Here is a 144,179-nt window from a genome sequence, read left to right on the forward strand (position 1 = left end):
TTTCTAACTGTTTTTGGGGGTGACTGTCAACACCTGTTGCTGCCGTTAAAGAATGTGCAAGACTTTTCCATTTCAGGTAACGCTGCTTATGTGGGTTGCTTTTCTCATGTTCTGGCAATTTTCTGTACATTTTTCTCCATGTAATATTGGCCAGCTTTACTCCATCTTTGCTATTCAAGGTACTTGTGGATGGTTTGGCCAGCTCATGGGAGAACAGAAGGCATGGGATGCAGTAAATTGCATTACAACTCTTACTGTACATCCGCCAATCTCTTTGGATTTGTTCACGGCCATTTGCTGATTTTGCATACTGAAGGTATTTTGGAAAGGATTTGCCTTTCAAGCTCCACATCTGATAATTTTGTTGCACCTGCACAAGCCAGTTTGCTAACAATTAAGTCTCTTTGAACATTATTTATAGTTGCAGGCCATAATGCCAAACAGTCTTCTGCTAAAGTGTTCTGCTTTGCCTTTTCCTTGGCCAGATGCTCATCACGACAACCCTCATCTTTCCTGCTCTTTCCATCCTCCTCCTCCTCTGGATCCCTGCTGCTACTATCTTCCTCATCTTCTCTTTCCCCTTCCTTCTGCTCATCCTCAGCTACACAAACATACTCTTCTACAAACATAACTGATGATGTCTGTGCCACTCCATAGCATTTACTGCAATAAAACAAACTATATATTCTTATTATAATTTTCACAAAAACTATGTCACGTTAGACAATGTGCTCCTCACCTATTCTCTCTTCTTCATTCACATTAGTACAGAAGTTTAATGTTTCTCCCTCCGTGGCTGCCTCTGAAATAGCGTATTCATTCAGTCACATATAGCTGGCTGATTACAGGAATTTAAGGTGTCACCTGTCACACAGTTCACAGTTAGTGTTGTCAAGGTGCCAATACCAGTAAAATTTCACAGTTCTCGGTACCAATTGCAATGACATAGCAAGAACTTTTAAAACTAATTTTAACTACTTAGGGACCATTCGGTATTTATGGAAGGGGCCACCGGAGGCAAATAGGGGAGGGTCATGTCTTTTTTATTCTTTGTTGAGGGGAGGGTCATCCAACTTTTTTTAGTCTAGGGGGAGGGTCACCCAACTTTTATATTCATGAAAACAGCAACATTTCAAAGTGGATTGTTTGGTGCTATTTTTTTTCCATTTAGCTCCATGTTGATCTCGCGTTATCAGCCCCCCTTCGATATCAGATGGGTCTGACCCAACAAAAATCCAGTTTGGCGCTGTTTGACAGTGCACGCGCACTTCAGTTCGCGCTTAGAAAAAGTGCATCATGTCAGAACAGAACGCCAAAGAAATGTTTACCCGGCAAAGCTGTAAAGCAATTTAAGTTAACATAATAAAATACGTAGACCTACACAACAAAAACTAGTTGAGGATAAATTCGTTAAAATTGGGCGATTGCAGTGTTATGGACGTGACATTTGCAGTCAAAACTTGAAATAGGCTATAAATTATCAGAAAATGCATTTAATACCAATATTTTGAAACGTCTGAAAGGAGTCAAGACATTAGAAAAATATCAGTCTACACATGCGTTTTATATTTAATATGAGGGAAATACACGTGACGTGACAAAAAATCTTTAACTTTTAGGTGGCAAAATATTTTTTAGTAATTCTATAAATTACACTGTGCAAACCAAAAGATATATACCCACCGGATGAATAAAGATCGGCCTCCACAGAACATAAAATATTATTTTTATTTTATTTTTCGTGTTCGCATTTATGTGAGTGAAAAAAATACAAAAAACAAAAACAAAAAAAAAATGTTACGGACGTGACAGTTCTCCATTACGCACGGACATGACTGCTCTGAAAGCGACTTTAAAAATGTCACAGAGACCTCAAACAGAAAGCACAAAGCCTTTCTTTAAAGTGAATTTCGTTTTTGTATTAATTGTATCTTAATTTTAATCAATGTTTCATCTGGATTTAATAAATAAGAAGTAAATATAGTAGAAAATAGATAATCATGACACGGAGGCGCGGGCGAGTGAACTGGACTCTTGTCTCATAAATGAACCGAAACTCAGCGTAAGGTAGGCTACTTGCCTCACAGACCTGAGAAATATATAGAAAGCTTGAAATGTCTACTTTTAAACAGAACAATTCAAAACGAAGGAAAACAGACTGCTTTCTCCTTATGAAATGTGCATTTCTCTCTGGCGCGTTCTGAGAAGATCGCGACGCATCGTCAACTTCATCTTTTCAGTCGACACAGAAAACACTTGTTTATTAATAAACAATTAAAATGTCTCCTTGCTATATTTGACACATGATTACTTTTGCCGGTTCTTTGTGGCAAGCTTTTAGATGCTTTGTTGGCAGCACCACCCACATGTTGAACGAGTCACACCGCATCAGCACCGAAAACATGATTTTTTTCAAATCTAAAATAAAAAATCGTGATACGAACCGAATCGTAGGTTTGGTCTATCGTTACAGCCCTAGTAAGATGAGAAAGCAAGAGTTTATGGTTTAAAAAACAAAAAAACAATGGCTATCTGAACATCTTTGCCAAGCACAAACCAGTACAGAAGTAGGCTAATCAGTAAATTATCGGGGAGGGTCATGCCTTTTTTCACAACCATTTTGGAGGGTCATAGAAAAATGTATTGCTGGCGAAGGGAGGGTCATGTCTTTTTTTACTACAGATCTCAAAACTCCTCCGGTGGCCCCTTAAATAAAAAACGAACAGTCCCTTAACTATTTTATTTATTGGCTACTGTTTTTATTATTGCTTGACACAAATTCATGATCTCAATTAAATTATTGTGATTTGAATCCGATCTTGATTCAATATCGATTAATTTGGATTAATATTAGGTACGGATACATGTTAATTTTTCTCAAGAAAAAAATATCTCACCTAACTGCTGTAAACATACAGAGAGCAGAGCCCTGTAAGCTGGTATTATTATTAGAGGTTAAAATAACAACTCAAATTTAATATAATATGCTTTTTGTATAATATAATAATGTTATAATATTTTAAAAATATATGTAAAAAATAATTAAATGTAATATAGTGCAAATATTTTGCAAAATACTTCTCTCTATGGCTAATTTTTCTATGGTCATTAAAGGTAAATGTAACGTTATGTGACATTGTAAGTTGTACTCGAGCGGCAACCTCCCCGTCTCTCTCTATTCAACGGCAATTCATGGACTGGCCGCTTGAGGCTGGATGCAGAAGTGAGTCAAATCTGTATCTCCCGATTCTCATTCTCCCCCATGTTAAAATACCCAACTTTACAGTGCACTGGCAGCCCTGTTAACATCAATAACACAAATGTAAATAATAGCTACATTAAAATGTTGCCTTCAATTTTTAATGACGGTAATTCTGATTTGTCGCTGACTCATACGCTCAACAGACTTCTCTGTGATTGGCTACAGTTCTGCAAACAGAAACGCTGTAAACCTGGACCATGAAAGCAGCCATCTATCTGCGTGTGTCTAATTAATTGTATCTGTACTCAGTAAAACCAGTACTGCAGAAATACTGGTATCGTCACATTTGCACAATTTAATTATGTAACGTTTGAACAAAGTATCGGTAGGCTACTCTTGACAACACATACTTCACTGAGGTAAAGATAAGTAATAAGTTACAGTTTTCTCTCGCAAGTCTCACCATTCTTCCTACCCCAACTTTCTTTCCCTTTCTCTCCGCTCTTTTCTTTTTTGATAACCTGATTTAGGCTCCATTTTTTTCGTAATGCGAGGCTCCTTTCTATGACACAAGCTGAATTTAACCGCTGGACTACAAGACCAAACCATTTTTCCTTTTGATAGGGGGGGGGGGATCACTAACATGCGAGGGCATAAGCTATTAGGAAAATAAAGAAAATGTATAATTTTTATGGATGGAAAATTGAGTCTTGTGAATTTCTATTACTGATAGCCTTTTATTACAACTATGTGATTTTGTCATTTTAATATTGTGGATTATCAATATATATCAATATATCTTTGTGCCCCCCCTAACCCCCCCCCCCCCCCCCCCTCCACTATTACCCCCTGTCCGACGCCCCTGGGTGGCATTAACACTCCTAAGGAGTGAACGGCCATGAAACGGAAAGAAGAAGAAGAAGAATCCTTATGTTAAAAAATACATTATTTTTTTAAACATCATAAATTCTCCATTTAGTTGAAATGCTGACTTTTGTTGTTGTTGGAAGGATTAAAATAGATTAAAATATTAAATAGGATGTTTAAGTAACACCCATTATTTTTTCCATTTAATAGTATATCATTTATTGAAGAATACGTGCCCTTATCAGCACAACATGACCGACAGTTACAATGAGATGAGAATACCTTCTGCAGAATTTTGGTGGTTACCAATTGGTCCCCAAAGCCTGGACGTGCTAGTTCGTTAACCCATCATTTATCACCAGTTAGTCGGTGGAATGACACAAAAATTAGTTTTTGCCTTGAGATGATAAGTTACTTCAACAGGAACATATCTGTATATGAAACATGAAATTCCATTAACTGGTCTAAGAAATCAAAATCTTTGATTTGTATTTATTGCATATACGATTACGTAGACAGAACCAGCACAAATGAAGTATACAAGTTGTAATAGACTTCACAAAAGGAGACAGACTTACTTACCTCTCTTCTGGCTGCATATCAGGATTACCATGACAGAGAACTGTAGGATCGACTGTTGCGATCACAAAAGGAGGTAGTCCATTAACAAACTCCTGCCTTGTGAATGTTCTTCTTCCCTCACATTCTCCCACTTTACTGAAAGAACAACAAACACATTTTTAGATGATAATGAATAAACGTTTTGTTTGGAAGAAACGGGCGTTATCTGGTTACTACCATTAAAGGGTTACTCCACTTTTTTTGGAAATAGGCTCATTTTACAATTAAGTTAAACAGTCGAGTTTTACCGTTTTCGAATCCATTCAGCCGATCTCCGGGTCTGGCGGTACCGCTTTTAGCATAGCTTAGCATAATGAATTGAATCGGACAAGACCATTAGCATCTCTCTCAAAAAAATGACCAAAGAGTTTCGATATTTTTCCTATTTAAAACTGAAAATAGCCCCCAGCTCGGTAACCTTCAACGTGACCGGCACTAAGTTTGTGTAACCTATTAGACCTATTATCAGGCGCTGCGTCATATCATTACACCTGCTGGAAGTTAGCAATGTTTCTTGATTATTACACAGGAATGAGAGTATAGTTCCTAGCAATATCCATATCAGCCTAGAAAATCACAACTTTTCATTTTCATTATACTTGTCTTAGTACACGATGTAACTACAGAAGAGTCAAGTTTTAAATAGGAAAAATATCGAAACTCTTTGGTCATTTTTTTGAGAGAGATGCTAATGGTCTTGTCCGATTCAATGATCTATGCTAAGCTATGCTAAAAGTGGGACCGCCAGACCCGGAGATCGGCTGAATGGGTTCAAAAACGGTACAACTCAACTGTTTAACTCTGGGGGAGTTGTAAAATGAGCCTATTTCCAAAAAGTATCCCTTTAATGGATATTGGACAGACATCTCTATGTAATCGTCCTACTGAGGCATGATGTTTAAAGTTTTCATGTACCTTCTCTTCTTGCAAGGGAGTGAAAATCTCTGTAAAACCCTGTAAATCTGAGGCGTTCAGGTCCGAGAAGTCATTGCACCTGTTTAATAAAGGTAATTTCAAGGTAACTTCAAGACACTGATAAAATATGGTATTCACACTAATATTCTGGTGTAGATCATAAACAACAGATGGGCTACTTACAATATAGCCTCATTCCTCTCAAACACCGTAGTACAAGGGACAGGACAACTGGCTGAGCCACACATATTCATCCCTCTATTCTCATGGATATAGGCAAGACGGGAAACCACAAAGTCATTATTTGTGGCTTTTTTTCGCCCCTTGAAACGATCCACGTTTTTCAGCCATGAAATCTTCCCTTGTTCCCACTGTCCAACCAAGAGATTGAGCCACACAAACAAGGCCTTGAGCCACACATCCTTTGAATGGATTTCTTCAATTACCCGTGAAATGAATGGTCTTGTACGCATTGATAGGAACAACATGTACAAGAGATTGTCAACAGTACAGGTATTTGTCATTTTTATAGTCTGCAATCCCAGTTTTCCTGTTCCAGACCATGGAGGGGAAGTGCAATTTTTTGGTGGGTTGTAGTATTTCGCCTTTTTTGACTTTGGGTTTTTATTTTTGCTCCATTTCTCCTCCTGACTTAATGGCTGGTCAATACTGGTCTCTTGTGATTCCTTCTCCTTAACCACATTTAGGCAAGTTTCTTCAATTGTAGTACCACTCATTTGACCGGATCATGCATAGTTTGGATGAAATCTCCTGGTTGTCTGTGCAGTTTTTTTCTGAGGACAATAATGTTTTTGTGGTGAGGAACCAATTCTCTGCTTGAGTGTTTTTTCCAGATGCTTCAACATAATTCCTGTCCAAAGTGGCAGAGTTGCCATGTATGTCAGTCAAGCTTGGGCAGTAGTATGGATTGGTTGGAGTTCCCTTCCTCTTGTTAACTTTGTCTTCTGCCTCTGAGAATACATTTTCAAAGAGTTTAACGAAGGGCGAGTAGAGATGAAGAAAAGTTGCTTCTTCTGTGGTTTGGAGGACTTCTTCACAAGACGCTGCTCCTCTTCCTTCATTAAAGCCGCCTTGACTGGTGTGTCTGTGAGTATCGCAGTTGTCCTGGAACAGTAAATAGGACATTGGCAATAATTATTTTGATTTATATAGGCCTAATTCTTTTAATGTAGGCTAATCATTGTTAAACAACTTGGAAGTCAAACACTACACTTCACTTGCCTCCTCCTCCCTCCTCTCTTATTTTCCCTCCTCTCTTATTTTCCCTCCTTAGGAAAGGGACGGACTGCCTCTGGGCTGAATTCCTGGGCAGTATCAATGTCTGCAAATGGAAGGATGACATTCTTTTAAAGAACTTGTTCATTTTAAATGTAACATTCATTCATGCATTTTTTTTTTATCCATACATTTAATGTACCTGGAGTCGCAGAGGGTTCCTGCACCTGGTCTGCACTGTGTGATGGGGGAGGAGGACGGTCTGTCACAAATGACGGGGCAAAGGTATCCTCATCAAAGACCTCGGGATTCAGGGGCCAGATCCCGGTGCAGGAAAACCCAGCCGCCAGGTTATTTGGTGTTGCTGCCAGGGGTAGTGTTGCCGCCACCAGGGAGGGGATATATCATAAATCGTCATATAGTAGTAGTGAAAATAATTCACTAACCGCATTCAAAATCAGCTTTCCGCACTAACTATAAAATGGGATGACGTAAAGAAGGAATGTTTTCGCGGGTCTGGTAGGCATTGCGTGCTGTACGTGCTGACGAAATTTGACGTACATGACGTGAGGGGTATTCCAGGAAATCCCCATGTTTCATCCGTCCTGCGTTTCAGTCGTCCCGCCTCTCCCCTACTGTTTGTGGAGGCACCTCGTTCATGTTTCCCTGAATTAGTTTCTCTCCATCTGCTTTTTGGTGTGAAGATGTGCAATGGTGTGTGAATTCACCCAGATTTTGCCTTTCAATACTGCTAGTGCATTTCCGAAATATAAGGCCTTTTGAATGATTGATTTGGCCAGACATTTCCACATTTATCAAAACGTACTCTTTTTTTCTCCCCCGGATTTTCATGTAAAACCTAAATTTAGCACATCCTGGAAATCTACAGCTAGAAAATTCCTTGCCAAAATGGAGAATGTACTTTTCTTGACAAAGGTTTCTTGACTCTGTTGTTGAGAAGGACAGAACACAGCTGACCATTGGAGCCATTTTATCAGACAGTGTCGGTCCAGCCTTCTTTAAGCTGTCTGCAACATTTGTGTTGGGTTGGTTTAATTTTGGTCCATTCATCTTTTGACAGTCTTAATGAAAATTGTGAGGGACACTGTTGATCTTCAGATTTTGTGTTAACAGTGTCACTGTCCTTCACTGTTTCCTCTGAGTGTTTTGGGCTGTTTTTGACCGGTGTTTGGGCTGATTCTCGTTTGTAATAACCTCATCATATAATTAATTCTTCAGTGGGCGGAGACTCGCGTGTTTCCATGGAGACGCACACGGGGGCGCGCGGCGGCCCACAGACGCGATTCCACCATTGAGACTCATTCAAAACTTACAGCGCTGTATGACTTATCAACGACATTTGTTTACTACAACTTATAATCGTTCAAATATTTCACGTCCAATTATTAATTCCTGATATGCATATATAAATTAGCTAAAATAATCTCTACACAATGATTATTCCAAAACCCTTCACCGAGAAATTAAATGCAACTGTGAGTGGTTCGTTCAATCCAGCGCCGAGAAAAGTAACAGGTATCACGTGACAGTAACGTACATGTGCTGTGTCATCATCAAAAATAATTTACACAGCTAAATAATTACGTTAACTAATTTGAATAGTCACTGAATGAAATATAAACAGCATAGAGTTAAATTTATAATAAAGTTTTTTAACAAAATATAATTTATATTCGTATAAGCCCCGCCCACTCCGGTGCTCTCAGTGAGTCACTCGCGCTTCTGCTTGTTTCTCCGTTTCAGCGGAACTGCTGCGTGGCGATTCCCACAACTCCCAGCATCTGATGGGGAAAACACACGGGACGATATAACAGATACAACAGAGAATGACATCTGCTCTCTAGACTCACATCTACACACTTTTCAGGAGCGCTTTTAGCACTGATTCCGCGCGTGCTCTTCAAACATGCAGAACAGCGACATAAAACACAGACAGAAGAGTTCAAACAAGCAGCAGAACGGAGAGAAACGGAGAAGTGAGGATGAGAAGAAGAAAGAGTCCGTTATCAGAGAGAGTTTCAGTGTTGACGAGAAGAAGAGAGAGAGTTTCAGTGCTGACGAGAAGAAGAGAGAGAGTTTCAGTGCTGACGAGAAGAAGAGAGAGAGTTTCAGTGCTGACGTGAAGAAGAGAGAGAGTTTCAGTGTTGACGAGAAGAAGAGAGAGAGTTTCAGTGCTGACGAGAAGAAGAGAGAGAGTTTCAGTGCTGACGAGAAGAAGAGAGAGAGTTTCAGTGCTGACGAGAAGAAGAGAGAGAGTTTCAGTGCTGACGTGAAGTTCTCCGTGAGTCTGATGTGTCTCGCGCTCTCCGTCATCATCGCGTGGTCAGTGCACTTCTCTCTCACTCATATTAATAATAATATATCAGTTTTCCTCTCTCTGTAAGTGTGTTTTCATCTGTCCTCCACAGGCTGCACCTTCAGCAGAGCGCAACACTAGCAGAGATGAGGGAAAAGTACGAGTATCTGCAGGAGAAGAGTCGCAGTGTTGAGGATCTCGAGGAGAAACTGACGGCAGTCTCACAGCAGGTCTGCGTGTAATCCAGCAAATACTCTCTAAACACTAGTGTCTTAGCTGGGTTTGTGCTTCATATATTCTTGAAAAACCTCATTTGGGTTACACTTTACAGTAGGTTTCATTTGTTAACATTAGTTCAACTTTTCCCCCCTCAGAATTGCTTGATATAAAGTTGCAATTCAGAGAAAAAAAAGTATAGGCTACATTTAGAGAAAAAAAATCTGAAATGTGAGAGGGAAAAGTCAGAATTGTGAGGAAAAAAAGTCAGATTAGTGAGGAAAAAAAGCCAGAATTGTGTAAATATATAAATATAAATGAACTCCTGTAAAGTTAAAATGAAATGTAAAGGAGTCACTATACTAGTGTTTGCAGTGCGCATGTCTGCTGTCTCCCAGACTGTAGCCGCCTTTACATTACCCTGCAAATTGAATTGAATTGCGCAAATTGAAATTGCGAATTGAAAATACGCCCAATGGAACTTTGGAACCACTTTCGCACAAACTTCCATAAATACCGCAAACAAGTTTTTCCGCTCACATGAGGTGGTTTTACGGGCAATTTGAAAAATAATTATTTCGCAAAACTGCAATGGAAACAGTTTTTGCGCATTTACAGTCACGTGATGTAGATGAGGTGTGTTTGGACAGAAGACGAGAGACAGCGTTCTTTATTAAACTCATAAAGACAGAATAATTACGGGAATAATGGATTTTAAACCTCAAAGACATGCCACGATCAAGAGCTTGAAGCAGATCTGAGGGAGAAACACCTCATATGAGCCGCTCACAGTATAAGAGTCTTTCCGTGCTGTTAATGCTTGGATAACACACATACGCAGCTGCGATATACTTACGAACATCCGTTGCTATAATTGTTGGAATGACTTATCGCGAGTTTCAGTCGCATAACATCAGTTAATGGAAACGCATTCATTTCGCAATAGTAGAAAATATCGTAAAAGTTTTGCGCAAATCTGTAATGGAAACACGGCTTGTTGCAGCATTAGCGCTAGCTCAGCGCTGACGTGTGTGTGTGTGTGTTGTGACCGCAGCTCCAGGCCTCCGCAGATGCCGCTTCGCTCCTGTCGAAGCTGCGCCTCTCGCTCGGCTCCGTCCTCAACACGTCAGCGGCGCTGCGGGAGCATCAGGACTCGTCCTCCCGCTGGCTCCACACACACACTCAGCAGAGCGCAGAGCTCCGCGCGCTACACACCCACTCCCGCGGCGCGCACACACACGCGACGGCGCAGGTGAATGCGCTGGAGGAGCGCCTGCGGGGGCTGGAGGAGCGTCTGCAGGAGGTGCAGGACGGCGTGCGCGGGAACACGCGAGCGCTGGAGCGCGGCGAGGAGGAGGATCTGCAGCGGCTGCGCGAGCTAGCGGAGCGGAGCGACTCCAGCGTGTCCCGGCTGCAGGAGCGGCTCCAGCGGTTAGCGGCGCAGGCCCGCGGGCTCCAGGAGCGCCTGAGGGGGGAGGAGGAGGCCGAGCGATCGCAGCAGGAGGAGCAGGAGGCGCTGGAGGAGGCCGTGCGCTCGATGCTACGGGTCCGAGCGCTCCTCAGCGCCACCCGCAGGACAGTCCAGGAGCTGGAGGAGCAGGTGCAGAGTGCGGAGGAGCGATCGCGGAGACACCGCCTCAGACCCCAGGCTGACCCTGGCCAGAGCTGAGCACAGGAACCGGACCCGTGGGCCGCATATACTGTACTTCTAGTTCTACCCTCATGGACTGGTGTGGAGTCAGTTTGACCCGGTTTGATTTTTGAGCTGTCAGATTATCACTTAACCTTTGTTTTTTCTTGGAATTTTGTGACTTTTTCTCATTAAGGGTCATGAACAAACGTGCAATGTTTTCAACCCTCTGATGTGTTTTAACTAGGGTTGGTAAAATCTCAACTCTTGAGGTCAGGAATCGGATACTTGTTATAAAATGAAAATATTGATTCCTGTGTGCGCATTTCAAAATGACTTTAGACAATTCCAGCTTGAGACACATGTGTATCAGTGTATTGGATCCGGGCAGCTCTTAAAGTGACAGCAGCCTAATGTTCCTGTTGCCGTCTCCATAGTAACACTAATGTTCCTGTTGCCGTCTCTATAGTAACACTAATGTTCCTGCTGCCGTCTCCATAGTAACAAAAGTCACAGAGAAAATTCACTCGTTCTTATAACTTTTGTAGCTACATTTGTAATGTATATGTAATTTATAAAGTGCAGTGTTATTTTACAGTTTCTGTACCTCAATTCCTGAAAATCTTAAAACATTGTTTATTTGATATTTCAATCTTATTTCAAAATTATATTTCAATCGTATCTTTGTTCAGTTGTATCTTTTGTTGTGATTTATATTTTTTTATTTGTTCTTGTTTAATTACTGAGTGTCTTCAATAATGCTTGATATTGACATTAGCTAGGCTAGCTGTTTTTCTGCGCTCCTAGCGTAGTGTTCTTCAGCCTGTTGATTTGTGTCCATGATATTCAGCTACAGTTAGATGTTTGGCAAGAAGACTAAATGTGAATAACTTTTTTTTTTTTTTTTTTTTTTTTTTTTTACCTTGATAACTGTCAATCAAAATCGATAAGCAGAATCGGAATCATTAAAATTAAAACGAGACCCAACCCTAGTGTTGACACACACACACACTCACTTAATAACTGTTATGTTCGTGGGTTAATTTGACCTGCATATTTTAATGTTCTAAGGCAAGCGTACAGACCCAAAATAATACCATTTCTTGGTTATATTTTGTCATTTTAGTTTTTTTACTACCTTGTGAAGCTTAAAGGAGCTTTTCCCCACTTATTTCAATACTGGAAAAAATGTGTCCCAGTTTGACCCATATAGACAGCTACTCTAAAGCAACAGCACAGGCTCTCCTGTTTGGTTAGTTAGCCATGCCTGAAGTTCAGTCAGATGAAGTTATGGGTCATACTGTCATTGTGATTGGTTGATCAGGGACCAATCAGTGACCAGCTTTGTGTGTGAAGGGCAAGAAACTCATATGCTGTATTTCATACTGTCTGTGCTGATCATCTTGTCAGAAGAGTTTACAGAACAAAAGATGAGACAACTTAGCAAAAGTAAACATTAATTTCAGTATACAGCAATATTAAATTGTTCAGTTATGATGTTTTGAGCATAAATGTCAAAACAAAGTTGGGAAAATAATGAATGCAAAAAAAAAAAAAAAAAAAGTCAGAATGCAGTTTTTCTCATACTTTGCTGAAACAAAAGTGTTTAAATACATGTTCATAGATGATATGTTCAGATATAAGTGTTTTGTAATGTTTATAAGTGTTGGTATTAAAGTGTTACTGTTTGTACAACTTTGCTGTTTTTGTCAGTGTGGTTTTTGGAAAATTTGATTGAATCCAGTTAGGGTGAATTTGAGCCACACCATATGTGTGTGTGTGTGTGTGTGTGTGTGTGTGTGTGCACCATACAGGCTGTAACCAGACATCGAACAGTGCATGAGGGTTACAGGAGTGTTCAGTGTTATTAGCTTAATCCACAGCATTTGAGCTATAATAATGATTATTACCACATACACACACAAACAATCATTTATTTTATAAATATGAGCACAAATCTGGGTTACATTGAGACACTGACAGTGGAAGTCAATGAGGTTAAACTTCATCTGTTTCATTACTATTGCCCAATGACATAAACAATAGTGTTAACATGAGATTAGCATAGTAATATCCTGTGTGTGTGTGTGTGTCCCAGTGTGCGGTGCTGTGTGTGTTTTCATGTTATAAGCAAAAGCTTAATTTCTGGTCTTCTTTCTGACTGAAGTGTACTTGTGTCCCCTCTCTTGTGTGTGTGTGTGTGCAGTGTATGCAGCTGTCGCAGACGCCGGTCTCCGCCCAGGCCTCGGCTCTGTCCGCGGAGCTGTCTCGCCTGCAGGAGAGTGTGTCGGGCCTCAGCGCTCAGCAGCAGCGGCTCCAGCAGGACCTGGGCCAGGCCGTGGAGGACGAGCTCAGCCGGACCCGCGCCGTGGCCTCCATCCGGACGGACCTGCGGCGCGTGGCGGGCCTGCAGACGGAGCTGGAGGAGCTGCTCACACACACACACAGCCTGGAGGAGGAGCTGTCCCGCACCGAGAGGCTGATGGTAAAGCGCATCGGGGACCTGCTGGCCGGCAGCATCGACCGCGTGTCCGAGCTGAAGAGCGGCGCCGAGAGCAGCGGCCAGAGGCTGGAGCGCACACACACACTCCTGCACCAGCTCTCCGAGGACAACCGGCAGCTGGCGGAGCGGATCCTGGCACTGGAGAGCGGGCGGGCCAAGCTGCGCCGCACCCTGAGCTTCACACACGACCTGAAGCCCACAGTCTTCACCGTCCGGCAGGACCTCGCCCTCCTCCAGCCCAAGCTAGACGACCTGACGCTGAGGATCGGCCTGCTGGCGGAGGACCTGACGAGCCGAGAGCGAGAGAGACACGCTGGACCCGACGGAGTGAACCACGAGAGACATCACGGACACCAGACACACGAGTCATTTCAGGTCGGAGTATGACGAGATAAAGTGCGTTTACGGGCACTGAGTCAGGCCATTCAGGACGATTTTGCGAGTGCGCACAGCAAAAGCGAGAGGCGGGACTTATGGAGTGAGCAGCCAATCACAGCGCGGCGACTCTCACATTCACAACACTGTATTCCTGCGCTATACCGGCAGACACATGTTGTGTGTGACAGCGCCACCTACAGGCAAACCAACACTTATTCACACACCTTCCTCACATTAGCACAGTGTATTGGCTATAGTTTAAGAAATGGTAATAATTATGACAAGAACTCAGAGTTGATATTTGACTGGTTTTGTCCGTCCTTCTGTTAGACTGTTTCACACATGCATTATGTTGAATATCTGTCAGCTGTTAAATTTAACTACACAATTAGATAATACCAGTTTAGCTCAACCAATCACCAAGCAATGCTTCATTTTGTTCAGTCTGTGTGTAAAAAGAGCATTAGCAATTACAGAAAAAACACATGATCAGCTCAAAGTGTCTGGATCATTTTTGGTCCCCAATTTTTATAAATTTTACTGGTATGAGTAATTTTTGGGTATAATATGTCCTCACTTACATAAATGAACTATAGTGTCCTGCACACACTGGTAAAAACATTTCATTGTGTTGCTTGATGTTAAAAACTTTGTTTTCAAATTGTTTTAATTTATTAACATACTAATAAACACTGTTTTCTGCACTTGCACTGTAAAGTCGTCCACACCAGATGATGTCTAGCGCGACGGCTAATGAAGAGCAAGAGTTGCACACACAGTACCGGTCAAAGGTCTGGGTAATATTTCACAATGTTACTGTTTGTTTCTGTATTTTTGATCAAATAAATGCAGACTTGATGAGCATTGCAATAAGAGACTGACTTCTCTTCTCTCTGTTTTTCAATCATTTTACACACAATTCATCACATTCACATTCACAACCAGCTCCACAAAGTCTGTCCACCAGAAACCATCCAAGACTTTCGTCTTTAATTTGATCATATATCGCTTGCTTCATGTTTTAAAACCCAACACACTTCAGTCACTCAATTCAAAACGCTATGATTGAAAAGTGAGCTTGTGCTGAATTTATAAAAACTAAATGCCACTTGTTTTGATATCTTGATATGCACAAGTGTTTTACTGTATTAATTACTATGGTACATTTTTATTTGTCTCGTGATTTGATTACATCTGACATGAAAGTTATTAACATTAACATTAAAACACTAACATTTTTAACATGAACTTAATTTTACAATTAATTCACATAATATTTTTACTGTAGTTTATTTGCACTAAAACTATAATGGCAATCTGCAAAACAAAAACCATGTTTTTTTTTTTAGATAAAATCCATTATCACATTTAAATTAATGGATTTCAAGGAATAAACAAAATTCCCTTTCAAATCCAATATTTAAATGTTAATGTTTAATTATTCGTTTAGTCTGAGTTGCGTGGTGTCTGTCAGGTCTGATGATAAAAGCAAACGCATGGGCGACTGGATTTTGCAAGTGTTGTCATGGAAATGGCAGGTGAGGGACGAAATAGGGGCGTTCGCAAACTGGCCCGGACAAATGTCCTCAGCACGTCCGTCAGTGAACGGTGCAAAGCGGAGGGGGACGTCCCCTGTTTTTAGGGTTCATTCCGCTGGAAGAAATAGTCCCTGACCGTGAACAGCAACAGAAGCTACATTATTTCTTCATTAGATGGCAGCAAAGACTGTCTTTATGAGTGAGTCAGTCAGTAGAGAAGACTTTTATATTGAAAAAAACTAATTGAAAAAACATTTGTTTTGAGAAGCAAGATGTCACAGGAAAACCCCTCAATTGTTAAAAGGACAAGATATCGAGACATTCAAACTGATATTCTATTATGAATAACTTATAAATCATGTGAAAATATAGGTCTTTTTCTTTAAATTGTATTCAATTACTGCGTCCCTGAAGTCATCTTCCACCCTGTTAGTGTGTACTTTTCTGCCTTCCAAATCCGACTGCAGTTTCATTGAGACCATTTTCAAGAAGTGACATCATTTCTTTTTCCCGCTGGAATTCAACTGTACAAACTGAGGTAAGCTTCAACTCTCACTCCTAGCTTTTTTTTTTGTTTGTGAAATGTTATCCTGCTTGTCCCACCCTTAAAGTTCCACCCTGTTAGGCTATGTTATTGAGAATGTTTGTCCTATCAAAAAAATGTAAAAACAAATCTGACATAGTTATAAAAGTTCTGTTCATCTGTAGAAGGTTAGCTAGCTAAATGTTGATCACTCAAAGAGCTATGACTAACTTAGCTCAGAATTTTCGATTGTGAAACTAACAGGGTGGAAATTATAATAGAATAATTAGTATTTAATGTATATAGCAAGTTCTATATATGTAATATTTTCCTACACTCAGCATCAAAGATGGCTATATAAAGGTTATTTATATGTAGTATGCCATCTTTATATTCCTATGCTGAGATGGTTCTTTCCATTAGAGTTTAAAGTTCTTTTTCCCGCCTTTTTGCTTTTCAAATCTGTAACTGTCAAAGCCACATCATAACTGATTTTCTGGAGCTCATGACAGACTGTCAACGTACTCTCAATAGGTAGATGATTTATTTCTTAAAATTTGTTAATTTTAACTTTCAAATTGTAATAATAATATAAAGATACTGATTAATGAAAATAAACTGTTATTAAAAAGATTATTAGAAATCCTTCATAGAACTTTCAAAGCACAGTTCGTCTTGGAACTTTATAAAAAGGGTTCAGCACCAAAAAGGATTCTGCTATTGGTACAATGTTGAAATTGATCGCAGTTATACTGTAATGTGAATGTCTATAATGTAAAAAAAAAAAATCGATTTAATTATTTTCATAGAAACATCAGTAACAGTATTTGTTAGGAAATGGCAGCACCACTTACTCCAGCTGAGATGCAGCGTCGCTACAGGGAAAAGAGAGATGCAGATCCTGAAAGGAGAGAAATTAATTTGCAGAAAGAGAGAGAGAAACGGCAGCGAGACAGAGAGACAGGGAAAAAGAAACGAGTGGCAGACGTCAGCGAGTGCGAAAAGCGCGCCCAACGGAAAAAATGGAGGGAAAGGAAAAGAGAGATGAAAGCCAGAAAAAAGGCCAGGCCAGCGATACCCTCTCCCCCAGCAACCCCTACTTTACCTCCTGAATTAGAACCAGTGGCAGAGTACTCAAGGTCATGAAATCTGTACTGGATGGAGTTACTGGTAAAAGTTTAAAGTAAGTTCTGCTGTTTCATGCAGAAAAGAATTGCATAATAATCGTGTTGTATTCTTGGGTTTTAGGCAAAGACAGCAAGGTGAACGCCAGAAAAGTAGAAATAAAAAAAGATTCCAAAGAGACATTGAAAAGCTTAAAAGTGGCCCTTGTTAAAGAAAAAGCAAAAAAAGAGAAATACAACGGAGTCAGACAAAGAAAAACGGTGATGGCCAATCCCCTCGTGCACAACTTGCCAAAATGCTGACGCATTCTGTTGATCCTAGCACACGCAGAAAACTTCAGTTACAGGCCTCTATCACTGAAGAACTGAAGAACAAATACAAGAACACAAGTAGAGAAAGAGAGAAGCAGATTATTGCAAAGGCCACCACAGGCAAGATAATAAAAAATATAGATTGTTACAGAGGTTTGCTCAGAAGACCCTTGGATATTCTCAGAAGAGAGCAAGACTGTAGGGTGACATCTCCTTGTTTCAGTGGACGGCAAGGTACAGAGCAACTGCAAGAGAGAAGGTGGTATCATTCTTCTTGAGGGAGGAAGTCAGCCGAATGACAACGGGTAAAAAAGAAATGGTCACCCAAAAGAAAAACAAGATGCAGAAGAGGCTGCTGACTGACACACTAAAAAACCTAGTTGCAATCTGAAAATAGTGACCAGGTGTCATATTCACTTTTCTGTACCCTTAGGCCATTTCGGGTTGTAACACCCACTGAAATCATCTGAAAGTGACAGGAAAACCTGTCTATGTAAAACCCATGAAAATATCGGGTTCATGGCCAGCAGCCTTTTCAAATGTGGGCTTTTATCCTCCAAAAACCTTGAAGAGATGGCTGATGCGACTCAAAAGCCTGTGCATACGGCGAATGTTTAAGTTGCAGCACTACTGCTGTGACCATGGTGAGACCTGCCTCCAACAAGGCCATTTTACTCAATCAGTGGTCAACCGAGACATCCACATCCGATAAGGAGAAGAAGGCGATAATAACTGTCAAAAAAGAACTGACCAAGACTGAGGATGTTGTTGTTGATCAATTCCAGGAAAAAATGATCAAATTCAAGCAACATCTATTCAACATACGTTGGCAGTATAAGGCCTACAGGCAAGTTAAAGAAGATCTCAAGGACCATGAATGTTTAACTCATGTGGACTTCAGTGAAAACTATTTGTGCAAATATGCAAATGAAGTGCAGTCTGTCCATTTTGGGGGATCCCATCAGCAGGCAACCCTGCACACTGGCGTATTATATACAGCAGCACAGAATCCTATAGCATTCTGCTCCATTTCCCCTTCACGGAGACATGACCCACCGGCAATCTGGGCACACCTGGATCCAGTCCTGGATATGGTTCAGTCAAGGTTTCCCCAGGTGTCTCGGCTCCACTTCTTCAGTGATGGGCCGGCAACTCAGTACAGACAGAAGGTAAACGTCCTTCTTCTTTCCACTGAGCCCTTCAAAAGAGGTTTTGATGTCAATTGGAATTTCTTCGAGGCCAATCATGGCAAAGGGGCACCAGATGGTGTTGGCGGGACCCTGAAGCGGTCAGCTGACAGGCTAGTGCGCTTAGGAGAGGACATCCCTGATGCAGAGGTGCTCTATAACAAGCTTAAACTCCAGGAATCAGTTGTGGAGCTGTTCTTTGCCAGTGTGGAGGAAAAGGTGAAGGAAATGCTGTTGGTGAGTGTAATTTTATTGTGGTATTTTTGTCTTTATTTTCAACTGAGAAGAACAGTATGAAAAGTATTCTACTCAGTTCAATGTAAAAAATACCACACTCAAAAAATCAATAGGACAAAAAACAAAAACAATAGGAATCTCAGGAAACAATGAAAATGTATTTAATACAAACTTAAGAAAATATGGAAAATTGTATACTCGCCTCAGAAAGCCGAAAAGAATTCCACATTTACCTGAGAAAAAAAAAATTAAGTATAATACTCAATAAATGAACAACAAATGAAGCATTGTAATACTCACCTGAAAATACCTCCCAGGTTTTGTTATTTATTATTGTGCAGATATTTTCCTTTTTCATATTTAACAGATTGTATTGGGATTTGCCCTGGACAGTGAACACAAATGGTAAAATGGTAATTCATGTCTTTGTCATTTGTTTTTTTTTTTTAGTTTTTTTTTTTAGGTGCCCCCTTAAAGGGTTAGTTCACCCAAAAATGAAAATGATATCATTAATGACTCACCCTCATGTCGTTCCAAGCCCGTAAGACCTCCGTTCATCTTCGGAGCACAGTTTAAGATATTTTAGATTTAGTCCGAGAGCTTTCTGTCCCTCCATTGAAAATGTATGTACGGTACTCTGTCCATGTCCAGAAAGGCAATACAGACATCATCAAAGTAGTCCGTGTGACATCAGTGGCTCAATCTTAAGTTTATCAAGCGACGAGAATACTTTTTGTGCGCAAAAAACAACAAAAATAACGACTTTATTCCACTATTCATTTCCTTCTCTCTGGGCCTCGAGTGAGTTCACGTAGTAAAACTGCGCAGCACTTCTGGGTTGTACATCACACGCATCACACACATGACCAGCGTCGGCCGATAGTGCTACGCAGTTTTACTACGTGAACTAACTCGAGGCCCAGAGAGAAGGAAATGAATAGTGGAATAAAGTCGTTATTTTTGTTGTTTTTTTGCGCACAAAATGTATTCTCGTCGCTTGATAAACTTAAGATTGAGACACTGTAGTCACTTGGACTACTTTGATGATGTCTGTATTGCCTTTCTGGACATGGACAGTATACCGTACATACATTTTCAATAGAGGGACAGAAAGCTCTCAGACTGAATCTAAAATATCTTAAACTGTGTTCTGAAGATGAACGGAGGTCTTACGGGCTTGGAACGACATGAGGGTGAGTCATTAATGACATAATTTTCATTTTTGGGTGAACTAACCCTTTAACTGCCGTGAAGGGAGCCATGAAGGTCCATCAGGTGATCAGTACCTTGCCAGGGAAAATCCAGTACAGAGACAGAACCTGTCTCTGCCAAAGAGCGCAGGGAGTCATGGACTGTCCATGCTTCAGTCTCAAGGAGGCAACCCTTCATGCTGATGTGGGGTTGATTTTAAAAGCAAAGGCGACCAGAGGTCATTACTATTGACCATGTTGGCGGTTGTTGGTGTATGGTCAGATATGATGATGACCTCTACCCTGGCATCATCATGAATGAAGAGGATCACAACATAGAGGTCAACTGCATGCATCGCAATGAATTCTTCTGGCCAGGCCGAAGAAAAGACATCAGCTGGTATGCTGACAATCAGATAGTGTGCCTGATGAAAGAACCGCAGGCCCTCAATAAAAGGTCTTTACAGGTAGATCAAGAAACATGGAGGTACCTTAAAGAACAAATGTAGCAAAACCACAAAAAATTGGCATCACTGTTCCTTCTTGTAATGGCTTTTAAGTTTGTGTGTTAATCTAGTTGATGTAGCCAAAACACGACAAAGGGCATCACTGTACCTTGTTCCTTCTTGTGATGAATTTTGTATATGTTTGTTAATCTAGTTAATTCAAATGAATTATAGTATCTTTATTTTTAATCAGATATAAATAAATAAAAATGTAAATTTATTATGTCTGTCTTCTCTAATTTGTAAATATTTCTCTAGCCATCTGAAGAGAGAATTGTTTTGCCACCATGATTGATTGTGATAAGGAACCACATAGCTATTTTTTGTGTCCCTCCCCCAAAGGAAATTTGGATTTTTATTATTTTATTGTTTTGAAACATTATTATATAGGTGCAGTTCCACACATTACTGGTGGCAAACCATGCAGAACAATGACAAAAAGCTCATCCACTGAACCTTTTAACACTGGTGCTCCACCCTGTTATGCTCCTTTCCACCCTGTTAGACAAGTCATTTTAAATAATAATTTGACAGCACTGTTAAATATTTGGTATACTTTTGAATTATTTTGTGAGGTGAGGAGCACGAACAGCATATAAATGTTTTTGAGCTAATTTTCTTTTTATTATTTACCATACTATTTGCAAAAATGGGCACAAAAAGTACCTGTTTTTAATAATCAAGACATATACTATTCATCAAAAATTGTTTTGCTTGTTTCAAGAAGAAAAAAAAAATTCTAAGATGGCATAAGGGACATATACTACCCAAGAAAAGTTCATTATTGTTTAACATTTACATTATTAACATGTTGTGATAACTATGTCCCTAACAGGGTGAAATATTTTCATGGACAGTGTCTGAACAATCTCCCATAATTATTATTTTTTGAGTCCCTGAGCTTGACCAATATGTATTTCTTATAGTTAAACATGTCAATATTTTGGTAGAATGCTAAAAACATGAAAATCATGTACTTTTGTTCCCAACACTTATGAAGCCAAAATGTCACCGCATACCAGGAATGACCCATCTACTGTAAATGCAGGTACACTCACTTACTCAATCTCTCATAATACTCTAACGTTATAAGCTTCAATGCACAAAATCAATGAGAACATGTGTTTGTGTTGCTAAGAGTGGTTGCTAGGGGTGTTGTGTAGTGATACACAGAACCGTTGTTGGGTGAAGCGGTCATAGCCTAGTGGATCATCAGAATCAGTGACTGGAAATCTCATTGCCTGAAATGTATGAAATGTCCTTATATTAATATATTCATTTAATGAGTTTTTAGGTATTTTAAAGACCAAAAACAGGGCATTGAATTATTTTATATTTGTCTTGATTTTAATAGTTTAGCTGATGTTAATGCTCATTTTGTCTTAATTCAAATCTTGAGGCCCCCTAGTGGTGATTAAACAAATAAAACAATTATATGGAAATGACTGAAATGTGTGAAATGTTCTCATATTAATATCGCCATTTGATGTATTTTTAGGTGTTTTATAGATCATTTGATCAGGTAAAAGATATGAACATAGTTTGGTAGGATTATAAACATTTTATTGGAAAACAACTATCATCCTGACACATTCAGAGACTGAACTGTCACTGAGACGTGCAGTAACCCTGTGAAAAACAGCTGAGCTGGTGGAATAAAAATAAAAAACACAGTGCAGGTATTTATAGATAGAAGAAACAGCAGTTCACCCCTTCATCATTCCTAAAAAAAAGCTTGTTTTTCACATTTCTACCACCCGATCATCCCTTAGCTCTCAGTATCTGATCTCAGGCTCACTCCTTCAGCGGCTCTTCATCTCGAACGGTCTCCTGCTCCTGGTTCTGCTCCTCCAGATCGGCTACTCTGGTCTTGAGCTCTGCCAGATCGGCTACTCTGGTCTTGAGCTCCTCCAGATCGGCTACACTAGTCTTGTGCTCCTCCAGATCGGCTACTGTGGTCTTGATCTCCTCTAGATCATCTACTCTGGTCTTGAGCTCTGCCAGATCAGCTACTCTGGTCTTGAGCTCTCCCAGATCGGCTACTCTGGTCTTGAGCTCCCCCAGCCGGCTCCTCATCTCCTCCATCTTGGCTGTGAGCGCCTCCTCCGTGGTCCTGCAGCCAGCTAGCGAGTCCTCGTGTGTTTTCTGCCTGGTCTCGAGGGCGTTGAGCTCAGCGTCCCGGCTCTCCTCCGCAGCCTTCAGCCGCTCCTCCAGCTCGTGTCCCCGCTCCTCGAGCTTCTCCTTCAGCTCGTCCCTCAGACTCTGGGTCTCGGCGCTGGCCTGGCTCTGCCGCTCACTCAGGCTCTGCAGCTGGTCTGACGTGGCCTGGACGCCGGCTCTCGCTGCGCTAACCTCCTCGCGCAGGCTCCCCACGGCGCTCTGCACTAGCGTCCTCACGGCGCCCAGCTCCTCCGACAGCGACGCCACCTCCCCGTTCCTCGTCTGCAGCTCGGAGCTGACAGACGCGATCTGCTCGAGCAGCACCGCCACGTTCCCCGCGCACACCTCGCTAGCGGTGTTGAGGTTAGCCACGGCGCTGCTGACGGACGCTAGCTCCTGCGCGAGGAGCGCCGGCGCCTCTGCCTCCTCCAGACGGCCTCTGAGCTCCAGGATCTCGCGGTTACACTGGGCTGCGCGCTCCTCCGCGCTCCGGCTCACGCGCTGCTCCAGCGAGGACACGTCCTGCTCCCGCTCCTCCTTCAGCTCGCGGATGCCCTCCGCTAGGTCCCGCAGGAGCTGCTTCTGGAGCTTCGGGAGCGCCTCCTCCACGCGCCGGGCGTCGGCCTCGCTCTTCTGCAGCGCGCGGCTGGTGCTCTCCTGCTGAGTCCTGGCACTGGCCACCGCGCTCTCCACACCCTCCAGAGACGCCTGCATGGTCCTGATCTGGAGACAGAAGAAGGGCACACACTTAAAACCAAGCGGAAACCTTTCGGTCTATCTCGAAACCTTAACTTTATTTTCACTGTAAAGCTGCTTTGAAACAATCTATATTGTTAAAAGCGCTATATAAATTAATGTGACTTCACTTGACTTGAAACCAACACTGACGTGACTTGAACTGCAGTTCATCCACTGGCCACTAGAGACCGGCTGCAGAAGAGAGTCAATCCCATAAACCCCCATGTTAAAATGCCCAACTTTACAGCAGGAAGAAACATGTTTACAACCTGGTGCAAAAAGTGGTTTTGGTCTATATCGCTAATTTTGCCCTTTATGACAGCTGTGAGGGGGTGATTTTTTTTTTATAACTCATCCGTTTAAATGATATTAAGCCTTAAAGTTCTGCATAATTAAGGGCGTGGCCACTTGAGTGACAGGTGGATTGCCGCTGCTGTCACTGCTAGCCGATTGTCTGCTGTCTGTTAGCGTCACGTCACCTCAGCTAATCCGCCTCGCTGCCCATTTTCATTTATCCGGGAGTTTATCCAAGCACGGCCAAGATGGCGGCGGCCGGCTCCGCCCACTTTAGGCTTCAAAATCGATCTTCAGAAACATACGGGTGACGTCACGCACACTACGCCCAGTGTTTTTACAGTCTATGGTTAAAACTCACCTTTTAAAACTACCTTTTCCAAAGTAGTCGATTGCCGAGTTCACACGCATAGGTTTAATACCTATGATCACGCGCGTGAACTCGGCAATCGACTACTTTGGACTTCAACCGAAAAACAGGATGTAAACAAAGGTATTTGCGCTGGCTTAAATAACATCATTTTTATACATTTCTTTCACATCTACTGAAGTCAGACTCACTCGTGTTCACTCAGAAGGAATCACTCACATGACCTGTGCACTTGTAATGACACATCAAGGATGTTAAGAGGCTAAAAGCAGGTTTAGTACTTGCCCCATTGAAGTCAACAGGGTGCAAATTTTAAAAAGAGGATAACACGGTGTAGGCAACACCGATTTTTGTCGTTGTTCTCTGTATTGACAGCACTCCAAATGTACAAAAAAATGAGCTCAATGTTAAAATTGACCGGAGTTCTCCTTTAAGCTTTAGTGTAGTGATGTATGTCTCGAGACCGGTCTTGGTCTCGAGACCGGTCTCGAGACCACTTTTACGTGGTCTCGGTCTTGTCACGGCCTTGACGGTCTTTGGTCTTGGTCTCGGACCTCTTGGTCTTGGTCTCGGACCTCTCGGTCTTGTCTGGTCTCGCTGTCTCAGACCGACATAGTGGTCGGGGGATTTAGCAATACAATACTACAATATCCATGACGACACAACGTTCGATAATGCAATTATTATCCGCAACGGAACGGATTGAAGCGCGCGTCCGAGTGCTGACATTGCGGCGTGTGCGCGAGCCACACGAGAAAACATTTTATCCGCGCCACTGATCGCAGCGGCAACGAGCACTTTGATCACTTGGTTTAAAAAACACATATCAGTGACATGATGGGTTTTAACTTCATTCAGGAGTCATTCATTTTGGGTAACTGCACAACTACACAACTGACAGATGACTTTGAGCGCACCTCCAACGGTGTGTGTGTTGTGTGTGTAACCATAGCGACAAAACGACCAACTTTCGGATCCCGCACTTAAGCCTATAATTTCGTTTTTAAAAATGTAATTATGTATTTAAAAGTTGCAGAATGGGTTCATTTGGAGTCTGAGACTCCGAAATCGGCAGAGATAGGCAGGCATTTGCTTGGATGAATTTGTGTCTTTGATATCTCTAGAGATACAGATTACAATGAGCTCACAGTCACACACATGACATGGTCTGTCTCTGTATTGTTCTGCCTGTGTAGTTGAAGTAATACCATCTAATATGTATTGAATGTAAACTGCGGCTGAACCCTATGCTGCTGTTCTTGAATTCACAAGTTATTGCTTAGCTTCAACTAGTCTGTTTTTTTCCCCTCCGGTCTCGACTTGGTCTCGGTCTTGGTCTTGGTCTCGACTTGGTCTGTCTTGGTCTTGGTCTTGGTCTTGTCTTGGTCTCGATACCCTCTGGTCTTGGTAGTGTCTTGGTCTCGGTTTAGGCGGTCTTGACTACAAGTCTACTTTAGTGTACCAGAGCTGTACGTATAGTTAAATACAATACATTATTATTTTAATCATTTGTATCTGTTTGTTTCCCAGGGAGTATCTCTACAAAGAGGTATTTTGTGGTTTAGGTGTGCATATGTATAGGCATATATTATATTGGTTAAAGTATTAACCAAAGGTAGGTTGGGTTGGTAGATTTAGAGAAAAGCCTCTCTCTAGAGACCTGAGATGCAAATGATAATGATAATTTGCATCTCATATGCTATATTCTCTATGAGGCATCCATGTTTTGGCTGATTTGTTTTGTTTTTTTGGACTGTACCTATTCAAATAAACCAATAAGTAAATAAAAACGATGAACTTGTCCTCAGTCATGTCGTTCCAAACCTTTACGACTTGGGATATAGAGAGCGGCAGTCGTTTGCTGGTGCATGTTTGGAGCGTGAGTTTTCCACACTCTTCAGGCTGATCTGACTTCAGTCTCTAGAGCACTCTCCCCCGGGCCAGAGGAACCTGACGAACCTGATCGAGTGCCTCACACACACACACTCCAGAACAGATCTATTACAGGTGAGGATGAGGAGACAAATGCCTCGTCTTCTTTAAATCAAACGCTCTCTAAACACTGATCCACTTCCTGTTGTGTTGGACACTTAAAGTCATTTAAGCTGCACTGTCAGCCAATCACAGTCGACCACATCATCCTCATATACACAGCCTTTCTCTTGTGTGATCAATAAGAAGACACAGTTCTGTGTGTGTGTATTATCCCCAGTTCACACTAACAGTCGCTTGTGTGTGTGTGTGTGTGTGTGTGTGTGTGTGTGTGTGTGTGTGTGTGTGTGTGTGTGTGTGTGTGTGTGTTTGATCTCATGAAATGCACACAGGAAGTTGCGTGAGACGATGAGCTCAAGCTCTTCTACTCGACCACATCTGAATCTGACTGATCAAGCTTATTAAGTTCAGTCAGTGTTCCTCCAGCCAACAGGGAACGTTCTCTCAACGTTACGAAAAAACGCTCTTCCAGTTAGGCCAATAGAACGTTTGATCAAAGTTAATAATGAAAACATTACCATTCATGGAGCTTTTGTCTGAAACGTTTAGTTGGACGTTCATTTGACATGTTTTAAATGTCACTACTTGTTTCAGAACGTTCTAAGAACATTCAAAAAGTAACATTCCATAACGTTTGCAGAATTTTACAATGGAATGTTTTCATTAAAGTTTAGTTTTGTAACGCTAATAGACCGTCTGTTCAACATTACCTGTTCCTTAATAATGTTCTAATGTACACATTAGTCACCATTCATTGGAGCCACTAACTTACTTCTTCTAGAACGTTCAGAGAACATTCAAAAGTAACATTCCAAAACTTTTTGCAGATTGATACAATGGAATATTCCTTTAACGTTCGCGTAACCAAGAAAATACTTTAAAAAAATAACGTTTTTATAAGTAGTTATAGTATCCAATCGCTCTTAGAGCATATTTTGTTGGCTGAGTGTGTGTGTGTGTGTGTGTGTGTGTGTGTGTGTGTGTGTGTTGTTTCCCCAACAGGAACGCGACTGGATGAAGTAGTCCACTAACCTGTGTGAACGCGTTCTCCACCTCGCGCGCCGCCGCGGCGCACTTCATCGCGGACTCCTCGTTCCTGACGCTCGCGTGTCTGATCTCCGACAGCTCGCGCTGGAAGTGCACGGCCGCGAACACGACTCCGGCCGCGAGCGCCAGGTAAAACAGCGCGCACACGCACTTCATCAGCATCGACGCGTCGGACCCGGAGCCGCGGCTCGCGAGCGGCGCGTTCTCCGCCTTCACCGCGACTTTACTCGCGCTTTTCCTCGGCGCGTCATCGGGCTGCTGGCTCGCGACGCCTCTGTCGCTGCTGGAGTTCGAGTTTGAGTTGTTCTTGCTTCTGTTCCTCGCGGTCATCGTTCCGTGTGCGTTCCACCAGCGTTCTGTGACGTCACCGAGCGTCGCGTTGCGTCCGCGCGGGATCTGCTCTCATTCCTTCACTCCCTGGATTAGTTTGCTCAACTCTCCCAGCCGATACACTCACACTCGTTTGCGCTTCACAGTTAACCCCAGTGCTGTAGATGTGTGATGATGAAGATGATGATGAAGGCTGTCGTGTAGTCGTTTGCTCCACCCTTCTTCAGACGTGGCACTGATTTTCCTCAACATCTGCATCCTCCCATCATGTCCATTACGTGTCTGACTTTACAGGCCATGCAACTCATGTTTCAGGACTCTTTGATGCATAGAAACTTCAAAAGAACATCAGTTTTCATAAAAACTGTTTATTTCATATAGAAAACTTTATTTAATGAAAAACGTTGATCTTTGGTCATTTTTGATAATAATCATATTGTAGCTAATATTACTTCATACAGAACTAGGATTAGAAAACAATCAAAAAATACAAGGACGAATCACTACATGTGTTTTTAACTCATCAACATTATTTAAGCAATTTCAACTTAATGTTTTTAAGTCATACGAGATTCAACTTAATTTGTCTTAAGCCGGTTTAATAATTTAAGTTGAAATGACTTGTACTGACAGTTTTAATACAAATTTAAGTTATAGTTGAAATAGGTGGGCTTTTTTTTTTACTCTTTAGCATATAAAGTAGTATTATTTCTTATTATACATTCAGGACCAGGAAACAAAACATCCTGAGTTATACAAACACTGAAATATGATTTAATTTCTCAAATATGTGTTCAAAATAAAATGCAATCTTCAGCTAAAATAAGTTACTGCATCAACTAACCACTGGGGGAAAAATGATTCTCTAATATATTAATTTGTACGATTCTTACAACTAACGTCCTGCATTATATTATTTATTATTTAGATATTACGTTCTAGTGATGTTATGGTGTCTTCATAATATTTAATAAATCTTAGGGATTGTTTTATTATTTATATAACGAGGATTCAATGTCAAAATAAGGATAGGGCAGAATACCATTTGCAAACTGTGTTTATGAATGAAGAATTTGCCATATAAAATAAAGAAATTAACAATGTACTCTAGGGGTTTATTTCTATCGTCATGCTAATAAAAAATAATGTATTTTAAACTGAAAGAATATGTCACATTGGCAGAGTCAAATATGTAAGAGCGTTGTATTATTTGTTTATTTATTTTTTCCTTTATTGCAGAAAAGATAACATACAGATAATATCACAAAATATAAACAATCAAAAAAAAAAAAGCATAGCTCACATTCAATTTTAACAAATAAGGATATTACAAAATACCAGGGGTATTGAAGAGTGTATCATAGCATTTTAAATATTTTACAAACTTTTTGTTTTTTAACAGTCTTATTGAAGAAATATAAAAATCAAAGTCAGAGCAAAACAAATTTAACATAGGAGATGAATTAAGAAATTTTTGTTTATGTATGTGAAATTTGGCTAATAAAATAAAAAGGTTAACAATAAATTCCAGATCCTTATTGCTTTTATTTTCATAATACAAGGTAACATCCTTTAAAGTAAAGCAATAATTAATATTCATCAGATTAAATATAAAATCTGCCAAATCAGTCTAAAACTGGTTCACGACATTACAGTCAAAAAATACGTGAGTCAGTATCTCTTTCTCATTATTACAAAAACAGCACATATCATCAATATCAGAGAATCTTGATATCAAAGATTTAGAAGGATAAATGGTATAGAATTTTGAAGTGTATTTCTTGTATTTTATTATTAATACAGTATTTGAAAGGAATTAACCAAGCTCTTCTCCAGTCAATGTTTTCAATCTTAGAGTTCCAGAAAAATTTCCCTCGCGGTGTATTATTTATTATTTAAATATTACTTTCTAGTGACGGTTATGGCGTCGCCGTCGCTCCTGTCCAATCAGAGGCTCCGCCGTGACGCTGTGCCACGCCCCCTTCCTTCTGCTCGCGCTCGCGGGAATCAGTGAGTGAGTGATGCGCGGGCCACTGCTAATATCAAGCACAGTCGGCCAGGATGAGTGAAGACGAGCGCATTATCAACAGGTGGTTTTTCGACGTGTGCGTGTTCAAGGCGCTCGAGAGTTTCAGGAATGGAGACTACACGGTTTTCGCCAAAATCACCAACGTCGTTGAGAGTAAGTGGCGCGAGCGCCGAGTTTGTTTACATCGGCGCGCGCATGTTAGCTTTAGCGCGGAGCTAAAAACACAAACTCCGTCCGAAGTCTGTGAAAGTGCTTTTTTTCTTACAATGACAAATTAATTGAATGTAATAAATGTAGTGCTTTGGAATACAGACTTATGGTTGGTCTCTCGTAAAAAAAAGCACCCATGAAAGTTTAACGTTAAAAGAGTTATAGAAGTTTGAGTTTATTCTAAAGCGAATGTGCTGTAAGTTACTAAAGTTTTTTATTATGTACAAAAACAAAATAATTTGGACACTATTACCATCACAAATATGGATCCTCGAGTCTTTCCACACTAGTATGTGCGTCAAGATGTGAAACGAAAAGTTAGTGCTGTGCATTTTTGCAATATGAGACTATATGTTTCCTCAGGATGGATATTAAGTGTGTGTGTAGACCTGATTTACGCTGATATCTGTGATGCTGCTCATTTTTATTGTGTACAAGAATTAAATGATTTGGATCATATATTACTATCACAGATTTGGATCCTCTAGACCAGGGGTTTTCAAATTGGGTGAATGTGAGCCTCCCCTTAGAGTAGGTTAGGACAGCCGAGCCCCCCCTTCCCCAAAATCCCGTCCGCCTGCCCTAACCCACACACACCTCTGCAGTGAATGCCATCTTTTGTGTGTTCCAGGCAATGATGAGTTTCAATAACAACTGATAAAATGTAAATATTATTTTATTTCCACAACTTTCTTAAAAGTGCATTCATAAACGATTCTTTGCAACAGCAAATAATTTCCAACTTCATGCAGGCCTAACTGAGGCTACTTTTAAAATCAATGAACATCAGTAGGCCTAACCACAAGTCAACAGAACATGCTTAACATGTGTAATCAGCGCCAGAGCTACCGCCGACGACACTTGACGGATGAAGTCGGCACAGTGTGTCTGGGCTTTAAGCGCACATTTGAAGGAGATGCACATCTCGAACAAAATCAGCAGTGGTGGAAAGAGTACTGAAAAAACACTCAAGTAAAAGTACCATTACATTCCAAAACATGTAGTGTGAGTAGAGTAAAAAGTACTTGTCCAAAAAACAACTTGAGTAAGAGTAAAATAGTAGCTTATTTAAAAGTACTCATGAGTAGTGAGTAGTGAGTACTGAGCTGCGGATTCTACCCCCTTATAATAAACACTGTGCACTACAATTTATAAATAAAAAAAATAGCACTTACTGTAATTCACATTATATTTTGTTGTTCTTTGTCAGAAAGATTGAAGAATATCTATCATCGATCTTTTTAAAATGCATCAAATCAGTACACTCATCACCATTTACATCATATTACAGTATTTAAAAAAAAAAAAAAAAAATTTAAAATTAGGCGAAAGGCCACTGAGCCTGAGCATGCTATTGTTGCACATAAAATATCAATATTCATAACTGTGCAAAGAATTCAAAAACCTTTAGAAACTCATATGATAGTTCAGCATCACACACCATGAGATGGGTTAAATAGAGAGATTAAAAAATACCCAATTTCTCTCCAAAACGGTACCAGTTTTAGTGTTTTGATAAATGAGAATCACTAATATTCACCTAATGCACTGAAAAAGCCTAAGATAGTGAGCTAACACGAATTACACTGTAATTCCATGCTATTAAATATGTTACAATTTAAACGTAAATGCACATTGTTCTATAAGGGTGGCATCATCCCTTACATTTTACACGGCTATTTACTCACATTGTAATGCTGAAGTGCACTGACGGATTGTATGAAATGGATCAATAAAAAAAACGAGCTGTATATAGTTTGAGTCACGCACTGACAGAAATGCAGTTCAAGTTAACGCCATGGTTCATAAAGTGCACTGATACTGAAGATGGCTGCATGACGAGCGCGAGACGCGGCAGTGCACAGATCGTGACGCGCGTCTCTCTACAATGAGATTGTGAAGTAAATGGGAACGGGAATTCACCGCATTATGAACTCGTCACGCAATACTACGTGGGAACGGATTGCGAAAGCGTGGGCACGGTTTATGAATTTGTGGGTACAGATTGCAAAAACTGAAGGCACGGTTAACAAGTATGAGAGCGTGGATTAGAAACTCGTGGGTACGGTTTATTAATCCGAGGGAACAGTTTGAGAATTTGTGAGTACTGTTTATAAACTGAGCGGACGGATTGCAAAACCGTCGCCACGGATCGTTTTTTTACTCACACAGGTGACTTCCCGGGCTCCGTATCCTCCCTTAATGCTGACTTCTGTTGACTTGGGACAAGGAAACGACGCATTTTAAAGCCAATACTCGCGTCGCACACACAATTACCGATATCAATAGAGCTGCATACAGTTATTTTTTCTTTGCGTGTCGCGCCTCCCCTGTGGCTCTTTGGCGCCCCCCAGGGGAGTCGCGCCTCACCTATTGAAAACCGCTGCTCTAGACTTTCCAACACTGTGTGTTGTGTCAAGATTAGATAACACGTTTGCATGATAAATCAGTATTTCCGCAGGGATGAATGTTGAGTGTGTGTGGACCTTAAATCATGTGTAATACACACGTGTCACGTGGTGTTGTCAGGTATGGTGGCGCTGCCCATGGACGGGCGCGGAGACACGGTCCTCAAGCTGCGCTGCATGCAGTTCCTGTCCAGGGTCAACAACGGGGACAAGCTGGGTGAGTGAGTGTGTGTGTGTGTCTCTGATGTGTGTTTCTGGCGCTGACGTGTGTGTGTGCCACAGATCTGACGTTCGAGGAGCCGAAGACGCCGCTGGAGTCGGCTCTGGCCGTCCTGGAGTCGCTGTGCCGAGAGCTGGACGTCCCGCAGCGAGAGCAGCAGCGCGTGCACAACGCCATCGCCGAGATGGTGAGACCAACACACACACACACACACACACACACCTGCAGTGCAATACACCAATCTCAGATATCCTACAATAGTGGCCGATGTACCGCTAGAAATGTGAGAACTGGCTTAGATTTTGAAATGTAAATTTAGTTTTAATTTCTTTTAAATTCGAACTTAAAATGTTCATTTCAACCCTTTGTCATCATTTACTCGCCCTCGCGTCGTTCCAGACCCGTGAGACTTTCCTTCATTTTCTGAACACGCATCTGAGAGATTTCTGTCCCTCCATTGTAAGCCGCTCAAGCTCAGGCCCAGGAACGCAGTCAACAATTACTGAACCACTTTATTCACAGAATATTAACATCCGTCACGCGTTCACACATCTACGTCTGCTCTCGCGTCGTCAACACGACATACCTGTGTCGTGATGCTCTCATGAACGTGTGTTGGAGATTAATATTCTGTAAATAAGGCGGTAAATTATGAGGACAGATGTCTTCATTTGTGTTCAGAAGATGAGCGAAGGTCTCACAGGTTTGAAGCGACATGAGGGCGAGTAATTACTGACAGAATGATCATTTATGGATGAACTATCCCTTTAAAACAGTGTCTCTCATTTCTGTCTTTTTCCTGTTGTTTATTTGCCCTATAGCTTGTGATTAGACTTTTTGTTCTTATTTTATCACCGTTTGAGAATGTTTTACTGTGCATTATTTAGGCAAGTGTTAGTTTTGTAACGGCCTTATTGACAGCAAAAATAACATCATATCTTGAAATAACATTATTTTGCTCTTTGAGCTCTTAGATGGGGGATCATGCATGATTACAGCAAGCCTCAGTCGTCTGTTTCTCTGCAGCGATCAGTGACGTGTGTGTGTGTGTGTGTGTGTGCAGCTCATAGTGGTGTGCATCAGGAGCGGAGAGTTCGAGAAGGCCGAGGAGATCCTGCACAGGCACTTCAGCGCAGCCGCAGACTCAGCAGGGAAGGTGAGGGCCACTCCTAACACTACAGTAGTTCATTCAATCACACAATATCCTATAGGCTGTGCAATTATATATATATATATTAATAATATAGGTCAATATGTCGTGCGATTATTGTCACAAATCAATAAAAGGAAGCATTTGGGTAGCAATATTCAATTTGAAATGCAATATGTAAAATGAAAATGTATTTCTGTATTTAAATGTACATTTTTACGTTTGGTTGCACAAAATTCAATTATATAATTTACATTTGCCATTTCATACACTACTTTTAATATGTAAATTGAATTCAGATTTTAATGTTTTATAAGTTGTATAATTAAAATGAAAATGCATTACAGAAATAATTAGATGTTCAACATGTTCAAGCAAAAACTGTAGCATAATGATGATTTAGATGTTATTTCTCTTAGTTGCACTGACGCTCACAGTTAAGACACTTACGATTGCGTTTCCATGAAATGTCCTGCAATGAATGTAGCAAAATTGTGATCCTGTCTGACTCATGCCGTTCACTTTTCACATAATCAACATGGATGAAATAAAAAAGTAACTCTATAAAACATGAATATGAAATTAAATGTGTTTTCTTGAACGGCTCAGCACACGTATAGTGGCCTACAGTACAGAGAAATGTGGCGTCCGTTTATAGGATGAGCATGTGGGGGAGAGCTGCGATTTTCAAATGATAATCTGATAATTCCCAGCGATCATTGAATATTGTGTGTGTGTGTGTGTGCAGAAGAAGCTGCTGGCGAGCCTGATCCAGCGGAGGCGCTCGTCTCACTCAGTTCTGCAGCTGATCTCGTACAGCGACTTCAAGCAGGACATGCTGGAGTTCATCGAGCGGCTGTACCGCGTCCCCGAGCCCTTCCTCACGCAGGTCTGCCGCCTCATCTTCATCACACCTTCACCTTCTCAATCTGCACAAGCTCTTTCAGCTGGAAACCACGGCACCACACTCACACAGTGTGATGTATATGTCTGAGATAAACATACATAGCGATGTGCAATTTGACACTATCAAGTGTGTCCCTCACTTCACAAAAACTCACGCATACACTACGTGATGCTGTCTAGTTCTAGGCTTAGTTTATTAAAATGCGTTTATAATGCCCTCAATATTTAAGATAATGGGAAAATACGTCTGTATGTCTTTTATATTTATATAATTTAATATAGTTAAGCAATATCACACAAAGATAGCCGTTTTTTCTCCAAATATCAGCACAGTTTATACCACAGTTCAATAAACAAGAAGTTAATAAGTGACTTATATTGTAGACACAGTATTGCCTGTTCTTGCTCCTTTTCATTAATGAAAATAGTTCAGACTGATGCTGATTTCATTTGATTGTTAACAGGCCAATTGTGTCTTATTATTCTTGTAGAATTTGATTTCATGTAAGAATTTGACCAAAAAAAAGATGCATGCATTTAATTAGGTTAAAAATGGCTTTATTAAGGAAAAAATGCCCTTTAAAAACTGAATCTGATTGGAAAAGATGATTTCTGTCACTTCTGCAAACTGACCACCATACAGAATATGAGGAATATCAAACGTGTGAGGAGTCGGCTGTCCACGGCAGACCTGATCCTGCAAAGCTCCCAACACACAATAAAAGCATAATATCGTATCATTATCGAAAATATCGAGATATAGTTTTTGGTCAATATCACACACCCTAGCTTGAAGTGTACCGGACCTCTAGACGTTGTGTGTGTTTGTTCTGCAGATGCTGAAGCGCTCCGGACATCTCCGCCCGAGCGCTGAGCCGACGACATCATCGTCGTCGTCGTCATCACGGGGGGGGCGGAGCTCCACGCAGAAGCCCAGGGCAGCATCAGCAGCAGCAGAGGATCATGGGTACTGACACACGCTGCACCTCAACATTAGGACCGTTAACTGAAATAAAATGAGTTCAAGCTCAATTACTAAAAAAATCAAATTACTTTTTAGTTTGAATTACTGAAAAGTTTCCGTTGAAGCCATGAAAAAAATTTATAAAAAAAAAAAACACTAAAATTAGATGTTTATTAAAATGTATTGCACAGCTTTTTAATGGGGTTTACATATGACAGAACAAGATGGGTTATTAATAATCTTTGAGTGCGCATTATACTTCATTATGTTGGTGTGACATAAACAGTTATGGAAATGTAGAAATTAAATAAAGTGGAGTGCTAAATATGGTAAAAACAAACTACTATTTGTATTTGAGCGGCTCTAAATGTGTGCAGTGCTGTTATATTACAGAAGACATGCGATGGATAGCTATAGAATGAACAGTGAAAGTAACAGGCTCAATTAAACATGAAAATGATGTAAGGAAACATCTATTTGCTAAACAAATTAAGCCAACTAATATGATTCATATTCATCTGGAAACTAACGTTACTAAAACTGGAATACAAATAAATAAATTCTGAGTAGAAATATTTAAAAAGACCACGAAAGCATATAACAAAAATAAAGTATTAGTTCACTTCAGAATTGACTCGGCTCCACGTCATACAAGATATCCATGTCTGTCTTTCTTCAGTGGAAAAGAAATAAAGGTTTATTTCAAGTCGACCTGAAATCAAAATTGACCCTATTTACTTTGTTAGTGCATATTACTAGTCTTGTGGTGAACAATTAATCCGTGCAAGTTAATACTCAGAAAAAAAATAGTTTGCCGTGGTAATCTTTAATCAAAGTCTGAACAGTTGCTTCCGGTCTGGAATGGCGTTCCTTCTCTGATGACGTAGGTTTGACGGCTTGGGTTGAAACCCTCAGACCGTTACTCTGCTATGAGCGAGAGATGGAGAGGAGGAGCGCTGGAGTCAAACCCTGCCCTCTGTTCGATATTCCCTTTTACTTGCAACTTCCGGTTCATGCAGACTTTAAGGAAAACATTGCAGGATTGTTCTCCGTATAGTGTCTTCAATGGGGTCCAACGGGTTGAAGGTCCTAGGGCTGGGTATTGTTCAAAATCTTTCGTTCCGGTGCCATTTTCGATACCGGTTCCTAACGATACTTTTTTCGATACCAATTTTATGAAATCCATTTTAACAAGATTACATTACCTTATTTTTGGTTTAATTTTTTCAGTTTGACTCATGCTCCTTAGCCAGAGCACAAAGGAACAGAAAATGTTTTATAAAGAGCTCATGCTCACCAAAGCTGAATTTGTTTGATCAAATATACAGTAAAACTTGTAACATTGTGAAATAGTATTACAATTTAAAATCTTATTTGAATATATTTCAAAATGTAATTTATTCCTGTGATGTCAAAGCTGAATTTTCAGAATCATAACTTCAGTGTCACATGATCCTTCAGAAATATGAAAACAGTTTGTTGCTTAATATTTTGGAAACTATGATACATTTTTTTTCATGATTATTTGATGAATAAAAATGTCAAAAGAACAGCATTTATTTGAAACAGAAATCTGTTGTAACATTAAACATGTTTTAAGGTCATTTTTGATCACTTTAATGCATCCTTACTGAAAAACAATTCTGACTAACCAACACATTTTTGAACCGCAGTGTACACTCAGTAAGTTATTATTGCACACTGTCAGAGAACAAGGTATCTCTTTATTTACCAGTCGAAGACGGAGCCACTTTCTGCTCTTATGTTTACTCGTGCACTGTCAAGGTCTTCATCATATTTGTCGTGGTACCGGTCTTTGCAGCAATTATTTTACCGCAAATACTGCATCGCGCGCTGTTGGCATCGAGCCTGGAGACAGGGTTTCCGCGGGGCATTAAAAAGCATTAAAAGTCATTAAATGGATTTTGCGATAATTAAGGCCTTAAATGGCATTAAAAAGCATTAAATTGTAATCCTACAGGCATTAAAAAAAATTTATGGTTTTGAAGAAAATTTTATATTATCAATTTATTTGAATAGTCTTCATGATTAATAATTTTTATTTGCTGTCGTCGCAAAATATGTACGTTAGTGTGATTAAAAACACGCGGAAACAGTTTGGTGATTGCCTCCGGCCGGAGCAAAGTTGCGGAGGTGGCGCGAGTAATTTTGGACAGCAGGAACAACAGGAATAAAACTAGACCAGAAAACTGAGAAAGTGCATGGAAGACAAACAATTTAGAACATGGTTGGTGGTCAAAATAAAGAAGGATTTTGCAGCGTTTGTAAAAAGGTATTTAAATTGGGTAGCTATGGGAATCAATGGCTAAAATCTCATATGCAGTCTGACAGCCACAGGTCGACGGTAAAAGGCAGACAGCAATTAACTATGTGTAGTAACGTTCCCTCATCAGCTCGACATCCGCTGTTGAAGCTCACTTTGCGTTTTTTAACGCGTTAACGCATGAGATTATTTTTGTCCAGTTTAACGCGTTAAAATATTTAACGCAAACGCAGCATTCGTTCATTTTTGTCATCCCTTGGGTAGCGTTACATTATATGATCCCGCTCTTATTCATGTAAATGCTTTAAACGCGCTGCCTGCGAATGTCCTGTCTATGTAACACACACACACAGAGAGAGAGAGAAAGACGCGCCAGATCGTGCGCACAGACTGCGCACCAGAAAACGGTCCTCTTTCGCGCAACGAACAATAACACACAATTTTGCCAAACTGTCTGTTTTGTGAGTATCCTCATAAAATAAGAGCACTCTTAAATTAGTGAAATAAAGTCTTTAAAGGAGTCATAATGTTGTTTTAACTTTGGTACCCAATGCTCTATTATAGTCTTTCAGGCACTTTTAAAAAAGAAAAGTGGAAAAAAAATCAACACAGAGCCCCTCAGACCCTTATTTCTAAAGGCATTATTGTCTCACGAGATCTGATGCGATGTTTTGGCTGTCGTGGACGGTCATTATAATAATGCAAATGAGGGGCGCGTTGATTGGTTGCAGGAAGGAGGGGGGTTGACAGCGCAGGTAACTCTTTAGCATATCATTACAAACTGACATCATGGCGCAAAGTGTCAATGAACCCGACCCGGCCGCGACATATGGGATTCAACCGTATATGTATGAGCCGGACTCTGAACCAGAGCTGGAAAGTGAAGATGTATGGAAGGACGTCTACATCAAAGATGTCTCTGAATGGTAAAGACAATCATTTTGACTGAGACATACATTAACATCAGTAACGAGCAAAAACGTGTGTTGCTATTTTCTCCCACATAAATTTACCTTTTATTTAATGTAGATTACATTAACGGAGATGTAGTTTTTTTTTATTTTTTTATCAGCTTACAGTGGTTTTGAGATTTTTACTATCATGTGGTGTTTTTGCCTTGTTTCACGTTGTGGTTATTTAGACATTCAATATTTTTCTTCTTTAGACATGCAACGTGATGTTATACTTGCATTTAAACAGTTTTAGCCACTGAGCATGGACTCCTGTACCGTCACTACTGTAGCTGCTAGTGTAAAACAAAGTGGAAAGATGTGGCTAGCATTCGTAGAGTCCATTCCCCGTGTTTACCTCGAAGGTAACGTTACATACAATAGCCGCATTAGCAGTTAGCTGCTATTTGTTAACCACAGTAGAGCAATAAAAACAGTCTTACCTTTTCAATTTCTGGCAAGTCCCTGATGGTTGGGATTGCACCTTTTCCCAAACGGAGCTTCGAGGCCAAGTTCGCCTGATTTTGCCCCAAATTTGTAAATGATTCCGGTGTAAAATGTTTAGCACACACACCTAACGATACGCCACTTGAAAGAGTTGTTGGGACAGCGTCATTAAAAATGAATTTCCTCCACTGTTCCCTGATAGTTTCGTCCGTTTTTGGTAGATAAAACACATTTGCATGTTGTTTGTGGCAGTCACCCACAGAGCATCTCAGGTGAAGGCTACACTCGGTTTCTCCATCTTTCTCGAGTCGACTAAACTGAATCTGAGGGGGAGAGGGGCGGGCTTCCCGCGGCATAGGTTTGCGGTGTCCATATTTGGTATATCCTCCCCCGTCTTGACGTCAAGAGGGGGAAGAAATCAAAATCTCGTTTTTTCGTGCGCGTGCACGTGGCCTATTTTACAAACCCTGAGGTAAACAAACGCTTCACTTTTAAATATCGGCTTCCCGGCCAGTGTACAATCATTATGCAATCATAACATACATTGATTCTCGTGGAAAAGTGAAATTTCTACATTATGACTCCTTTAATGAACGCAAAGAGTTGTGAGAGAATAAGGCGCGTGTTAGATCCGTGTTTCTGTCAGCAGCTGCTCTTAAAGGGACAGCAGCCAATAAAGCTTTCTGTCAGTAAAGTTAATCACAGAACAAAGGCACCAGAGAAAATTACTCACTGCTATTGACTAAAGAACTCTTGTAGCTTTAATAAGCATTAGTCTATATTTAATCTATAATTTATGCTGTGCAGACTGTTTGATAACGTATGTTAGACAGGAAGGCCAAAGGTAAATATGACATTTATTATAGGTTTATGTGAGGATTGTTTAAGTTCACTTAAATTAAAAGTTGTCATTTTTTTTTTAAGCCTAATGTTAAAAACTTGATAGCTTTCAATTACACTGTAATGTTGGATGGCTATAATTAATGTTTAAAATTAGGGGGGAGAAATCATTTTTATCCAGATACCAATAGCTGTATTAGTATCAGTGAGACTGGCCTTTATGTTGTCTCTACATTCATTTGTAGATTAACTGTGAAATGATTACATTATAAAATATATAAACCTAAACAAATGTAAGTGTTTTAATTGCGGAAAAAACGTGTGATTAATCAAGTTAATTTATATATATATATATATATATATATATATATATATATATATATATATATATATATATATATATTAGATATATATATATACATACATACATACATACATACAATAATATCCGTGGTTAGTCATGGGTCGTGTATAGCATTAAAAATAAAAAAATGGCATTAAAAAGGCATTAAAAAGGCATTAAATTTAAATTGAAGATCCCTGCAGAAACCCTGTGGAGAAATGTAGCCACACTTTTGATCGACTTTTCCACATCTTTAGGGTATTGTGAGTGTGTGTACTGTGCTCGCGTCTCATTGAGTATGTGCGCGAGTTTTGTGTGTGTGTTCGCGTCTCGTATGCGCGTGAAGAGTTTGTGCGCGCGCGTCTCATATGAGTATGTGCGCGGAGAGTTCCTTCGCGCTTCTCGTGTGTGTAGAGTTACGCTGCTAACGCAAACTCTACAAATGTATGTGCGAGAGCGACCTTATGTGTGTCGTTGTGCATTTCATATGTATTTGTTTGAGCACTGACGTTGACGAGTTAACCCCTTAGGTATCGAAATCTGGTACCGAACAACATGTCATTTTTCGATACTCGATAGTATCGAGGCAATTCGGTCGGTACCTAAAAAGTATCGAAACTCGGTACCCAGCCCTAGAAGGTCCAAATGTGAGTTTCAGTGCAGCTTCAAAGTCTCGACACGATCCAGCCGAGGAATAAGAGTCTTATCTAGACAAACCAGCGGACATTTTATAACAGAAATCAACATTTATATACTTTTTAACCACAAATGCTCGTCTTGCACGTCCACGACTTCACGCATTACATAATCAGGTTGAAAGGTCACGTGTGTTCTGGTTCAAAAATGCAGGATAAGGAGAAAAACTCCAACTTCAAAATCGTCCGACATTGTTGTTATGTTTTGTTTTTGTTTTTTTGTTAATGGGGTTTGTAAACCCTAGGTCGGTTCTTACACCTACGTCACGCTTGACCTTTCAACCTGATTACGTATTGTGTGGCGTATCGATGTGCAATACAAGCATTTGTGGTTAAAAGTATATAAATGTTTATTTTGTTATAAAATAGCCGATGGTTTGTCTAAGACTCTTATTCCTCGGCTGGATCGTGTCGAGACTTTGAAGCTGCACTGAAAATCACATTTGGACCTTCAACCCGCTGGACCCCATTGAAGACACTATATGGAGAAACATCCTGCAATGTTTTCCTTAAAAAAAACTTTCTTTTCGACTGAAGAAAGACAAACATGAACATCTTGGATGACGTGGCGGAGAGTAAATGCTACTCCTGTAATACAGTGAAGTGGCACGTACACCTGTCTGACGAGAGCCGTGTGTGTGTGTGTGTCAGCGGCGTGTGGTGTGTGAGTCTGCAGAGTGTGCGTCAGGTGTACGGCGAGCTGAGCGAGGAGTGTGGCGTGAGCGTGCCGTTCTCTCGGCTGCTGGAGGAGGTGGAGCTGGAGGCGCAGCAGCAGAGCCGAGAGACGCCTGGTGCCGAGCTCAACCTGGCTCTGTCCGAGACGCCCATGGAGCCGCCGGAGAGCGTGAGCGACCGCGAGCCGGTGGAGAGGGTGAGCGACCGGGAGCCGCGTGTTACGTTACACCGTTACACTGGCATGACTATTTCACGCCTGGTCACGGAGGACGACAGCCAGCCCAGCGAAGACGACTCTCAGGACAACATCACGCAGATCAGCGGCTGCTCAGCCCTGCAGACGTCCCCTCAGAGGTCACTGACACGAGTGCACACACCAGCGATAGCGACCACACTAGTGTGCTAGTTATCGCTGTAGTCATCGTCATAGTGTTGGAGTTATCCTTCTCTAAAGGCAAACTGTGTTTTCCAGGCTCTTCATTCGCAGTGATCCAGAGTCGGATGATCTTGAGGTTCAGACTGTCAGACGATCATCCACAGACAAGCAGTGTGATAACAGGTTAAATATAGACTTTTACTATAGTTGTTTTAGCTATCATTATAGTTATTGCTAAAGTTATTGTTATAGCTATCATTACCGTTATCGTTATAGTCATCGTCAAGTGTTATAGTTGTTGTTTTAGCTATCATTAAAGTTAGCGCTAAAGTTATCGATATAGTCATTGTCAAGTATTATAGTTGTCATTATAGTTATCGTTGTAGTCATCGTCATAGTGTTGTAGTTGTCATTATAGCTATCATTATAGTTATCGCTAAAGTTATCGTTATAGTCATCGTCAAGTGTTATAGTTGTCATTTTATATTATAGTTATTGCTATAGTCCCAGTGTTATAGTTGTTGCTATAGCTATCATTATAGTTTTCGCTATAGTTAATATTATATTTATCAGTTTGTAACGCTTCTCTAAAGGCAAACTGTGTTTTCCAGGCTCGTCATTCGCAGTGATCCAGAGTCGGATGATCTTGAGGTTCAGACTGTCAGACGATCATCCACAGACAAGCAGTGTGATAACAGGTTAAATATAGACTTTTACTATAGTTGTTTTAGCTATCATTATAGTTATCGCTAAAGTTATCGATATAGTCATTGTCAAGTATTATAGTTATCGCTAAAGTTATCGTTATAGTCATCGTCAAGTGTTATAGTTGTCATTATAGCTATCATTATAGTTATCGCTAAAGTTATCGTTATAGTCATCGTCATAGTGTTGTAGTTGTCATTATAGCTATCATTATAGTTATCGCTAAAGTTATCGTTATAGTCATCGTCAAGTGTTGTAGTTGTCATTATAGCTATCATTATAGTTATCGCTAAAGTTATCGTTATAGTCATCGTCAAGTGTTGTAGTTGTCATTTTAGCTATCATTATAGTTATCGCTAAAGTTATCGTTATAGTCATCGTCATAGTGTTGTAGTTGTCATTATAGCTATCATTATAGTTATCGCTAAAGTTATCGTTATAGTCATCGTCAAGTGTTATAGTTGTCATTATAACTATCATTATAGTTATCGCTAAAGTTATCATTATAGTCATCGTCATAGTGTTGTAGTTGTCATTATAGCTATCATTATAGTTATCGCTAAAGTTATCGTTATAGTCATCGTCAAGTGTTGTAGTTGTCATTATAGCTATCATTATAGTTATCGCTAAAGTTATCATTATAGTTATCGTCATAGTGTTGTAGTTGTCATTATAGCTATCATTATAGTTATCGCTAAAGTTATCGTTATAGTCATCGTCAAGTGTTGTAGTTGTCATTATAACTATCATTATAGTTATCGCTAAAGTTATCGTTATAGTCATCGTCATAGTGTTGTAGTTGTCATTATAGCTATCATTATAGTTATCGCTAAAGTTATCGTTATAGTCATCAAGTGTTGTAGTTGTCATTATAGCTATCATTATAGTTATCGCTAAAGTTATCGTTATAGTCATCATCAAGTGTTGTAGTTGTCATTTTATATTATAGTTATTGCTATAGTCCCAGTGTGTGATATTGCTATAGCTATCATTATAGTTATCGCTAAAGTTAGTATTATTTTTATCAGTTTTTAACGCTTCTCTAAAGGCAAACTGTGTTTTCCAGGCTCGTCATTCGCAGTGATCCAGAGTCGGATGATCTTGAGGTTCAGACTGTCAGACGATCATCCACAGACAAGCAGTGTGATAACAGGTTAAATAAAGACTTTTACTATAGTTGTTATAGTTATCAATAGTTATCGCTAAAGTTATCATTATAGCTATCATTACCGTTATTGTTATAGTCATCGTCAAGTGTTGTAGTTGTCATTATAGCTATCATTATAGTTATCGCTAAAGTTATCATTATAGTCATCGTCATAGTGTTGTAGTTGTCATTATAGCTATCATTATAGTTATCGCTAAAGTTATCGTTATAGTCATCGTCAAGTGTTGTAGTTGTCATTATAACTATCATTATAGTTATCGCTAAAGTTATCGTTATAGTCATCGTCATAGTGTTGTAGTTGTCATTATAGCTATCATTATAGTTATCGCTAAAGTTATCGTTATAGTCATCGTCAAGTGTTGTAGTTGTCATTATAGCTATCATTATAGTTATCGCTAAAGTTATCGTTATAGTCATCATCAAGTGTTAAAGTTGTCATTATAGCTATCATTATAGTTATCGCTAAAGTTATCGTTATAGTCATCGTCAAGTGTTGTAGTTGTCATTATAACTATCATTATAGTTATCGCTAAAGTTATCGTTATAGTCATCGTCATAGTGTTGTAGTTGTCATTATAGCTATCATTATAGTTATCGCTAAAGTTATCGTTATAGTCATCGTCAAGTGTTGTAGTTGTCATTATAGCTATCATTATAGTTATCGCTAAAGTTATCGTTATAGTCATCGTCATAGTGTTGTAGTTGTCATTATAGCTATCATTATAGTTATTGCTAAAGTTATCGTTATAGTCATCGTCAAGTGTTATAGTTGTCATTATAGCTATCATTATAGTTATCGCTAAAGTTATCGTTATAGTCATCATCAAGTGTTAAAGTTGTCATTATAGCTATCATTATAGTTATCGCTAAAGTTATCGTTATAGTCATCGTCAAGTGTTGTAGTTGTCATTATAACTATCATTATAGTTATCGCTAAAGTTATCGTTATAGTCATCGTCATAGTGTTGTAGTTGTCATTATAGCTATCATTATAGTTATCGCTAAAGTTATCGTTATAGTCATCGTCAAGTGTTGTAGTTGTCATTATAGCTATCATTATAGTTATCGCTAAAGTTATCGTTATAGTCATCGTCATAGTGTTGTAGTTGTCATTATAGCTATCATTATAGTTATTGCTAAAGTTATCGTTATAGTCATCGTCAAGTGTTATAGTTGTCATTATAGCTATCATTATAGTTATCGCTAAAGTTATCGTTATAGTCATCATCAAGTGTTAAAGTTGTCATTATAGCTATCATTATAGTTATCGCTAAAGTTATCGTTATAGTCATCGTCAAGTGTTGTAGTTGTCATTATAGCTATCATTATAGTTATCGCTAAAGTTATCGTTATAGTCATCGTCATAGTGTTGTAGTTGTCATTATAGCTATCATTATAGTTATCGCTAAAGTTATCGTTATAGTCATCGTCAAGTGTTGTAGTTGTCATTATAGCTATCATTATAGTTATCGCTAAAGTTATCGTTATAGTCATCGTCATAGTGTTGTAGTTGTCATTATAGCTATCATTATAGTTATCGCTAAAGTTATCGTTATAGTCATCGTCATAGTGTTGTAGTTGTCATTATAGCTATCATTATAGTTATTGCTAAAGTTATTGTTATAGTCATCGTCAAGTGTTATAGTTGTCATTATAGCTATCATTATAGTTATCGCTAAAGTTATCGTTATAGTCATCATCAAGTGTTGTAGTTGTCATTTTATATTATAGTTATTGCTATAGTCCCAGTGTTATAGTTATTGCTATAGCTATCATTATAGTTATCGCTAAAGTTAGTATTATTTTTATCAGTTTTTAACGCTTCTCTAAAGGCAAACTGTGTTTTCCAGGCTCGTCATTCGCAGTGATCCAGAGTCGGATGATCTTGAGGTTCAGACTGTCAGACGATCAACTACAGACAACCAGTGTGATAACAGGTTAAATAAAGACTTTTACTATAGTTGTTATAGTTATCAATAGTTATCGCTAAAGTTATCGTTATAGTCATCATCATAGTGTTATATTTGTTGTTTTAGCTATCTTATATTTATTGCTAAAGTTATCGTTATAATCCCAGTGTTTTAGTTATTGCTATAGCTATCATTATAGTTTTTGGCATAGTTACCATCATAGTATTATAATTATAGGCCTTTTCAGAATGTTTGTAAACAACAGGCACCACGCGAGCGGCTTCCACTGACTAACTGAAGAGATCCAGCCGGCGACTGCAACAGTTACATAGTTAAAAACATTGTTGTTGCTCAAAGTTGAAACGATGATGAAAACGTGTTGTGTTTGGGGTTGCGTTGCCAGATATACAGCAAAAGGTGTAGGGGTTTCATCGATTTCCTGTGGGTGAGGAGGTTATAGCGAGTGGACGTCGTGTCGTCAAAAGTAGGAAGTCTTAACGATCCCCTAAATTATATGATTCATCCAGCGTTTACCTTTCTGCTGCCAACCCTGCTTGCCCTTCAACTCTGCTTCGTGGATTCTCAAAACGGTCCATCTACAAAATCACAGCAGAGCATTATCTTCCGCCGGGATATTCGAGACTAATATTAGTAAACTTGTCTCTTCTGAAGATCAGACTCATTGCCAGTCACTGAAGTAAACGAGGGCTGCCCACTCTCACGTGCTGACCGTGAGACTCAAGCAATTGTCACTTTTCACACGCTCTCACTACTGCGACACATTTTCTCACGCAACTTACTGAAATGTATATTCCTCATACATAATATCGACCAATCAGTGTTTTTCAACCGCGCAAAGGTCGATATAACAGCTGGAGAACACTTGTCACATAACATTTACCTCAGGAAAGCCATTTAATGACCATGATATAACTTATAGCACGTTATTTTGGCTAGGAAAAAGAGCTAGAGAGTATTTTGCTAATTATGTGTAGGCCTACTATATTACATATTTATTATATTTTTTACTTATATCATTAAACACAGTTGATAAAAAAAACGCATTATATTTAATTACATTTTTTTCTTATTAAATTTTTACTGTCGACGGTGCGTCTCCCTTCCAAGCAATTTACTAGCGTTGCCATAGGAACGCTTCGGCTTTTGCCACCCGGAAGAACGTCTATTACTGTTGTGACGTCATGGTGAATTGTCGTATTGTTATTAACAATAATGGGCCTCCCATCTCATGTTATTCCCTCAGTTTGTAACGCTTCTCTAAAGGCAAACTGTGTTTTCCAGGCTCGTCATTCGCAGTGATCCAGAGTCGGATGATCTTGAGGTTCAGACTGTCAGACGATCATCCACAGACAAGCAGTGTGATAACAGGTTAAATATAGACTTGTACTATAGTCGTTATAGTTATCAATAGTTATCGCTAAAGTTATCATTATAGTCATCGTTATAGTGGTTGTTATAGCTATCAATATAGTTATCGCTAAAGTTATCGTTATAGTCATCGTCATAGTGTTATAGTTGTTGCTATAGCTATCATTATAGTTTTCGCTATAGTTAATATTATATTTATCAGTTTGTAACGCTTCTCTAAAGACAAACTGTGTTTTCCAGGCTCGTCATTCGCAGTGATCCAGAGTCGGATGATCTTGAGGTTCAGACTGTCAGACGATCATCCACAGACAAGCAGTGTGATAACAGGTTAAATAAAGACTTTTAATTAGCATTGCTTTAGATCGCTGTATGATTAAAATCATGTTGTCCTGTAATATTAGCTGACTGTAGTGTGTGTGTGTGTGTGTGTCAGTGAATCCGCGAGTGTGTCGAAGGTGTGTTCAGCAGCTCAGCGCTCGACTCCATCCGTCAGAGACGCTCACAGGTGTGTGTGTGTGTGTTCTCTCCTGTCACACAGCAGTCAGTGTAATCAGTCACTTAAGAAAATATTAATAATAATAATAAAAGTAAAAAAAAAAAAAAGTTTTAACTGACAGGAGTGTACTGGAAAATGTTACATTTGGCAGGGGTCGAACAGTCATGAAACCCCTGGAGAAGTTTTGGGGGGGAAATAAACTTAGGAAATTTGGAAATGTGTTACACAAATGTCTTTATAATAGAATACATGTTTAATTGATAAAATCGTAGACTTTCATGGAACATACACCATGAGTCTTTGCCTCAGAGATATATATATATGTGTGTGTATATGAACCCTGATTTATATGCTTACGTTCTGACAGTGTTGTAACACACATTATCATTCACACTGTATCAGATGATGAATGTGCATGTCTTTGATTATTCAGCACAAAAGTGTTCTTGTTTATGTATTATGTCCAGTAGCTGACTGTAGTGTGTGTGTGTGTGTGTGTGTGTGTGTAGCAGTGGTGACTCGCGCTCGACTCCTGCGCGTCCCAGTGTTCCTCCGTCTGTCAGGCGCTCGGGCAAGAAAACACACAACAGCCGCAGGTGTGAACATGTTGCATCATCACACACTCACTGATACACTGCTATCGGACAAACATGATCCCACTGGACGGTTTTTCTGTGATATCCCATAATGTGCATGTGAACAGCTGATGTGATGCAGTGTGTGTGTGTGTGTGTGTGTGTGTGTGTGTGTGTTCTCCTTAGGGTGGTTGCGTCCAGTGATGAGGAGTGTGAGGATCCTCCGTCTGACAGACACACAGCCGGACAGGAGCCGCATCACAGCAGGTGCCTTCAGAACACTCACACACATGACGCACACACACACACACACACACACACACACATTCACACACACTCTCTCACACACACACACACACACACACACACACACACACACACACACACACACACTCTCTCACACACACTTCACATTCACATCATCATCAGCCTAAACACACTCAGTCACTCACACACACACTCTCGGGCACTAAAGCTATGGTGCTTTGAGTTGAGTTTGTGTGATGCTTCGCCAGAACTTCTACATCATTATTATTAAGAGAGGTACACAAAAATTTTGGGCTCATTATAAAACTGCTAAGCACTTAACGGGACACACCGCATTCCTCTAGAAAAGGACCAAACAAGGTTTTGTAATGCATATTTGTACTTCACCTCTATAAAAGCAGCACACACACACACACCGTATATGAGGAGGATGCCTCTCGTTCTCCAGCTGAAGGTTTCTGACCGCACTCGACGCGCCGCCTTCACAGAGCTGGGTTGAGGTCTGCAGATGCAGAGTGCAATACAGATGTGTATTTAGGGTGTGTTCTTTCTGCTAGACAGTGCTTGAGAACCCTGTAACTGAGAGTGTGTGTGTGTGTTTCTCTGTTTCTCTGTCAGTGACCCAGAGTGTGTGTTGGAGGAGCGTGCGGCGCCCCAGAGCTCGACTCCTGCGCGCCACAGCAGAGCCGCTCGGAGCAATCACAGGTGTGTGTACGTGTGTGTGCATGCATTAGGGTGACATAGACAAATACTGCATAGATACAAATAAACCTTTATTTAAATGACGTTTAACGATAAAGTTGACCGCTGTGTTCCTCCTGTGTGCAGTGAGTCTGAGGTTCACAGCACTCGCCCGAAGGTGCGCAGCTCTCCAGCCGACAGCCGCTCGTCGTCCTCAGGGAAGCGCAGCTCCAAGAGGTGTGTGTGTGTGTGTGTGTGTGTGTGTGTGTGTGTGTGTGTGTGTGTGTGTGTGTGTGTGTGTGTGTGTGTGTGTGTGTGTGTGTGTGTGTGTGTGTGTGTGTGTGTGTGACTGTGAACATGCACTGACTGACGTGTGTCTCTCAGGGCCCGATGGCAGGACGCGTCAGGGATTCAGGAGGACTGGAGTGACGAGGAGTCTCTGTTCAGTGCCGCTTCAGGTACACACACACACACACACACACACACACACACACACACACACACACACACACAGCTGCAGGGCCAGGCATGATCTCTCCGTATCACAGCTCTGACAGATCATGGCGTGTGCTGTGTTGATCTCCAGGGATGGTTTTCCTTTATAGGGACATTTTTATGACCTTATTGGATGTGCCTCATCTTTGTGTAAAACCCTTTGCATTTAATCAGTTGCAATAATAGGACACCACAGGGATGTTTCCAGTCAGAAGAAATCAGTATGAAAATCTGATCTTGCTCTGCATTTACACGGAAACAATCTCAAAGCATGATTTATGCAGTTGTAATTGCAAAGATATTTAAATTGAATCGTTCGCTCTACAGATTCGCTCAAAGGGCTGAGATGACCTTTTCCATTGACTTCCAGGGGCATTTTTGTATAACTTTATTGGATGCATGCATCATCTTTGGTTAAAACTTTTTGCATTTAATCAAGAGACTCAATCAGAATAATAAAACACTACAGGGATGTGTCCAGTCAAATGAAATCAGTATGTAAATCTGCTTTTGCTCTTTGCATTTGGATGCATTTACACTGCAATAACAACTGCATAAATCATGCTTTGAGATTGTTTAAAAAATATTGAAATTATTTTTTCAATGATACTTTGAAAGCGCCAGTATGTGAATGAGTCGTTGAATCATCCACTCAACCGATTGGCTCAAAAGGCTGATTCTTGCATCTATGAATGAATCACTGATGAACTATTGAGTTTGGACAGCACTCTTTCTGGACTATAACTCCAAAATAACACACGCAGGGAAAGCAGGATTACAGAATAACACACACTCGTTTATACCACACTTTATTCATCAGGAGGAACAGCGCGTCACACGTCATTACACTGTTTCTACGTCATTACACATGCGCAGTCCTTTCAGTTTCGGTTCTCAATACGATCAAGTGTTCACATGTTCTCTCGATCGGATTAGAAAAGGAATAAACCGACCCTTTCAATCCGATCGAAGTCTCATTGGGATCGAGCTCAGTCGGATCGATCAAGGCGTTTACCTGGAGGCTCTTCAGTCCGATTGAGCCGCCAACCCCATTACTAACGGATTATTTGGTCACATGTAAACATCGCCAGAGAAAGCATACACATTTAGATGTATTTATTTACCCTGCATCATGATCAAAGTGAATCAATGAAAGCATGCATTCGCAAGGCCTGGTTTAGTTTGTTTTGTGCAAAAGCGAGTGACATGTTCTGTGTATCATTACAAATCAGGAAGTTATGATTGGTGGTACATATGACACATCCTGTGTCTGTCGTCACACACACTCACATTTCTGCTTCACGTTTGTGTCGTCTGCAGGTCCGTCCCGCAAGAAGAAGTACACCAAGAAGGTGCGTGTGTGTGTGTGTCCCATCAGATGCATGTGTTGACAGATGCAGTGTAATGTGTTTGAGATGATGTGTTTTCCTCACTGCGTTTCACAGGTGTGTTGTCCATCTGTAAATGTTAGAAACTCCTGCAGAGAGAGAGAGATAGATATATATATACACTGCTCAAAAAAATTAAAGGAACACTTTGAAAACACATCAGATCTCAATGGGGAAAAATATCATGCTGGATATCTATACTAATATGGACTGGGTAATGTGTTATGAACGAAAGGATGCCACATCGTTTGATGGAAATGAAAATAATCAACCTACAGAGGATTGAATTCAAAGACACCCCGGAAATCTAAGTGAAAAAATTATGCAGCAGGCTTGTCAGTTTTGCTGAAATTTCATTGCAGCAACTCAGAATGGTACTCAGTAGTTTGTATGGCCCCCACGTGCTTGTATGCATGCCTGACAACGTCGGGGCATGCTCCTAATGAGACGACGGATGGTGTCCTGGGGTATTTCCTCCCAGATCTGGACCAGCGCATCACTGAGCTCCTGGACAGTCTGAGGTGCAACCAGGTGATGTCAGATGGACCGAAACACAATGTCCCAGAGGTGTTCTATTGGATGTAGGTCAGGTGAGCGTGGTGGCCCTTCAATGGTATCATTCCTTCATCCTCCAGGAACTGCCTGCATGCTCTCGCCACATGAGGCCGGGCATTGTTGTGCACCAGGAGGAACCCAGGACCCACTGCACCAGCATAGGGTCTGACAATGGATCCAAGGATTTCATCCCGATACCTAATGGCAGTCAGGGTGCCATTGTCTAGCCTGCAGAGGTCTGTGCGTCCCTCCATGGATATGCCTCCCCAGACCATCACTGACCCACCACCAAACCGGTCATGCTGAACGATGTTACAGGCAGCATAACATTCTCCACGGCTTCTCCAGACCCTTTCCTGTCTGTCACGTGCTCAGGGTGAACCTGCTCTCATTTGTGAAAACCACAGGGCACCAGTGGCGGACCTGCCAATTCTGGTGTTCAATGGGAAATGCCAATCGAGCTCCCTGATGCTGGGCAGTGAGCACAGGGCCCACTAGAGGACGTCGGGCCCTCAGGCCACCCTCATGAACCCTCAGTCTGTTTCTGATTGTTTGGTCAGAGACATTCACACCAGTGGCCTGCTGGAGGTCATTTAGTAGGGCTCTTGCAGTGCTCATCATGTTCCTCCTCGCACAAAGGAGCAGATACCGGTCCTGCTGATGGGTTAAGGACCTTCTACGGCCCTGTCCAGCTCTCCTAGAGTAGCTGTCTGTCTTCCTGGAATCTCCTCCATGCTCTTGAGACTGTGCTGGGAGACACAGCAAACCTTCTGGCAATGGCACGTATTGATGAGCCATCCTGAAGGAGCTGGACTGCCTGCGCAACCTCTGTAGGGTCCAGGTATCGCCTCATGCTACCAGTAGTGACACTGACCCTAGCCAAATGCAAAACTGGTGAAAAACAGTCCAAAAAGATGAGTAGGGAAAAAATGTCAGTGGCCTCCACCTGTAAAACCATTCCTGTTTTGGGGGTTGTCTCACTGTTGCCCATCTAGTGAACCTGCTGTTAATTTCATTAACACTAAAGCAGCTGAAACTGATTACCAACCCCCTCTGTTACTTAACTGACCAGATCAATATCCCAGGAGTTTAACTGACTTGATGCTATTCTCTGATTAAAAAGTGTTCCCTTTATTTTTTTGAGCAGTGTATATATATAATTTTTTTTGTTTTTTTATTGAAAAAATATACTGTATATCGCCATTCACCAAACAATACAGATATATGATTTTTTTTGGCCATATCGCCCAGCCCTAATTTAGAAATATGATGTGAAAATGCCTGCCTTATGGAGTATCACCGTAAACACAGTCGGTTGAGTCTTCAGTGAGCGTAAACATGAGAGATGAGGTGTGTGTGTGTGAACACTGGACCCGTGCAGTGACAGCAGCCTAATATCCCTGCTGCTGTCTTACATGCTAATCAAACAAAAGACAGAAAATAGAAAGACAGACTGAATTACTGTAATAAGGGTTAACCTATATTTATACAGTGAAGATTAATTAATATTTCTGAACCTGAAAATATAGTTTAGAACTTCATGGAAACCCTGAAAAGATCTGTTTATTTCATTTGTATGGTTGTATTTATTTGTGCTATTCCTCATAATTTGAGTTTGTTCTTATTTTATTACTATCTTTAACAATATTTCAAATGTACTAGTAGTTTTTGGTGTCGGAACCTTATATATTAAAGGGGTACTTCAGGATTTAGCATTAAGCTTTGTATCAGTAGAAAACCTGTAGTATTTTCGAATTACCATGCTTTCAACCCTCATATCCCCCTGAGAGGGGAGATTTATGTATTTTTTTTGTCTGGAAAAAATCCTCAGATGACGCAAAAATCGTCATTTTGCGTCATCGGAGGATTTTTTGGCCAGAGGCTAAAGACTACAGCCAGTAGGAGGAGCTGTCCCGCATGTTCTCAACCCGCCCATAGAGGGTGGGATCTCACTCACAGAATGTACACACAGTATCAGCCGTCTTTCTTTGGAAGCTAAGCTAGCAGGCTCTTGTTCTGTGGAGAAAGCGGAGTAGTAGGGGTTACCATCCTCTTTTTCCCGGACATGTCCGGCCGTCGAGATCGTCCAAAATGTCCAGGATTTGGCTTTTGCTTTCTGCGGTCGCCATTCATTGTTTACATGCACACCTTTTGTTTCAATCTAACTTAATTAATTCCGATTGGTGAATCTGAATGTAGTGTTTACATGAACGCTAAACAAGTGATCGGTTGATGTGCGTTTTAACATTGCTAAGAAAATTCCCGCTCCTCCGTGAGAGATGCAAGACCGGCGCATCAGTAATCACGCCACCGGCCTCGCGCCGTTCTCCCGCGGCCCTCAGCCTCGTCCTCCTCGCCACAGTAAACATGATGAATGGCGACTGTAGAACGCAAAAGCCGTAATCCCAGACTCACTTGTAGCTTAGCTTTGTTGTTTACAACTGCTCTCTAACCGGTAGGCGTGACTTGGGAGTGACCTCGTAGGGCAGCGAAGCAAGTGCATTCTGGGAGTTAGATACATTTTCTGGCTTTTCTCAGTCTAGAAAGCTGCAAATTCAAAAATAATTTCACATTTCTACTACATAAATCACCCATTTTAAATACACATTCATCTTTCCAGAGGTGAAGTATCCCTTTAAGGTTACATGGATCAAAAACAACTTAAACAATAACTAGACATATTTATTTTATGTATTTATTACTTTTTTGTGTTGGGGCCAATGAAAATTTTGGCGGGGCAAGTAAAAATTGTGTGTGTGTGTGTGTCAGATGTGGACGGTGCAGGAGTCGGACTGGCTGAAAGAGGGCGTGCGGCGCTTCGGCGTGGGATGCTGGGAGCCGATCCGCTTGAACTTCCCCTTCACGGGGCGCACCGCCTGCAACCTGAAGGACCGCTGGAGGACCATGGTCAAGCTCAAGATGGTCTGACACACACACGGGATCATCTTCGTTTTATACCCATGTTCACTAACTGTTTTATAACACCGTGTGTGTGTGAGTGTGTGTGTGTGTGAGAGAGATTTTCGTTCCCTATTAAATGTTCGTTGTGTTGAAGCAAGAGTTGCTGTCATCCTTCCACTCCATCGTCTGCTGAAACTGAAGCATCTCGATGAACACCTTCATAAACACCACCTCAACTTCATCAAATCAAGATGAATATACACTCACCTAAAGGATTATTAGGAACACCTGTTCAATTTCTCATTAATGCAATTATCTAATCAACCAATCACATGGCAGTTGCTTCAATGCATTTAGGGGTGTGGTCCTGGTCAAGACAATCTCCTGAACTCCAAACTGAATGTCAGAATGGGAAAGAAAGGTGATTTAAGCAATTTTGAGCGTGGCATGGTTGTTGGTGCCAGACGGGACGGTCTGAGTATTTCACAATCTGCTCAGTTACTGGGATTTTCACGCACAACCATTTCTAGGGTTTACAAAGAATGGTGTGAAAAGGGAAAAACATCCAGTATGCGGCAGTCCTGTGGGCGAAAATGCCTTGTTGATGATAGTGGTCAGAGGAGAATGGGCCGACTGATTCAAGCTGATAGAAGAGCAACTTTGACTGAAATAACCACTCGTTACAACTAGGGATGGGCATGATTAATCGACGATCGATAATTGATCGTTAAGAATTTCGTCGATCACGTTTATTTGTTATCGATTAAACTAATGCAGGTTGCGTTGCGTAGTGTGAGTCTTGAAGCAATGGAATTCATTTTAGCGCGGAGCATTTTATGCTACCTGTGCATCCCGGCAACGTCAGTCCCCTCAGAGCGGGTGTTTTCGGCGGCTGGACTGGCTGTCACCAGGTTGCGGTCGCATCTGATCCCAGATCATGTCAACATGCTTATCTTTCTCAACAGAAATCAGTAGACTGGTGTAGAAGTTCTATGGGAACTTCATGCGTTTTCTCAGATCGGATAGCTATCTGATTTATCAAAACGATTCCATCACCTGGTCACATAAATGTGTTTTTGCAAAACGGATATAAATCCGATCTAGAATTCCCACGCTATATGCATATTTAAATTGTTGCACGTCACCGAAAGCAACTGATATGAGCTGCATTTTATTGATCATCAGCGAAAATTTCTAAATCAAAGACCGCAACAAGATATTGCGGCAACAGCCCTGGTAAGATCATTTCGGTTCTTTACTTTTAATGAAGATGATTGTGTGTTGATGAATGACTTTCACTTTGATTTGCGATAGTTTGCACGTTGGCTTGATGAATAGATGCTCAACTGTGGTGATGCGTGTTGAAGTAGCGTCGTCATATCTGGCTATAACATATAGCCTATAACACGCTCTCACACGTTTATTTCTTAGCATTTTTGGGATAAGTCAAATTTACATATGTGGTTTCAACAACCAGATGCATTTACACTTGTCCAGTTTCGTCTGGAATGCGTCTCAGACCTCCTCCTGAAGTGGTTTGAGCGATCGGATTTAAATCCGTCTCGAATGCGTTTCGGAGGGCATTTACATTTGGTCTTTTCACGATCGGATAGCTATCCGATCACAGAAAACGGATGAAGTGGCCATGGGTCTCTGTTTAAGAACGCCGGCTCGCAGCTGCAGGTTCCGCTGTTTTAGAGCACCGCAGGGCATATCTTCAAGTCTACCGAACGTCCAGTTTCACTGCCACAAGTTGATCATCTTGTAATAAAGATCTCATCGAGGACAAACAAACTGTATTTTTGTATTTTCATTGCATTTTTAATTCTCCCGACGATCGAATGCAAATTTAATCGAATGCCCATCCCTAGTTACAACCGAGGTATGCAGCAAAGCATTTGTGAAGCCACAACACGGGAGCTTCGTGCCCTGGATGTGCATCCCACAAATCTCCATCAACTGCAAGATGCTATCCTATCAATATGGGCCAACATTTCTAAAGAATGCTTTCAGCACCTTGTTGATTCAATGCCATGTAGAATTAAGGCAGTTCTGAAGGAGAAAGGGGGTCAAACACAGTATTAGTATGGTGTTCCTAATAATCCTTTAGGTGAGTGTAGATATTGGGTCTCGTTTTCTGAGAGTCTGTGCTTAAAACAAGAGCAGACGTCTGTCAGTGGGGTCAGAAAAATCTTCATTCACAAGAACAGCATAATTCAACATCAGAAAACAGTATATCCACCACAGCTGATGATGTGTAACATGCTCACAGGTGTCAGATTTGGCTCAATGTGCTCTTATAATGTGTGTGTGTGGGGAAATCACTGTAACAGAACACACAGATGAGCAGTTCAGAGGTCACGTTGTGTGTGTGTGTTATCAGCACGCGCAGGGCTTCTTCTCGTCGGCTGATGATGCTGAGGTCAGGCTGACGGTGTGTGAGTTGCTCCGCAGCATTACGGCGTGTGTGTGGTCGTCTGCGACGCTGGTGTCGTTCTGCATCAGCAGCCGGCGAGCCATCATGACGAAGGCCTCCTCCACGCTCCAGGCGTCTCTAGCCGACGTCTCCACCGCTGCTAGCAAGCCCTTCGCCTCCGCTAGCTTGCACGCCTCCTCGAACTGCACCTCGCGCTCCGCCTCCAGGTCTCGCTTGTTACCTGAGGAAACACACGTTTAGACCAAGCGGCTCTCTTATGAATCCAACACTGAAGTGACTTAACCTGCAGTTCATCCACTGGCCACTAGAGAGCGGCTGCAGAAGAGAGTCAATCCCATAGACCCCCATGTTAAAATGCCCAACTTTACAGCAGGAAGAGACATGTTTACAGCCTGGTGCAAGAAGTGGGTTTGGTCTATACAGCTAATTTAGCCCTTTACTCATCTGTTTAAATTATATTAAAGGTGCAGTGTGTAATATTTCTGATGATTTGTAGACAGAAATGCAATATCATAAACATAACCATGTTTTCAGTGGTGTATAAAGAGCTTACATAATGAACCGTTATGTTTTTATTAGCATTTCTATTGGCATATTATTTTTATTTATTGGCATTTCTATCTACACACACCGCGGGTTCCCTTACATCGACATGTTTCTACAGTGGCCCTGAACGGACAAACGCGTTTCGTCAAGTTCAGGTTTTTTTAGTGCAGAGAAGCGAGCTAAAGTCAGCGAATAAAACACTGAACAAGTAACAATAATTTTCACAATAACATATCGTTTTACTGAATAATTAATTAAACATAATTTATTTATCTTTGTAAAGAAACCTCTTTGCTTAACTGGCTACTCTCTGCTGTCTCAGACGACGACGACATCACTTCCTGTCGGCCACCGTAACTTCTGTTGGTTGCAGTTAGCAACATCACCACTAGATGCCGCTAAAATTTACACACTGCACCTTTAAGCCTTAAAGTTCTGCATAATTAAGGGCGTGGCCACTTGAGTGACAGGTGGATTGCTGCTGATGTCACTACTAGCCGTTTGTCTGCTGTCTGCTAGCATCACGTCACGTCACCTCAGCTAATCCGCCTCGCTGCACATTTTCGTTTATTCCGGGAGTGACGCGCTGCAAAGATGGCGACGCCACTTTGGGCTTCAAACGTTCAAAAAGCGAGTGAATTCAGACGCTGACGTTTACACTGTGCGTCGGAGAGCTGGAGCTGTCGCAGAAACTGCTTAGTCACAAGTACTGATAAAACTACTTTTATCTTACATGTTACTAACTTTATAAAATAATTAATAACAATCATAATGACTTTATTTTGTAATTATACATGCCTCCGTGCCAGCTTTGTAGGTTTATCATGCTTTACATAAAGAGTGGTAAACCATGCTAGGACATGGTAAATCACGGTAAACTATGGTAACTTGTTAAGAACATGCTAGCAACATGCTTATCGTGTTAGAATTTAGCTAAAAACCTGCTAGCAATGTAGGGGGTGGTGTTGTTGCACACGCAAGCACCATTTTCTTCAGGAAATGTACATTCCAGTCTTCTCCGGATTGGATTTTGGGAAATAGCGCTTCAGCAAGTGTACATCGAATGTACACTCGAATTCAGAGAGGATTGTGGGAATAAAGTAGTGAACGAATGTAGGGAATGATGTCGTTCACTCAGGATTCAGACACCACTACAAAATGGGCGGTACCCGATACAGTGCACTATATAGTGGATGGAGAGCGGTTTCAGACACAGCTTATGGTTTAAACGTGAGCTGTTCAGTGACTCGTTCAGTCGTACCGATGAGCGCGGTGAGCACGTTAGCGACTCCGTTCAGTAACTCAGTGTTCAGCGTGCGGAGGACTAGCATGTCGTACCGATGAGCACGTTAGTGGCCCCGTTCAGTGACTCAGCGTTCAGCGTGTGGAGGACTAGCCTGTTGTATCGATGAGTGCGGTGAGCACGTTAGCGGTCCCGTTCAGTAACTCAGTGTTCAGCACGTGGAACACTAGCGTGTCGTACCGATGAGCGCGTTGAGCACGCTAGTGGCCCCATTCAGTGACTCAGCGTTCAGCATGTGGAGGACTAGCGTGTCGTACCAATGAGCGCGGTGAGCACGTTAGCGGCCCCGTTCGGTAACTCAGTGTTCAGCGTGCGGAGGACTAGCGTTCAGTCGTACCGATGAGCGCGTTGAGCACGTTAGCGGCCCCGTTCGGTAACTCAGTGTTCAGCGTGCGGAGGACTAGCATTCAGTCGTACCATTGAGCGTATCATTGCATACTGAACACTAAACATGATATACTGAACGCTGTACATGACATACTGAACACTGCATACTGAACACTACATACTGAACCTGTTCAGTGACTCAGTGTTCAGAGTGCGGAGGACTAGCGTGTCGTACCGATGAGCGCGGTGAGCACGTTAGCGGCCCCAAACTGCTTTAGCTCGTGGATCCAGCGCGGCAGCGAATCGAAGGTGGCCCGGCGGCTGATGTCGTAGGCAATCATGGCCCCGTGTGCACTGCGGTAGTAGCTCTGCGTGATGGTGCGGAAGCGCTCCTGCCCCGCCGTGTCCCACACCTGCATCTGCACACACACACACACACACATACACACAGAGAGTCAGTACACGAGGGAAGTTCACTGATCACTGCTGCTCCTCTGACAGAGAGTCATAGAAACCAAACACACCTGCTCACCACTGTCTCTGTGGCCTAACTCACTGAGAGAACAACACTGGCTGACTGCATACTGAACACTAAACATGATATACTGAACACTAAACTTGACATACTGAACACTGCATACTGAACACTAAACATGATATACTGAACACTGCATACTGAACACTAAACTTGACATACTGAACATTAAACATGATATACTGAATTCTGCATACTGAACACTAAACATGATATACTGAACACAAAAAATGATATACTGAACACTAAATATGACATACTGAACACTGCATACTGAACACTAAACATAATATACTGAACACTGTACATGACATACTGAGCATTAAACAAACTGAACACTACATACTGAACACTAAACATGATATACTGAACACTGCATACTGAACACTAAACTTGACATACTGAACATTAAACATGATATACTGAATTCTGCATACTGAACACTAAACATGATATACTGAACACAAAAAATGATATACTGAACACTAAATATGACATACTGAACACTGCATACTGAACACTAAACATAATATACTGAACACTGTACATGACATACTGAGCATTAAACAAACTGAACACTACATACTGAACACTAAAATGATATACTGAACACTACTCATACTGAACACTGCATACTGAACACTAAACATGATATACTGAACACTGCATACTGAACACTAAACTTGACATACTGAACATTAAACATGATATACTGAATTCTGCATACTGAACACTAAACATGATATACTGAACACAAAAAATGATATACTGAACACTAAATATGACATACTGAACACTGCATACTGAACACTAAACATAATATACTGAACACTGTACATGACATACTGAGCATTAAACAAACTGAACACTACATACTGAACACTAAAATGATATACTGAACACTACTCATACTGAACACTGCATACTGAACACTAAACATCATATACTGAACACTGCATACTGAACACTGCATACTGAACATTAAACATGGCATACGTAACTCTACATACTGCCTACTGAACACTACATACTGCCTACTACACATACTGCAGTGTACACTATATACTGTTACAGAACACTGAACAATACATTCTGCCTCCTGAACATTGTATATGGCCCAATGCTGTAATGAACTACATTGCAGAACACTATACACTGCTTACTGAACACTATACTATGTATACTACCTACTGAACACTACATTATATTCTGTCTTCTTTTAATGTAAACTGAATATGGTACACCGTTGAACAGTGAACATGACATCTGCACAGTGTACTCTACATACTGCCTACATACTAGAGTGTACACTACAAATTGCATTATATACACATTCTGCCTAGTGCTCAGTTTATACTATCAAATACATTACAGCACTGTACACTACATTCGGCCTCCATTACAGCAATAAGCAGTATATAGTGTTCAGCAGGCAGTATGCAGTGTACACTGTGCAGTATTAAGTGTAGTGTTCAGTAGGCAGTGCACAGTGTTTTGTAATTTAGTTCATTACAGCAATAAGCAGTATACAGTGTTCAGAATTACATTACAAAACACTGCCTACTGGACCCTACACTACTGCACTACTTACTGTACACTGCCTTCTGAATACTCAATACTGCCTAATGAACCCTGCATTACCTCTACACAGTGTACACTACATACTGTCTACTATACATATTGTCTACATACTGCAGTGTACACTACAATATATTACATATCTTCTACACATACTGCCTGGTGCTCAGTGTACACTATAAACTGCATTACAGAACACTTAACTTCCTACTGTACATTTCATAGTGTCTGCTAAACACTGTACAATACAGGCTGCCAACTGAACAGTGTACATTCCATACTGGACAGTGTATACAACATACTGTAGTGCACACTGCATACTTATACTCCGAGTACACAGTGTTGCTTACTGAACAGTATACATACTGCAGTGTACACTACATACTTATGCTCATGTACACAGCATGTTGCTTACTGAACAGTATATATACTGTAGTGTACACTACATACTTATGCTCGTGTACACAGCACACACACTACATACTTATGCTCATGTACACAGCATGTTGCTTACTGAACAGTGTACATACTGCAGTGTACACTACATACTTATGCTCATGTACACAGCATGTTGCTTACTGAACAGTATACATACTGCAGTGTACACTACATACTTATGCTCATGTACACAGCATGTTGCTTACTGAACAGTATATATACTGTAGTGTACACTACATACTTATGCTCGTGTACACAGCACACACACTACATACTTATGCTCATGTACACAGCATGTTGCTTACTGAACAGTGTACATACTGCAGTGTACACTACATACTTATGCTCATGTACACAGCATGTTGCTTACTGAACAGTATACATACTGCAGTGTACACTACATACTTATGCTCATGTACACAGCATGTTGCTTACTGAACAGTATACATACTGCAGTGTACACTACATACTTATGCTCATGTACACAGCATGTTGCTTACTGAACAGTGTACATACTGCAGTGTACACTACATACTTATGCTCATGTACACAGCATGTTGCTTACTGAACAGTGTACATACTGCTACATACTTATGCTCATGTACACAGCATGTTGCTTACTGAACAGTGTACATACTGCTACATACTTATGCTCATGTACACAGCATGTTGCTTACTGAACAGTATATGCAACATGCGGTAATGAGTGTTGAGCATCACATGAGCGTCGAGACTGCGTCACTCTCTATTTGGAATTGGTGGAGTTTCAAGCTACTAAAATACAAAGACTATTAGAAAAATCAAGCTTGGATTTCTCTGAAAAATGTCACGTCAAAAAAAACTCGACGAGGACATGGAAGAGATTCGCAAATCACTTAACATGCTATCTGAGGATATGAGTGAAATTGCCAAACAGCAGGCCACGCTTCCCGAGCTGTTGGTCGAAGTTAAGCAATTAAAATCCTTGATGAAAGAAAAAGACCGGAAAATTGACCACCTTGAAAGAAGGATCGAAGGATGAACTCGAGCAAAATGCAAGAATGAATGATATTATTGTAAGTGGGTTGGATATTCGACATAGAAATTACTCGAGTGTTGCTGTGGGAAAAGAAGGTGAGGACACACCGATAGAAGAGCAACAATCACTGGAATCTCAAGTGATCCACTTCTTCAAAAGCAAAAATATTGACATACAGAGTAACAATATATCATTCTGCCACAGCCTTTCACGGCAAGATAAACAAACGAAACCAGCAATTATAATACGTTTCGTTGCTGCGAAACACAAGGCTGGTGTTTTGAGGCAAGGGAAAAAGTTAAAAGGAACCAATGTCTATGTTAATGAAAACTTAACAAAAAAGAATGCAGAAATCGCAAGAACGGCGAGGAATCTACGGAAACAACAGAAGATACAAGCGACATGGACAAGAAAGGGCAAAGTACTGATAAAGTTGAATGGATCACCTGAGGCAAAAGTTATTACGGTAAGGGATCTTCATGAACTTGAACGGTTTGAATCATGAAAACTGTAAGAAAACAGGATCAAAGCCTTCCATGGAGTAGGCCAGAACCTAGGCTACTTTGTGCCATTGGATTTTTTTTTTTGGTTTTGTCTTTTTCCTTTTTTGGTATTATACGCGTGTGCATTTTTCTGTTGGACTATGCCGCTGTTGTTAGATATACACTCACGGACCGTGAGGGAAGGGAATTTGAGTTTGTTTGGCCAGGTATCAATCGTAGATGGACAATTAGGCCTATTGAAGTGCTGCATGGATGTGGACTGAATTATAATGATGCCATGTAAAGAGTATGTGTTCCCATTTATGGACGACAGTGATCAGGATTTGGATGGGTGTGATGTAGAAAGTGACATGGTGTACGACGCAGAAGGGCCTAGATATGTGCCAACGGTTGTTACACAAGATCTGCATTCTGGATTAGGACATTATGGATTATGGGGCGATTTGGAAAACGAAGAAGGCCTATATGGAAGGGAATGTCAAATAGATCCAGAAAGTAATTTCTATAATAGGCCTACATCTTGTACTGATAACTGTGGAAACTTTACTGACCAACAATTTAATGACTTTGATTTTGATGGGGATGGGGTATTGTCTATTATTCATTTTAATAGTAGAAGCTTGAATAGGAACTTCCCCAGAATTGTAGATTATTTAAATCAGTTTAAGAGGAAGTTTAATGTTATTGCAGTATCTGAAACATGGTTACATGATGATAATGCAAATGATTTTGTTATGAAGGGATATGAGATGTTTGTAGTTAATAGGGCAAACAAGAAAGGTGGTGGGGTTGCCCTGTATGTTGATGTTTCTTTGAAATGTAACAAGGTGTTAACCATGTCAAAAGAATGTGATGGCCTCTTTGAAATAGTTACTGTAGAGATAGAAATGAAAAGAAGTCAAAATATAATTATTAGCTGTGCTTATAGAGCCCCTGGAGCATGCATAGACATCACAAAAGATCACTTAATTCATATGTTTGACAGGATAGTAGGGCGGAAGAAAGTGTTTTTGTGTGGGGATTTCAATGTTGATCTCTTAAATCCACAAGGGCACAAGGGAACTAGTGAATTTATTTATGTCATGCATAGCCTGGGTTTAATTCCAACCATCACCAAGCCAAGCAGGGTCACAGCTTATAGCGCGACTCTGATTGATAACATATATTCGAATATTATGGATACAGCTGTTTCAGGAGGGTTACTTATTGAAGATATAAGTGATCATTTACCTATATTTGCCATTTATCATTGTAACCATAAATTAAAAACACCTGAGCCGACAACAGAGATTAGAAAACGGAGGATGAGAACTCCAGGAACGGTGGAAGCCTTTAAGGCAGATTTATTAAAACAAAATTGGAAGAATGTCTATGTAAATGGTGTACAGGAAGCTTACAGTTCATTCTTAGCTACATTTAGTCAATTGTATGACAAGAACTGTCCTATGATGATATATAAAGGACAAAAATAAGCAGCAAAAACTTTGGATGACTAAAGGACTATTAAATGCATGTAAAAAGAAGAATACTCTGTATAGAGAATTTATAAAACACAGAACAGAGAATGCTGAATTGAAGTATAAGGTTTATAAAAATAAATTAACAAAAATACTTAGAACAAGTAAGGAGGCATACTATAGTAGCAGATTAGAGAAAAACAGAGACAATATGAGAGGCACATGGAAAGTTATATATAGCTTGTTGGAAAATAAAAATCCGGAATTCGAATATCCTAAATATATTATGAAAAATAATATGTTGGTTGACAAAAAAGAAAACATTGCTAAAGAGTTTAATGATTTCTTTGTGAATGTGTGGCCCAACCTAGCTAAGGATATTGTTGAACCCCAAGATGAAGAGGGGGTAGAAGAATTAATTAAAAATAATCTATATACAATGTTTTTAAGGGAGGTTGACAAATGTGAAGTAAGAGAAACGGTGAGAAATTGCAAAAATAAAAGATCAGTTGATGTCCATGGTATAGATATGGCTTTATTGAAAGAGACTATTGAATGTGTGATTAAGCCATTGACATATATTTGCAATGCATTCTTCAAAGCGGGAATATTTCCAGATCAAATGAAAATAGCCAAGGTGTTACCTTTATTCAAAGCGGGAGACAAAGGAACTCTCGAACTACAGGCCGGTATCGATTCTCCCACAATTTTCCAAGATTTTGGAAAAATTATTTGTTAAGAGGCTGGATAGTTTCATTGGTAAATATAATATTCTAACTGAGAATCAGTATGGGTTTAGAATTAATCAGTCAACTGGATTGGCACTAATGAAGCTAGTAGAAGAAATTACATTAGCTATAGATAAAAAGGAAATTTGTCTTGGGATTTTTATCGATTTAAAAAAGGCCTTCAAAACGATCGACCATGAAATCCTTTTGAAAAAATTAAGTAAATATGGGATTAGAGGAATTGGACATTCCTGGATTAAGTCATATCTAAATAATAGAAGTCAGTTTGTTTCATTTGATGGAATGGACTCAGATTCCTTAAAAATACTTTGTGGGGTGCCCCAAGGCTCTGTATTAGGATCTAAATTATTTATTTTATATTTGAATGATTTGTGTAAAGCGTCCAAATCGCTTAAAAGTATTCTTTTTGCTGATGACACAAGTTTCTTCCAGTCAGGCAAAGAGTTGCAGGACATAGTGAAGGTTGTAGAGAGAGAAATGGTAACGGTTAAAAAGTGGTTTGACACAAATAAATTATCGTTAAATATGAGTAAAACTAAGTTTATGATTTGGGGAAATTGCAAGGTACAGGAGATAAAAGTAAGAATTGGGCAAGGGGAAATAGAGAGAGTAGAGGAAACTAAATTTTTGGGTGTTATACTTGATTGTAAATTGGGATGGAAGAGGCATGTTAATTTTGTTAAGATGAAAATATCTAAATCAATAGCAATACTAAATAAAATTAAGGGTTGAATAAACAGGCATTATACTTGTTATACTCCTCATTAATTTTGCCATATATCACCTACTGTTTAGAGATATGGGGAAATACTTACAAGACTTATACCCACTCAATTTTTCTTTTACAGAAAAGGGCTATAAGGATCATCACATATTCTAAATACAGAGATCACACCAATGATTTATTTCTTAAACTAAAAACATTTAAGTTTTATGATTTGGTAGAATATAAAATTGCACAGATTATGTTTAAAGTTTATAATAATTTGCTGCCAATTAAAATCTTAGATATGTTTGAAAAAAGGGATTGCAAATACAGATTAAAAGGAAGAGGTATATTTAAAAAAAAAAAGAAAGTTAGAACTAATATTAGATGTATGACCATCTCCATAAAGGGGGTGAATGTATGGAACAATTTAGATGATGAATTGAAATTGTGTCAAAACATTAGTATGTTTGTATGTTAAGTGAGAAGGTTAGGCGCTATAAGCTGTCAGCTTCAGCCTGAACCTTTTTTTCTTTCTTTTTTGGTTAATTATTATACATGTTATGTTACATGTTACATGAAATTGTTTGTGTGTTCTTGTAATATGGTTTGTATAGCCAGAGAGAAAAAACAAAACAAAACAATAAAATAAATAAATAAATAACAGTATATATACTGTAGTGTACACTACATACTTATGCTCATGTACACAGAATGTTGCTTACTGAACAATGTACATACTGCAGTGTACACTACATACTTATGCTCATGTACACAGCATGTTGCTTACTGAACAGTATACATACTGCTACATACTTATGCTCATGTACACAGCATGTTGCTTACTGAACAGTATACATACTGTAGTGTACACTACATACTTATGCTCATGTACACAGCATGTTGCTTACTGAACAGTATACATACTGCAGTGTACACTACATACTTATGCTCCGAGTACACAGTATGTTGCTTATTGAACAGTATACATACTGCTACATACTTATGCTCATGTACACAGCATGTTGCTTACTGAACAGTATACATACTGCTACATACTTATGCTCATGTACACAGCATGTTGCTTACTGAACAGTATACATACTGTAGTGTACACTACATACTTATGCTCATGTACACAGCATGTTGCTTACTGAACAGTATACATACTGCAGTGTACACTACATACTTATGCTCCGAGTACACAGTATGTTGCTTACTGAACAGTGTACATACTGCTACATACTTATGCTCATGTACACAGCATGTTGCTTACTGAACAGTATACATACTGCAGTGTACACTACATACTTATACTCCGAGTACACAGTATGTTGCTTACTGAACAGTATACATACTGCTACATACTTATGCTCATGTACACAGCATGTTGCTTACTGAACAGTATACATACTGCAGTGTACACTACATACTTATGCTCCGAGTACACAGTATGTTGCTTATTGAACAGTATACATACTGCAGTGTACACTACATACTTATGCTCATGTACACAGTATGTTGCTTATTGAACAGTATACATACTGTAGTGTACACTACATACTTATGCTCATGTACACAGCATGTTGCTTACTGAACAGTGTACATACTGTAGTGTACACTACATACTTATGCTCCGAGTACACAGTATGTTGCTTATTGAACAGTATACATACTGCAGTGTACACTACATACTTATGCTCCGAGTACACAGTATGTTGCTTATTGAACAGTATACATACTGCAGTGTACACTACATACTTATGCTCATGTACACAGCATGTTGCTTATTGAACAGTATACATACTGCAGTGTACACTACATACTTATGCTCCGAGTACACAGTATGTTGCTTATTGAACAGTATACATACTGCAGTGTACACTACATACTTATGCTCCGAGTACACAGTATGTTGCTTATTGAACAGTATACATACTGCAGTGTACACTACATACTTATGCTCATGTACACAGTATGTTGCTTACTGAACAGTGTACATACTGCAGTGTACACTACATACTTATGCTCCGAGTACACAGCATGTTGCTTACTGAACAGTATACATACTGTAGTGTACACTACATACTTATGCTCATGTACACAGCATGTTGCTTACTGAACAGTGTACATACTGCAGTGTACACTACATACTTATGCTCCGAGTACACAGCATGTTGCTTACTGAACAGTATACATACTGCAGTGTACACTACATACTTATGCTCCGAGTACACAGTATGTTGCTTATTGAACAGTATACATACTGCAGTGTACACTACATACTTATGCTCCGAGTACACAGTATGTTGCTTATTGAACAGTATACATACTGCAGTGTACACTACATACTTATGCTCATGTACACAGCATGTTGCTTACTGAACAGTGTACATACTGCAGTGTACACTACATACTTATGCTCCGAGTACACAGCATGTTGCTTACTGAACAGTGTACATACTGCAGTGTACACTACATACTTATGCTCCGAGTACACAGCATGTTGCTTACTGAACAGTATACATACTGCAGTGTACACTACATACTTATGCTCATGTACACAGCATGTTGCTTACTGAACAGTGTACATACTGCAGTGTACACTACATACTTATGCTCCGAGTACACAGCATGTTGCTTACTGAACAGTATACATACTGCAGTGTACACTACATACTTATGCTCATGTACACAGCATGTTGCTTACTGAACAGTGTACATACTGCAGTGTACACTACATACTTATGCTCATGTACACAGTATGTTGCTTATTGAACAGTATACATACTGCAGTGTACACTACATACTTATGCTCATGTACACAGTATGTTGCTTATTGAACAGTATACATACTGCAGTGTACACTACATACTTATGCTCCGAGTACACAGCATGTTGCTTACTGAACAGTATACATACTGCAGTGTACACTACATACTTATGCTCCGAGTACACAGCATGTTGCTTACTGAACAGTATACATACTGCAGTGTACACTACATACTTATGCTCATGTACACAGCATGTTGCTTACTGAACAGTATACATACTGCAGTGTACACTACATACTTATGCTCCGAGTACACAGCATGCAATACACACTCCATACATAAGTGAAACATTTTTCCCCAATAAACATTTCAAATTGTCATCACACATTTATATACGTATATTCATTTTATTTCCCTGTTAATCTTTGCTCTCACATTTGTCTTTATTCGGTTTCACTTTATTTTGATGGTCCCTTTAACACATTCTGTTGACTATAAGTAATGTTGCACCTGCATGTCTACTAACTCTCATTAGAGTATTAGTAGAGTATTAGTAGACTGGTAGGGTTAGGGTTAGAATGTCTGTCGGAGGACCATCACAATAAAGAGTTAGCAGATATTAGTTAGCAGTCCACTAATACTCTAATAAGAGTTAGTTGTCATGTAGTCGCAAAGTTACTTATGGTCAACAGAATTTTCAAAAGGCACCATCAAAATAAAGTGTTACCCTTTATACTTCTTCTGTAGATTCACACATCAATATAAGAGACAAACACAAAGCCTAGCATGTTTGCGTATGCTGCAGGAAGCAGCCGTGTGTGTTTCTTCCTGTAGTGCGACACTAACACACTGAGAGGATAAACTGGTTCTGCTGGCTGAACTGGTTCAGTGTAAGAGCCACACGTGCAGCAGCTGAGTCACACTGACCTGCGTATACACACACTCAATCTGACTAACATCACGAACATGGGGCTGTGGTGTGACCCCTGACCTTCACTCTGCGGCCCTCGATGCTGAGCGTGCGCACGGTGAAGTCCACGCCGATGGTGTTCTGCTGGCGCTCGCAGAACTGGCTCGTCTTGAAGCTCTGCACCAGGCAGGTCTTGCCCACGTTTGAGTCCCCGATGAGGATGATCTTGAAGAGGAAGTCGAAGGAGTCGTCCTGAGGATCCATGGGTCAGGTTCCCATAGCTCTCACACATATACACACACACACACACACAGAGAGAGAGAGAGGTCTGCCGTCAGTCTCACTGCGCTCCAGCTCTCACCTTCCTTCTCAACCCGGTTCAACAGGTGCGACTGCCACCTGCTCAGGTGCATTCTGGGTAATGTAGTGCAGCAGACTGGGTAATGTAGTGCCTGAACTGAACAGCCACTGCGCATGTTTTACTGTGTTCACATGAATATCCTGCACAGCCATTGCAACTAATGTTTTGTTTTCAACAAATAGTTCAGAAAATGTTCATCATTAACCTCCAACTAAACATTATAAGATTTATGCATCATGTTATAAATGATGAAAGGAACCTTTTTTTGATTTAACTGAGTTTAAAAAGACTGTGGCCATTTACTGTATAAATACTGTATTTATGTTCATAATGTTAAAAAAATAAGCATGGATTGGGTTATAAAACATTGAAGATGTTTGTGTACATTATTTTGCAATTTGATACAATGTTTGTATCTTGAATATCTTCTATGAACCTTGAGTGTGTGTAATAATATTATTTATATATATATATATATATATAATGTATATCTTAATATAGGCCTATTATATAAACATCAACCACTTGCCCAAGTCTGAATAAAACAGGGTGCAGAACAGTAAAAACGGGGAAATTATAAGCTTTAATTTTTATCACTGGAAGTCTTGATTTTAATTAATTTAACATTGTTATCAGGCTAAAGTGATTATAATTAAAATCAGTTCCTTTTAAAGTCTCTGTCACTCAAATATAATATAAGTCAGTATTTGTGAAAGGCTGATTTACAGTAGAGAGAAACGGTGGAAATCGTTAATCGCCTGTGTTGAGGTCTGGTACAAATATGACATACCTTACAAAAGTACATGGGTTTATTCATTTTAAAGTTTTCGACTTTATAACACGCAATTGGGAAATAAAGTCAGAATTGCGAGATATAAACTCGAAATAGTGAGGTTAAAAAAGTCACAATTATCTTTTAAAATGTTTTTTATTCTGTGGTGGAAACGAGCTTCCATTCATAACTACACAGCAGTGTCTACAGTCTGCAGGATTGCAGGAATAACCTGCTCTCAGGCTTCAGCCCCGGCCCACACTACCGGAGGAACCTCTTCATCGCTCCTACAGAACTACTGGTGGAAGTTCCCGGATGTTGGCGTGTTCGCATCGCAGGAACGAGGAACAATATGAAGGTATTTTTGGTGCAAATCAACTGTGGTGTAGTCTACGTGATACGCAGGTATACGCCGTATACCCACTAGAAAAGGCCAAGGATTTCCGTATAGCCACTTAAAAAATCGTGAGGATGCGTAACAACTTCGTTTTGTGTCAGAACTTTCAGTTTCATTCATAAATTCACCCCGTCTGTGTTTGTGAAGCTACACCGAATCGCGGAATCCAGTCACAAATGGAGCTTGCTAAGCTCGAACGTCACTGAATTTGGCTATTTTTGAATAAATAAATCAAAATTAGGGCTGTACAATGAATCAAATCTCGATATGGACTAGTGTCTTTGAATATTAAAGTTAAAAGAGACTGCAATTGTTCTACGCGTCTCTGGGAATGAGCGCTCAATGTGTGCTCCACTACACACACACACACACACACTGAAGCACGCGTGATCATGCTCGTGGTGTTTTCAGCGTTTCACTGTATTGAGACATGATGTAGGCTACTACACGTGCACTTTCATCGCAGAGCTGCTATGAGAGTCACTTCACGAGAATTTCACCATTTCATTTGATAAAACTATCGTCATTCATTCGTTTCATATACATAGAAACTGTAATGTCTTTACGACAACCTGTCAAAATAAAAGTTCGGTAGAAGAAATTATAACAGAAATATATTACTATTGCACAGTAGAGTATACTTCAAGTAGGCCTAATAATAATAATAATAATAATAATAGTTTATTAAAACACACAGAAACTCAAATGTCTACAACCCACCAAAATAAAAGTTCGGTCTAACTCAAAGAAATTAGAAAGAAATTGCACAATAAAATGCATTTTATAATAATAATAATAATACAAATAATAATAATAAAATCTATTAAAACGTTATTTTAAGGGAATATCACACAAGTTGTCATACATTTTAATTTAAAGAGTAAACTTGCCAAAACAATAACACCATTTTTTTTTTTTTTTTTTTTTAAACACAATTTCTACAAGTAAATTTGTATTTGTGCCTATGTTTCATTTCCTTTTTTTTTTTTTTTTTTTTGGAAAATTGTCAGCTGATAAAACCTGTGCTTCAGGGTATATTACAGTATACTCACTACAAAAAACTAGACTACACCACTGGCTGTGACAGTGAAATCTGTAGTTGTGGAGAATAGCCACACATGTGTATCAGTGAATGTGAAGTCACAGAGAGAAATGTTTTAAGAGTTGCAAACTTGTAGACTTGTTCTTCTCTTCCACAAACACAACACAACAGTTACACCTTCTCTAATTCCTCATTGCAGGCGGACAAATCCTATTCTACAAATCACTAATTAAAGGGGTCATGACATGAGAAACCAAATTTGCCTTGATCTTTTGGTATATAAGAGGTCTTTGTACCATTAAAACGTCCTGCAAGTTTCATAGCTTAAGACGTCCTCGCCATTATAAACGAATCATTTATTTAATCAAGCTCTAAATACAGCTCGTTCTGGATCCATGGTATGAAGTGACGTCACGGTACGAAGTGACGTACCAGTCGTTTGCATATGACCGCCTCCAGCGTAGACAACTACGCTTCAAGCGCAAGACAACTACGCCTCATTTCATCATCGCATCTGTCACGCGCTTCACATGTGTTCAGTCGACTGCAGCGAGTGGGACTGTTTACAAGAAGATTGTGATGTCACGCAGATGTGCTGTTCCTGGCTGTGGACAAACAACATGTTTGAATAATATACGCTGCTGAAAGATCCAGACGTCAGGGGAAGATGGATGCCGTTTATTTTTTGCGGACGTCCCAGTCACGGCAGTGTTAATTTAAGTGTGTGTTCTCCACATTTCAAGGATGAGTGACAGTTGAGAACAATCGCAGTTTGATGCTGGCTTTGGCAGAAAACGTTTGTATAAGATAAGGCCGTGTGGACTATTCTGGGCTACACAACGACGACGCAAACTGTAAGTAATGTAGGCTATTTAAAACTTAAAACTTTTTTAAAACGTTAATTGCAGTTTAATTCATTATGAATAATCACCGTGTTTTTACTTATAGCCTACTTATTGTTTTCATGACCGTCATGTTCATGCCCCGTAGGCTATTAAAAGATGTAGGCTGTCAAACTGACAAAATAGTTTCACACTTTCTATGTGGACGGGCTGATGCATTCTGATGGTTCATTTCCTCTGATTCCGACTCAAACATCATTGCAATCGCCATCGCCTCGCACGCATCACCCGTTACTATGGTAACGGTAAACACAGCTCCGCAAAATCCGCACGTTTTGACAAGGGGGCGTTAACAATTGATGCATAGGCACTGACGTTAGCCAATCTTATTACATGGCTTGGCTGAATTCCAATGTAGAATGCGGTCTGTTATTTCTTGATAACAGACCGCTGCGAAGTATAACAGACCGTTGCCATGAAAAACAGCGCGTTGCTATGGACGCGGAACGGACTATTTTCTTTGGCGGAAGCAATACAATCGTTTTTAAATCAATAAACTCCTTTTTAAATCAATAATTCGTGGCAAATTATTTATTTATTTTGTAGGTAGCCATGTAATAAGCGGGATAATGTATAGAGAGGCGGTCGTTATAGCGAATAACAACCCCTTCAGGCTGATTCAAGACCCCTCCGCTTCGCGTCGGGGTCCTGTTCAGCCTGTCGGGGTTGTTATTCGCTATAACGACCGCCTCTCTATACATTATCCCTTACTTATTACATGGCTTGGCTGAATTCCAATGTAGAATGCGGTCTGTTATTTCTTTATAACAGACCGCTGCGAAGTATAACAGACCGTTGCCATGAAAAACAGCGCGTTGCTATGGACGCGGAATGGACTATTTTCTTTGGCGGAAGCAATACAATCGTTTTTAAATCAATAAACTCCTTTTTGAATAAATAATTTGTGTCAAATTATTTATTTATTTTGTAGGTAGCCATGTAATAAGCGGGATAATGTATAGTGAGCCGGTTGTTATAGTGAATAACAACCCCTTCAGGCTGATTCAAGATCCCTCCGCTTCGCGTCGGGATCCCGTTCAGCCTGTCGGGGTTGTTATTCACTATAACAACCGGCTCACTATACATTATCCCTTACTTATTACATGGCTTGGCTGAATTCCAATGTAGAATGCGGTCTGTTATTTCTTGATAACAGACCGCTGCGAGCTATAACAGACCGTTGCCATGCAAAACAGCGTGTTGCTATGGACGCGGAACGGACTATTTTCTTTGGCGGAAGCAATACAATCGTTTTTAAAACAATAAACTCCTTTTTAAATCAATAATTTGTGTCAAATTATTTATTTATTTTGTAGGTAGCCATGTAATAAGCGGGATAATGTATAGAGAGGCGGTCGTTATAGCGAATAACAAGCCCTTCAGGCTGTCAAGACCCCTCCGCTTCGCGTCGGGGTCTCGTTCAGCCTGTCGGGCTTGTTATTCGCTATAACGACCGCCTCTCTATACATTATCCCTTACATAACAGTGGGCGTTAACACTGAACTCTTAAAGGGGAAATGAAGCAGTCAATCAAGTTTACTTGATTTACAAGATGGATTTCCACTATAATCAACAATTATATAAGAAACATGACAAATGTAAACATATAAAAGAAAAAAGAAAAACCGTTATATCTTTCGCGGCCAGGGCGCCGCCATTGTGCAGTATTCTAACCTGTGACGTCACGGGGTTGACGTCTCTGGGCTGAGTTCAGTAAAACGCAGTGAAAGACATAAAACTTAACATTAAACTACGCATAAAAAGCGTTCATCTGCTATCATATTATCATGTCAAACCTCTCATACATGTTTGAATCACACTGGCTCGTTAACAAAATGCATGTGCTGGTCGAACTAGCGAACAACTAACGTTAGGTACAGTCATTGTTAGCTAACAGCTGTAAGCATGAACTAGCTAAATAACGCTAACTTAGTGTTTAGCTAGTGAAGTTTATTAGTACCAGACAAAAAGACGATGTCTAACGTTATGTTAACAAACTGCACATGCACACTGTAGATGTTTGTGAAATAATTATTTATTCAATATAATGTTTTACATTTTACAGACATGTTACAAACTATTTACAGGCTATTAGCTAACGTTATAGCTTGTGTGTGTGTGTGTGTGTGTGTGTGTGTGTGTGTGTGTGTGTGTGTGTGTGGACTACTCAATCCTTGGCTCACTGAAATGACTAAATAAAAAAGCCGTCTTCCTGCTGGCCAGTATTTGGCATATTTCATTCTGTAACATAGATCTGTATTATGCTATACGCTGATTTCACGCAGCCGTTATTTTGAAATCGAAAGCGAGGCTCCGGTGGGAAGAAAACCGGAAGTGTCGCCTTTAATCATAGGAGAGTCTTGAATGCGATGGCGTATTGTTGTGTTTAATGATGTTGTGTCAATTCTAAAACTGTACATACATTTCTTTAATACTTTAGACTATATACAGTGAAATTCATTTATAAATAAAATAATTTTTTTATATAATTCAGAAAGTAAAGAAAGAAGCAGGAATGAACTATATACATATCCTATATTGGATATTAACATCCAAAAGTGTAAATCGCGGCAGCAGCTTCAGGTTGGTAGTCCAAAGGCATTGTTGTTCATCTTTACTTCCGGGGTTTTTCCCACCGGAGCCTCACTTTCGATTTAAAAATGGCGGCTGCGTGAAATCAGCGTATTGTTTTTGATAGTGTTAGGCTATACATTTCTTACAGATAATCACGATGATCATTGCGTTTGTCTTACCGAATGTGGTATCTTCCTGTCAGCAATTACAGTTGTTCTATAAGCTTTTTTTTTTATTAATGCCGACAGTCCCATACAGAAATGTAATATATGTCAATATATGTAAATTACATATATAATGTTAGTGCCCATGTATGTCTGCTGCATATATGAGAATATATGCAAAATTCATATATGTAAAACACATATACATATATGAAACATATATTTCAAAATATATCAAAAATGGCCGTTTTCATGTAGGTGCCATATATTTTCCCGTATATGCACATAAATGTGAAATATATGTAAGACGCATATATGTATACACGCATATATGACGCATATATACGCATATATGACGCATATATGTATACACGCATATATGACGCATATATGTATACACGCATATATGACGCATATATGTATACATGCATATATGTACTTATTTCTATAGTACATACTTTCACATATATTAGGGATACAAATCTTATATCTGAATGCCTTGAAATTAAATGCCTATAGTTGGAGATTTTGTCTATTGTATGAATACCAAATATAGTATTTTAAATAATATAGTATTTTAATACAATAATGCAGTGTTTTCTTTGTCATTTTACATACAATACATCATTTTACAATTCAATACATCCACACATCCACAAAGTACCATAACCATATGCCACAGCTTTAAAAATGCATCAGTATCGCATGAATGTACACTGTAAAACTTTTCACTGTAAATTTACAGTTAAATACTGGCAGCTGGGTTGCCATCCACATACTGTATTTTTTACAACACTACTACAGTAAACAGCATTTACAGTACTCCACTGTAATTACCAAATACAGTATATACCACATTTTACATTATTAAACTTGTCGACAGCAATAAATTGTATTTTTACAGGGAATACTGCTTTTATTATTACATAATTAAAATATTATACTTTAAGGTTTCATAAGAGTAGTCACACTAGGAAAAAGAAAACAACATTTTCTGGGTTTTAAAACATTTATTTAGTTAAAATGCCATCTGTGAACATGTTGGCTGAATTACTTTTTAAACATAAAATGCAATTTTAACACTTAACAACAAACAGGTAACAGTTAGCACTTAATTAAAGGAATAGTTCACCCAAAAATTTAAATTAGCACATGGATTTACTCACCCTCAAGTCATCCTAGGTGTATATGACATTATTCTTTCAGACGAATACAATCAGAGTTCTATTAAAAAATGTCCTGGCTCTTCCAAGCTTTATAACGACAGTGAAATGCTGTTTCTTTTTTGAAGTCCATAAAAGTGCAAACGAAATCCCATTCAAAGTCTGCCAGGTTTCGCAGAAGTGAGGACACCTGTAGGCTTACAGTGGTGTTCTTGTTTTGCACAACTTGGCCAGTTTTCTTTGAAGTTACTTGTCCTTTCTTTGTTTTTGATCCACGTTCAGGATTGATGTCAAGAAAGCATCTAAAAGGCAGAAAAAAACAACAATTAAATATTATTAACTGAGTGTATATATTTTGACAAAGAGAGACAGCATAAAAGCTGTCTAAAACTGAACAACATGAAAAAAAAAAAAAAAAAATGCAATGTTGGATGTTGTGAAAAAAAAAATGCAATGTTGGATGTTGTGATCAATAACTGATATTTTTTCTGCCCTGGTAAAATACATCAACTCAATGTGTCTGTTTACATGCACACTGTCAACTAACTAAATTTTTGGAAGTGGGGTTGCCAGATTTAAAGTTTTATTCTACAACTTTTGTCTACTCATCACCCAGCTCATTAACAATATCATGCCCTCATCCGGTGCCATCAGAGTATCAGTGGAAAGGCAGTCTTTAGACTCTCCGTTTATATAGAGCACACACTGCCAGAATCCAGCCCAAACCTTTGTGACAGAAATAATTTAACTTAATTGCAAGCCTTGCAATGTTTATTGCATATATGACAACATGATTTACCAGACTAAAATGCATGTTTGCACCCAAAAATTTAAATTCTGTCATTATTACTCACCCTCAAGACTTTTGTTCATCTTCGGGACACAAATGAAGATATTTTTTGATGAAATCTGATAGTTTTGTCCTTCCATTGATATCAATATCATTGCAACTGTCAAAGCCCAGAAAAGTGGTAAAAACATTGGTAAATATATAGCTACAGTGGTTCAACCTAAATATTATGAAGCAGGGTTTCTGCACATTTTTTAAAGTCAAATTTAAGGCTTTTTAAGACCTTTTTAAGACCCGAAGAAATCAAAATTAATACCATGCATTAGGGGTGTGCAATATTGACAAAATAAGTCTCGATCGATATTTTCAAAGTTTTCTTGATAATAATTAGATAACATTTTACTGATTGTGTTTCTGTGCTTGGTGCCATGGCTTGTTTAGGCCTGTTGACAGCTGACTGACAAAGATATTCATATTTTTCATATTCTATGCAGTGGTCAGTTTAGAGCAGTGACAGAAATTAACATTTTTTTATTAAGGGGTAATATTTGCCACCTTAAATTGATTTTAAGGGGCATTTTCACCTATATATGGACATTTGTAGATGTTTCAACAAGATATCTTTCACATCTACTGCAGTCAGATTCACCCGTGTTCACTCTGAAGGAATCACTCACATGGCTGGGCACTTGTATGACACATCAAGGATGTTAAGAGGCTAAAAGCTGGTTTAAAACTTGCCCCATTGAAGTCAACAGGGTGCAAATTTTAAAAAGAGGATAACACGGTGTAGGCAACACCGATTTTTGTCGTTGTTCTCTGTATTGACAGCACTCCAAATTTACAAAAAAATGAGCTCAATGTTAAAATTGACCGGAGTTCTCCTTTAAGGTTGCACTAGTTACATGGATTATTTAAACAATGTTTTTACTAGCTTTCTGGGCCTTAAAAGTTGCAAAGACGTTGCTGTCTATGGGTGGTTCAGAAACCTCTCAGATTTCATCAAAAATATCTTCATTTGTGTTCTGAAGATGAACGAAGGTCTTACAGGTTTGGAACGACATGAGGGTGAGTAATTAATGACAGAATTCACTAATCCTTCAACTGAAAACAACTTGCACTGACAACTTGCACTGATATATATATATATATGAATGGCAAATATGCCAATGACTAACCTCTGAACAAACTCAAGGTGCTGCCTCTTCCTGGTACTGCAAGCTGAAGTTATAGGAGGAGGCAAACAGCGCTGCCAGGCCAGTGATGAAGAGGCTGTGATCCTTCACACACACCTTGACCTTCCAAACTTAATATCCAGCACTGGTTGCTTAGAGATTGACCTGTAATGGAATAAAAGTAGTTGTCTATTCATAGTTCTATGAATTAAATTTTTCAACTAAAAATTAAAATTGGTTAGAATGCTAAAATGCACTGGCATATAATTTTGTTTGTTTTAAGCATAAACTCACTTAATTTTGACTTATTCTTTCAGAAAACAAGACAATTTTTACGTGTCTATTAAATGCTTCTTCATGTAAGAATTGTAGATATCTGGACTGGAAACAAAATAAAAACACTAATTAAGAAAAACATATTTTGCAGTGGGGTGAGTAAATGATGGCTTTTCATTTTAGGTTTCATCTACCCCTTTAATGTTTACATACCAGGAAATAAGTCGTGGACTTTCTGGCAAATGTAGATTGCTGGACATCAGCGATGCAAATTCCTGAAACACAACCTTGATCAACAGAACCAAAACATAAAACATATTACAAATTAATGAGATTTGCTGAATAATATCTCTACTTATCTGCTTGAAGGATAACACCGTCTAACTTCTTTGAATTAGGGAGTAGTTGTAGGACCATGGGATGGCAATCAGGAATAGGCCTACTACATTTGAAAACAGCATTAGGAACATGGATTTTCATGTGCTAGCAAAATTCTGACAACGATTCAAAAGCACGATCACAGAACTGACAGAATTTTACAGCATTTTTTTTTTTTACGACATAGACTATAACTGTAACACTACTTAAAAGCACTTACATTAACAATGGCCATCAGATTACAAAACGAAAAAAATATATATCAAATGCACGTCATGCAAATAGCATGGTAAAGGTTGCCTATTATATGAAATGTCGAAGTTAACGTTACTTGGTAAACAGGTGGAACAGAGTCAGTGAATTGCTTGCGCGGCCACGGTAGTAAACCGCGTTCGCAAAATCAAACCAAATAACGTTACGTGAAAACAATGTAGAAATGCGAACGCAAAAAAAAAAAAAAAAAAAAAAAAAACTTATATATTGGCTTACCGTATCACTCAGTTGAACAATTCTCCATCTTCTCAAACTCTAAATCCCACTTATCGTCACGCGCAGGTTAGATTATTCAATGACAAATTCTTCCATCCGTCTTCAGGTAGCTGCTACCGTTAACGTCGTCCATTTTCTGCTGCGTCACAGGCAACTAATGTTTGAAACACGAACCAAACCGAACCGAACCTCAAAAAAGCTTTAAAATTGCTCACAGGTTCGCAGACATTGTTTATCTTGATAACAGGAATGATTATTTGTTCAGTTGAATCCCGCTGACAAAACAAGTTTGCCTGTTGTAGCTGCCTAACGTTACTGTCTGCTCGCATGACGCGTCACATTTGAACTGAATTGAGCGCGAAAGAAATCAATCCCACAATGCAATGCCTTTTCAGTCAGTATGATGGTAACGAATTTATCAGGACGAAAACAGAAATGTGCTGTAAATTTACAGCTGTTCTGTAAAAGATACAGCTTAATACTGTATTATGGAAATACAGTACAATTCTGTAAGAAATTCGTTGTAAATTTACAGTAAAGGGTTACAGTGTATGTTTACACACATTTATTAAATATGTTGAAAACAAATATGTATGTCACATATTTATAATTAATGTTGTCCATATATGCGAGAAACCAATACTATACTGTAATATATGCAGATATATGGTATCATATATGGATGAACTCAAATATTTTCTTCACATGTTTGGACACATAAATGTTCATATATGTTGCAGTCATATATTGTGTTCTCAGATAAGTCAAATATATGTATAGATATATGTTGCAGTCATATATTGTGTTCTCAGATAAGTCAAATATATGTATAGATATATGTTGCAGTCATATATTGTGTTCTCAGATAAGTCAAATATATGTATATATATGTTGCAGGCATATATTGTGTTCTCAGATAAGTCAAATATATGTATAGATATATGTTGCAGTCATATATTGTGTTCTCAGATAAGTCAAATATATGTATAGATATATGTTGCAGGCATATATTGTGTTCTCAGATAAGTCAAATATATGTAGAGATATATGTTGCAGGCATATATTGTGTTCTCAGATAAGTCAAATATATGTAGAGATATATGTCATGCTATTTAAAATATAAGTACATATATGGCCATATATTACATTTTTGTATGGGGTAAAATGTTGCCAGATATTGCTACGAAAAACAAGCAACAATTTTTTTTTTTTATAATAATCCGAAATAAGTTCAAAGCTTGTGTTTTGGAAATAAGATTAATATATCACAAACCCTAACATGCAACTTTCCACTTTAATAACTTCCTAAAGTGTGACATTAAATCAGAAAAACAAGTCCAGAAGACTACTGCCACCTTTCCATTAGGTGGATCTGGCAACACAGGATCGCACCCGCGCCCTCACAACGCGCTCTCAAGCCCCGTTCACTGCGCTAGATTCTCGCAGCAAAATGAATTGCAAAAAATCATATGAGGTGGTTTAAACGGCTAATTAATCATTCAGAGAGCTTGACATTTTATTTTTGAATGTAAAAAAATGACCGAGGTCCGGACCTCATAGCCGGACCTCATAGCTGGCTACGGCCATGTCCATCACCGGCTGTTCGACATAGCGACGTACCACTGCTCGGTTCCCACGCCGTATCTACTCAAATGCATAAGCAATGGGACACACAGGCTCAACAGGTCTTTCAGTTCGTCTTCCTCCATTTCAAATCAATTGCGTATTCAGACCGGTCCAGTAACGCTTCACTCACCAGCGGAACCAACCAACCCCGTCACGTAGGCTGTGACGTCACTCCAAAATGGCGACTCGCTAGCTAGAAATTCCGAAAATAATTTTGTCATATCTGTGGTTTTAACAACTTTTTAAAATAAAATTTTTGGCAAGGTGCTTTTTATTATGTAGCTACTACCAGTGCCAAAACATGGACGTTTCATTTCCCCTTTAAAGGGGAAACACCCCCAAAACAGACTGTTTGAATCAGAGGATGAGAAACTGGGTGGGAAAAGGTCATAAATCACTCAATTTTAAACGTTTTTTGTCCAAAAAACTAAAGTAATACTATAATTGCACCTAAGGGAACATAATAAAAGAAAAGAAAAAAACATGTCATGACCCCTTTAAGAAACTCGTACGCTCACATTTCTCTCTGTGACTTCACATTCACTGATACACATGTGTGGCTATTCTCTACAACTACAGATTTCACTGTCACAGGCGTTCAGTGGATTTGCACCAAAAATACCTTCATCGTTTTTGAGCACAGTTGTACATCTACGAATTGTGTTTTGTGTAGCAGGGTGACTGAATCCACTAATGAGGATTTCATTCACCTGTGCTTAATTTAAGCCCCCGCCCCTTTCTTATTTGATATAAGGGATGTGTGTTTGCCACATGGCATGCGTCTTGGTTTCTGACTGAGCTGCTGTACTGCAATATGGTGCGCGACTGCGAAGCGGTTTGTGCACCGGGATCATTCTGTGGTACGTAAGATTATAGGTGTGTGCTAATAATTTGTTTGTTTTTAACATTATCTTTCTGCTCGGCAGGCCCCCCTTGTATAACTGAGGGTCTCTTGGGCTATTCGTGAGAATCGAGTATCAATGCTGAACTGTGATCGCGTATAATTGTGACTGCGTCGCTGTTTTGCCTCGACGTTCATCACAATAGCAACTATTAACTGCTGTGACTCTGTCGCACGTTGCTATTGTGTATTCCTCTGACTGCAAGCTGGCTGATTGTCTTCTCTGGCCGCCGTCTATTGAATTCCATTGGTTTGAAGCATCTTGTATGTATGAATGTATGTTTGATTATTTGGTTTATTTCAATGTCAACTTGTTTTAATGTGGTACTGAGTCCTAATTATGTCAAGTGGTTTAGATCTTTGAATTATTTGACTTGTTTTATTCTTTTGGATTATATTCATGTTTTGTGTGTTTCTTAATTTTGTCTGTTGCAGGAGCTGGGGGTTTCTGGAGGGTGAAGGCGAAGCTGCCATGTGTGTGGTGTGTTCACACCTAGTGCTGTGTGTCTTCTGGCATTTAACCCTTCACGTGTGTGTGTGTGGGTATTTGTAGTGGATTATTTGGGCGGGTTTGTTTTCCAATTTGGCAGCTGGCCCGGACCTCTAGATACCTCTGCTCCTGGTTGAGTTTCTATAAATTGAGTTTATTTACTGTGTGTATGAGTAGATGCTAATTGATGGTGTTCAGTTATTATAATGCCAATGTGAGTTTTTAACTTTGAATTTCCAACTATTTATTCAACATTGACAAAGAAAATAAAACTTTTCTATTTTTCTATATATGTCTCATGTCCTCTCACCCACCCACTCAGAACAAACCTGTGCCCTTAGGGCTATTAGTTCCCCGGTTTTCCGGGGTGGCGTAGTCTATCATATATTGCCATTTCTGTTAAAAGTGTGGTAAACCTTTCTCAATTCTCTTACACTCGCAACGCTACATTTGCATTTGTGAAATGTATTTTATGAATATATCTTTTGTGCATGTGAATTGCTTTTTGTGGGTTTTTTTTTTTTTTTCACGCAAGTGAATTATTTTTTTGTGTACATTTCATGTGTACGAATTAGGTTTCATGCATGTGCAATTGTCTACGTGTGTGTGAATCATGTTTTTTGTGTGAATTATATTTGAGACAATTCTGCCTCCATAAGAAGATAACGTCATGGGTCACATGATAACGTCAACATGGCGGATGATGCCCGGTGTGATCAGGGTGTGATGAAGTATCCGGTCACTCTATAACGATAATTGATATCACATGACGGGAGAGCGAAAACACATAAATGTCCCAGATCCAATCAGAGGATGCAAAATAATGGTTTCACGGACACTGCATTTTTATGCAAATCGAGCACTGGAATGACTCGAAAATTAGTGTGACGTGTTCAGTTGAGTGTGCTTAGTACAGTAGGGGTGGTTTAATTAACGAGAATGAAACCTTTAAATACCAAACTTTTCCGCCCGCTCCAGGGGGCCGTGGCGAGATGGAAAATGGCGCCCCCTAGTCGATCGGCCCTTTCCAAGCGGTGTCCGCGAAACCACTGTGGCTAACTCATTAAACTAACTCATTAAGTAATTACTTTTTTTTTTCTTTTGTTGTAATACTGAGACGAACGGAAGGTTTCAGTCACTTTTGGGCTGATATATCTTGTGGAGTGTGTCATTAAAATAGTCTTTTAATGTCACAACATCCCAGGTTCAACGAGCTAACTGCATCTGCTGCGTTGCACCTTCGGGCTTGTATACCAAAGCAAAAACAGTGAGTGATGTTCCATAGCACTAAAGACTGCAAGTTTACAGTTGCACGTGACGTGTTGTAGCATGTTTGTGTGTTTTTACCCAGTTAGATACCTAGTCCAGCCTCCTCGCCTACCAGGTCACGACCACACCATCTAAAGGGGAAATTGACTGACTGCATCATCTAGGCCTTAGGATGGTTCCACAAAGAATTGACTGCACATACAACATGAATTTACTTCAAACTAAAGATTTGACTTTTCATACAGCAAAAGACACTGCATCTATTTGTGTCTCATTAGCTCTCAAAAAACTTTAACCTTACAGTTCATTAAATATTTTAACACAGCTAACTCAACATTAATTGTTTTTAAATCTTCACAATATATAGCCAGAGGACTATCACAAAAGTTTTTAGAAAAGTAAAGACATAGCATGTCTGTTTAAAGCTGCTTTGTATTGTTGTGTATTTTAAAAAGCTCTAAAAATGTCCTAAAACGATGTGCATTTTGCTTGTAGTTTTGTGTTAATAAAAATGTAATATATTACATCTCATAATTCAGTTGAATTCATTATGTATTGTATTGTGTAATTTAATTAAATTTTTATATAAGTTTTGGTTCTCTAATTTTATTACATTAAATGTTATTGTGTTGTATGATGTTCTGTATTAAGAATTAATTATGACATAAATCATATGCATTAGTACACAAATGACATGCTTGTAATAAAAAAAGCATATTATGCCCTATTGCTTAGTAATAACTTTGTCACAAAACATACTTGTAAATGTTATTTCTTTCAAATAAAAGATTATTATATGAATTAAGGGGTTTGATTAATTACATTAAGATTGTGATTCCATAATTTTATTATACTGTTCTTTAGTCAAGGCTAGACAACCAATTAATATTTATACCCACAAAACATAGCTAGCATTCTGTAATTTATTTAAATGTCTAAACTGTTAATAAGAAAAATAGTAATATTCACAAATAAACATTATTTTATGGCTCTTTTAATAAATAAAAGTGTACTTGTAACATATTGCGCTGATTATTGCGATAAAAAATAATGACATAATTATAATTGCATTACGAATGGCTGTGAATACGGTAAGGCAGTATCAGTGCAGTATAAGCTCATAGCACGATCATCGGATAACGTTAGCTGTATGCTATGCTGAGCATAGCTATCTAAGCTAACTAAAAAACACACTAACAACGAGAAATGTTTAATTTCACAATCTATAGCTTCGGTTAAATACTAGTATATGAAACGTATAATTTAAAAAACATTAAATACATTAATGACTCGTTATAACGTAGTACAAACGTCTTCTATAATAAAATGATTTTGTATGATTTGTAACCACGCACTAAAGCGATTACCCATAAAACGTGCTTTGAACCAATCTTGAATGATTCATACTTAACTAGAGTACCTACTCTTTTAGCGCTCGTTCAGTAAGTACTTATTGAAATGAAGTCCCTCCTCATTGAGTATGCGGTTTGGGACGCAGCCCAAGAGTCCATGTGGTGTGAGAGTGTGACAGTGTGAAACTGTGTGTGGAAGAAGTAACAGATTTAGAAGATAAAACTCGTTTAATTCAATTCACATTTATTTGTACAGAGTTTTTCACAATACACATCATTTCAAAGCATCTTTACAGAAAATGCATGAGTCCATATTACAATTTACAGTGATCTGATATCAGAGGAGACTGTCTAAATTATGCATTTCAGAAATGCACATATTCAAAATCACAGTTTGCTAAAAATGTATGTAGATACAATGATATCATTGAAGTAATGAATACTTGTTTATTAACAAATGATTATGATATTTAGAAAATTGTAGCATTTCTGCGTGTTGATTCACTTTTACAGTGTTTTGACCAACATTAATGAAGGTGTGTGTGTGTGTGTGTGTGTGTGTGTGTGTGTGTGTGTTGAGTGTTTCATACACCAGGTATGAATGTATATTTCATAGATCAGGTTTTTATAGCTCATATATGCAATTCAATGATAAATATATATATATATATATATATATATATATATATATATATAAATATAGCTGCGAGCAGCGATTGCGGGCCCAAGCCGGTGGCACCGCCACCCTGGTGCCTTAGTGTAGGCACCGGGGTGGCGGTACCGCCGGCTTTGGCCCTCCATCGCTGCTCGCAGCTATATTTATATATATATATATATATATATATATATATATATATATATTATACAAACATATATATATACTGTATATATATATATATATATATATATATATATATATGTGTGTGTATATATATATATATATATGTATTTATATATGTGTGTGTGTGTGTGTATATATATATATATATATATATATATATATATATATATATATATATATATATATATACCGTTCAAAAGTTTGGGGTCAGGAAGATTTTTAATGTTTTTAGGAGAAGTCTCTTATGCTCACCAAGGCTGCATTTATTTGATTAAAAATACAAACAAAAACAGTAATATTGTGAAATATTATTCCAATTTAAAACAGCTGTTTTCTATTTTAAAATATTTTACACTGTAATTAATTTATGTGATCAAAGCTGAGTTTTCAGCATCATTACTCCCGTCTTCAGTGTCACATGATCCTTCAGAAATCATTCTAATATGATGATTGATGGTCAATAAATATTAATTATTATTTTCAATGTTGAAAACAGTTGTGTACAGATTTTTTTTCAAAATGCGTTGATGAATGTAAAGTTCAAAAGAACAGCATTTATTTCAAATAGAATTTTTTTTAACATTCTAAATGTCTGTTCTGTAACTTTTGATCAGTTTAACTCATTCTCGTTGAATAAAAGTATTGATTTATTTTATTTCTTTCCCCCAAAATTAAAATTAAAATTATTACTGACCCCAAACTTCTGAACGGTAGTGTTTAATGTTACAAAAGCTTTAGATTTCAGATAAATGCTGTTCTTTTGAACTTTCTATTCATCAAAGACTGTACACAACTGTTTTCGACATTTAAAATAATAATGAATGTTTCTTGAGCATCAATCATCATATTAGAATAATTTCTGAAGGATCATGTGACAGTGACGACTGGAGTAATGATGCTGAAAACTCAGCTTTGATCACAGGAATAAATAACAGTTTAAAATATATTAAAATAGAAAGCAGCTGTTTTAAATTGGAATACTATTTTACAATATTACTGTTTTTGTTTGTATTTTTAATCAAATAAATGCAGCCTTGGTGAGCAGAAGAAACTTCGCTTAAAAATCTTACTGACGCCAAATTTTTGAACAGTAGTGTATATATATTATATAAAAATGTAAGGGATAAGACACGGATAATTTTACTTGCCTGACCTGATTAGAACAATGAAAAAAATTAAATGAAAAAATAACTTGGGAATCACTAAAACGAGGGCGCGATTGAACAGTGGACACATAAAAACATACTCTGTCATTTTGTTCAGAACATCATTCAAACTGCAAAGTGTTAACTTATATTTTTGTACAGTAGCAATAAAACACAACATTGTGCTTTTTTAAAATACATTCAAGCAATCCGCCCCGAAAATGAAACTAAAATGCTCACGGCTGCACAGGCATTCATAATGGTGCGCGTCCTCAGCGAGGAACGAGCAGAACAGAGTCAACGTTTTTTAGGTCATTCCTCCTTCCATAGGAATTTATTGAAAACGCTCGCTCTGCTCCGCACCATTATCAATGTCCGTGCGGACGAACATATTTTACTTTCGTTTTTAAGTTAGCGATTAAAAAGCCCCCAGCGGTGTCACACGTCAGTTAACCGGTGGTAAAATATTCTCACCGTCACATACCTAGTATATTTTTATATAGATATAATAGGCCTACCTGATTTTGAACACAAGAGGGCAGTATAGCACTATGTTTGACTTTATTTATTTATTGTTTAGACTAAACAACCATTCTGGCAGTTTTTAAACTTAAACTTCATTCTTAAATTGAAAAAAAAGAATAAAATGAGTTAAGTTCTGATATTTGTATACTTTTATATAGTAATAAATGGTGTATAATTACATTTTTAGAATATATGAGCCTTTTAGTGTTTCCTTTTTAGACAATACTTTAATCCCTCGCCATAGCAAAACCGTTTGAGATATTTATTATCAGTTCACAATTTAGCATCATTAATATATTTTTATCATGTTGAAAAAGTTTGGTGGGAATAAAATAAACCACTTAGATAAAGGTGGCTAAAAATTCAGAGGCTGATTTTGCAAAAAAATCCACATTCAGACCAAAATATCTGACTTCCTGATGGTCAGAGCTAATGACTTTAAATTAGAAAGTTGTCCGGGTCGATGAGATCAATATATGAACTGAGTTTTTTTTACTGTAGTTAAAACTAACCCCCCCACTTTTGTCAAAAGCATGTTGAAAGTGACACACTTCCTGCTGCCAGTTGGTGGCGCTATAACTTTGAATCACAATAGCTACATCCATCTGATCGGCCTCTTACCACGAACACACTGCTGAAGTTTCATCAAGATCAGTTAATGTATGCAGAAGTTATTCCACTTCGTGTTTCTCTTTTCTCGCCATAAATTCGATTCCTCGCCACGGCCAAACCGTTCGAGATATCAAAAATCCGTCCGCAATTTAGCATCCTCAAAGTCTTGACTACATGCACACCGAGTTTGGAGGGGACACAGTGAATTTTCTAGGAGGAGTATTTCACATTCCACAGCAAGCGTTTTCCAAACAACCCATAATAGCCGACTTCCTGTTGGGCTGGCGTAAAACTTGACCAGGGGAAAGTTGTCCGGCACGATGAGATCTATATGTGTACCGAGTTTCATATTAATTCATGCAAGCGTGTTTGATATATGGACCAAGTTTTAGAACCCCGTTCAAGGGGGCGCTGTTGAGCCCCCCAGCCACGCCCGGGTACCAGCTTCAGCCCGGCCCTGATGGCCGTGGGTTCTGACCTGTGTGCAAAGTTTCAAGAGTTTTTGAGCACGTTAAGGACCCCAAAAGCCCCTGAAACCTTGATTAACAATATAAAAGCAATAGTCAAATCCCCCCCTCCCCTCACAGACACACAGACACAGAGAGAGGGAGAGAAAATTCTTCAGAAAATCCACATTCAAACCAAAATATCTCTCTTCTTGTTGGTCGGAGATGGTTAATGTAAATTAGAAAGTTGTCCGTCTTGATGAGAACAATACACATACCAAGTTTTGTTGCTGTTGATAAAACTAACCACCCCACTTATGACTAAAGGTGGCGCTACTGAGCCCCTCACCACGCCCGTTTCTGAAACTTTGCACATGTCTACTAGGTAATAAATGTAATGTGTCTGTCGAGTTTCATGCAATTTCAAGCATGCTAAGAGTCTCAAAAGCATCAAAAAAGAATATTGATGTTTGATGCGTTGCCATGGCAACAGTATTAAAGATATCAAAAATCCTTTCACAGGTCTACATCTGCCGTGTGTCTACATTATACACATAAAGTTTGAAGCAAATCAGGTAAAAATAAGAGAGTGATTTCAAAGCATTTTGAAAGTGACAAACTTCCTGCTGCCAGTTGGTGGCGCTATAACTTTGACTCACAATAGTCACATCCATGTGATCGGCCTCTTACAACGAACACACTGCTGAAGTTTCATCAAGATCAGTTAATGTATGCAGAAGTTATAACACACTTCCTGTTTCCATTATTCGCCATAAATTCGTTTCCTCGCCACGGCCAAACCGTTCGAGATATCAAAAATCCGTCCGCAATTTAGCATCCTCAATGTCTTGACTTCATGCTGACCGAGTTTGGAGCCGATTGGATGAATTCCCTAGGAGGAGTACATCAAAATCCACAGCATGCGTTTCCAAACAACCCATAATAGCCGACTTCCTGTTGGGCTGGCGTAAAAAGTAAAAGTACGAAAGTTGTTCGGCCCGATGAGATCTATATGTGTACTGAGTTTCCTATGTGTGTGTGTTTGTGTGTCTGTTTCTGTGTGTGTGTGTGTGTCTGTGTGTGTGTGTGTGTGTGTGTGGAGATCAGACATCAGAAGAGACGTGACCATGTGTGTGTGTGTGTGTGTGTGTGTGTGTGTGTGTGTGTGTGTGTGTGTGTGTGTGTGTGTGAAATTAGGTAGAAAGTAAGGTAGAACAGTTAGCCTATGTGTATTAGCATGTAGATACAATGGGTTATCCCACCGGTCACTATTGTTGCCGTTGACATGTTTGTGAGTTCTATGACCACATTAAAAAAGGTTGAGTAATTGCAAATGCATATATCAATACTAGACACCTTAAACATGATGTGTACCAAAAATCTATGTCCTATCTTTATGTTAACATACTTTACCACTTTTCTTTGGGAGCTTTCTTGCTGCCATCCTCTTCTCTTGGCGCAAACAGGAAGTAAACAGCTCTGGTCATGAGACAATTTACAGTAAACATGCGACACTGCACATATTTCATTGAGACCCTTTATTATTTCAATATCTGCTGGAAATGCATTGATAGATCATTCAGTAACATTATTATAGCCTTAGAAATGAAAAAAAAAAAATTACGGTCACTATTGTGACCTGTGGGATTAAATTAATATGCAAATAGCTACAAATGTTGTTAACAAGTTAAATATAGAGTATGAATATATAAAGAAAAGTTTATTTTATGTGTCATTGTGGGATTGGCAATATGACCAAAATCATACTTCAAGATAAGACATTTCATCAATAACAGCAGGTCTGTAATTCAGTTCTGTTCAGGAGGAGGTTTATTTAGAGTAAACTGGATTATATTACAGTAATTGATCGAGTGTTTACAGTATGTACAGTTTCTATAGAGAATCATGAGATCCTTCATTCACACAGGAATTGATCAACAAACTGTGATATTGATTCATTCTCTTGAATATGTGTCTTATTTTCACAACAATAGAGAGACAAAATAAAAGAGAGAGAAAACAAAGATAATAATAAAAAGATAAAGATCAATCCAAAAAAAAAACCCACTAACAGGTTTAGTACAGTACACAATATATTACAGCAGAAGCGTCTTTAATAATACAGTCATAACCCAAAGCAGAGGAATCATGTGTTGAACAGATCCGAGAAGTTGAGATAAAACATCTCTGAATGTCTTAAACTGAGTTTAGAGTTGAAAGTCTAGTTTTGCTCGTATCATCCAGACATGTTTCAGTGAGTCTCATTGTGTCTTATATTTCCTCTCTCTTCTCTGTGTATAATTGTCTGTTTCTCTTTATTTCACTGACAGAAGTTCAGCTGTGTTATTAATGTAATGAAGAGACAATAAGAGACTCTAGAACATCTCACTGTCACTGATTTATCATGCAGCTCAAAGCATTATTGGTAGAGTCTCTCATCAGTCTATTCTCATTCATCAACACAGTTTCACTGATGATCCAGGCCAAACCCCAAACCCAGGATAGAGTGTGTGTGTGAATGTGGTCTGGACTGTGTGTATGAGGCTCAGTGTGTCAGAGACGCTGTAGAAGGACAGAGTTCCTGCACTGTGATCCACACACACTCCTGTTCTACTGTGATCCACATACACTCCTGTTCTCCTGCTGATGATGGGCTCTACAGGGAGTTCAGTCTCTATGTTATTGTGTATGAATGTGTAACTGAAGGAAGAGCAGAACAAACTCCAGGACTGATCATTAGATCCAAACAAACACTCATTACCCGATCCCTTCCTGCTGATGCTCTTATATGACACTGATATAAACACACTCCCACTCCACTCAATCTCCCAGTAACAGCGTCCACACACACTCTCTCTACACAACACCTGAGGACACACATCAAATCTGTCTGGATGATCAGGATACGACTGGACTGTGTCAGAGACAGTAATCACTGTGTTCTCCTCAGACAGACGGAGGTGTGTATTCACTGTGTTCGGATCCAGAGTGAACTGATGAGAATCTGATGGAGAGAAAACACACATCAGTGAATTACAGAAACTTTCTATCTTGAGTCTTCATTTCAGATCTGACTAGTTCATTTAGGATTGTAAGCAACCAATGATAATAAAGCACTAAAGAAATATCATTCTGTAACAGTTTTTGTCCTGAATAAGGTTCTGACTGAAATCGCCATGGTTACCAAAGAGAAAAGATAGGATTCTTATGTTCAAATATTTCTGTAATCAGGAATTATGAAACTGTCTGATCTTTTACTGTTTTTTTAATTGCTTTGCCACAATTTTCACAAGCAAGCATTACATTTTCAAAACTCTTCGTACTAATATCACAACAGATCATCAGAAGTGTGAGTGTGTGTGTGTGTGTGTGTGTGTGTGTGTGAGTGAATGTGTGACTGTGTGTGTGTGTGTGTGTGTGTGTGTGTGTGTGTGTGTGTGTGTGAGAGAGAGAGAGAGAGAGTGGTAACCCTTCCTTTTACAGTCCCCTAATTACTAGGTATTTACCTGGTAAATATATGGTAAGTTATAGTTGGTTATTGATAATTACCACAGGTAACAAGTATGTAAATGCAGAGAAACTACAATCTATTTACCTGGTAAGCATATGGTAAATTATAGTATTTTAGTGTGTAATTACTTAAGGTGATTAGTATGCAATTACAGAGAAACTACCAGGGGAAAAAAACACCATTAAATATCAACTCAACAAAGTACTGTGTACTTGTTACCTGTTTAGGTTGGTAATAACTCAGATTTAATTGTGTACTTCCTCAGAATGTAGGCAGACAATTTTTAGAAACACCTCCAGTATTACCCATCAATTCAAGTTAGATGTGTAGGCCTAGTTATCCTAGGGTTATGTTGGTAACAGTCCATGTTTATTTATTACTTTCTTGAAATTAAGACGTTAGTTTCCAATAAATTACCTTGTCTTACATAGTTGTTGTTCATTGCTACACCCATTTATAGAGGGTTTATCAAATAATTTACCTTACACTTACCTGGTAACTACCCCGCAGGAACAGTTTTCCCTAATGTCATGGCACATCTTAAATACTGGGTATGTTCTTGCAGATGTTTTTACAATTTACTCAGTAAGTAAAGTGCAACTGTACTGTAAAATGAAGCCTTGTATATTTCCATGGAATTACTGGGATCTTACCCTATAACCTGATCATTCCCTTTTCCATAGTCACATTTTTTTTACCTAGTATGTCCTGCAACGTTACCAAGGAAAACATGACAATTTACTCAGTAAGTAAAGTGCAACTGTACTGTAAAATGAAGCCTTGTTTATTTCCATGGTATTACCGGAATTGTACCATATAACCTGATCATTCCCCTAGGAAAACATGACAATTTACTCGGTAAGTAAAGTGCAACTGTACTGTAAAATGAAGCCTTGTTTATTTCCATAGTATTACCGGAATTGTACCATATAACCTGATCATTCCCTTTTCCATATAGTCACAATTTTTTACCTCGTATGTCCTGCAACGTTACCAAGGAAAACATGACAATTTACTCAGTAAGTAAAGTGCAACTGTACTGTAAAAGGAAGCCTTGATTATTTCTATTGTATTACCAGACTCTTACCACATCCTTTGCTACTGCTTAAACATTTTTGAAATCACAAACTTTTACCATGTGTGTTCTTTTTTTTTTTTTTTTATAATTTATATTTTATTGTCTTTTTCACAATGAGAATTTTACAGAAAAAAAACAAGGCAAACACAGCCAATTTTTTAAATCAGTCCCAACAGGTTTTCCTTGTATGCCCCTCTTGATAAGACATTTGTTTTTGAACATAAAAAAAAAAAAAAAAAAAAAACATTTGTAGCTTAGAACCGGGGTGTGGTATGTATTTCTCTTAGCGACAATCCTTGTATAGTAAATTTGTTTTTCTCATCCTTCTACTCGGTACATTAAAAAGGTATTCATAAACATTCAGACCTTACTACAAACTCTAAACAAAATCCATTCTATGTTGCCTGATATATTTAAGCCATCCTCTCCAAATACTTTTAAAATGATCAGCTTCCAATCTAATGGACGCAGTTAGCTTTTCCATATTGTAAATGGTTAACATTACATCAAACCATTCTTCCACTTTAGGCACCAAATCACTTCGCCACCTTCTGGTTATTGCTTTCCTACTAGCCAACAACATTATTCGTAGCAATTTATAATCATCCCTTCTTTTTAAGTTAAGACCCTCAACTATCCCAAGATACATAATTTCAAAGCTGGTTGGTATTTTCATTTCTATCACCTCTTCAATCACCACTTTTATTTGTGTCCAATATTGAGTTATAAGGGAGCATCCCCAAAAGATATGGAAGTGATTTGCTTTAGTTTCACCACACGATCTCCAACATTTGGTATCTCCATGTTTTCTCTGTGCAGGGGTCGCAAAAAACCTTATTATATTCTTCCATCCATATTCCCTCCAAACTGAAGAATTTGTGGTTTTCCACTGGTATTCATTTATTTCCCCCCAATCCTCCCCTGACAACACTATGTTCGCCTCCCTCTCCCATCTCTCTTTAACATATACTGTGTTGTCTGCTTTCAAGTCCTCCAGAATTTTATACAATTTAGAAATGACTTTCCGTTCTGTCTGTGACCTATATGCTTCCATCATTATTTTTATGATCCCTGGCCATGTTGAACCTAGTTTAACTCTTTTAATTTCTTCCCCCAAATAATGACGTAGCTGTAGATATCTATGAAAATCTTGATTCTGGAGGCCATAGATCTCCTTTATTTTCTGGAAACTCATTACAGTTTGATTTTTAATAACCTCCCAATACATTTTTGGGCCATTATTCCTCAATTTAAACCTTCCATCCAATTTGTTGGGTGTGAAATCTATATCGTGTGCGATCCACCTCAAAAACCTACAATGACCCGTTAACTTGTATTTCTTCACAATGTCAGACCAAATTTTAACAGAAAGCTCCAACCATGGATTTATTTTAAGTTTCAGATGGGACCTCAGTTTTTCATCACATAAAATAGCTTTTATCGGTGGCCCCTCTATTAGTCTTTCCTCAATGTCCTTCCATTTTGCAGAATATTCTGAATCCCACAGGTTAATTAAGACCCTCAACTGCGCGGCCTGAAAGTAACTTTTTAGACAGGGTAACGCTAGACCCCCGCTCCCCTTAGGTAATTGTAATGTTCTATATTTTATTCTTGTCTTAGCACCCTGCCATAAATATCTAGATATAATTTTGTCCCACTCTTTAAATTCTTTTCCCGTTATCTCAATTGGAAGATTTTGAAATAGGTAAAGCAGCCGGGGTAAAACGTTCATTCTAATCACTTCAACTCTTGATACCAAACTCAAGTACGGTATTAAATTCCATCTTCCCAAGTCCGTTTTAATCTTTGATATTATTTGGTCATAGTTTGAGGTTTTCAATTTTCCAAGTTCTTTCGGTAAATTAATACCCAAATACTTCATAGACGTCATATTCCAATTAACATTAAAACTCTGTCTTATAACTTGATTTGGTTCATAGTTGAAGGTTATGACTTGAGTTTTTTGGACATTAACTTTGTACCCCGACAGCCTACCAAAATCCTTAAAAGTATCCATCAGTACAGGCAATGACAGATCGGGATTCTCCAGATAAATCAGGACATCGTCCGCAAACAAAGCTATTTTCTGTTCTAACCCTGCCATTACAATACCTTTGATGCTCTTATTTTGTTTTATCCACTGGCTTAGAGGCTCCAGAAAAACGGCAAATAGCAAGGGGCTTACCGAACATCCCTGACGGCAGCCCCTTTCTAATTTAACGATGTTAGATAAACTACCGTTAACCTTGATCCTTGCTATAGGGTCTGTGTACAGAGTCCGAATGGTCTCAATGCACCTTTCATGAAAGTTAAACCTCTTCATTACTCGGAATAAGAAATCCCACCTTACGGAATCAAATGCTTTTTCTGCATCCATCCCCATTATTAATGCTTCTAGTTTATTATCACTAATATGTTGCATAATATGCAACGTTCTACGAATATTGTCATGGGTTTGTCTCTTTTTTATGAATCCAGTTTGATCTAAACTAATAATGTCAGGTAAAAAATTTTCAATGCGCCTGGCCAGAATTGCTGTGAATAATCTATAATCTATATTGAGCACACTTATTGGCCTATAGTTTGAACAATTGCTTTTATCTTTGCCCTCCTTAGCAATTACGGATATGATTGCTTCCCTCCAAGAAATAGGAATAGCCCCTCCTTTCAATATCCAATTAAAAGTCTTGTGTAATAGTGGAATCAAAGTTTTTCTAAAAGCTTTGTACCATTCTGAAATATATCCGTCTGCACCTGGGCTTTTATTATTTTTGAGTTTAGAAATTGCTAAATTTATTTCTTCTGCTGTTATTTCTGACACCAATGAGTTATTTTGCTCTTCTGTTATTTGTGGCAAATTTAAACTATTTAGAAATTCATCAATCTGGGATTCATTATTATCATGAATCTGGGAGTACAACCTGTTATAATAAAATTCAAAACTCCTATGAATTTCTTCTGTCTTGTGCACCACATGATTTGTCTGTGGATCCTTAATTTTGTAAACATGTCTTCCCATCTCCTGTTTTTTAAGCCTATATGCCAGTAATTTTGCAGATCTACTCCCAGCTTCATAATATCTTTGTTTTGTATATATCATTTTCTTCTGAATTTCTTGTGACAAAATCTCATTTATCTCCGCTCTTTTCATTTTAATTTCAGCCATAATTTTGCTGTCTACTGTGTTTTTATGTTCTTTTTCCAACCTTTCCAAATCACTTTGTAGAATTTTGAGCCTTTCTTGTTTCTTTTTCTTCCTAAATGCAGATCTTGCTATCAATTTCCCTCTCATAACTTCTTTGCACGCATCCCACAATATTGATGGAGAAACCTCCCCATTGTCATTTTGTTCCACATATTCACAAATCTCCTTTTCAATTTCCTCCTTCATTTGTCCATTAAGCAGGCTTGAGTTCAGCCTCCATACTGTTTTTTTCTTTTCTGTCCCCAAAGTTATATTTAAATATATTGGACAGTGATCAGACAAGTCCATCACTCCTATATCACAGCTTTCTATTCTGTACCTATCTCTTCCATAAATAAAAAAATAGTCAGTCCTTGAGTACACCGAATGTGGTGCCGAAAAGTAGGTATAATCTCTCTTAGCTGGGTTTAGTTCTCTCCAAATATCCAAAATTCCCAGATATGTTATTATCTTCTTATTTTTTTTGCCTATAGCATTTTTCTGCTGTGTTCTTCCTGATGAGTCTAGCTGTGCATTAAGTCTCTGATTGAGATCCCCTCCTCCAATTAGCATCCCCTCTCCCTCTGTTGTCAACAGATCAAACACATGTTTAAAAAATACCCAATCTGATCCTGGAGGGGCATATATGTTCATTAAGGATACTAATTCCCCTTCCAATCTGCCTACCACCAAAACGTATCTGCCCTCTTTATCTTTAATTATCTTCAACATTTCAAAACTAATTCTACTTGATATCAGGATTGATACCCCTCTTCTCCGGCCCGACTTATAAGATGATGAAAACTCCTGATTATAACCCCCTCTCTTCAACTTTTCATGCTCTTTATCCGTCAAGTGGGTCTCCTGTAAAAAGAGTATCCCAACTTCTTCTTTCTTCATTTTACTAATTACCTTGCTTCTTTTAACTGGGCTACCCAAACCGTTAACATTATATGAGGCTACTTTCAATTTACTATTTCGTGTTGTCATTTACCAAAACATTGTTGTTTAAACTCAATGTCTCTACCCCCTATGCTACAAACAAAAGAACCTTGTGAACAATAATTAACTCTTGAACAAAACAAAACGTTTTCCAAACCTGAGGTTTTACAGTCTTCAACCTTTCCTGAGCTCACTCCAGGCTCTGAGGGATAGCCCCTGTATGTCAGGGGGCCCTCATGACCCTTTTGGGTCCTTTTCATCAGTCAACTCTGTAAACATATTCCCCAAATACAACTTAAAGAAGTAAATTTCCCTTTGTCCACACTTGTCCTCGGCTGAAATAAAAAAAAAAGAAAGAATTGCTCACCTAGACCATACTCATTCAACGCTGAAATACACTGCAGAGAATTTATCTTATTCCCCTATAGAATGCTACCGATCACTGTAGTTTGATGGGCTTAATCTTGTACTGTCTCCGTAGATCTTCTAAAGGCTTGCAGTTTCTCCTTGTATCCCAAAGAAGAAGTCTCCGCCTGGTCCTCCTGTCTGCCTGCACCCCTGCTGGAGCGCCACATCCGACGTTGAATCTTCTCCAGTGGATCTACAGCTGTTTTAACAATACGCACCGGAAATCCTCTTTCCACCATGTCTCTAGTCGCCTCTGCTGCTGAGTTATAGAGGCATGTGTCTCCCTCATAGAAAACACGAAACTTTGCGGGAAACGGTGTCTGAAATCTGATTCTGTTCTCTCTCAGTACTCTCTTAGCTTCGGCATATTCCTTTCTCTTTTTCATCACTTCCGGTGCGTAATCGTGATCAACATACACACGTTTCCCTTCAAAGAGGAACCCTTTTTTCTCCCATACCTTCTTGATAATGTCCTCTTTACATTTGTAGCTTAAGAATTTCGCTACAATGGATCTTGGTGGTGCATCATCAGATGGGCGGGGTCCCAGCGATCGGTGGGCTCGCTCCAGGCTGAGCTGGTACGCTGGTGGTAACTCAAGCTTTTCTCTGAGTAAAGCTTCCACAAAAGCCCCCACTGATTCTGCATCCTTTTCGACCCCCTCTTTGATCCCATGTAAACGAATGTTGTCTCTTCTGGCCCTTCCTTCTTGATCGATTTGTTTTTCCTCAAGCTTTCTGTGGAGTTTTATGAGCTCACATGTGACTTCCTCGATGCTCAGAACTCTCTCCTCCGTGTCCCCAAGTCGTCTTTCAGCTTCATCAATCCTGTCATTTGTCTTTCTAAGATCTTCTCTGATGCCGTTTAGACCTTCTGCTGTCTCACGTCTAAACTCCCTTATCTCCCGCAGGACTGCCTCTAAATCCGACATTTTTTCTTGTACTTGCGTTGTTCCGGATGGTAGCTCCGCCGCTAACTCCAATGCTAACTCCACTTGCTCTCCGTCTTTGTTCCCGCGTTGTTCAGCGTTTCCAGCCTTCCTTCTGGTTTTCCTTCTTGACATATCACCCGCCCCCCGATATTGTCGTCTTTAAATCATTTATGTTACTCAGGCTTTAGGTTTACGGGGCAAATTCTGAACTTTTAACGGGGAGCTGCTTCGCTATGATATCGCCATGTTCGACCCGGAACCGGAAAACCACCATGTGTGTTCTGCAACTTAACTAAAACATTCCAGCCTGGTCTCATTAATAAGTAGTATTAATACGTAATTTTCAAAGATAGAAAACTACATAGGCTACAATTATGAAGAAAAACAACAAGTGTAATCACAATAATTTATTTATTGCGACGAACAGCCGAGAGCCAATGAGCGTTTGATATCACTGCCGTAAAACATGTCGCAACGCTTCTTGAGGGCGCAATTTTTGAATTTGAATTCATCACTGTCGCTACTCGATCCGTACCGGAAACACGATCTGTACTGCGCATGTGCGAGAACGAAGTTTTTCTGCCACTTCCTGTCATCGTCAATGTTTTTACGACAACGTCATTGTCACTACTCAATCCAAGTCACGATTTGTACTGTACTGTCCTGCATGTGCGAAAAAAACATGGATTCTTTTGCATTTTATGTGAAAGTTCAAGAATTTCTCTTAAAAGGAGAAATGCCTGACAATCAAGAAGAGCGTTGGAAAGTGAAACGGTCGTCTGCGAATTTTATCATCAAAGGTAACTATGACAAGGCTTAGACTAATAAGACTATATATCGTAATACAAAACTGCAACAATACGTATCGTGGATAGTGACAATATGTATCGTGGATAGTTCACCCAAAATAAAAATTACCGTGTGAGGAAAATGTTTTATGTTTTCAGAGTTTTTGTGTAACTTAAGTACTACATTAAACTACTATATAATGTTGATTATAATGTATAATAATGCAATGGGGAATATTTGTGGGTCCTGATAATGCCAAACGTCTTATGTTACCAGAATGTTAAAAATATTCGTCTAAAATAATTCAGTATTTTCAGCTTCAGAATCATGAATATTTTTATTCTGGTGGCACCATTGTCCTTGGGTTACAAGCACCAAGTCCAAGCCTATTCATTTAAACCCACAATGTAATATCAAAGTTAGGATTTTAATCAACAGTGCATTTTGTGTTAACCTTTTATAATATTTCTTGGGAGTATCGCAATAATATCGTATCGTGAGTTCAGTATCGTGATATGTATCAAATCGTGAAATGAGGGTATCGTTACACCCAGCTTTTATAAACATGCCTTAGAAAAATAAACATTACTGGTGTGTATCTTGAGACAAAAAATGGCACTGGCATATTTTAAGATGTATCAGTCACGGTGTTGCTTTCAGTTAAAACAACTCAAATATGCATTTTACTCTCTGGGCCTTGTCTGTGTGAAACCGGGGGTATAAGAACCGGAAGATCGTATAATGAAAAATAGAAGAGAACTGACTGACTGGTACAACCTCATGTGCTAAATGGACAAATTTGTTTAAAATATCAAGTTATTTTAACTGTATTTGTTCAGCTCCCATATCTGGGTATTAATACGTGACTTTAATGTAGTTAAACCTGTCAGATATCAGATAGTAATATGATATTTTTCTATTTACTTTGAACTTCAACTCTTTCAGACGTTTTCTTTTTTCCTTAGAGATGGAGGGAGGAGGGATGGAGGAGAGAGGGAGGGAGGAGGGATGGAGGAGAGAGGGAGGGAGGAGGGATATAGGAGGGATATAGGAGAGAGGGAGGGAGGGGAGGAGGAAGGAAGAAGGGAGGGATGGATGGATGGATATAGATATAGGGAGAGATAGATGGAGTGATAGATAGATAGTGATAGATAGATGGAGGGAGAGATAGATGGAGTGATAGATAGATGGAGGGAGAGATAGATGGAGGGGTAGATAGATGGAGGGGTAGATAGATGGATTGATAGATGGAGGGAGAGATAGATGGAGAGATAGATAGATGGAGGGATGGATGATAGATGGATGGAGGTAGGTATACTATGGATGAATTCATTTATTAATAAATAAATAAATAATTTTATCCTGTGTGTTTCTGTGTTTTCTTGAGTGCAGACATTTGTTAAAGTATGCTGAAATAAGTAGAACAAACCTTTACCAAATGAAATATTACATGTAGTAATATTGTAAATATTACAATATATTACAATATTACTTCTGCAGAGGCTGATCGCACACTACAACCATCATAATGCCCACACTTAATGCACATCTGTATTTCCCATACGTAAACTATTTCTCCATTTATTTAATTGAATCAATTTAATGTAACCTTGTATGTATGTATATATATATATATATATATATATATATATATATATATATATATATATATATATATATGATTTTTCCTAATTTTTTAAATTAAGGCATTAAGTTCAATTTCCAAAATATGATTTTTTATTCCTCTTTTTAGTCAACTTTAGCATGGGTGTATTCACTTATGCATTGCACTGTATATATATATGTGTGTGTGTGTGTGTGTTTGTGTGTGTGTGTGTGTGTGTGTGTGTGTGTGTGTGTTAAGATAATCACTAGTAAATAACTATTTCCGATACGGATCGTTTTTTTTTTTTTTTAGATGTAAAATTTACAACAATAACTGGCTTATGCAGAATTGACAAAAATATGAGTGTTAACAGGAAACGGAGCACGTAGAATAACACACAACTTTAGGGAGAAGAAAATAAATTACAGTTAAAATAAAATAAATAAACAATAAATAAAATGACAAAGGATAAATAAAAGTAATAAAAGTCAGTTAAGGGGCTTCAGTTACGATACGGATCGTGTAGTGTCGAGCAACAACTGCCGTAAATGGTTTCGACATCAGACAGGAAGGAGTCGCGTTCTCGCACATGCGCAGAACAGATCGTGTTTCCGGTACGGATCGAGTAGCGACAATCACGAGCGAGCGCGGGATTTGACAGTTACGGACTGCGCTGCTGTGATAGCCTGTGAAATGGAGATGAAGATCACTCACTGGATAAAGGGCTGAATTTGGATCTCTTTCTTGCAAACGTATGGATTCTAAAGATTTGGATTATATCAAGTATAATAAAATTGATGTCTTTTGCGAATTTATGTTGGGTTTTGGTGTATTATTGTCCTATTGGAGAAAACACATTTTGTGTCTCACTGCAAATAAACTAAATATTAAAATGGTTAAACGATTAAATAAGGTATTTTTAAGGTTCTCTTACGAGAGTTCTCTCGTACTGCGTTGAAAACGCTACGGGAAAAGTCTCTTTTCACGAAACACATATGAAAAATTAAAGGATAATTTTTGCTTCAATGTAAAACGCGTTGCGGCAGCAGCAGACAGCTGAAGCAAGACGGCTTGTCTGCTCATTGGCTGCTCTGCGGCAACTGCATAAGCCTATCGAGCGCAGGCTGATGCAACATCAGACCAATGAGGGCGCTTCGCGCCCTCCTCGCCACTTCCCGCCGAGACGGGCGTGGCTTACCTCTATAAAAGGAGCTCGAGAAGGCTGATTCACTTGATTTTAATCTCTTCAGCGAAGCGCACGCATAGCTGGATCACGAGGAAGCACGCGTCGTCTGATGCAAGCACTTCAGCGGGACGAGCCCTTGAAGCCGCTGGCCAACGCCGCCTTCTACCGCCGTACCTGCTGCGCTTTCCGACGCCATATCCTTTACATTCTTGTTCTTGTGTTTGTGTGTGTGTGTGTGTGTTCGCTTTGCAACACACACCCCTAAAAGAGCTGCGTCTTTTTCAAGATGCCTTCTCATGCAGCGCTCGCGCTCGCTGACGGCGAACGCCTTCACTCCGAGCCAATTGCCTACGGTGACTCTGAGGACTCACCGGGCATCCTTCCGAGGCTGCCCTTCCTGGAAGCGGAGGGCGGGATTAGTTTTTCTTTACGTTACAAGAAAAGCTACCCTGCCTCTGCACGCGTCATTCACCGGCGAAGGAGAAAAGAGTGTTCTTAGTCCCACCGTTGGTCGGTCTGACCTCTTTTCTCTCACATTTCTCAGTTCCCTGTTCGGCGACTGGAAATATTATTGCAGCAAGTGAGTCTGTTACACGCTTGCCTGCCAGCAAACGCCGAAGAATACATGTTGACGCCGCTTTCAAAGCCTGTATCCCCCTGTGGCTCAGTGGTGGAATTATAGGTTCTCCACGCGGGAGACCGGGGTTCGGATCCCGGTCTAGCGGCATATATATTCATGCCGCCAATGCTTTGCTCTGTAAGTCCCCTGAAGGCAACTGCAGACGTGTTTTTTGCTGGCCACGAGCACGTGGTACATGCCTGCAAGCAAACGCCAGTGTGGATAATACTCGCGCTGACTTTGTCTATGTATCTGCACTGTGGTCCAGTGGTAGATTCTTAGACTTGCGCGCGGGTGATCGGAGGTTCGAACCCCAGGCCGGCCGGCAGAAAATATTTATGCCGCCGAATGCAAATCACTCTGTTTGTTCCCCGAGAGGCAACTGCAGACGTGTTTTTTGCTGCCCACAAGCACGTGGTACATGCCTGCAAGCAAACGCCAGTGCGGATAATACTCGCGCTGACTTTGTTAATGTATCTTCACTGTGGTCCAGTGGTAGATTCTTAGACTTGCGCGCGGGGGATCGGAGGTTCGATCCCCAGGCCGGCCGGCAGAAAATATTTATGCCGCTGAATGCAAATCACTCTGTTTGTTCCCCGAGAGGCAACTGCAGACGTGTTTTTTTTGCTGCCCACGAGCACGGCCGATGATGCTATATGTGTAGAGAAGATGCCCACTGCTAGTGCCCATCCCTACACACTAGCACAGCCCTTCACACAGGGCCCGCGCTCATATATTCGACTCGGGTCGATCACGCACGCAACATAGTGAACGTGCCCACTGCCTAGTGCCCACAAACACTATGTTCTGCATGCCTTGTGGTTTCTGTAAAGACGAAACCTGTGTGCATTCACTCTGCTCAGACAGACAGTGCACTCATTGCAGTAACTGTGCCCGCTCTCCCGCGCCCACACTTACTCACGGTATTTCTGGTGTCCCGGCCACGGCCGATGGTGCTATAAATGTAGTGTCGATGCCCACTTCTCAGTGCCCATCCCTACACACAAGCACAGCCCTGCACTTAGGGCTCGCGCAAATAAAATCGACTCAGGTCGATTGCGCTCCCCACATAGTAAAAGTGCCCACTACTCAGTGCCCACGAACACTATGTCTATCAGATCACAGGCTCTCTGTAAAAACGAGACATGTGAGCGCGCGCGCTGCTTACACAAGCAGCGCGCCCCAAGCAGTAAATGTGCCCGCTCACAGCCCACATCTACTCGCACATATGAGTCCCACGGGACTCGCGCAGCCCCCCCTCACTCAGCCAAACACTGTTGTAAGGTCGAGGGCGAGCGCTCCGCCCGCTGTATTAAGCGCGCCCCCCGCCTCAAATGCCGCAGGCATAACGCCTATGTTTGTGAGCCCCATAGCACCTCTGTCGCACGGCGAACAGAGCGCGCTCTGTATCCGGCCCTTAGCCAACCATGCAGATGCATGGGCAGCGCTTCCAGGGGTTTCGGACTGGGTCTTAGGCATTATAAAGAGAGGCTTCTCGCTACAGTTTTGTCGACGCCCTCCGCGCTTCACAGCGCGCGTCGAAACTTCGGTTCCGCTGAATGTAGCACACCTACTTCGCGCCGAAATATCAAAACTGATAAGCAAAGGGGCGATAGAGCTTGTTCCCCGAGTTCAAAGCGAACAGGGGATATACAGCAGATACTTTCTAGTCCCCAAAAAGGACGGCGGTATCAGACCCATTCTGGATCTAAGACGACTGAACAGAGTATTAGTGAAACGCCGTTTCAAAATGCTCACAACCAGCAAAATTCTCGCGCATGTTCGCCGAGAAGACTGGTTCATGTCGATAGATCTGAAGGACGCGTATTTTCAAATACAGATAGCGTCACATCACAGGCGATTCTTGATTCGCCTTCGAGGGTCAGACATACCAGTATACAGTCCTGCCTTTCGGCTTGTCCCTGGCACCTCGTACATTTACGAAATGCATGGACGCAGCGCTCGCTCCTCTCAGACTCAGAGGCATGCGAGTGCTGAACTATTTGGACGACTGGTTGATCCTAGCCCAATCACGATCTCAGCTCATAGAGCACAGAGCCATTTTACTCGATCACCTCGAGAATCTTGGTATCACGGTCAATTGGGCGAAGAGTTCACTGAACCCCAGCCAAACGATTCCGTTTCTGGGTATAGTTCTGGACTCACAGTCTATGACAGCGCGGCTGTCGCCACAGCGCGTGCTGAACATTCAGCGCGCGGCGATGTCTTTCCGCCGCGGCGCTTTCACCCCGCTCAGAAAATTTCAAAGGATGCTGGGTCTCATGGCCTCAGCATCGTCAGTTCTCCGGCTGGGCTTGCTCCGCATGCGCCCGCTGCAGTTCTGGTTGAAAGCGCGGGTTCCGCGCAGAGCGTGGGTGTCCGGTTATTTACGCCTCAAGGTCGATCAGGACTGTGTCACAGCCCTGGTGCCTTGGATGGCGAACGACTGGTACCAATCAGGTGTAAGCCTGGGGACTTCCTCAAGGGTGAGGATGGTGTCTACGGACGCATCCACCTCGGGATGGGGAGCGCTGCTCGAGGGCAGACCGTCCTTCGGCCTATGGTCGGAACGGGAAAAGCTCCAACACATAAACTGCCTAGAAATGCTGGCAGTGCACAACGCGCTGACGCGTTTTTGTCCCCACATCAAGGACCAACACGTCATAGTCCGTTCGGACAACATGGCAGTGGTGTCCTACATAAATCGCCAGGGCGGTCTGAATTCCATACCCCTGTACAGGCTGGCGAAACGCCTCCTGCTATGGGCTCAGCACAACCTGCGCTCGCTGAGAGCAGTACATGTGCCCGGGCTGCTGAATGTGGGCCCGGACAGACTGTCCAGGAACAACGTTCCTATGGGCGAATGGTCTCTACACCCACAAACAGTCCGGCTGTTGTGGGAGAGATTCGGCAAAGCGGAGGTGGACCTATTCGCGTCCCGCGAAAACGCTCACTGCCCCGCATTCTTTTCAAAGAACGACAGCGCGCTGTCCCAAAAGTGGCCGCGCTGCCCGCTATACGCTTTTCCCCCCGTCTCCCTCCTGCCTCAGGTGTTGGAACGGGTCAGGAAAACGAAATGCCCAGTGCTGCTTGTAGCACCGTTCTGGAAGAACCAGGCATGGTTCCCAGTTCTGATGCAGTTAGCAGACATCGCTCCATGGCCAGTGCCGTTGAGGAGAGATCTCCTCTCGCAGGCCAGGGGCTCGATCTGGCACCCACACCCGGAACTATGGTCCCTTCATGTGTGGGCGCTCAACGGATACCCGTTGGTCTCGCAGAGGGAGTCATGAATACCATCACGGAGGCTAGAGCGCCGTCGACCAGGCGACTCTATGCTTCAAAGTGGTCGGTTTTCTCCGGCTGGTGTACAACTCGGAGCCTTTCACCCCTCGAATGTGAGGTAACGGAGGTTCTCTCCTTCCTACAAGAGCTGTTGGATAAGGGCAGATCCCCTTCCACGCTCAAAGTGTATGTGGCGGCTATTTCAGCGTTCTCCGGTTCAACGCTGGGTCAGTCACTAGGAAGGAATGATTTAGTCATCCGCTTCCTCAGGGGAGCTAGGAGACTGAATCCACCCAGACCTCCGTCAGTCCCTATGTGGGACCTTTCTACGGTCCTGGCGGCCATGAAAGGTGCCCCTTTCGAGCCTATCCAGTCAATCAGCCTCAAACATTTGTCTTTCAAAACAGTGTTTTTGATGGCTCTCGCTTCAGTGAAGCGCATAGGCGATCTGCACGCGCTCTCCGTGAGCCCGACATGCTTGGAGTTTGGTCCTAATGACTCTAAAGTCATACTCAAACCTAAGCACGGCTATGTGCCGAAATCCCTCAACACGCCTTTTCGGGCTCAGGTCATTTCCCTGGCTGCCCTGCCGGCGTCGAGTGAGGAAGGGGACTCGAGTTTTCTTTGCCCTGTTAGGGCTTTAAGAACTTATATGTCCCGCTCTGCTGCCTTTAGACAGACAGAGCAGCTCTTTGTCTCGTTCAGCGGACGTTCCAAAGGAACGGCTGTTTCGAAACAAAGTCTATCCAGATGGATAGTTGACGCCATAGCGCTGGCTTATACTGCCAAGGGCATTCAATGCCCGTTGGGAGTCAGAGCGCACTCTACGAGAGGCGTTGCCTCCTCGTGGGCTTGGTCCAGTGGGATTTCCTTACAGGATATATGTACGGCGGCAGGCTGGGCCTCTCCGTCTACATTTATCAGGTTTTATAACCTAGAGGTTCCCGCCTTACAGGCTAAGCTTTTGTCGGTGTAATCTAATTACAGGCGCAATGCGCTACCGACTATACTGGGCAGAACTGTGTAAGACCCACGTTTTCCCACATTAGTGCAGGCTCCCTACCCTGGCTATGTGATGTCATATTCGCGTCTGTGGACATGTCTATATAAGGACGGAGGAAACCCCTCCTGTCTTTAGACTCTCCCTGTGAGGTCATGTTAAGCCTGCGGACGCTACAATATAGGGAATTAAGGCTCCCCCCCCTTATTCCCTGACTCTGTGTGAGTCTATCTGGTGATTATGCACTGTATGCCTGAAATAGCTTTCGGTGATCAGTGTTCTTATCCCAGCACGCACGGCGTTTTGCAAGGGGTTCCCGTAGCGTTTTCAACGCAGTACGAGAGAACTCTCGTAAGAGAACGTACTCGGTTACTAACGTAACCTCGGTTCTCTCTAGAAGAGGGAACGAGTACTGCGTTCCCTTGCCGTGCGTTTGGTTCACTCTGGTTCGCTTCGGCGATCAAAATCAAGTGAATCAGCCTTCTCAAGCTCCTTTTATAGAGGTAAGCCACGCCCGTCTCGGCGGGAAGTGGCGAGGAGGGCGCGAAGCGCCCTCATTGGTCTGATGTTGCATCAGCCTGCGCTCGATAGGCTTATGCAGTTGCCGCAGAGCAGCCAATGAGCAGACAAGCCGTCTTGCTTCAGCTGTCTGCTGCTGCCGCAACGCGTTTTACATATATGAAAAATTAAAGGATAATTTTTGCTTCAGTGTTTCGTGAAAAGAGACTTTTCCCGTAGCGTTTTCAACGCAGTACTCGTTCCCTCTTCTAGAGAGAACCGAGGTTACGTTAGTAACCGAGTACGTTTTAAAGTGTATTCTTGTTTAACTGCATGTAGGCTAATCGTTTTTGTGCTGTTAATATGTAAACATTTTACATTTTAGTGCTGTAAATACGTCAGTATTATACGTTTCTGTGTGTATAAAACGTAAGTAAATGTACGTATGGTAGAATTACACTTTACTTAAAAATACACACGTATTCTCATGAGATCACGTTGAACATTCTCAGTAAGTAAAGTGCAACTGTACTATAAAAGGAAGCCTTTTTATTTCCATGGAATTACTGGGATTTTACCCAATAATCTGTAATCGCTACAGTTCCATGGAAATAAAAAGGCTTCCTTTTACGGTACAGTTGCACTTTACTTACTGAGTAAATTGTCATGTTTTCCTTGGTAACGTTGCAGGACATACAAGGTAAAAAAATGTGACTATGGAAAAGGGAATGATCAGGTTATATGGTATAATTCCGGTAATACCATGGAAATAAACAAGGCTTCCTTTTACAGTACAGTTGCACTTTACTTACTGAGTAAATTGTAAAAACATCTGCAAGAACATACCCAGTATTTAAGATGTGCCATGACATTAGGGAAAACTGTTCCTGCGGGGTAGTTACCAGGTAAGTGTAAGGTAAATTATTTGATAAACCCTCTATAAATGGGTGTAGCAATGAACAACAACTATGTAAGACAAGGTAATTTATTGGAAACTACCGTCTTAATTTCAAGAAAGTAATAAATAAACATGGACTGTCACCAAATAACCCTAGGATAACTACACATCTAACTTGAATTGATGGGTAATACTGGAGGTGTTTCTAAAAATTGTCTGCCTACATTCTGAGGAAGTACACAATTAAATCTGAGTTATTACCAACCTAAACAGGTAACAAGTACACAGTACTTTGTTGAGTTGATATTTAACAGTGGTGTTTTTTTCCCCTGGTAGTTTCTCTGTAATTGCATACTAATCACTAAAATATTACACACTAAAATACTATAATTTACCATATGCTTACCAGGTAAATACCTAGTAATTAGTTTGTAGTTTCTCTGCATTTACATACTTGTTACCTGTGGTAATTACCAATAACCAACTATAACTTACCATATATTTACCAGGTAAATACCTAGTAATTAGGGGACTGTAAAAGGAAGGGTTACCGAGAGAGTGTGTGTGTAGACGTACATTTGTGTAGTCCTGCTGTAATCCTGATCTCTCCTCCATGATCCACACTACAAAACACATAGTGACAGTTAATCAGTAAACACTCACACACACACTCTCTCAGACACACACACTCTCTCTCTCTCTCTCTCTCTCTCTCTCTCTCTCTCTCTCTCTCTCTCACTCACAAACACACACACACACACACACACACACTCTCTCTCTCTCTCTCTCTCTCTCTCTCTCTCACTCACAAACACACACACACACACACACACACACACACACACACACACACACACACACACACACACACACACACACACTCTCTCTCTCTTTCTCTCTCACACACACACAAACTATCTCTCTCACTCTCACACACACAGACACACACTCACACACGCACACACTCGTGAAGCAAAGAGGACACTAATGACGACGGTTACTTTTGATATGAACCAAATTTTCAGCTCTCAGATTCTGTCAATTTTATTACGAACTTCAAACAATAAACAGTGTTTTGTCTCTTGTAAATGTGACAGATCGCTGTAGCGCCTCAGTTCAAGCGGCATGTGAACCGACCATCTCTTCTTTTTTTGTTTTTCTGAATTGCTAAAACACATTTCTTGAAACCATCACTCACTTTCTCAAAACCTTAAACACAAAACCACATTTTCAAGCCACATTCAGAGAACCTCTGACTCTCCCGGCAAAATCACACAATCGCCTCAAAACCATTTTATCTGCTCAAAATCACACAATGCTCTCAGATCTTACACACATCAGTCAATATTATAAACACTACAGATCATTCATTAGACTCTACAGAGAGAAGTGGAGAACACAGAATCCAGAGCATGCAGTTACCGGAAAAAGTATATTGTAACAAAATACATTTTGCAATTACGTAAAAAAGTAAAGACAACGTACAGTAGTAAGGTGAATAAATACTGTATGCACTGCAAGTATATTAGTGTACTGGATATTGTATAGTATCAAATGTCTGTATATTAAGTGTTCTGTGAACATACAGTGACCCAACGGCAAAAGCCAAAGAGGTCAGAGTAAAAAACTGTAGATGAAAAGCATGTTCCAGTCACTCAGAAGAGTTGTGCAACTGCAGAATCACGGTCAGTGAGAGAGAGTGATACTGCTTCAGCATCATGTCTACATGTTGGGTTCAGTCTGAGGACTTTATTCACATCACAGACACTGTCATCTCTGCAGGAGAAGAGAAAAACCCTGAAGCAGATCCAGCCTTGACCACACTATACACACCTGATATTTTAATTTCTCGTCTTGAAGCGTGCATGGGTTTTCGGGGTACGGTGCTACAATGGTTCCGCTCATATTTATCTAATAGGAGTTACTCTGTCCGTATCGGGCAACAGTGTTCGTCCAAAATGAAATTGGGGTCTGGTGTCCCTCAGGGTTCTATTCTTGGCCCGGAACTATTTAATCTATATATGTTCCCCTTGGGTTCTATTCTATCTAGACATGGGGTTTCTTTCCATCTGTATGCCGATGACATTCAAATTTACTTGCCTCTGAAGCGTGATGACAAGCTTGCTTTAAAGCCATTATTGGACTGCCTGGACGAACTGAAACTCTGGCTTTCTAGTAACTTCTTGAGTCTTAATGAGAGCAAAACTGCAATTATCTTGTTTGGCCCCAATGATCGTAGTACCCATGATTTTGATCTCCAAACGTTGTTACCATATAGCACCACCTGTGTTCGGAATTTGGGGGTCTGGTTTGATAACAACCTTAAATTTGATAAGCAGATAAGTGCTGTGGTTAAGTCCTGTTTCTTTCACCTCCGTCTTTTAGCCAAGGTTAAGCCCTTCTTGTCTGCTATGCACTTTGAGATTGCCATGCATGCATTCGTAACATCCAGATTTGACTATTTTAATTATTTATTGGTGCCTCTCAGAAATGCATCATTCGTTTACAATTAGTCCAAAATGCAGCTGCACGCCTCCTCAAAGGGAACCATAAATTTGAACACATTACACCAGTTCTGATCTCACTTCACTGGCTACCGGTTAAATTTAGAATTGATTTTAAAGTTTTGTTATTTATTACAGAACCAGTCTCCACAGTACTTATCTGAATTGCTTCATCCAATCACACAGTCAAGATCACTCAGATCGGGGGACTTACTATCTGTCCCTCGAACCAGACTAAAAATTTGGGGTGATTGTGCTTTTGCAGCCTTTGGACCCAAGCTATGGAATAGCTTACCGGCTCACATCAGATCTGCCCAAACTTTGTCAATTTTTAAATCTACTTTGAAAATGCATTTCTTTTCAATACATTTTAATATATCTTGATGTGTGTGTCTTCTGTTTTCTTTGTCTTATGTTTATATTGTATATGTTATCGTATATCTTTTGGCCTTCTTAAGCACTTTGGTCAACGCCAGTTGTCTTTAAATGTGCTATACAAATAAAATTGTATTGTATTGTATTGTACCTGATCTTCCTCATCCTCTTACACACCTGCTCTTCCTCATCCTCCTCTTCCACACCTGCTCTTCCTCATCCTCCTCTTCCTCCTCCTACACACACACACACACACACACACACACACACACACTCTTCCTCCTCTTACACACCCACACTTCCTCCTCTTACACACACACTCTTCCTCCTCTCCCACTTTTATTGTTTTCATCCATTTTTGGTATCAACATTCAGTGCAACATTTTGAGTCAATTTTGGCACTCTGAACTGACTTGTATTTTGTACAGTTGGTTTAGTCACATCATTAGAAATAAGTGTGAGCAATTTTGTGTCGTTGTGTGTAAACGATGACAAATGTGTTGTAGTTGTGTTTAACTTTTGCCTGCCAGTGTTTAGCGTTTTGAAGCAAAAGTGCATCACAGTGCGAAATGTGTTTTAGTGAGTGAGAATGTGTTTAGAGTAGTTGAGTTAGCATAATTAGTTAATGAACTAATAAAATAATAAAATAAAGTTTAAATTAAGATGCTAATCATATATTTCTATATAGCATTGCTTATTCCACCACACAAAGGACTTTTTAAGGTGACAATATGTTATACATGTGAAGATTTACTGTATCTTGAAGATTTTTGTATTGTATTGTATCTTGTTATAAAGATGAAGACTGACATTTCGTTAATTAAAAAAAAAAATAAGAAGAACACCATGTTGTAAAAAATAAACAACTTAGGCTATGTTCTACATTTACATTTACATTTATTCATTTAGCTGACGCTTTTATCCAAAGCGACTTACAATTGCTATATATGTCAGAGGTCGCACGCCTCTGGAGCAACTAGGGGTTAAGTGTCTTGCTCAGGGACACATTGGTGTCTCACAGTGGATTCGAACCCAGGTCTCTCACACCAAAGGCATTTGTCTTATCCATTGCGCCACACCACCCCATAACATGTTCTGTTAGATGTGTTTTGACTAAATTTGTTTAATTATATCTCTAAGTAATGAAGATATAGCCTATTAACAAAAATAAATCTTATATATAATATATTATATAAAAAAAACGTATAGGTCTATATAAAATATATCTTAAAAACAGGCCTCACTGATTAATTTTGGCCCAGTCAGTGTAGGTTCGCCTCTGATTGGGGGCTGCTACTATTTGCTTAAGCTTTTTGAACGTAGAAGTGTGATAAAGGCGTGATAGGCTATCAATTTTATGTGGATAAAGGCATATTTTGAACATGACTACACATGTCCTTATAAGGCCAAGAAAATATGTCGTCTTAACGACATATCTCGTTATTACGAGAAAAATATGTAATTTTAACGGCATAACATCTTGTTATTACGATAAAAGATGTTGTTAAAACGACATAACATCTCGTTATTACGACATAATTGAGTGGAAAAAATATGTATGTGGCAGCAATGCGTCACCGTACTACATGACATTGATCTACCACAATTAACATAAAGTGAATCTGAACAAATGAGTCAGCGAATAATACTTGAGGAGCTATGTGCAGCATTAAACATTAAAAACAGCAAAGAAGGGGAAATCATCCTATTAGGACTGTAGTTGCGATCGTACCACAAAAAAAAAACACTTGAGGGAATTTGAAGTCATCTCCAACGTGTAATGGTGCAAGAAATCAGGTCTGCCATGGCATTCGATTAACACTTTATTTTCTGCAGAGTAGAATTACTTACAAACACTGCTGCTTGCATTGCTGATGTAAACTGAGCTCGTACGTATGCAAGCAATATCAAACATGATGCTAATAGCTGGACATGACAAAATCCATCACGAACATCCACACATGCACACATTTTCTTATTCATAGAATCTTAGAAAATGATGTAGCCTAGAAATCTAGACGCACCCTAGCGGCAGCAAAATTTATTTTGCAGCCAGTGTGGCCTAGCAACTCTCCGTTGGCTTTCGAGCTGGAAAAACCAAACTCAGGTCAGGCCAATCACATTGTGTATAGAGTAGGCGGGGCGGGCTTAACGTAATGACGACAGAGTTGCGGCGGTTCCCTGCTACATGGCTACTGCTGCTGCTGCTGCTGGCGAACAGCGGTCTTTCGAATCGGCTTTGGCGACTGGAGGACTTGGAGTTAAGCTTTTCTTTGAGAAAAGTGCAAAGAACGGCACTTAAGTCATTTTTAAAAAGGAAGATTGCCGACTGGATACGGCAAAAGTTGAATATACCAACTAGCCTTCTTTGTTGCTCTGATTGGTTGTAGCGCTATTCTATTGCGTGCAGAGGGATTTTGAGAGACAACCGTTTATCCCGCCCCTCGGATTGAGCCCTGCCAATGGTGAGTTGCCAGACCTAACATCTTGATGTATGTCTGGCTTGCCAGGCTAAATATGATGATTAAGGTAGTAAAACCCCCAAGGATTGCATGTGGAGTCCCATGTATGTGTATGACCTTGTATTCATGACTTGACAGAAAGTAATGTGTGGCTGATGTGCATGACCGAGACAGAGGGCCTCCACTCAAGATAACTAACGAAGTGTTAGTTATGGATAAGACATATTTTCATTTATCCTAGAGAGATAACCTTGGGGGAGTCACAACTATAAAGAAGGAAGGATGCCCTCTTCTCATTGTCACATTCTGCAACCACTTTGTATGAATGTATGATTGCTGACCTTTCCTTGCAAGGGAATAAATAATCTTTAAATTGATACATGTTTGTCTCTTATTTAGTAATAGAAAATTGTTTGCCACCAAACGCTCTTATCTCTTTAATTCCAAAAAAGATAACGATCTTACTAAATGCTCAAATTTTAGGGTTTTAGGGTTTTAGCTTTACGTCTTGGTAAATATATCTGCAAATTAGTTCATAGTGATCAATCTGGCTTTATTCCACATCATTCGGCTGCAGAAAATATAAGTCAGTTGCTACATGTAATTAATGAAAGTAAAAAAAAAAAAAAAAAAAAAAAAAAATATATATATATATATATATATAGCTGCGAGCAGCGATTACGGGCCCAAGCCGGTGGCACCGCCACCCTGGTGCCTTTAGTTACACTAACTGGGTGGCGGTGTCACCGGCTTGGGCACTCCATCGCTGCTCGCAGCTATATATATATATATACAGTACCAGTCAAAAGTTTGGAAACATTACTATTTTTAATGTTTTTGAAAGAAGTCTCTTATGCTCATCAAGCCTGCAGTTAAAAAAAAAAAAAAAAAACAAGTAATATTATGAAATATTATTACAATTTAAAATAATAGTTCTCTTTTTTAATATACTTTAAAATGTAATTTATTTTTGTGATGCAAAGCTGAATTTTCATCAGCAAGTACTCCAGTCTTTGGTGTCTTATGATCCTTCAGAAATCATTCTAATATGCTGATTTATGATTAATGTTGGAAACAGTTGTGCTGCTTAATATTTTTTTTATAACCTGAGATACTTTTTTCAGGATTATTTGATGAATAAAAAGTTAAAAAGAACTGTATTTATTTAGAATAGAAATCTTTAGTAACAATATACACTACCGTTCAAAAGTTTGGGAACAATAACTATTTTTTTTAAAGAAATTAGTACTTTAATTCAACAAGGATGCGTTAAATTGATAAAAGGTGATGGTAACGATTTATATTGTTAGAAATGTTTTTATTTTGAATAAATGCTGTTTTTATGAATAAATGCTGTTAACGTTTTACTCATCAATGAATCCTGAAAAAAGTATTCCAAAAAAATATATTAAACAGCACAACTGTTTCCATCATTGATAATAACTGAGTATCAAATCATCATATTAGAATGATTTCTGAAGGATCATAAGACACCAAAGACTGGAGTACTTGCTGATGAAAATTCAGCTTTGCATCACAAAAATAAATTACATTTTAAAATATATTAAAAAAGAGAACCATTATTTTAAATTGTAATAATATTTCATAATATTACTGTTTTTTTTGTTTTGTTTTTTTTAACTGCAGGCTTGATGAGCATAAGAGACTTCTTTCAAAAACATTAAAAATAGTAATGTTTCCAAACTTTTGACTGGTACTGTATATATGTAATATTCTCTGTCTTGTCACTTAAAAAAAATTGTAAGTGTAATTTTTTTATGTTTGGTTGACTATTTTACTATAATATTTTATTAAGGCTATAATGAACAGGCTGCGATGTCAAGATTGCAATGCTGGAATGCACAATATGTTGTTGTTGTTGTGTGTGTGTCTGTGTCTGTGGCTCAGTCGGCTGACTGAGCAAGTTGAACTTTAGCTATAGTGTGAGCCCCTTTATTAATATTGCCTGGAGGTGAGAAATAATAAATAAGTCAAATTCACTCAGCATTCCATGAACTAATGAACTACTATCTCAGTTCAGTACAACTGTATTCAGTTGTGTTGTAGGCACTAAAACTGTCCAGTACTTTATAGTCAAACTCATTTTTATGTTGAATAAAACATAAACTCTGCCCAGGCCCCTAGCTTGCTTGTTCTTCAGGCATTTAAAGGAGACATATCATGCTTTTAAATCGTTCCTTTTTACATATAAATCATACATTTGTGGTCTATATAAAGCGGAACTGCAATGCTTGGGTCTGAATTCCTCATTATTATAGCTCCACAGGCCCCTTTTCTACCCCTTTTCTGATGCGTGTCTGAGAGCAACTCGTTTTGGTGCGGTCTCTTTAAATGCAAATGAGACACTTCATACCCTGCCCCCTCTCCAGGTTGCAGAGGTGACACTCGGTTCAACTCCACCCCGTTAGGCCATTTTTGTAGTTTGATAGCAGAGATACGATTATCTAGCGGCACAGAAACTTTTTATTCACACAGATCAGTTGTTTTAACCATTCATTAAAATTAATCAGTTCAAAGGAGTCATTAGTTCATGTCATGCGCGCTGTGTGATTATCCCAGCAGTTAGGACATGGACATCCAAGATTTGTGTCAACACAGAAAACATTTCATCATTGGATAGTTTTTTAGTTTTATTAAAGTGTTGTTTTATGTCAGCTTAATGCCCGGAACGCTTTTCAGAGAAGATAAGGCAACTTATTTAGCACAATTCACACGGTAATCTCAGAATGTCTCAGAATGCTCCACATGAAACTTTGGTCTTCCGACCTTTTACCACCGTGTCGATTTATTTTGATTAATATGTGCGAGGGAGAGAGCAATACAGCGCCTAGTTTGGAGACGGTGAAGTCTTGTTTACACTTTCTCCTGGCTCCGAAGAGAGCGCGCGTGACCGGGTCTCTCTCTCTGCTCGTTCTTTCAGTTAAATATATGCCCTGTCGCCCTGAAAAATAAAACTCAACCAGGTACTTCGAAGAGGTTCTGATGCTGGGAGACGGTGTAATGAAGCGTCTGGGTTACTACATCCAACAACCGAACATTTTGACTTACCCTCTCGTAACTTTTGCATCCTTGAGCTTGGACTACAAAATCGCAGCGAGAAATCAAAATGGCGGATTGCTCGAAGTGTTGGGCCGGGAGTAGGTGTCCTTATTTGGCAGTTCCGCTGCAAATACTGTGACGTAATTGTTCAAAAAACGTAATAGAGAATAGAAAAATCAGAACAGGTTGCAAAATATGACCAAAACAGAATATAAAGATATCAACGAAGCACCTGAAGAGACTAATTTAAACTTTTCTGTACTTCTAAACACTCCAAATATACAACAAAATGCATTTAAGGGCTAAAAAAGTGGATTTGGCATGAAATGTCCCCTTTAAGTTGGCAAATTAATGTACAATTATATGCTCAGTGCCCATGTGTTGCAAATTGCTAAACGTGACTTTTTATTTTCATTCATAATTATTATTAAAGCAATGTCTTTGGACTGAAAAAAACCTGAACAGTTGTTATACGCCACATTTGTGACTAACCAGGAATTAAAAAAAATTATATATGCAGTTCTAATTCTAATTCTGATATTCTCTTGGTCAGGGGTTATAATGTGTTGTTGGGGGAATTAAGGTTTGTGGTTTTAAATAAGGATTCAATAGGAAGACAAGGTATCCAGAGAAATATGCAAATTCTTGGTGGTTAGTTTAAAGGGAGAGCAGGGGTGGGTATAAGGGCGAGCTAACTGGTGTTTGTCTTTTTATGGATCTTGTTTTCTCAGCTTTGTTTTTTTCCTCTTCTTTATCTCTTTTTTTTATTTGTTCAGGACATTTCATGGATCAGAGTACTGCAATAGTTATACAAGATACAAATGGCTAGTAGCACAACAAGATTAAATGCAAATATTAATTTTATGTTTTAAAATTTATTTTATGTTGTGATTTGTATAGTCACAGCGTGTACAAATAACAAGGTCACATGAGACACAGCCATCTTCTAACCGTATACATACTGGGAACTATATTCTCAGAAGGCGAAGCACTGCTACTTGGGCGGAGTGATTTGCTCGCAGCACTTGAGAAGCCCCGTGATGAGGAGCAGAGAGTTCGTTCAGAGTGTTGCACTAATTACTCCGTCTAATCACAGAATTTATCCTTTTCAGAATTGTCAGAAAAGTTTGATCTTCCTAAAACGCATCTTTTTCGCTTCTTATAGATCGGACATTTGGTACAAAATCAGTTTCCCCAGTTTTCTAATCTTTCTCCTGATTATAAAATGGACACCCTTCTTTCTCTTAGTTAGACAGAAAAGGGCTAATCTCTGTAATTAATGAATTAATAGATTGATTAAATCCTGACCCCAAGAGCTGGGGTTCACTATACTTGAAATAGAGTTGGATTATAAAATAGATTTTCTCAATCTTCCTCTATATGCGCCCGGCACAGTTTGATGCAATGCAAGATTTTTCATAGAATACACTATACTATTGGCCAGGAGGCTCATTCTCTTTAAGTGGAAACATGCATGCCCTCCTTCATATGATAGATGGATAAAATAAATTATCTTGAAAAGTCGTGTATGTGCACATGCGTCACCCCACTGGACCTCACCTAACACAGTCCCCCTTTCAGACATACTACATAAGTTGCAAAACTATTTTACTGATGAAATCGCAGGGCAGCACTGACAACACATTTCTGTGCACTTGTATGAGTGTGTGTGTCTGTACTCTGTGTGTGCAATTTTATGGGAGAGTGGGATAAAATGAATAATTTATTTTTGCAGGAAAATCATGGAAATGGTTTGTGATTAATATCCTGTTGTTTGTTATATTTTCTTTATGGGTTTTGGTTGTTTTGTTGTTGTAAGCTGTCAGGACCTCTGAAATAACTGAAATAACTGAACTGTAATGCAGTCAAGACCTGCCTAGAACTACTTTACCTGTGCGTTTACTGTAAATAATTGCACACCTTATAATGTTCGTCAGCCAATCAGAATGAAGCATTCAACAGCCCCGTAGTATAACTAGAGTTAAACCTCTGTAAATTCTCAATAAGAACTTTTGTAAATGTAGTAATGTGAGTAATAAGTGAAGATTGAAATGCTGTGTTTAGAGTTGTTTAATCAACTCTTCATGCTCTACATACTTGAGTTTATCCAGTTTGTAGTTTGGATCCTTCAGTTTATCAGTGAGCAGCTTGACTCCTGAATCTCCTGGGTGATTGTAGCTCAGATCCAGCTCTCTCAGGTGTGAGGGGTTTGAACTCAGAGCTGAAGACACATAACCACAGCCTTCCTCTGTCACCATACAGCCAGACAATCTACAAAGACATACAGCAACAGTCCACATGACATTAGTTTGGCAATCAGACGTTACTATCACATACTGATCTTGGCTGCGTTTCCCAAAAGAATCATAAGCCTAAGTTGATTGTAGAGACCATTGGTGGCAATTGTTCTACAATGAATCTTTGGATACTTTGGCGTATAAATCACCAGAATGCCCCCATCGAGGAAAGGCCCGACACCGGAGGAGTTCGAGGAGATAAAGCTCTCTCTCCACTCCCTGTGCGGCGATGTGACTGCGGTTAGAGCGCTGCAGGAGCAGCTCCTGGTGCTACTGGAGGAGGTGAAACAACTACGCCTCCAGAATGCGGAAAAAGAGCAGCGCATTGAGGATCTCGAGCGGCGAGTGGATGAGCTGGAGCAATACTCCCGTGTGAATGATGTGGTCATCACCGGCATCAAGATCAGGCCGCGCTCTTATGCGCGTGCGGTGGCCGCGGACAGCGGGAGCTCAGCGACCAGGAGATACAGTCGGTGGAACAACAGGTTGCTTCCTACCTCCAGAGCAGGGGGATAGAGACGGACCTGGAGTACATCGAGGCGTGTCACCCACTGCCCACGAGGAACGGGAGACCACCAGCGGTCATTATGAGGTTTACCAATCGGAAAAAGAAAATAGCACTTCTGACGCAAGGACGCAAACTGAAAGGCGCAAATGTTTTCATAAATGAACACTTGACAAAGAAAAATGCTGACATCGCAAGGATTGCACGACAACTTAGAAAACAAGGCAAGATTCAACAAACCTGCGTAACTAACTGTAAGATCTTCATCAAACTAAATGGGACACCGGAGGAAGCAAAAGTCTTAGTGGTGAAGAGGATAGAAGATCTTGACAAGTATTGACATTGATGCAGCACCTGGTATCAAAGTAGCTTGTGACTCACATCATCAAAATGCTAAACATACCAAGAATACAGACTACACCAAGTATTGATATAGACATGTTACAGAACATCCTACAACATCAACAAATGGACCTGGAAACGTGTGAGTATAAAGAGCACACCACAACAGAGACAGATACTGAGATAGACCCTGACAATAATTTTTTCTCTTCGATTGTTAAAAACTGCAATTATTTTACCCAAGAACAATATGAAAACAGTGTAAAATCAGAAGATAACCTGTCAATAATACATTTTAATAGTCGAAGCATGTACACTAATTTTGAGGCTATCAAAGATTACTTGGAACATTTCTCTCATCCATTTAGCATTATTGCAATTACTGAAACCTGGTTTAACGATGATAAAGGTATTGATTTCTGTCTTGATGGCTATGAATTAAGATATACAAATAGAATAAACTAAATAGGAGGGGGGGTTGTTTGTACCTTCATAAATCTGTTAAATTTAATGTTTCAACTGATATGACCATAGCTGTGGATGGCTTATTTGAATGCATAACAGTGGAAATTCATAATGATAAAAAGACAAATATCTTCATGAGTTGTGTATACCGGGCACCTGGTTCAAGCATAGAAACTTTCAATGAGTGGATGGGTAAACTGTTTTCTACTGTGAGCCAAAAGAACATATTTATCTGTGGTGACTTTAACATTGATTTGTTAAATCCAACCAAACTAAAAAATGTTGACGACTTCACTGACACAATGTATAGCTTGTCTCTGTACCAAACTATAACGAAACCGAGCAGAATAACGTCACATAGTGCCACAATCATTGACAACATTTTTACTAACATTATGGGAAATCAAATCATCAGTGGCCTACTTATATGTGATATCACTGACCACTTACCTGTTTTTACTTTGTATGACTGTAATCTCAAGAAAACGAAAGATACTATGATAAAAATCTCTAAACGAAAAATTACTGAGGACATGATTCGTGCCCTAAACAATAGTTTAGCGCTCCAGGATTGGACTTCAGTTTACAGAGAACTTAATGTGGACAGTGCTTATTGTAATTTTCTAGATATCTTCATTTTCTTGCATAATAAACACTGCCCTGTGAAAGAATATTTTATAAAGGAAAAACATAAGAAAAGCCTCTGGATTACGAAAGGAATAATTAATGCCTGTAAAAAGAAAAACAATCTCTATAAATTGTTTATTAAAGTAAAAACAAAAGAAGCAGAACAAAGATATAAGAAGTACAAAAATAAATTAACTGATATTATAAGAACAAGCAAACGGTTATATTATCAAAAAAAACTATATGAACATAAAAACAATATAAAAGGAACTTGGGATGTTTTGAATAGCCTAATCAAACAAGGATCCTCAAAGTTGACATATCCTGATCACTTTATTGATGAAAATGGTGAAGATTATAATATGAGTAATGTAGTAAATAAGTTAAATAATTTTTTTGTAAATGTTGGCCCTAAGTTGGCCGCTGATATTCCAGACAGTGGAGTCGAAAAATCAACTATTGAACGGAATTCTTTGTCATTCTTCCTCTCAGCTACAAATGAGCAGGAAGTGACAAATATTGTGTGGAAATGTAAAAGTAAGTCCTCCACTGACTGTCATGATATCAGCATGACATTGATTAAAAAAGTTATACTGAATATTGTAAAACCCTTAACTTATATTTGTAACTTGTCATTCCAGACTGGCTGCTTTCCAAGTAAAATGAAAATCGCTAAAGTAATTCCACTTTTCAAAAATGATAACAAACACGTCTTCACTAATTACAGACCAATCTCTCTTTTGCCCCAATTTTCAAAAAACTTTAGAGAAACTCTTCAATTCTCGACTTGAAAAGTTTCTTGAGAAACATCATGTAATTAATGATGGTCAGTATGGTTTTAGGTCCAAAAGAACTACCTCAATGGCAATAACTGAAGCTATTGAAGAAGTCACTAATGCACTGGAGCAAAAGAAGTATGCAGTTGGTATCTTTATTGATCTAAAAAAAGCCTTTGACACTATTAATCACTCAATTTTATTAAAAAAGATGGAAAGATATGGAATTAGGGGGTTGGCTGGAGATTGGTTAAAAAGTTATTTAACAGGGAGGTCACAGTTTGTAAAAATGGGTCAGTATTTATCAGATACTCTTGGCATTGTTTGTGGTGTCCCCCAGGGGTCAGTATTGGGGCCAAAACTGTTCAATGTGTATATAAATGATATGTTTAATACATCCAAAGTACTGAAATTCATTCTATTTGCAGACGACACGAATATATTTTACAGTAGTGACGATTATAATGAGCTTGTAAATACGGTAAACAGGGAACTAAAGATAATAAAAAAGTGGATGGACACAAATAAATTATCCTTGAATATAAATAAAACTAAGGTAATGATGTTTGGTAATTGCAACAAAATGTCTGAACAGAGAATAAGTATTGATGGTATCCAAATTGAAATTGTGAGTGAGAATACATTTTTGGGAGTAATAATTGACAGTAAATTGTCATGGAAACCCCATGTCAGATACATAAAAACAAAAATCTCCAAAAGCCTCTCAATTATAAATAAAGCAAAGCTATACCTTGATGAAAATGCACTCCGTACATTATACTGCACCCTGGTACTACCATATCTTACTTTTTGTGTTGAAGTGTGGGGAAATACTTACCAGAACACAATAAATCCTCTGATTATATTGCAGAAAAGAGTTGTGAGGATCATTCACAAGGTTGGTTTTCTAGAACATACTCATAATCTGTTTACGCAGTCAAAGTTGCTAAAATTTGATGATCTTGTAAAATATTATACATCAATAGTCTTATATAAAGCATTTAACAAATTATTACCGCCTAACTTACAATGTTTTTTTAAAACTCCAGTGCGAGCTCATAACTTGAGAGGTTTTGGTCATTTTTCATTACCGAGAGCCCAAACCACTCGTAAATATTATTGTGTGTCTGTATGTGGAGTGAAACTCTGGAATAAACTGGACTTGCAACAAAAGCAATGCCAAACTATTAATCAATTTAAACTGTTATATAAACATTGGGTCTGGTTAAAATACAGAGATGAGGGTCTTTAATTTAAATTGCTGTTGTATTCTGTCTCATAGTGTGAACATGTGCTCAATGTTTCCTTACCATCGTTGGTATATTGTCCATTACCATTGTTGGTATATTGTCCATTACAATTGTTGGCATTGTTTATTTCTAATACATTGTAGTTAAATTGCTGTTGTATTCTGTCTCATAGTGTTAACATGTGCTCAGTGTTTCTTACCATCGTTGGTATATTGTCCATTACCATCGTTGGTATATTGTCTATTACTATCGTTGGTATATTGTCCATTACCATTGTTGGCATTGTTATTCCTATTACATTGTTGGTATCAATTGTTGTTATAAAAATTACTTGTTACTTATGGTAACGCCACCATGATATAACATTTGTAAATAATCCATGAGCAAAGTAACTATGAAGCTCAAATATTAATCACTAAATGGGGAACTGGGGTGGGATTAAATAAGTTGTCTTCTTCCCACTCCCTTTCAGGCAGAATTTGATCGTCATATTTGAATACTGTATATTCTGTTTTTGTTTTTGTTTTGTTTTTTTGCACTATATGATTTAACCATATTTTGTTTATCTTGTACTTTTTTGTGCTATTGCCTGGAATAAACGAATAAAAAAAAAATAAATAAAAAAAAATGAACTTATGATGCTCAGCCCAGTGCAGTTTGTATTTGCAGCTGTTATTTTCTATAGATTCAGTCACAAAAGTAAAAAGAATGTGTCTGAAATATTACTTTTCTAAATGTAGTTTAGTCGTCAGACACATTTATGCTTATTTGCATTATAGAAATTGTTACTTGAACATTAATATCTATTTAAACCTTTCATTAGGTATTACTTATTTTTAACTGTTAGCAGTAATTTCAAGTGACTATTCTTTTTTTCTTTTTTTTTCAAAATTACTTCATAATAATAATAATTATAATTAATAATATAAAATTAATTGTCATGTTGTTCCAACCCCGTAAGACTTTCGTTCATCTTCGGAACACAAATTAAGATTTTTTTTATTAAATCTGAGAGCAGGCTCACTCCTCCTCAGGCTTCTACTGGGTGGTTGCCCTGCACGCTTGATAAACAAACTACAGCCAGTTCAAAACGCAGCAGCTCGAGTTCTTACCAGAACCAGGAAGTATGACCATATTAGCCCAGTTCTGTCAACACTGCACTGGCTGCCTATTAAACATTGCATACATTTAAAAATATTGCTGATTACTTACAAAACACTAAATGGTTTAGCTCCGCAGTACTTGAGCGAGCTCTTAACGCATTATAGTCCTTCACGTCTATTGCGATCTCAAAATTCCAGCCAGTTAATAATACCTAGAATATCAAAATCGACCGCTGGCGGTAGATCCTTTTCCTATTTAGCACCAAAACTTTGGAACAGTCTTCCTAACATTGTCCAGGAAGCAGACACAATCTGTCAGTTCAAAGCTAGACTAAAAACACATCTCTTTGACCTAGTATTCACATAATACATTATAGACTTCTATAATTTAATGTTAGGCTGCATAGATTAGGTCAGCCGGAACCGGGAACACTTCCCATAAATCCTGATGTATTTGTTACATCAGAAGAAGAATGGCATCTACGCTAATTTTAGTGTCTTTGTTTATCCCGAGGTTTTCCCGCAGCCTGCCGGATCCAGGCCGTATCCAGATCTGACGAAGGACCTTCGCCTGGACCCGATGACAACGCAGTGCTGAAGTGCCAACTAGTCTCTCCCTACGGAGGATCCCTTTGCCACTCTACAGATAAAGCGTTGCCGGGAAAAATCGTTTCGCGTACCTACCCCGAAGTGGCAAAATAAAACAAAATAAAATTAAATTCTGTAGAAACATTTATAAGGAAAGACCAGTACTTTGTTTAGGCTTGGTTTGTAGGGAATTACAAACCTGCGCACATATATTCAAAAGCACATAACTATAGAACCAATTCTTAATGCGCATGTAAACGCCATCAGCGTTTATCACAGGATCGCGTTTAAAGTCTGTGTAGAGAGAATGGTGTTGTCTTAGCGGCCCCTAATTTAATAACAAATGATCGTTGTGACGGAAGCGAATCAATTAAAACTAACTTTAGCAGGAATATAACTATTAAAGAACCGCTATAAAGCCAAAACAATCTCTGTTACCTTAAATTATGTTTATCTCTGTAAAGCTGCTTTGAAACAATCTACATTGTTAAAAGTGCTATATAAATGAAGATGACTTGACTTGACTTGACTTCTATGGCATCGAAACTTGCCGGCCCAGAAAGTTATTAAAGACAATGTTTAAAATAGTCCAAGTGACTACAGTGGCTCAACCATAAGTTTATCAAGCGACGGGAATACTTTTTTGTGGGCAAATAATCAAACAAAAATAACGACTTTATTCATCTTCATTTTCTTCCGTGTGGGTCTCTGACGTGAGTTCACGTAGTTTATTTGGATTTATTTGCTCTATGTGATTTTCTGACATTTGCTTTTGTTGTCCTTATATTTTCTCTTTGAAATTTTTAGATGTTTTTAATTTACCTTTTTGGGAAACACTCACCCTCTTGGCTTTTTGTATTGACCCCTTGGAGCAACTGGAGTTACAGTTTTAGAGTAACTTTATCATTAGCATTCTACATTCAGCCCTCACAGCCTAGCTCTAACCTTGGTCCTTACAGTCAGAATGTATATTTATATGAATACATCACAACCTTCACAATTTGATATAAGCCATATCCTGTTCTCTCAACAATGCATTTTTAGTGTTAATAAAAAAAAAAATCCCAGCCAGCTGATAAGTAACTCTGTTTCAGTTAATCGCCATTTGGTGTGTGGTGTTAATTTTGAACCCTGGCTGATGCTGGGTACACACCAAAAGATAATCGGGCTGAATTTGGGCCGATTTCCCCCATTCCGACAATCCTAGCTATGTCCTGATTATCTTGATGGTTCTACAGATTATTTTATCAGATTTTCCCTTGGTGTGAGGTGTGTTAAGAGTGTCCGAACCCGCTCGGAAGAATGTCGGAGCCGCCCCGATCGCGAATCGCAAATATTAAACATGTTGAATATTTACGATCAGAAATCCTGATGTGTGGGGGGAACCCAGAGGACAAACGCTTGCACGCTCTGGAGATTATCGCGTGAAACTAAACAATATCCAATCAGAAAGCGAGATGATAGAAGAAAGAAGCATAACAAACGCAGTCATGGCGCAGCACAAAGTGAAATTGATGTGGACAGCAGAGATGGAGAGAGGGAAAAAAACTTTTCTTTTTTTTGTGAATTTTCTGTGAAAATCATTCCAAACACTATCATCACAATTTCTTCCTGCATATCGTCTGCCATGCTTATTCTGAAGTCTTGCGAGATTTTGCGAGATTTCCTGTGTTCACAGTCGAGACTCTGGTTGAAAATCTGTTTGTGTGGTGTGCTGTCTTTGTTACATCATGGCACACCACACACTATAGGAGCATACCGGTTCAATCTAGGATTTTTTGTCCTCATGTTTGTGGTCTATCACATTTTGAAAATCTTATAAGTTGTAAAAGATATTTTGGTGTGTACCCAGCATGAGATGCTAACTGTGTCCTGTGCACAGCCACTAGATGGCGCTGCTAGCTTGTTCAGTGCTGTCAGAAGCAAATCAAGCATGAAATAGCATTTTACAGTTTTAGTAACTTTTGAAAATACAATCTTCATACAGTCCATTCCCTTCCCCTCACCCCAAACAATATTTTTCTTAAACTTATGCAGTCCATGTGAGTCATACGTCTGTATAAATATCACATTCCTGCAAATGTTTTGTCTCTTGGGGGGTGCTAAGCGGCCGCTTACCTTGCTTATTGGTTAAGTCAGCCTCTGATTATAGCATAGTTAATTATTTTAAAACAGTCACCTTAGTATCTTCAGCTGACAGTTTGGACTCTTCAGTCCATCAGAAAGAAGCTTCACTCCAGAATCCTGCAGGTCATTGTTACTCAGGTCCAGCTCTCTCAGAAAGGAGTTTGAGGATTGTAGAGCTGATGATAAACTCTCACAGGACTGCGCTGTGAGATTACAGCTGTGTAGCCTGCATAGAGAACAAAGCAAAGAGCAGTAGTAATGCTTATTAGCGTTTATAATCTGGAGCTTGAAAAATCCTTTAACTGTAGTGAATTAAGCACAGCTAAAACAATTATCTCTTCAGAAAACATCAAACCAGCATTTATTTTCACACACATTACTTTTATTCATTTTTCTGAACTGTCTAGGCCAACAAGTCATCCATTTATAATTAAGGCAATTACAAAAGACTAACAGTGTTTATAAATGAATGTAAAGGAGACTCTTACAGTGCTCTTCTGGTGTTTCTGATCACCAGCAGAAATCTCATCAGTGCTTGATCAGATCTTCTGTATTTCTGCAGTTCAAACTTCTCTTGAGTCTCTTCTGACATCAGGAGCACAAACACCAGACCAGACCATTGAGCAGAGGAGAGATTCTGTGCTGAAAGTTTTCCTGAGCTCAGATTCTTCTGGATTTCCTCCACAAAGTTATCTTTCAGTTCACTCAGACAGTGGAAGAGATTTATGGTCTTCTCTACTGATTTCTCCTTCTCTATTTTCTTTTTGATATAGTTAACTGTGTTTTTCATGTTCTCTGTTCTGAGTTCCAGTCCTGGCAGTAGTCCCTTCAGGTCACTCTGATTGGACTCCAGTGAGAGACCCAGGAGGAACCGAAGGAAAAGGTCCAGGTGTCCGTTCTCACTCTGTAAAGCCTTGTCGACTGCAGCTTTATGAATCTGAAACAGTGGCTTTTTGGACAGTTTCCATGCCAGTTGTTCTCTCCAGGATTGAAGAAATGAGTTTGTTTTCTTGTCTTTGCCCATCATAAACACATAAAGAGCAGCGAGGAATTCCTGTACACTGAGATGTACGAAGCTGTAAACGTTTCTTGCTGCTACCTTTTCCTCCTGAAACATTCGAGTGCATAACCCAGAGTACAACGACCCTTTTCTGACATCTAGTCCACATTCCTCAAGATCTTCTTTGTAGAAAATTAGGTTTCCTTTCTCCAGCTGTTGAAAGGCCAGTTTCCCAAGCTTCAGAATAATCTGATCAAAAGACACTGCATAGGAATTAGGTTCGGGCTCATCACAGTATTTTTCTTCCATCTGTTTCTTCTGAGAAATTAAGAAGCTTGTGTACATCCCTGTGAGAGTTGTGGGAGTTTTGTCATTGTTCTCTCGGGTCAGTAGAGGCTCAAGAACAGTGAGGGAGATCCAGCAGAAGACGGGGATGTGGCACATGATGTACAGACTCCTGGATTTCTTGATGTGACTGATGAGGTTTCCAGCAACCTCAGGACTGCTGTTATTTTTGAAGTATTGCTCTTTCTGCTCATCGTTAAATCCTCGCACCTCTGTCACTTGATCAATGTAGTTTCGGGGGATCAGACTGGCTGCTGCTGGTCTGGATGTGATCCAGATGAGAGCAGAGGGAACCAGATGTGTCTTGATAAGGTTTATTATTATCTTACTCACTGTTGTTTTTTCATTTACATTTGTAAATGTGTCATCTTCTTTAAAGTTCAAAGTAAAGCGACATTCATCCAGCCCATCAAAGATGAACATAACTTTGCCATCACCTTTAGGAAGAGAGGGCAATTCTTCAGGACTACTAAAGAAGTATTTGTTGAGCAGTCCCATGAGACTGCACTCTCCTTTAATCAAATTCAATCTACGGAATGGAAGTGGAAATATGAAGACTATATCCTGATTTTCTGTTCGTTTAGCCCAGTCAAAGATGAATTTATTGACAGAGACAGTTTTTCCCACTCCTGCAATTCCCGTTGTCAGCACTTTTCTGTTTTGTCGACCCGTGTCAAACTGGACTTTAAACATGTCATTACATACAATTGGCTTCTCCTTGGCAGTCAATCGGTTGTGATTTGATTCGATCTGTATCACTTCATGGTCATTCACTCTTCCTCCAGTCTCATTCCCCACCACATATAAATCAGTGTAGATGTCGTTCAGGTATTCCTGATGACCCGTCTCTGAATTACCAACCAATATCTGCTCGTAGTCCCGTTTTAATTTGTCCTTCAGTCTACAGCTGGTCTTTGTGTAATCATGAAGAGTAGCTTCTCTATCGTCTGCAGTTGAGCCTTTAAGAAAGAGGGGAAAATACAGCAAAAAATAAGTGATTGTGTTTTTCATAAATTCCTGCTTCTACTATATTCAAAGGAATCACACTCTTACTGCAATAGTGTTTACATGCACATCTTACACTGATTATGCTGAAGTTGCAACATAGAAATGCCTTGATTAAAACTTGAATGCAATTGGAACTGGATTTATCGGATTGTCACTATTGGACTCAGATCTCAACTTAAAGGAATAGTTCACTTAAAAATGAAAATTCTTTCATCATTTTCTCACCCTCAAATTGTTTCAAACCTGTATGAACGTATTTTTTTTTTCTACTATGGAAGTCAATGGGTTTGGGTCATCAACTGTTTGGTTACCGACATTCTTCAAAATATCTTCCTTTGTGTTCAGCAGAAGAAAGAAATTCATACAGGTTTGAAACCACTTGAGGGTGAGTAAATGACAGAATTATCCATTTTAAGTAAACTATTCCTTTAAGGCCATGCTGACCAAAATTATTACATGATTTCAAACCATTGACATCTAGCACACCAAAAAAGACATGAGACTGTATTAGGGTTAGGTTGGGGTTATTGCAATGACCCATATGTAGAAGTTGCTTGTAGAAGTTTTAATTCAGGGTTTAAGACTCTTGTAAACCATTTAACCATTTCTTAAATATAACTAGACATCTGTTATAATAAATGTACTTGTATAAGATCTGCTGCTGTTCTTCTTGGCCCTGTAATTATTGCTTGCTGTTATATTTTCTCTTGTTTCCATGTACAGACAGGGATTATTTACCTCTGATCTCTTCTGAATGAGCTCCAACAGCGGCAGACGTCTTCATATTGCCTTCAGCCTGACTTGAGTGTGTGAGAGAGAGAGGATCACTCACTGGGAAACATGAGTCACACAAACACATCAGCAGAGCAAAGTTTAAGTCAAACCATTACATTGGTAAACAATCAATCACATTACAGTCAGAGTGAATTAAACCTTACCTTGCTTGTGTTTGTTCTCCAGCTGCTCAGCCAGATTATTCTGGTTCATCTTCCTCAGGATCTTTACCATGTTATTCACAGCTTCTTCTGGTCCAAAACATGCTACCATCTTATCCACGGTGTCTAAGATATCTGTATTCTTCATATCAGACTTTTTTATACACTCATGATCATTCTCTAAGTACCACTGAAACTCCTTTAGATCATCTTCTCTCAGATCCTTTAGCGAGTTCTTGAGCAGCTCTTTAACAGACGCCATCGTCCTTCACAGATTCACAGCTGCAGGATAAAAAGAAAAAAGATCTGAAGTAGTTTCACTCTTAACATGTTGACATAAGCGCTCAAATGTTATTTGGATTATGAAATGAAGCTGTGATCGGATCAGGACTCTCATCCAAACTCATCTGTTAAAGGGGTCCTATAATCTTATTTCTCAGCAGCTAATCACTCTCTCTCACTCATATCCAAGGAACATCATCAACACTATCATTATTTATGTGGCAGGATAGGTGATGTTGCCCTCCTATTGGTCCTGGTTAAGTCCTTGTAAGTCTGGGTTCTTTCCTTCCTGGCATTCTCGTTTCTGTTCTCTTTTCTTCTGAGGTATGTTGACACTCCCTCTGACTGTGTAATGATGTAAATAGCTCTAGTAATATGCTCTATTTATAGTTTAGTTAGAGCGGGTCTGGCGGTGCTGGCATTGTGGCAAGTTCTGTGGCGGAGTTCACTTTCAGGTATGTTGATATTTGCTCTAAATTTTGATTTCTTGCATTTGGGGTATTTATGATGTTATGTTCAGCAGTAACAACATGTTAGTAACAACACAACATGTTCCCGGCAACATTTTCTTTGTTTTGTTTGTTTTGCACACGTGCATCTGTGCTGCTGGTTTAGAGCTTTGTTATTCTGGCGGGTCGCTTGGACTGGTAGCATACGAGCATTGTGTCAGCCAGGCTGCCTACCAGTTTTATTTTTCAGTTTGAGTATAGTTCAGTTTGTTTCTTTTTGTTTGCGCTGGGTTGTTTTCAATATTATTATTTTTTGTGTGATTTTGGTTTCTTTTTGCTAACAGTGGGTTTCTTTTGTTTTTAATTAATTCTGTTTTTTTTTTTTTTATGTTTTTTTTTTGTTGTTGTTGATGTGGTTTTGATCTATTTTGCAGAATGTATTTTTATTAGCGTTTATTTCCCTTTATCCCCTGTCTTGTTATTCTGGTGCCACGTAGGCACTGACTATTTGCCTTTGCTGCAGAGGGTGCTGTCAGCGGGGCCCGAGTATTATAGCCGCCATTGTGTCTGTAAACTTTACTTTGGTTCTTTTGTTTTCATTATTTAGTATAATTTTCTTGTTTGTTTGTTTTTTTTGTTAATGTGTGTCTCTTTTTCTTTTTTTTTCTCCAGGAGCCAATGAGGACTCTGTGTGGAACAGGAGAAGCTAGCTGCTTCATTCGGTAGTGTGTGCTTCACCGTGTGCTGTGTCAAAAATTGTGATTTGTGGTGACTTGAGGTGGGTTTGGACAACCTCCTGATTTGCAGCCGGCCTGCCCTGTTCCCAGTAAGCCTGGCCCTGGAGAATTATTCCTGTCATGTTGGGAGATTCCTGAGAGCGAGAGAATTTTATTGGCGCTGGTGATTTTATTATAAAGTGTATTTTGTATTGCTCCTCACGTTATCTCTGTCTCCAAATGGTAAAACTTACCTGTGCGTCCTTATTGGGAGTTATTTCCCTGGTGCTCCACCAGCGTGGCAGCGCTCGCAAAATCGCCTGCCCGACGTCCCGGGGCTATTGTCTTTTCCAGTCGGGCTACCAAAATGCATAACCGGCCTGCCCGACGGGCTATCTGAAGTAGTGTTCGTGTGTCACGGTTCATGAATCGTCTGTCTCATGCTGATGTGTCTGTGTGAATGTAATTGTGTGGGTGTGGTTACTCGTTGTGTTGATTAGTGTCTCCAGCTGTCATCAATCCCAGTTCCCTTTATATGCCCAGTAATTTCCCTCTCATGTTGTCAGATCGTTGTGGTTGTTCCTCGGTGTGTGTCCTGTTCCTGTGCCTCGTCTGCAAAGTTCTTCGTCTGGATTTCGTCAGTTTCTTCGTGTTGTCTGGATGTTCCACGGTTCCTGGTTGTTCACTCGAGCACGCTGTTCACCGCACCACCACCGGATCGCCATCTCATCCCTTCTTCATTTCCACCTGAGTGTTTGTCCCCGACCTGTGTCTACATCTGACCATTTAATAATAAACTGAGTTTTTACTTGCATCTTGCATCCTCCTGTTATTTCCTCACATCGTGTCAGTCTTGTTATAATCAGATTCAGCGCGTTCTTCATCTTCAATCCGCAGCGGCGCGCACGTCAGAAACAGAGAGGACAGGGTGTGTGTGTGTTCATCTGAGTCTCATTGGTCTGTCACTCATTGGTCTGTGGTGCTCGTCAATGTCAGAATATTTGAGATGACCAATCAAATTAAAGTAGGCGAGCTTTATGTTCACAAGAAGCTGCAGAGCGCGAATTTGAGCAGAGCGACTCAACGCTTCAGTTTATGGTCAAGTGCGAGATAAGATGTAAGTAGCTAAACTAAACATTTCATATTTGACAGCTTTTTAGGTCATAAATGTGAAACGAATGACAAAAATAATCAGGCAAATGAATATACTTTTGTCTAATTTCGCCATTTTGAACTGAAAATAGGCCTGTAATGTGACTAATAATTAGTTTACTGTCATTGTGAGGGGACATTAGCATTAACAAAGCCATTTTCATCATAGGCACAAGATTAATAATGAATGTGTACATGTTGAGAATTAATATACAATTTGTAGCCTTCAATAAATTAAAAAAGTTCAGCTTTAGGTGGGGAAGAGGCAGGGCAAGATAAGGAGACTGAGAGAAAAAGAGAGAGTGATGGATAAGAAGTGAGAGCAGGTATCATCTACTGCCTGCTGACATAATTTTAAAGCTATTTCTTATCCTTTTTTGGCCTTCAAACATCTTGAAATGGACATATCAGAGAAATACAAAATTTGAACCCCCTAATAACTTTAAATGTAGGACCTCTTTGATTATAAAGCCCTGTCTATGGCCCTGTATTAAGAATAATATCAATAATGAATGTGTACATATTGTGAATGAATTTAATAAACTTAGTTAGGCTACCTAGCTTTCCTAGTAGCTTTCAGTAAATGAACGCGTCTGAGAAAATTATTCATAAATCAACCTGTCAGTTGACCCTTTGTTTACTTTCTTCACTGACAGACAAAAATTTAAAGCCTATATCAGTCAAAGCTCAGCTTTAGGAGGGGAAGAGACAGAGCAAGAGAAAAACAAAGAGAATAGGAGTGTGATGCGAAAAATAAGGAGGAGAGAAAAATAATCAGCTGCCCACTTACATGGTTTTAAAGCTATTGTTATCCAATTTTTTTGCCCTTCAAAACATCTTAAAATGCACATATGTAGATCAGAGAAATCAAAATTTTGTTTTGCATCTGCATGTTAATGAAACAAGTTAATAGTGAGTATTAGACCATAAACTAAAGAGTTACTTTTATTTTATTTTATCATACTCTCATTGGGGGCTGAGCCACAGACTGATTCATGTTCCATACTGGTCACACACATTTCAGTTCAGTTAGAACCAGATGCATATTTGTTGATATTTGTGTTTTGAAAAGTTTTTGATTCATTGTTTTGACTCCTAACCAATATTCTACATTAAAAATTGTAGTCTTTTTTTATGGGCTAGTAAAATTCATTTCGGGCTACCAAAATCTGAAGAGTGCCTGCCCGAAGGGCTACCAGCGATTTTGAAATTTTGCGAGCCCTGCGTGGCATAGTCGGATTAATTTAATAATGATTCACTTTTCCCTCCACTTGAGTACTGCCACATTTACATGTGTTTAAGCAACTTTTTATGCGAACCGTAACCCGTTTCGACCTAAACTGCCAGTGTAAAAATGCCTTATGTCCTCTATCAACCTGAGAGTTTGACTGGGAAAGTCAGGGAAGAACAGAAGCAGGAGATGAAGCAATGATGATAATTAAAAAAAAGAGTAGAGTTTATTTCTTAGTTGCGTACGTTTCAAAGCTCAGACTTCATCTAGATGTTACACTTTGCCTGACCAGTACAATTCCAACAAGTGTTATTATCAAGAGAAAAACAATGGAAAATTACTGCTTCACAATATCATCCTGTGACGCTAAAAACCTTGAAATGGAGACATTCTCTCATCTCTAACTCATGAAGACAAACATCCCTTCAAACCACACAATCATGAGATTAAACAACAGTTGCAAGCACTGCAAGAGTAAGGAAATAAGTAATATAAAATGTAATAACCAACAATGACAAATTAATAATAATAATGACTAAATGATAAAATGAATACATTTTGTAAATGAAATGATATGAACAAAAAACTGTAACTGTAACTAATAAAGGTGCTTTCAAATGATTCCACAGTGGCCCCAATATTGATCCGAACCATGTGTCCCACTCAGAGGAGAAAAGACATGATCCGTATTGAGTTTAGCTAAATCGTGCACTGCTCTTCCAGTGTTGTCTGGGATATATGAACATGTAACAGTTGCATGTTCCTCCCTGGGAGGCTAACAGAATATCAAGAGCCATTTGATTTAGTAAAACAAGCTTCCTCATTACATGCACTTCTTCTGCAATGTCGGCAACAGAACGTCTCGGTTACATATGGTAACCCTCGTTCCCTGAGGGAGGGAACAGAGACGTAAGTCATGACCGACAGACAGGAATCTTCCTAGAGAGACCAATCTACTTTGTGTGAAACTAAACGAGCCAATGCATATTGGCGTGCAGCCTCGCAGCGCGGGTATTTAACGAGCAGCTGGTGCGATTGCACTTCAGTTTTTTGCTGAGGAGCTGAGCCGGTGAGCTGGCTGCCCCGGCGGGTCGCAGCAGATGTGGCGACGGGACGTACGTCTCCGTTCCCTCCCTCAGGGAGTGAGGGTTACCATATGTAACCGAGACGTTCCCTTATCGGTCAGTCACTCTCGACGTACGTCGTGACAGACAGATAGGAATCCCTACCAAAGCGCCACAGCTGCTGCACCCCATCCAGCGCCCTGAGCAAGCCTCTACACCTTCTTGCCTGGAAGGACGATAGGAGAGGGCTTACACAGAGCGTATCTGTCACTGTTGTTCCGTGATAACCCATACAGTGAGATTATTGGATAACACTGGGAAGCGTGCCCGATCTGAGGGAGGGGAACGCTGCGGAAGCCACATTCTTAAAGAGAGTTATGTGGGAATATACATATGGACTAACCCAAGGGTTGTACTGTATATGAATAGTGGGTGACTTAGCCCAAGGGAAAGACACAGGCTTCCGTTTAGGAACAGACGTGGAGAATATACACATATGGGATCCCCGTAGGGTCACACATATGGGACCCAGCCTAGACCCGGTTCTCAAGGATTCAGCGGATAAAGGCCTGGCACCGGACGCTCCGCCATGTCCGGGCCGAGGGTGTTTGGAGGACTCAACAGGTTTTGACTCTGGAGCAATAAGGGTGCACAGTAGGATGCAGCAAGCCGACAGAGCCGGTACTCACAGTGCTTCTACCCGTTTAGGGCGAGAACACGGGAGGACACCGGCTCTACACGTAGGCTATAGTATCTAGCGAATGTGTTAGGTGTCGCCCAGCCCGCAGCTCTACAGATATCTGTTAGCGAGGAGCCACGTGTCAGCGCCCAGGAGGATGCAACACCTCTCGTGGAGTGTGCATGCAACCTGAGCAGGCAGGGTATACCTTGTGCTTGGTAAGCCAAGGCGATGGCATCCACTATCCAGTGGGCCATCCTCTGCTTGGAGACAGCCTTTCCCTTCTGCTGTCCTCCGTAACAGACAAAGAGCTGGACTGAGGTCCTGACGCTTTGAGTTCTGTCCACGTACATACGCAGAGCACGAACGGGACAGAGCAAAGCCAGGCCTGGGTCTGCCTCCTCCAGGGGCAGGCTTTCAGGTTCACTACCTGGTCCTTGAAGGGAGTGGTAGGAACCTTGGGCACATAGCCAGGCCGGGGTGTCAGTACAACATGGTTGTCACCCGGCCCGAACTCTAGGCACGATTCGTCGACCGAAAAATGCTTGCAGGTCCCCTACCCTCTTGATCGAGGCCAGTGCAACCAGCAGCAAAGTCCTCAAGGAGAGAAGCTTTAAGTCTGCTGACTGCAAAGGCTCAAAGGGAGCATCCTGAAGTGCTCGAAGCACCAGGGAAAGGTCCCAAGAGGGTATGGAGGGGGGACGAGGATTTATTCGTCTCGCCGCCCTAAGGAACCTGACGACCAGGTCGTGCTTTCCTACTGTTTTGCCATCTAAGTGGTCATGATATGCTGAATAGCGGCAGCATGTTACTTGGGAGACAGCCTTCGCTCCAACCCTTGCTGCAAGAAGGAAAGCAAAGCACTGACCCTATCGGATATCTTCGGGGGTCCTCGGTGCGAGAGAAACACCACTCGACGAACAGGTTCCACTTCAAGGCATAGGCACGTCTCTTAGACGGCGCTCGTGCAGAAGTGATGGTGTTAAGTACCTCTGGGGGTAAGTCACCAAGAACCTCCGCGTCCCGTCCAGGGACCAGACATGGAGTTTCCAGAGTTCTGGACGCGAGTGCCATAAGGTGCCCCATCTCTGAGTCAGAAGGTCCTTCCTCAGAGGAATGGGCCAGGGAGGGACTGTCACGAGGAGCATAAGTTCTGGGAACCAGGTCCGGGTGGGCCAATAGGGAGCCACCAGAAGGACCTACTCCTTGTCCTCCCTGACTTTGCACGGTGTCTGTGCAAGTAGGCTCACTGGGGGAAACGCATATTTGCGAAGGCGCCAGGGCCAGCTGTGTGCCAGTGCCTCCGTGCCGAGTGTCAGGGAGTAAAACAGCTGGCAGTGTGAGGTCTCTGAGGAGGCAAACAGGTCTACCTGAGCCTCTCCGAACTCTCTCCAAATCAGCTGAACCACCTGGGGGTGGAGTCGCCATTCTCCCGGAAGCACAGCTCGTGATAGCTCGTTGGCCACACGGTTGAGCACACTGGGGACATACATGGCTTGAAGCGACCTCAGATGCTTCCAGAGGAGGAGATGGCGGGCGAGTTGCGACATGCGACGGGAGCATAGACCACCTTGTCGGTTGATGTACGCAATGATCTCAGTGTTGTCCGTACGGACCAGCACGTCTCTGCCCTGAAGCGGCCTTTTTAAGCGGCTCAGAGCGAGACATACTGCAACCTTTGAACGTGTTCAAGCAGTTCAACACCGACTGAGCGCGCTGCTCTGTGAGGCGCACTGTCTGAGCGACCGAATTCAACTCCATACCGAGAAAAGAGATCCTCTGCACGGGGGTCCCTGTGTTCGCATAACTGATCTCGAGAGTGTGCCAGTATGAGCCAGTCGTCGAGATAGTTGAATATGCGAATGCCCTGTTCTCTCATAGGAACAAGGGCCCCCTCTGTGACTTTCGTGAAGACATGGGTAGACAGGGACAGCCCGAAAGGCAGGACCTTGTACTGATATGCTCGACCCTCGGATGCAAAGTGCAGAAACAGCCTGTGTCGAGGAAGAATCGAGACATGAAAGTACGCGTCCTTCAGGTCGATCGCTGCAAACCAATCTTGGGGACGGATGCATTAGAAAATGCGTTTCTGCATGAGCATTTTGAACAGTAGCTTGTGAAGGCTCCGATTCAAAACTCGCAGGTCCAAGATCGGTCGTAACCCACCACCTTTCTTGGGTACAATGAAGTAGGGACTGTAGTGCCCTGACCTCATATCGGCTGGATGGACAGACTCTATCGCGTCCTTCGCCAGTAGGACTGTGATCTCCACGCGCAAGACTTGGGCATCGGCGCTGCTCTCACTGTAGTGGAGTGGATGGCCCGAAACTTGGGGGGGACGCCAGGCGAACTGAATTGCATAGCCGAGCCTGATGGTCCGAATAAGCCAGCGAGACGGACTGGGGAGCGCTAACCAGGCTCATAGAGACAATGCAAGCGGGACCAAAGGGACCGTAGGCATACCCGGAATGGGGCAGCGAGGTGGAACACAGGGGCTCGGCTCGGGAGGTTCTTTCTGGGAGGCGGCCCGTAGCGGAGTCTGAGTGTGCTGAGCAACACTTACCTGGTTCCACGTGGCAGGAGGTGCAGGAGGCTTGGTCCGCACACTGTTGCCTGCTGGCGATAGAAGAGGCGGATGAGAGTGAGGATTCTCTCCTCCCACTGCTCTCCTAGCCCTCTTCAGACTCAGGGATAGAGGAACTGCTCTTTTTTTTTTTTTTTTTTTTTGAATTTAGGTATCACAGTGACTCCATATGTGGAGTCAAGTTCTTAGTTCTTAGTAATTAAAGTGTTTAGAAACCAAGTATTTGCATTTCTTTTGAGTTTTTGTACTGTAAATAGCGATCTCATTTTTTGTTCTATAATTTCTGAGTTGCCTTCTGAAATCTAGTTAACAGACTTATTTTTCCTGTAAATCACATAAAACTGATAGAAATGTTTTAAAAATATAATTTACTAAAGCATACTGTATCAGTGATTCATATTTCAGCCACAGAAATAAGATATTTTATTAATACAGTGATTGCTTTTATTGGTCGCACCACATGATAAGTGGTCGCTCCAAATGACACGAAGACCTTAAAAATCTATTTAAAGAGATCAATCAACAATACATTTTATACAAAAAAATAAATTTAAACCAGATTTTATACAAATTGCACAGAATGTTCCTGAACATAAACATTTTATAAACTTTTTTTTTTGAGTGCACCATTTAATTTAACTTGACTTAGAATTTCTTTCTAACAAATAATAATGTTATAGATATAAATTATTTCATAAAAGTATTGTATACAGGTAACATTTGGGGTCAATAGTTTTTTTAAGTAATTAAAACTTTTATTAATCAAGGACACATTCAGTTAATAAAAAGTGACAGTAAAGATATTTAAGCTATAATGTTACGAAAGATTCTATTTCAAATAAATGCTGTTCTTTTGAACTTTCTATTCATCAAATAATCCTGACATATAAAATGTATAACAGTTTCCACAAAAATATAAACATTGAAATAATCAGAAATGTTTCTTGAGCAGCAAATCATTAGTGACCCTGGATCACAAAACCAGTCACAAGTCACACAGGGTATTTGTGGCAATAGCCAACACCACATTGTATGGGTCAAAATTATCGATTTTTCTTTTATTCCAAAAATCATTAGGATATTAAATAAAGATCATGTTCCATATTTTGTAAATGTCCTACCGTAAATTTATAAAACATTTATTTTTGTGAGTGAATATAGCAATATCGCAAACATAAATGGACAACTTTAAAGCAGATTTTCTCAATGTTTCGATTTTGTAGCACCCTCAGATTCCAGATTTTCAGTTGTATTGGCCAAATATTGTTCTATCTTAACAAATCATACATCAATGGAAAGCTTATTTATTCAGCTTTCATATGATGTATAAATCTCAACTTCAAAAAATTGACCCATGTGACATTGACCCATTGAGTGGTTTTGTGATCCAGGGTTACACATTAGAATGATTTCTGAAGGATCATGTGACACTGAAGACTGGATTAACAATGCTGAAAATTCAGCTTTGATCACAGGAATAAATTAAAGTTTAATATATATTCACATAGAAAACAGATATTTTAAACTGTAATAATATTTCACTCTTCTCCTATCAAGGTACACCGCTCTTGCTGCAGGGTCAGAATTTTTTCGCTTGGCAGTGGCATCTGGTAAAATAGATTAAATTAGTTTTAAATAAATAAATAGGCAATAATAAATACACTACTAATAAATGCATTATTACTAAACTGAAATTTAGTAATAAATTTAGTAATAAATAAAAAAAAAACTTGTTTTTTTGCATTTTTCTCATATTGTACAAAGAGTAAACATAAACTGTCTGAAATATATATAAAAAATATCCCAAACTGCATAAAAATCTATTCCAAATGATACTAAAGTACTTTTTTATATAAACCGTCAATAGAATATAAAAGCATAAAACTGCCAATCTAGGACATATCTATCATGGAAAACAGTCTGCAGTGGTCGCACCACATGATATTTGGTCGCACCACATGACATTTTCACATGATATTTCATAAAATGGACATCATCGGACAAAGTTTGTTTGTATATTATGATGGAAATATAAATACAAATGCTTTGAATTTTTTTAAAGGATTACAAAACATTTTGGAAATCATGCCAAATAGTGCAGAAAATAAATTTAAATAAATTCAGAGTAATTTCAAAGACGTTTTCAAAACAGAAGTTATGGCCGGACGGTCGCACCACATGATGTTTTGACACTTTAAATAACAAAACAAATAACAAATAAGTAAAGGTTTTTGAAAAGCTAAAGTGAGTACACACATGGGAGAGGTACTACAAATATACAGTATCTTTTTATGCATTTAAACCGTTTTTGCCTGAAAAAATGCAATCGGACAGAAAATTTAGGCGTCACGTCATTGACCCAGGAACGATGCTGACACATGTAATAATAGCTAGTATAGTAATATAGTAATAAATTAGGGCCAGATTTATAAACAGGTCAGATTAGCATAAGACCACGATATCCCATAAAAGCGCAGACTGAAATGTAAAGTTCTGCTGTCGATCTAATGATAATGTGCAAATGAAGGAACACAAACACATTTCCATAATGACCAACATAACCTACCAAGAGCAGCGGAAATGAAAAATAACGACGCTTGGAAAGCAATATTTTCAGATAAAGTCTTCCTCTGGTGTTCCACATAAAGGAAGACGAGTGGAGTAAAAGAATCGGCTCAAAAGATTCGGTCATGAACAGTCCACATCTGTTATTCATTAAAGTGGCTCTTTGTGTTCGGATGGTGTAGTCTCCCTCTGTTATACATTGAAGGCCTTACCCCCAATTTCCACCGGCTGCGTTACGGCTCCGGCACGGCGGCGGAGTCAATAGGTTTCCATTAAAGTCAATGAGTGTATTTCCACTGAATGCGGTACAGCTGCGTTACGACTCCGGCGATCCGCAGCCCTCCGGAGCAGATACGCAGAGCTTCTATTTTTGCCGGATGCCGGAGAGCTCCGCAGCACTACAGGGCAGAGTGCGCAGGACAGGAAGTCGAGCAAAAAACAGAACAAACCAAAACAAAATAAAAGATCCGGTTAATTTTCAAAATAAAATACACCGTGATCGTGGCGGATCATATTTCCCTACACTACACCTTGAAAACGTCATATTATACCATTCGTCATAACGTTCTGTTTATAGAAACTACATATCGCGCGATCATACGTGAATTAGCGAGATCTCGTGGGTCCTCGTGACTTCAGCTGTCAGTCATGGCCGCAGCCGTTCCGCAACAACTCCGGACCTGGTGGGTATTGACGGACGACGGAACACGGAGCTGTCACGCAGCGGAGCCGTTCCGCAGCCGTTACGCATCTGGTGGAAATTGGGGGTTACTGGACTCAGGAGAGGCACAGGAGGAGATCTAGCCGGAAACTGCCCATTTATAGATTTGTTACACAACATATATGATATGTATGAGGTAATGTATTAGGGGTGTGAACCGACACTGGTCTCACGGTTCGGTTTGATCACGATTATCATGTCATCGATTCAGTTCAATTCGATATCACGATGCATCGCGATGCACCAGATCATCAATTTTAAATTTAACTTCAAAAGTGATGTGTGCGCGCGTGTCTGTGCGTGTGCTTGCCTGTTCGGGAAGTCGCAGTGACAGAAACAGTGACATTCCAGACAGTTTAAGTTTCAAGGGAGTAAAGCTTGTTTATGCCATTAAGAAAAGGAAAATCTGTCAAATAAATTAAACAGTGTATTATGTTACCATTAAAGATGCGCGCATCAACCGTCGCCGAGTCCGCTGTTGAAGGTGACGATCATCCATTTATAATCACGCGTAACAACACAGAATAATTGTAAATTGGCCATCGGGAGCGGATACTTAAATCAGAGAAAATTATTTGGGGCGGGTGGATGATTTATTTTTGGCTGCGGATTCGGTGTTGGAGCTCATCCGCTAGCAGTCAGACTCTGCCAGGCGTTAACAGCTCGGGGTGAAAACGGCTAACATGGTTTATCAAGTTAGTGGTATTACCTCCTGCATATTCTATTTGCATATTCATATTTCTATTCATTGTATGTTACCTGTATGTTGTATGTTATTGTATACAAAGCACGTACGCGACAAATGACATCAGAAAAGCGTCAGTATATTATAATCGGTTATGGTCTATTACTGAACTGATACCGAATCGTCCTCGTCTGCATCGCGATGCATCGTAGAAACAATTAAGTTTTACACCCCTATAATGTATGGTTCTATTGGCTGAAGTTGTAAGACTCCCCTTATATTCTTCCTATATATGATAGACAAAAGAATGGATAAAGTTGAAGCTGTACTGGTTTCCCCAGCGCTGGTTTTATTATTCATGCATCTGCCTAAATAAAGACCAGAGAACAAAAGGCACTTCTGTTGGACTCTTAATTTCTAACACTCTCCAATACTCACGCCGTTTCACACATACTCCGTGTGCAGTGCGTATGCGGTGCGTGTTGCAGTGCGTATGCGGCACAGGAGCAGCAAGCGCTATAGTGCTTTCACATATGCTGCGTTTGCAGTGCGTAACTGATCCACTGCTGTACCACAAACACATTCTCACTATTTGTATTTCAAATCCAGAAGTAATCCAGCCCGTTCTCATCCTAGGGCATCATATATTGACGCTCTTGACATTTCGTCTACATCGAACGCACATGGCACCCTTTAGCGTCAATATGAGACGCAGATAGAAATGGGCCAAAAGGCGCCTCCTAGCGGTCTAACCCTAACCCTACACTAGACCTAAACCTACCCATAACCGAACAAAGCTCTGTGCGTCTCATATTGACGCTAAAGAGCGCCATGTGCGTTCGATGTAGACGAAATGTCAAAAGCGTCAGTATTATGACGCCCAAGGATGAGAATGCGTTGCAGCATCAGCAACTTTTATTT

At 39.7% G+C, this 144,179-nt stretch overlaps 5 protein-coding genes and 1 long non-coding RNA gene across 12 annotated transcripts in view; 2 read left to right on the plus strand and 4 right to left on the minus strand.

Annotated features, from left to right (window-relative positions):
* Positions 1–8,582: 8,582 nt before the first annotated feature.
* On the plus strand, positions 8,583–14,765 carry LOC307157278 (inhibitor of nuclear factor kappa-B kinase-interacting protein-like). Of its 2 annotated transcripts, none has more exons than XM_079869155.1 (3): positions 8,583–9,184; positions 9,271–9,388; positions 13,211–14,765. In XM_079869155.1, exons 1-3 carry the CDS (start codon positions 8,769–8,771, stop codon positions 13,892–13,894), a joined length of 1,218 nt encoding a protein of 405 aa, XP_079725281.1. In that variant the 5' UTR covers positions 8,583–8,768; the 3' UTR covers positions 13,895–14,765. The 2 variants fall into 2 exon arrangements, with proteins under 2 accessions (XP_079725281.1, XP_079725282.1); XM_079869156.1 differs by lacking the exon at positions 13,211–14,765 and adding an exon at positions 10,429–12,704.
* Positions 14,766–22,198: 7,433 nt separating this feature from the next.
* Positions 22,199–27,729, minus strand: ckap4 (cytoskeleton associated protein 4). Its single transcript, XM_079869142.1, has 2 exons — positions 27,089–27,729; positions 22,199–23,385 (listed from the first exon to the last, which is right to left on the minus strand). Exons 1-2 carry the CDS (start codon positions 27,431–27,433, stop codon positions 22,297–22,299), a joined length of 1,434 nt encoding a protein of 477 aa, XP_079725268.1. The 5' UTR covers positions 27,434–27,729; the 3' UTR covers positions 22,199–22,296.
* On the plus strand, positions 27,155–54,613 carry terfa (telomeric repeat binding factor a). 5 transcript variants are annotated; one of them, XM_079869107.1, is made up of 21 exons: positions 27,155–27,232; positions 32,202–32,297; positions 32,363–32,487; positions 33,364–33,456; positions 34,199–34,339; positions 35,193–35,323; positions 41,531–41,908; positions 42,027–42,113; positions 42,542–42,628; positions 43,702–43,788; positions 45,654–45,740; positions 47,016–47,102; positions 47,343–47,429; positions 47,536–47,607; positions 48,108–48,194; positions 48,360–48,440; positions 49,059–49,145; positions 49,269–49,358; positions 49,506–49,579; positions 50,937–50,968; positions 54,329–54,613. In XM_079869107.1, exons 2-21 carry the CDS (start codon positions 32,204–32,206, stop codon positions 54,485–54,487), a joined length of 2,166 nt encoding a protein of 721 aa, XP_079725233.1. In that variant the 5' UTR covers positions 27,155–27,232; positions 32,202–32,203; the 3' UTR covers positions 54,488–54,613. The 5 variants fall into 5 exon arrangements, with proteins under 5 accessions (XP_079725233.1, XP_079725234.1, XP_079725230.1 ...); XM_079869108.1 differs by having other exon boundaries at positions 48,111–48,194; XM_079869104.1 differs by lacking the exon at positions 27,155–27,232 and adding an exon at positions 29,417–29,615.
* Positions 54,614–54,692: 79 nt separating this feature from the next.
* On the minus strand, positions 54,693–70,133 carry LOC307157293 (ras-related protein Rab-19). The gene is made up of 3 exons (XM_079869177.1): positions 69,823–70,133; positions 59,309–59,492; positions 54,693–57,117 (listed from the first exon to the last, which is right to left on the minus strand). Exons 1-3 carry the CDS (start codon positions 70,003–70,005, stop codon positions 56,840–56,842), a joined length of 645 nt encoding a protein of 214 aa, XP_079725303.1. The 5' UTR covers positions 70,006–70,133; the 3' UTR covers positions 54,693–56,839.
* Positions 70,134–76,514: 6,381 nt separating this feature from the next.
* LOC307157296 lies at positions 76,515–80,702 on the minus strand. Of its 2 annotated transcripts, XR_013820917.1 has the most exons (5): positions 80,225–80,697; positions 79,743–79,799; positions 79,571–79,644; positions 79,085–79,246; positions 76,517–77,418 (listed from the first exon to the last, which is right to left on the minus strand). It is a non-coding gene; the product is annotated as an uncharacterized lncRNA (long non-coding RNA). The 2 variants fall into 2 exon arrangements; XR_013820916.1 differs by having other exon boundaries at positions 76,515–77,418; positions 79,571–79,799; positions 80,225–80,702.
* Positions 80,703–91,168: 10,466 nt separating this feature from the next.
* The window catches only part of LOC307157234 (protein NLRC3-like), a 56,162-nt gene continuing 3,151 nt past the window's right edge, over positions 91,169–144,179 (minus strand). The window contains exons 2-8 of the mRNA XM_079869081.1: positions 131,134–131,412; positions 130,934–131,026; positions 128,331–130,146; positions 127,895–128,068; positions 119,860–120,033; positions 109,938–109,984; positions 91,169–92,435 (exon numbers count right to left, since the gene is read on the minus strand). Of these exons, the coding sequence (XP_079725207.1) occupies positions 91,888–92,435; positions 109,938–109,984; positions 119,860–120,033; positions 127,895–128,068; positions 128,331–130,146; positions 130,934–131,026; positions 131,134–131,392 (3,111 nt within the window). The 5' untranslated portion in view covers positions 131,393–131,412 and the 3' untranslated portion in view covers positions 91,169–91,887. The remainder of the gene's footprint in view (positions 92,436–109,937; positions 109,985–119,859; positions 120,034–127,894; positions 128,069–128,330; positions 130,147–130,933; positions 131,027–131,133; positions 131,413–144,179) is intronic.

This window comes from Squalius cephalus, assembly GCF_949319135.1.
Source record: "Squalius cephalus genome assembly, chromosome: 4".
NCBI classification, from domain to species: domain Eukaryota; kingdom Metazoa; phylum Chordata; class Actinopteri; order Cypriniformes; family Leuciscidae; genus Squalius; species Squalius cephalus.

Bases quoted from the DNA above. Each gene is read 5' to 3' on its own strand.
- ckap4 (XM_079869142.1), bottom strand. From the start codon at position 27,433: ATGACCGCGAGGAACAGAAGCAAGAACAACTCAAACTCGAACTCCAGC. The intron at 23,386-27,088 runs GTTAGTGGACTA...TTCTGTCTCCAG, and splicing joins TGGAGAACGCGTTCACACAG to ATCAGGACCATGCAGGCGTC.
- terfa (XM_079869104.1), top strand. From the start codon at position 29,495: ATGAGTGAAGACGAGCGCATTATCAACAGGTGGTTTTTCGACGTGTGC. The intron at 49,146-49,268 runs GTGTGTGTACGT...TCCTGTGTGCAG, and splicing joins GCCGCTCGGAGCAATCACAG to TGAGTCTGAGGTTCACAGCA. The intron at 49,359-49,505 runs GTGTGTGTGTGT...TGTGTCTCTCAG, and splicing joins GGGAAGCGCAGCTCCAAGAG to GGCCCGATGGCAGGACGCGT.
- LOC307157278 (XM_079869155.1), top strand. From the start codon at position 8,769: ATGCAGAACAGCGACATAAAACACAGACAGAAGAGTTCAAACAAGCAG. The intron at 9,185-9,270 runs GTCAGTGCACTT...TGTCCTCCACAG, and splicing joins CTCTCCGTCATCATCGCGTG to GCTGCACCTTCAGCAGAGCG. The intron at 9,389-13,210 runs GTCTGCGTGTAA...GTGTGTGTGCAG, and splicing joins TGACGGCAGTCTCACAGCAG to TGTATGCAGCTGTCGCAGAC.
- LOC307157293 (XM_079869177.1), bottom strand. From the start codon at position 70,005: ATGGATCCTCAGGACGACTCCTTCGACTTCCTCTTCAAGATCATCCTC. The intron at 59,493-69,822 runs GTCAGGGGTCAC...GTGTGTGTGCAG, and splicing joins TCGAGGGCCGCAGAGTGAAG to ATGCAGGTGTGGGACACGGC. The intron at 57,118-59,308 runs GTACGACACGCT...GTGTTTCCTCAG, and splicing joins CGTGCTCACCGCGCTCATCG to GTAACAAGCGAGACCTGGAG.